Below are 144,179 nucleotides of genomic sequence, written 5' to 3'. Positions count from 1 at the left end.
TAAACAACCAGTTTTTTTCTGCTTCTTCCTTTTATATTTAATAATGTTAATATTATATATTAATATTATTAAATATTTAATTTAAACACTTACATTAATATTATTAAATATTTAATTTAAACACTTACATTTTTATAAAGTAACATGACAATTATTATATTTGCTCAAGATATGGAAATACAAATTAAGACATTTTTTGGCACATATTTCAGACAATGTTGTTTTTAAATCAAAAATATAAATATATTATGTTGTTAACTTTGTAACTGTAAAGGGGAATAATATGTTTAATAATAATATCTGGTATTGGCAAAAGATTATTTATGCAATCATATACTTTTATAATACTTTATAAAACATTTTTTAATAATTAATAAAAATAATAACAAATATATTTATTATTATTATTATTATTAATTATTAAACTTAAACATGTATCTCTTCTTTTCAGAAAAACATACATTCAGAGAAATAAAAATACATTATTTCAGGGTATTATTTATATACTAAATGGTTATAATTTTTTTATTAATAACAATAAATAAGTTATATTATTTATTATTATTAATTATTAACATAAACAATTATAATGTTTAGTTATAAACAAACACAAACGTATTCCTATAAATGTACACAATAAGAAATTATTTACATATATCATTTCAAGTGTTACATTATTTTTTAATATTATTAATATATAATAATTACTATATATTATTTAATATTAAATAAATTTATAGTTTTTAAACTGTTTAAATTTTAATGAGTCTAGTGTATTAATTTGTTAAAATAACAATGTGTATGTATGATATTTTTATACTATAACATTGTATTTTCTATAATACCTTTTCAAAAATGGTTTAAGGGGACTACTTTTTTACCGCGTAAGGTTATTGCGCTTCATTCAGGACTGGAGAAGCTCGCGGTTGGGAAGTTGCTTCGTGTGGAGAGAGGTAAGGTTAATTTTACATACAATTTATAACTGAGTGGTAATGTTTGAGGGTATATTCGAACTGTGTAGTGTTTTTGTGTGTATGTATGAATTGTTTATGTAGCTTTTAGGTGAAATGTCGTCGTTATAGATGCGTCGTGTATGTTTTAGTTCTAGTGTTATTTTAAGTGTTAGGAAATGTCTTTTTACATGGTTAATGTTAATTGTGAGTGTATTTACAAATGTTATGGGCTATTTGTGGGTGGGTTTCGTTATGTATGTTTTTTACAGGTTCCGGTTCCTCGCATGAAAACTACATGGAAGGAAGCGTGTTTTTTTCCTGAGATACTAATGTATGACTTATTATGGTTATCTTTTGTAGACATTTTTATAGTAGGCTTTTAGCTATTATTGACAGGTATTCTAATCCTCTAGTTGTAGGATATAGTGTGACTTGACTTTGCAGTAGTCGGAACATTTGTTTAGTTTGTTTAGTTAGTTTTGGACCAATTTGGGTCACAGATTGTTCCATTCTTAGTTCTTGATAGCTTTGTTCTTTTTTCAAAGCTTCTAGTAGATTATGGAATGTGGGTCTGGCTCTGCTTGTGGTAGCTTGGAAAGCATTATGCCACCCTTCTACACTGTTGTTTGTTTTAGCCTCTTGGTTTAAAGTACTAAGATAGACATTCCACCAAAGGATTTGGAATTTGGGTTGGCGTCGATGTCCAGATCTGTGCAACCTTCCCACCCAAGTATCTTCGAAATAGTCCAGTAATGGGGTTAGTTTATCTTCATTCCTCTTGTAATATGTGCTGTCAATTAATAAATTGTAGTGTTCCGCTACATCGGTAACAGGAACGTAGGCCAGTGCTATCAATTTTTTAATTTGATAGGCAAAGGTGCTATCTGTTGAGTATAGAATACTTAAAGTTGATTTCTGGAGATGTCTCCATATGCTCTGATTGAAATGATAGTAGCAACCCTGGATTGCTGTGTGGGGAAATGTTCTCAAAATGCTATTAATCATAGCTAATTCGAAATCAATAATTATTTTTTCTGGAAAATAATTATTGATTTCATTTTTGAGAACATTTAATATTTCTGTGTAAGTGTTTTGCTGTTTGTTTGGTAGCAAACAGTAAATGAAATGGATGTTATAGTTATGGTATAAACCGTGGATGGAATATAGTTGATAAAAAGGTTTTGGGCATGGTTTAAATGTTCCATCCATCATCCATTGGGGACACTGTTGGATTTTTCTTAAATTACTTGCAGTTGCAAACATTATGATTCTGTTTGTACTGCTTTCATTGTCGAAAAGGATAAATTTGTCTTTATTGTGTGTGATGGACATTTCTGGTGAAATAATAATTTCCTCAAAAGTAGTAGGGTTGGGTGGGGTTGTGGAAGTGTGTCTTTTAGTGTATGCAATTGTGCGTTTTAGGGAGTCAATAGAGGGTAGTTGACCGGAAGCATGGGCTGGGACTTTTAACAGTTCTTCCTTAAGGATTTGTGTTGTTGGTTTATCACTTTGTGTGCTAGCAGTTTTTATACTTTCTAAAGCATCTCTTATTTCAATTTCTGTGACATTGGGGGGATGATTGTGTTCCCTGGTAAATAACACATTAGTTTCCTCAGTAGTAGCCCTTCCATAACATTTGTTTGAGTAATATTTTGTACATTTCCAGAAAACTTTTCTACCACTTTGTCTTTCCTGATTATAAACATAACCCATATAACATAACAGTAATTTATTTTTCTGTGACATAACAAATTCTGCACCTTCTGTCATTTTGTTTTACTTGTTCTAGGAAAGAGTAGAAAGAAACAAAATAAAAAAACATATATTTCACTTTGTGGTGCTAACATAATTAATGATGTATTTATACTTACAGTTACTAAAAGTAGTAATCACAAATGCAGAACTGTATTTTGAAGGATTTTCTTGTATGTATTTCTTTATTTACTGTTGGTATGAAAATATAGAAATGCTAAGTTAATGTTTACACATAACAAACGTTTTTCCTAGGAAAAAGCAGTTTTTAATTTTGCTTAGTACTACATTTGATGTGAACATTACATATACTTACTTGTTTAAATAGTTGACTTGTAGTATTTGGTGGAGTAGATCAAGGTAGTAAAGTTCAGATCTGTAGAGAAGATAGAATAAATAAATGTAAAATATTATTAAAAATGTTTGGAACTGTTGGGAAATTGGAAATATTTAAAAGTATACTAACTTCTAAATAAGTAGTTTTGTTTGCTGTAGGTAGAATAGATGTATGATGTATTCAGAATATCTGTAGAGAAAATATAAAATACATAACATGGTGTTAAGAACATAGTTTTCGTTTTTTTCGGAAGTTTTAGACCAATTACAAGTATACTTACATTTTTTACAAGGGTAGTCTTGTCTTTTGGTATCGTTGATGTTGGATGTTATTATTGGATCTGTAGGGAAGATGTAATATGCAAGATATGTTGTTTAGAAAATAGCATTTTTAATATTGGGGGTTTACTAACAAAAACATATATACTTACATGTTTAATTAGTCTAGTTTTATACATTTGTAGTGTTGAAATAGGAAATTCTCTGAATATCTGTGAATAAAATGTTTAAAATAAAGAATGAATCTTGTGAAATAGTGTTTAAAAACAGCAGTTGGTGTATAACAGAGCATTAATATATACTTACTATCTGATTTTCCAGGTGAAGAAATAGGAGCATGTATTATGAATTAATTTGTAGTAGTTTCTATCAGAAATGTAGGAGGAGATAAAAATTAAATAAGTGCAAGAGTTAGGAGATATAAGTAAATTAGTACACTACTAATTTAGATTTCTACATAATGCACTGTAACTTACTTGATTAATTAGCTAGTGAGCTGGATCTTTAAAGATGTTTGTTCAGGAACAAAATCTTCAGAGTGTTGGCATCTTCTTTCTATAGAGTTAGCAGCAGCAAATGGTAGAATACATGTATCCCTTTTATAGTATGTGTATTTTGTGTGCTTTGATTTGATTGGTTGTAGGATGAAAGGAAGGATTGTATAGGCTAGTTTGAATTTTTTTGTTGTTAATTGGTATGTTTGTTGATGTGAGAATGGTGGTATGTGGTGATTTCCGCATTAAAGCAAGTTAGTTGTTAAATAAAATAGATGTGTAAGTTGTAAAAAATAATGAAAATGTTAGTTAAATGTAAAGAATATTTTCCGCAAGATAGAACGCATTTAATAGAATGTATAGCAAATGTAGATAAATAGGAATGTTATAAAAGTAACAGGTATTATATGTAAAATGTTTTTTGTATAGAGCAATGACTTTTATAGACGATTAATATGGTATTTTAGACATGAAAGGGTACAAAAAAGAACTCAATATTTTTTTTTGTAACGATATTTTAGTACTCTATATTTTAGTAGTCGATATTTTTGTAGTGTTAGGGGTAATTTCATGAACAACGATATATTTGTAGTCGATATTTATTAAGGCGATATTTATGTACTCGATATTGTAAATACTCGATATTTTTGAGTCGATATTTTAGTAGTTGGTGTAATAAGTATACAAAGTCGATATTTTTGTAGTCGATAATTTTTCAACGATATTTTTGCTAGTCGATAATGTGACCGTCGATAATATTTCAGTGATCCGAGTCGAACATAGTGACAACAGTCCTAACGTGCTGCGTTGTCCCTTTACCGGGAATAAACCCGTGCTGTATGGGGCTTACCAACTGCTCAAAAATCCCTGCCAATCTTTTTGCCAACATTTTAGAATATATCTTAACATCTGAGTTCATCAGTGTAATTGGTCTGTAAGAACCTGGTACCTCTGGTGGCTTCCCCTTTTTTTAAATTACAATAATGTCAGCCCCTCCCCAGGAATCCGGACTGGATACCCCTGATTGCGCCTGCAACATTATGTAGAACATATCCGCCAAAAGTACATCTTTAAATACTTGATAGAATTCGACCGGGATTTGGTCTGGCCCTGCCGCTTTTCCTGCTGGAAAACCAAGTTGCCCTGTACATTCCTAAGTTCTTTAATCTCGACTGCAGCTGTTCTCTGCCTAGTTCTAATTGCCAAAACCTGCCCTACTCTCTCGCTGAATTCATACGTTCTTTCCTTCTTCGTTAAATAGTTGTCTGCTGCTTTCCTGGCAAGCCCTTCCATGGCTTCGGCTTTCACTGCTATAATTCTAAAGAGATGTTCTTCTAGGGGTAGATTTCGAGATATCACAAAGCCCAGTTTTTCTTCCTCTCTTAATAATCTTTGACGTACCTCCTCTCTCTTATCCCTTTCCTTTTTTTGTCTTGCTAAGACAAAACTCATTGTCCCTCCCCTTACACCGGCCTTGAAGGTGTCCCATACCACCCCCGGAGCTGCTGTCCCTCTATTAATATCCCATAAATACTGGATCCATGTTGTCATATGTTCCCTATATGCAGAATCTTTTAACAAAGCTCTCTAAAAAGTCCACTGTGTGGATGTTCTTTGAGTCTGACCAATTCCAAATGTGAAGATCAGCGGGCTATGGTCGGATATAATCCGAGGGTGCTTCTCTATCTGAGACCCAGAAAGCAGGGGATTAGAGATTAAGAAATAATCCAGCCTAACCATGACCCTATGTGGGGCAGAGAAAAAGGTGCTCCCATCCAAATATGGATGTAATTTTACCCATGGGTCCACCAACCCATTATGAGACGTCATGGCAGCTAGTGCCCTATACACTTTCTTCTTCCTTCCCCTATATATCCCGCCTGACTGTGCAAATGAGCTCTCTGGATCGTGTATGGTAAAATCCCCACAACAAACTATAGGCTCGGGCCACAGAGCTAATTCTGTATCGAGGAATTGGAAGGCATCTGGATCGTCATCTGTAGAGCCATAGATTGTAGCGAGTGTTAGTTTCTGACCCCTAAAATGTATTTCCAATATCACCAACCTATCCCATTGATCTTCCTTCTTCTTCCCTATAACCACATCCCTACGATTACCCAAAACTGCTACCCCTCTAGTTCTGGTCCCCTGTTTAGTGCTTGCTAGTACAGTAAACCCTAGTTGCTCCAGGAGGTACGCCTTGCTTCTTTCTATGTGGGTCTCTTGAAGACAAATCAGATCTAGGTGCAAAGTTTTTAGATATGCCGCCACTTTCATCCTCTTATTTAGCTCATTGAGGCCACAAACATTAATTGAAGCTATCCTACACGTCATAAAGATAACATTGGAGACCTTGTAGGATAGAGCCAGATAGATAAATAAACTTTAAAGACATCAAACCATCTTGTAAATATACCGTATGTTCTAAGTGATGTAACAATGTGCTGAAATAAACAAACAAACTTAAACAAATGTGCTGCTTTACCCCCCTCCCTCCCGAGCATCCCGCTAACTCCCCCCCACCCCCAGGTCCCTCCCTTCCCCCCCTACCCGCACCCCCCCACCCTTACAGGCAAATAGGTCAGAAGACCTATGTGTGCCCGCATTGGATTGCGCCAGTCGCATCCCTCTCCCGCTTCTCCTTTTGCGGTGCTGTGCTACCCACTAAACCAAAACCTAGATTCATTAGACTATGTTGCTCTGCAACGCCTAGGCCATTTCCCATTAGCCACCTTTCTGCTTCCTCATTTCTTCCAAGAATAACTGGGCTTTGATCTCTGATGAAAACATCCAGGCTTTCCCCCTTACAACTACCTTGAGTCTAGCAGGGAAGAGGAGGTATGCTTCGCTGAAAAGGAGCAATCATCTGACTGAGCTTCCATCTCCGCTCTATGCGACTGGCGCAATCCAAGGCGGAGAAATCAGGCCTGGCGAAAAAGGTGATGCCTTCAAATGACCTCCTGTTGTCTGGCCTTGCTTTGCTTATTATCTCTTCTCTAAGCAGGAAGTTCACCACATTCACTTATATCGCCCTCGGATGGTTCCCCTGGCCATCACTCACTGCATCCCCTGCACCCCCTGTACCCCGGGCTTTCTTCATCGTGAAGGGGAACCTGTGTGCCCTCTGTTTCTCCCTTTCCCACTGCCACTGGGACTCCGGGAAGGCCCCGTTTAACAAATTGATCACGAATTGCCTGACGTCCTGCCCTTCTGTCCCTTCCGCCACACCCAACAGTCTAACATTGTTCCGTCTCTGCCTGTTTTCAAAATCCTCCATCTTCCAACGCATATCCTCTGCCAACTTCTCCTGCTCTGATTTGAATGATTGCCAGTTCCCGACATCGTCCTCGAGCCTGCCAGTGCGCTCCTCCACCTCGGTTACACGATCCACGAGTTCATCATATAGCTTATTAACTTTCCTCAAGGTGTTCTGGATTCTCTTTGAGGCCTGTCTTGCTCTGCGGCTTTCCACCCTTGCTTCTGCTTGCATCTGCTTGAGAGTAGTGAATAAAATGTCAAAGGAATCACTATGAGGGGGAGGCCCGGCTGAGGCACCCCCAGGACTAGCATCCTCCTGGTAAACCTGCGAGGTCGCAGAATAATCCCATAATAATCGCTTCTCAGGGAGCAAAGGGGATCCGGGCATCTGTCTCCTTAGTTTCAAGTGTCTTTTCTTCATCGTTGACTCTTTACCTGATGTACTAGAGCCTGACCCGGTTACCTCCTCACCCTCCTCCTCCGAACTCTGATCAGATAATAGAACTGATTCCGAGTCCTCATTAAGTGAGTAGAACTCTCCTTCTACAGAAGCACAATCTCCTTTTCCCAGCGCCTGTTTGGTCAAAGATGCTTCCGGATTGAGTTTGTTAGCTAGGCTGTCCCTGCTGCCCCAAGTGCCGTCCAAACGCCTTGAGGCATTAATTTCTTCCTCCACTAGCATTAGAGCCCCCATCATGTCAGCGTTTGTATCCCCCGTGTCTATGTTTGAGAGCCTCCCGAGTCCCCCAGTGTCTCCACCTCTGATCCCGTTCAGTGGCTCACCTCTGCTGCAAGTTTCGCCCGCTGCTTGAGCCTCTGTGGTGAGCTTCTGGACCTGCTGCAGTGATCGCGCTGGCCGTTGCTTGGCAACCAGGCTCTCCGGGTTGTCAGCGTCTGTAGCGTCCTCAAGGACCTTTCCCAGTGCCACTGACACGTCTGTTTCGAAGGGGGGGCGGCTTGTTCGGAGATCTTCACGGACAGAACCGCTACGAGGGTAGGTTGTCTCATTCCCATCTCCCGGCTCTTGTGGTTGCCATCTATTTTCCCGAGGTTAACCACAGCCGAGTTACGAGCCTCCGCTGGGGGTCCATCGCTATTTTTGACAGCCGCGGTAGATTTCCCCCGTGTCTCACCTTTCTTTCCTTTCTCCGACGGGGGGGGGGGGAGGGAAGTTTTTCTAATTGCTCCGGGCGTCTTCCCGGCGGGGGTATCCAGTTTTGCAGCAGCAGCCGCCCCTGTTTCGGTTGCTGGAGGGTCAGAGAGCTTTTTTTACCTTCTCGCTCCCCTTCTCCAAATTCGCAGACCGGGAGGGTATCTTAGGCGCCATTCTCTGCCTGCCGAACAAGCTTGCAGCCTTTCCCTTGACCCAAACCCAGGCCAGACCAATCCAAAGGGCTTGCTTCTTGTAATTCTTATAATCATGCAGTCCTCTGAGCCACCAGCGTCCTGACTCCATCAGGGGTATTCATCGGAGTTGCACAGCATCCTACTTGACCGTCAGATCATCATGTGCGGGAGAGGAGATGGATGCGACCTCTCAGCACAATACTGCAGCGGCCATCTTGCCCTGTTGACTGCAAGAGGTAGCGTTGCTTCGAGTATGTAAATATTTTAATTGATAATGTATCCACTGGCAAATCAATTAAAGGTTTGCACGTTGAACCGTCTGAGCACCGTCGCTTTAAATTCAGACATTGTCCATTGCAAAATATAGTACGGTGTGCTGCAATTGAGCCCCAGTGGGCAAAAATCAAATGTGTTATCATGAACAGTATGTTATGTTATGTTATAAAAACTTTTATATCGCGCTCTACTACTAACAAGTATCCTGGCGCGGTGAGTGAAGGTTATGTGGAAGACAGAGAGACAGACGGGTTATAAAGTAAGGTTGAACAGATGAGTTTTCAGCCCCTTCTTGAAGGCAGAGATTGTCGGGGTAACTCTCAGGTGCAATGGAAGCGCATTCCAGGCCCTAGCGGTCCTGACAGAGATAGACTGGCCTCCCAGTCTAGAATACTTAAATCTAGGCAGAGTCATTTGGCACAAGTTAGCTGAGCGTAGGGCGTGTCTAGGAACATACATAACAAACCTTTTACGCAAATACAGAGGTCCTAATTGGTGGGTTGCTCGAAAAGTGGTGGTCGCTATGGAACGGGGATGGATAACAAAAAATAAAAAATATCACTTAGCTGATTACAGCCCCAGCTTCTCCTCCATCCTCTTCTCTTCCTCGCTCCTGGCAGCGCACAGGCTCCCCTAAGCCAACCATGACACTACTGTCACAAGCATAACAGCAACATCCTGATTGGTCTGAGTGGCCTGTTTGGCTGCTGAGACAGTGCCTGGGAGCCTTGGGACTATTCTCCACCCAGCTGTGCAACACAGCCAGGTGGTGAAATGCTAAGTGCACAAACTGCCATGCACACTTATGGTGCACCAACAACTTCGCCTCCCTGTGACCCAGGCCCACACTAGTCTGGCCTCATAGCCCATTGCCGTGATACCTCAAAGTACGTGGCGCATACTAAAAATAAAATGATAACATTTGTATTATCATTTTATCTTTCCATTTAACACTGCTCTGAAAGCAGTGGGGTTCACTCCTTCGTCTTAGCGGAGGAGCCACCATTGCTTATCAATGAAAGTTCACAGTCATACTATGTCTACATAATATAATCCATAAATATTAATTTGTTTAGCTGTGAAAAATCCACTCCAAAGTCTGATTAAGTGAAGTCACCCTGGTGCTCCTGAATAAAAGCAAATAAACATTAATATAAAAGGTATAAGAACTTTGTCACTTCAAAGGCTAAAAGAGAAATACATCCAAAAAATAATGTTCCACATATTTCAGAAAATGCCTTTGAATCCCCCCGAAATGAACAGCTATTTCTTCGCCTATTTTTGGTGAGAGAAAGAAATTCTGCTATTTGAAGCTCAGTGGCTGTGGGTAACATAAAAGCTCAGAGAATGTGGGTAACATAGAAACTCAAAAAGATTCCACTGTAATATAACGAAAGTTGCACAGTCCCCAGTGTAATGGCACATGACTGTCTGGGACTTATTTACAAGTCCCTTGAGCCGCCAGTGCGTCACTTTTTGTGACGCACCGGCAGCGCATTTTGCTGCCCCATACTTACAAAGACACGAAAAGCCACTCTGTGTGGCTTTTCCTGTCCTTGTAAATACGGCCCCTTTACACGCAGCACTTTGAGTGAAAGGGGCATTCCATGGGTGTTGCTGTGGGTGTTTCCATGCAATACCATTGGAACCGGACACATTCCCAGATTTACAAGAAATCGTAAACCTGGGAATGCATCAGAATGCTACGCCTCCCCTGGGGTGGTGTAGGGAGGCGCACCAAGGAGAAATGTTTCATTTCTCCAAAGTTTTTTCCACTTTCTATGCGTGCTGCAGTCTGCAACACACATAGTAAGAGGAAATCACCTCTCGTGATTGTTTTTGTGCAGGAAGGTTTCACTTGATGCACAAAAACAATCTCCCCGCAACGCAGGCACCCTTGCAAGGGTGTCTGTGTCGGCGCATGTCAGACAATTATGCGCCAGCACAAGGGGGAGCACAGGGATCCGTCATATCGTTGTAGATTTGAGGCACCCTGTGCTTTGTAAGTGACACCATCAACTAACCCTAATGAGATGCAGGGTAGGCATTTTCGTGCAACAACACAGGACCACTTTCACAACGAACTGCCAGATCTGCAAAGCGCCACAAAAACATACGATAAGCCGCGATATCACCAGGGATTTAACACCTGCCTTTGCTGGTGCTAAGTAGGACAACTACCCACAGCATGAAAGAGAGCCCATTCAAGAGCCACACCTGAAAACCCACAGATGCCAAGGAGACAATGATCATGCAGCTCCGATGGTAACTAGACATAATATCGACTCCACAATATCGAATGGAGAAAATATCGAGTTAAAAATATCGACAATACAAAAATATCGATAACAAAAATATCGTTGGTAAAAATATCGTTTAAAATAATGATAAAAAATATCGAGTACAAAAATATCGACTCAAAAAAATCGACAACACAAAATATCGATATATAGTGGAAATAAAAAATATCGATAATATGTAGAAAAAATGTAAAAAAAAAAAATGGTTTATTAATAGTAATATAAATTGTAGTTTATGTTTAGGAGTGGGATGTTGGGTTAATAGGGGATAAGGGTGGGGAGTAATTTAAAATAATTAATTAATTAATATATGTTTGTAAATTTATTTTATTATTAATTCATTGGTAAATAATTATCATTAATTAGTTAATTAATAAACTTATTAATTAGTTAATTAATAAATATAATTTTGTACATATTTTTAATTAGTAATTAATTGTTAATTAATTAATATTAATTAGTTAATTAATTAACTAATTAATATTAATTAGTTAATTAATTAATATAATTTTGTACATATTTTTTATTAGTAAGTAATTGGTAATTAATTAATATTAATTAGTTAATTAATTAACTAATTAATATTAATTAGTTAATTAATTTAGATAATGTTGTACATATTTTTTATTAGTAAGTAATTGGTAATTAATTAATATTAATAAGTTAATTTAATTAATTAGTTTTTTTATATATGTTATATTTTGTTATTGTTAATTAATTATTTTGGAAAAATACTAATAATTATTAAATTAAATTAATTACAGGTATTGTGCTAATAGATTAATATAATTTTTAATGTTATAAATTGTAGTTAATGTTTAGGAGCGGGATGTGGGTTAATAGGGGATAAGGGTGGGGAGTAATTTAAAATAAATATTTAAATAATATATGTTTGTAATTTTAATTTTTTATTAATTGGAAAATAATTAATATAAATTAGTTAATTAATTAATATAATTTTGTACATATGTTTTATTAGTAATTAATTGGTAACTAATTAATAATAATTTGTTATATATATTAATGAGAGTCTTTTTTCTATTTTTTATTTTTAGTTATAGTTAATTAATTAATTAGGAAAAATTCATATTAATTATTACAATAAATTAATTACAGCTGTGCTAATATATTAACTTCTTTGTTATTGTTAATTAATAATTAATTGGTAATTAAATAATATTAATAATTTATTGGTAAAGGAGTATTTGTAGGGTTCAGGGTCAGTTTTGGCTTTTTGGGTAAAGGGTTTTTTTTTGAGTTCAGGGTCAGTTATCAGTTCTTGGGTAAAGGGGTATTTTTTTGATTCTGGGACAGTTTTCATGTTTTGGATAAAGGGATTTTTTTGGGTTTAGTGTCAGTTTTGGGTTTTTGGGTAAAGGGGTATTTTTAGTGTTCTGGGTCAGTTTTTAGTCTTTAGGTAAAGGGGTCTTTTTTGGGTTCTGGGTCAGTTTTAAGTTCTTCGGTTAAGGGGTATTTTTAGGGTTCAGGGTCAGTTTTCAGTTCTTGGCTAAAGGGATATTTTTTGGGTTCAGGGTCAGTTTTCAGTTTTTGGGTAAAGGGGTATTTTTAGGGTTCAGGGTCAGTTTTGGGTTTTTGGATAAAGGGGTATTTTTAAAGGGTTCAGGGTCAGTTTTAAGTTCTTGGGTTAAGGCTTTTTTTAGGGTTCAGGGTCAGTTTTCAGTTCTTGGGTAAAGGGGTATTTTTAGGGTTCAGGGTCAGTTTTCAGTTCTTGGGTAAAGGGATATTTTTTGGGTTCAGGGTCAGTTTTCAGTTTTTGGTTAAAGGGGTATTTTTAGGGTTCAGGGTCAGTTTTGGGTTTTTGGATGAAGGGTTATTTTTAAAGGGTCAGGGTCAGTTTTAAGTTCTTGGGTTAAGGGTTTTTTTTAGGGTTCAGGGTCAGTTTTCAGTTCTTGGGTAAAGGGGTATTTTTTGGGTTCAGGGTCAGTTTTTAGTTTTTGGTTAAAGGGGTATTTTTAGGGTTCAGGGTCAGTTTTGGGTTTTTGGGTCAAGGGGTATTTTTTAGGGTTCTGGGTCAGTTTTAAGTTCTTGGGATAAGGGTTTTTTTAGGGTTCAGGGTCAGTTTTCAGTTCTTGGGTAAAGGGGTATTTTTAGGGTTCAGGGTTACTTTTGTGTATATAAAGTGTGCTAAAAAATATTAAAAATATTAAAAATATTTGAAAACAATGTAGTGACAAAATAAAATTATTAAAAATTTCTAATAAAAATAAAAAATTGTTAAACAGTAACATTATACTAAAGTAGCTATTCTAATTTATACATGGTCAGTGTCCAGCACCTTCCCTGATATTAGCTACACTGGAGTTGGAATAGTAATATAATTTTTTTCTGAATCCAGCACCTTCCCTGATATTAGCTTGACTGGAGTAGGAATAGTAAATAATTATTGGTCAATGTCCAGCACCATACATTATATGAGCTTGACTGGAGTATTAATAGTAAATATTAATTGATCAGTGTCCAGCACATTTGCATATAATTGTACATTACCATGTTATTATATTACAAAACAATGCAAAATGGATGTTTTCACAAAACTTTATTACAAATTTTAAATTTTTTAATGTGTACTACAATACAATCACAATCAAAAAGAACATAACATTTTTTGGAAATGTAGTATTTGCAGATTAACACATTAACATTTATGTACATGTTGTAATTTTTCACAAACATTTATTTAACAACATTTTTTCTGTAAATAAAAATATTTATCATCATTAACTTTGAGTAACAAGTATTTATATTGAAATAAATAAACAACCAGTTTTTTTCTGCTTCTTCCTTTTATATTTAATAATGTTAATATTATATATTAATATTATTAAATATTTAATTTAAACACTTACATTTTTATAAAGTAACATGACAATTATTATATTTGCTCAAGATATGGAAATACAAATTAAGACATTTTTTGGCACATATTTCAGACAATGTTGTTTTTAAATCAAAAATATAAATATATTATGTTGTTAACTTTGTAACTGTAAAGGGGAATAATATGTTTAATAATAATATCTGGTATTGGCAAAAGATTATTTATGCAATTATATACTTTTATAATACTTAGAAATTATTATAAAACATTTTTTAATAATTAATAAAAATAATAACAAATATATTTATTATTATTATTATTAATTATTAAACTTAAACATTTATCTCTTCTTTTCAGAAAAACATACATTCAGAGAAATAAAAATACATTATTTCAGGGTATTATTTATATACTAAATGGTTATAATTTTTTTATTAATAACAATAAATAAGTTACATTATTTATTATTATTAATTATTAACATAAACAATTATAATGTTTAGTTATAAACAAACACAAACTTATTCCTATAAATGTACACAATAAGAAATTATTTACATATATCATTTCAAGTGTTACATTATTTTTTAATATTATTAATATATAATAATTACTATATATTATTTAATATTAAATACATTTATAGTTTTTAAACTGTTTAAATTTTAATGAGTCTAGTGTATTAATTTGTTAAAATAACAATGTGTATGTATGATATTTTTATACTATAACATTGTATTTTCTATAATACCTTTTCAAAAATGGTTTAAGGGGACTACTTTTTTACCGCGTAAGGTTATTGCGCTTCATTCAGGACTGGAGAAGCTCGCGGTTGGGAGTTGCTTCGTGTGGAGAGAGGTAAGGTTAATTTTACATACAATTTATAACTGAGTGGTAATGTTTGAGGGTATATTCGAACTGTGTAGTGTTTTTGTGTGTAGGTATGAATTGTTTATGTAGCTTTTAGGTGAAATGTCGTCGTTATAGATGCGTCGTGTATGTTTTAGTTCTAGTGTTATTTTAAGTGTTAGGAAATGTCTTTTTACATGGTTAATGTTAATTGTGAGTGTATTTACAAATGTTATGGGCTATTTGTGGGTGGGTTTCGTTATGTATGTTTTTTACAGGTTCCGGTTCCTCGCATGAAAACTACATGGAAGGAAGCGTGTTTTTTTCCTGAGATACTAATGTATGACTTATTATGGTTATATTTTGACGTGTATCTCCTATATTTCGTGTTTGCCATGAGCGGATTTTAATTTTTTTAACCTTTTTTCGGGTTTTTGAGGGTTTCGTATTGGATTGATACATTGATATGCGTGACCGTTTTTTAAAAGTTGTGTGTATATCACTTTAAATACTAAAGTGTCCACACTACTGTTTTCGGGATTTCCTGGAGCGTTTATTTCATTTTTACATAATTTTCGGGTTTTTGATGGTTTCCCATATTGGAATTATCCTACATTGCAATGGATTGTATGGATTGTATTTTGCTTCATTACGTCTTTTTCATCTACAAAAATTGTAAGTATTTAAAGTACTTTTTTTATTGGGTGGGAAATGTTGAACTTAATGTAATGTGTATGTGTGATGTAATTATAAATATTGCATATTTGTTCAGAAATAATGTCCACATTTTTGATAAGTTTGTTAAACAAATATGTATTATTTATAATTATTAAAAATAAATTATTATTTTTTATGTACCATTATTGTAAGAAGACATTAGTATCTTTTGTAGACATTTTTATAGTAGGCTTTTAGCTATTATTGACAGGTATTCTAATCCTCTAGTTGTAGGATATAGTGTGACTTGACTTTGCAGTAGTCGGAACATTTGTTTAGTTTGTTTAGTTAGTTTTGGACCAATTTGGGTCACAGATTGTTCCATTCTTAGTTCTTGATAGCTTTGTTCTTTTTTCAAAGCTTCTAGTAGGTTATGGAATGTGGGTCTGGCTTTGCTTGTGGTAGCTTGGAAAGCATTATGCCACCCTTCTACACTGTTGTTTGTTTTAGCCTCTTGGTTTAAAGTACTAAGATAGACATTCCACCAAGGGATTTGGAATTTGGGTTGGCGTCGATGTCCAGATCTGTGCAACCTTCCCACCCAAGTATCTTCGAAATAGTCCAGTAATGGGGTTAGTTTTTCTTCATTCCTCTTGTAATATGTGCTGTCAATTAATAAATTGTAGTGTTCCGCTACATCGGTAACAGGAACGTAGGCCAGTGCTATCAATTTTTTAATTTGATAGGCAAAGGTGCTATCTGTTGAGTATAGAATACTTAAAGTTGATTTCTGGAGATGTCTCCATATGCTCTGATTGAAATGATAGTAGCAACCCTGGATTGCTGTGTGGGGAAATGTTCTCAAAATGCTATTAATCATAGCTAATTCGAAATCAATAATTATTTTTTCTGGAAAATAATTAATGATTTCATTTTTGAGAACATTTAATATTTCTGTGTAAGTGTTTTGCTGTTTGTTTGGTAGCAAACAGTAAATGAAAGGGATGTTATAGTTATGGTATAAACCGTGGATGGAATATAGTTGATAAAAAGGTTTTGGACATGGTTTAAATGTTCCATCCATCATCCATTGGGGACACTGTTGGATTTTTCTTAAATTACTTGCAGTTGCAAACATTATGATTCTGTTTGTACTGCTTTCATTGTCAAAAAGGATAAATTTGTCTTTATTGTGTGTGATGGACATTTCTGGTGAAATAATAATTTCCTCAAAAGTAGTAGGGTTGGTTGGGGTTGTGGAAGTGTGTCTTTTAGTGTATGCAATTGTGCGTTTTAGGGAGTCAATAGAGGGTAGTTGACCGGAAGCATGGGCTGGGACTTTTAACAGTTCTTCCTTAAGGATTTGTGTTGTTGGTTTATCACTTTGTGTGCTAGCAGTTTTTATACTTTCTAAAGCATCTCTTATTTCAATTTCTGTGACATTGGGGGGATGATTGTGTTCCCTGGTAAATAACACATTAGTTTCCTCAGTAGTAGCCCTTCCATAACATTTGTTTGAGTAATATTTTGTACATTTCCAGAAAACTTTTCTACCACTTTGTCTTTCCTGATTATAAACATAACCCATATAACATAACAGTAATTTATTTTTCTGTGACATAACAAATTCTGCACCTTCTGTCATTTTGTTTTACTTGTTCTAGGAAAGAGTAGAAAGAAACAAAATCAAAAAACATATATTTCACTTTGTGGTGCTAACATAATTAATGATGTATTTATACTTACAGTTACTAAAAGTAGTAATCACAAATGCAGAACTGTATTTTGAAGGATTTTCTTGTATGTATTTCTTTATTTACTGTTGGTATGAAAATATAGAAATGCTAAGTTAATGTTTACACATAACAAACGTTTTTCCTAGGAAAAAGCAGTTTTTAATTTTGCTTAGTACTACATTTGATGTGAACATTACATATACTTACTTGTTTAAATAGTTGACTTGTAGTATTTGGTGGAGTAGATCAAGGTAGTAAAGTTCAGATCTGTAGAGAAGATAGAATAAATAAATGTAAAATATTATTAAAATTTTTTGGAACTGTTGGGAAATTGGAAATATTTAAAAGTATACTAACTTCTAAATAAGTAGTTTTGTTTGCTGTAGGTAGAATAGATGTATGATGTATTCAGAATATCTGTAGAGAAAATATAAAATACATAACATGGTGTTAAGAACATAGTTTTCGTTTTTTTCGGAAGTTTTAGACCAATTACAAGTATACTTACATTTTTTACAAGGGTAGTCTTGTCTTTTGGTATAGTTGATGTTGGATGTTATTATTGGATCTGTAGGGAAGATGTAATATGCAAGATATGTTGTTTAGAAAATAGCATTTGTAATATTGGGGGTTTACTAACAAAAACATATATACTTACATGTTTAATTAGTCTAGTTTTATACATTTGTAGTGTTGAAATAGGAAATTCTCTGAATATCTGTGAATAAAATGTTTAAAATAAAGAATGAATCTTGTGAAATAGTGTTTAAAAACAGCAGTTGGTGTATAACAGAGCATTAATATATACTTACTATCTGATTTTCCAGGTGAAGAAATAGGAGCATGTATTATGAATTTATTTGTAGTAGTTTCTATCAGAAATGTAGGAGGAGATAAACATTAAATAAGTGCAAGAGTTAGGAGATATAAGTAAATTAGTACACTACTAATTTAGATTTCTACATAATGCACTGTAACTTACTTGATTAATTAGCTAGTGAGCTGGATCTTTAAAGATGTTTGTTCAGGAACAAAATCTTCAGAGTGTTGGCATCTTCTTTCTATAGAGTTAGGAGCAGCAAATGGTATAATGCATGTATCCCTTTTATAGTATGTGTATTTTGTGTGCTTTGATTTGATTGGTTGTAGGATGAAAGGAAGGATTGTATAGGCTAGTTTGAATTTTTTTGTTGTTAATTGGTATGTTTGTTGATGTGAGAATGGTGGTATGTGGTGATTTCCGCATTAAAGCAAGTTAGTTGTTAAATAAAATAGATGTGTAAGTGGTAAAAAATAATGAAAATGTTAGTTAAATGTAAAGAATATTTTCCACAAGATAGAACGCATTTAATAGAATGTATAGCAAATGTAGATAAATAGGAATGTTATAAAAGTAACAGGTATTATATGTAAAATGTTTTTTGTATAGAGCAATGACTTTTATAGACGATTAATATGGTATTTTAGACATGAAAGGGTACAAAAAAGAACTCGATATTTTTTTTTGTAACGATATTTTAGTACTCTATATTTTAGTAGTCGATATTTTTGTAGTGTTAGGGGTAATTTCATGAACAACGATATATTTGTAGTCGATATTTATTAAGGCGATATTTATGTACTCGATAATGTAAATACTCGATATTTTTGAGTCGATATTTTAGTAGTTGGTGTAATAAGTATACAAAGTCGATATTTTTGTAGTCGATAATTTTTCAACGATATTTTTGCTAGTCGATAATGTGACCGTCGATAATATTTCAGTGATCCAGCTCCGATACCTGTGAGGGCCACAACATCTCCCGCCACCACCCCCAGCTCCCCACCTCCTTCCCCCCAGACATACACCTACTGTACATGACACAAGAGCCACAACAAACGCATGATGATGAACATTGCCAAAATAAATACACACATGTGTGGCCAGAAGAACGAGAAACAGTCACACAGCGCTGAAGTAATAACCAAAAACTTTTATTGAAACACAACACAAAACACCAATGCGGGAGACTCCTGTCGGGTCCATCAGGGACAATCTCGACGTCAAAGCCTGGAAAATAAAGCACAAAATCAGGACGTGTGTCATGCGCACATCAAAGGAGCGAGACACAGAGAAACAGAGAAGGAAAGTGAGCCAAAGAGAGAAAGAGAGGGAAGGAAAGGAAGGGAGAGAGAGAGAGAGTGAGAGAGAGAGGGAAGGGAGAGAGAGTGAGAGAGAGAGAAGGAAAGGAAGGGAGAGAGAGAGAGAGACAGAGAAGAGAGAGTGAGAGAGAGAAGGAAAAGAAGGGAGAGCGAGAGAGAGAGAGAGAGAGAGAGAGAGAGAGAGAGGGAAGAGAGAGAGAGTGAGAGAGAGAGAAGGAAAGGAAAGGAAGGGAGAGAGAGAGCAAGAGAGAGAGAGAGGAAGGGAGAGAGAGTGAGTGAGAGAGAGGGAAGGGAGAGAGAGTGAGAGAGAGAGAGAGAGAGAAGGAAAGGAAAGGAGAGAGAGAGAGACACCGCCACACAGGCCCCACTGTTCACCAGCTGCCAACGGTGTGTCCATCAGTAGGCATACCACGTGCCCGTGCAAGCTCCAGGCCCCGGTCAAGCCACCATGGCATGGTCCACATCATGCGGGCCTGCCCCGTGGCCCAGTAGGTCCCACACATGACGCTGAGTCCTGAGTCCTCAATGACAGAGACCACATCAGTGCACACGTCATCATCGCAGGCTGCACACCCGCTCAGCAATTACGGGTGCCACTAACCCTGCGCAAAGCCAGTCAGCGGCACGTGGTGGTAGGCCAGTGACGGACGCAAGGCCTCGGGTGCCACTAACCCTGTGCAACGCCAGTCAGCTCCACGTGGTGGTAGGCCCGTGATGGCCGCAAGGCCTCGGGTGCCACTAACCCTGTGCAACGCCAGTCAGCGCCACATGGTGCTAGGCCTGTGACGGCCACAAGGCTTCGGGTGCCCCTAACCCTGTACACTCATGGGCCCTTTATGATTGAGCACCATGGAGCGTCCGTCATCCAGTCACCACCGGCAGAGGGGAATGTGACATTGTCAGCCCCTTATATTTGCCGGGTCAGATGGCCTGTAACGCCTGTGCCTGTGTGTTGTGTGTGCAAACCTGCCCTCAGGGAGTGGCCGTGACATGCTGACAAATAGACCAGTGACCTGCACACCACCAGCGAGTACCCCTGCTTTAGGTAGCTATGTGCCCCCCCCCTCAGAGCGTAACCGGAGTGGTCTGACCTGGCGTACGCCGGACCAGCACAGGGCTTGCAACAATGACTCGGGGGATCTGGATGTGGTTTAGTCCATGTCGGGTCAAAGAAGTGACTAGTGCATGTGACCCTGTTGTAGTGTCCATGGCACCGGGAACACAATAGGAAATGCAGCACACGGTGACTGGCATCCCACTAGATGAGCATCATTGACGTAAGGGAAATCACTGTCCCTACATTCATCCACACATTCATACATGAATGATGAAAGACTTGACACAGCAGTGCGTTACTGAATGTTTATTACACATTCAGTGGAGTTCTGCAGCTGGAGCGTTACAGGACCATACCAAGCACACCAAACAATATGGGCCTGTGGAGGGCCAGCCAGAGTCAATCCGGGTACTGCGGTTGAGGAAGGGTATAGTCCGCAGTTTGGTTGCCTTGTCATTGGTCATCAAACAGGATATGGCAGTCCATGTCGCGGTCCAAGGTGAGTGCAGTGAAGTGTTTCGGGGGTCAGTGGGAGGTCATGGGGCCATGTGCAGCACCAAGCAGAAATAGGCCAGGTAGTGGAAATTAATGCTGGTGCCTCCTTCTGACAACAATCCCATCCTCGTTCTCGTCCTCGTATGTGTGCTCTGCCTCACCTGTGGGTGTTGCAGTACCGGCTGCTGCACTGTGTGCCACTGACACATCAGGGGCCAGAGGAGGTTGGTCGGCCGCACTGTGTGGCAGTGACACATCAGATGCCGGAATGGATACGCCTGGCCCACTGTGAGGCACTTCCACACCAGGGTGCGGAGATGTAGACAGTTTGAGGCCAGCAGCATTCATCAGTGCCACACCTTGTAGCAGCAATGCCATGATGAGGATCTTTAGGGCATCGTAGATCAAAGCTAAATTTTGCTGATGTGCAGCAGTGGCTGCCATCCTTTCCGCCTCCATCCACACCAAGCCCTCCATGATCCTCTGTATGTGTACCAGCTCACGGCTGGAATCGCTGGTGCCAGTCTGAGCGGACAGGTGTTCTTCTCTCTGCGTCATGACTCCAGCAATGTCAATCAGGGCTTGTTGGAAACCATGGAGCTGCCTGTGGGTGTCCGTTAGGGACTGGAGCTAGTCCCTGATGGGACCTACACACCCGTGGATGCATCCAGTTTGGCAGCCATTAGGCCGAACTCCACCCACTCCTGTTCAGCCGTCTCCCTCTGGCCCTCCAGCACACGGTGTTGGAAGGCCATGGTTTGTTCCTGGGAGTCTTGGGAGACTGCCGGGGCTGTTGGTGCCTCCTGCTGGGTGGTTTGGGTAGTGTGTGGGGTCTCCTCGATGCAGCTGGGCTGCTCTGATCCTGGAGGTGAGTTACGGATGATGTCCATGATGTGTTGGAGGGCTTGGGTGTCGATGCTGGTGGTGTCCTCATCATCAGTGAAGAGTGGCTGGGACTGCTGTGCAGGAGGTGTTGATGGTGCCTCTGCAATGTAAAGGGGCGGTGGTGTATTACAATGTGTCCACATGTATGTAGCCGCATGGTACATGTTGACATACAGACAGCATGGTGTTGATCATTGTGACGGTGTGTAGATCAGGGCCATGACCCAGAGTCATTGTGGGTGTGCACTGTGCTTTGCTTGATTGTGCTTGATTGTGCATGTGTGCCATTGTGGCCATCTCCACTTGTCCTCCCAGTACCTGGTGGTCACTCACTCTGTTGCGGTTGTGTTGTGTCCTGTCGAGCAGTGTCTGGTCCCCCGACTTTGGGCACAGTCTCCATACTGATGACTGTCGACACCAGCTCCTCCATGTCATCCAGCATGAGCTGTGGTGCTGGGCTCCTATCTCCAGTTGCATTGCCTCCTTCTGGTTGACTGCGAGTTTCTCCTTGCTCTTTCGCTTGATGTCAATCCATCGCCTCTTGGCTTCGTCCATTGACCTCTTGTGCTCTCAGACGGCATTTCAACTTGTCCATGATGTCCTACCATATTTTTGGTTCCCAATGACACGTTGGAGATGACGAACAGTTGTTGATGGTGTTCCATCACCTCCGTAATCAGGATCCTGTTTTCCTGCAGACTGAACTTTGTCTTCCTCTTCTTCTTGTCCTTACCCTTCCCTGTCCCCGAGGTGCAAGGCTGGGCGTCCGGGGTGCCTGTGGGGTTGCGCTCGTCCTCTGCGCCTGCTCCGGCTGCCTCCATGGTGCTTGGGTGTTGGTCAGTTTGTGTTTGGGTGTTTTTTCTACTTTTATAGAGATTTTTCCCGCCTGCCATGAGTGTATTGCAGGCCTGGTGCTGCTTATCGCTGATTTCCTCATTGCGCTTTGGCCCATCGCATGTTCTTCGCTTTGAAGTTTGTGTTTTTATCTCCGTCGAGGTGGTTGTATTGCGGACATTGGCTGCGGTTTCGGCCGACTATCGATGGTACTGCCTTGTTGTGAATTTCACGTTAAAACATGGGGTCATTTTCCCGCGATAGGCTGCGATGTGTAAAGGTGCATTCGCATTTTTTGGTGATGTTTAACACACTTTCTTGTGAATATACCCCCTCAGTGCGGCACAGCAAAATGGCTTGCGGCACTGTACTGAGTCACTTTGTTATAAATAAGCGCCTAATTTCTTACCCTACACGCAAAACAGAACAGTTGATTTTCACGCAGCACTGTACAGATTTTTCCAACTCTGCACTACGGTGTATATTCCAATGTTTTACAGAGGCTCACAGCACAACCACTAATCAGATGCTTATACTCAGTATAAAAGTGAACAAACTTCCAGCATTCTGTCTTCAAGCAGCACCCATAATGCAAATAGCTCCATGCTGTCTAAGTTTTTTGAGATCTTTCAAGGTTCCTAAGTATTGCTGCATTTAATTCATGACTTCTCTCCTGCTGGTCTGAGCGTTTGATTCAACACTACTCTTCAGTTAACCCCTTGGGCGTGGCCGCGATTCTGCGCCTGTGCGGCACTTCTAAAGAGTGGGCGGGATCATGACGGCCCCCAGCCGTCATCGGCACACGCCCACCGTGTTGCATAACGGACGGGGGCCATCATCAGCATGGAAGGGGTTAACACAACCATGCTCTACGTACACAAAGAATGGCATCGTTTTCCCCAAGCAGCAGCACATGCGATTCATCTTTTACAGGCTCCAAACTGTGCAGTCAGGTCACAAACACTTCACTGACATCAAACATTCAATTGGACCATAAAGAAACAGCATGTGCTGTAATGTCGACTTGTCCTGCCTTGTGCTGTAATGTCATTTCGTGTAACAAAACGCAAGTGTGTAAAATCTTTTTGTGGTTTGCTGGTGAATGTCATTGCGGGTTTTGATTATAAAGAGAATTTGAAATCAAATTGAAAACAGAGTCCTTGATTGCTTCTTCGATGCTCAAGGGCAGCATGCTGGACTTTAAAAGGAAAAGTTGAACATGAAGCCAGGCTCTCTTCCAGATCGAGGAATGTGAACTCACAGGTATTGTCTCATTTTAATTGGCAGGAAAGTGGAAATGTGCCATCATCCATAATTGGATACCGGAGGCCTGGAGCAAGGTTTAAAAACACACACACACACACACACCACACACACACCTACACACACACACACACACACACACACCACACACACACCTACACACACCACACACACACCTACACACCCACACACACCAGCTTGATTCAAACATATGCATTGGTTTTAAGTGCTTGTTGTATAAGTAAATCTGAAGAAATGTATATTTTGTGTGCACCAAATGGGGTTTCCATTTCTGTGGGAAGGAGACAAATAAAAGCGAACTACCACTGACAAGCTTAAGTCCGACCTCACCAATTAGAAGCTGGTAGTGGGAGACTTTGGTGCTGATATGGCTAGTGAAAAGCATATCAAAAGTTGACCCACAAGTTTGCTTCACAAAGAAGTGGATCAAATTTGCCATTTGTAATTCTGGCATATCCACATTCAGGACCTGAGCTGTCACGTTCCCCTAATACTGCAAACTTGTGACCCTTATTTATGTTCCATTTAATTGCATAAAATAAAGTCACTCCCCTGCCACAAATGGCTCTTAAACTCGATCTATGCATCAGACATAATAAAACAGGGGTCTTAAAGGAGAGCAGACTGTCTAACTCCTATCTTGCATTAAAAATCCAATACTGCTCCTCCCTCCTTCGTTGTGCCTGTGATGCCTAAATTAGTGTACATTTCATCATCCACACTGGCTGGTTCCATGGCGCACTCCAACCATGGAATTGTTTTCAGCCATCCCTATCTAATCATTATATATGCTTCCTAAATGGGTTTCAGGTATTCTTACTCATGAAACTGACAATATTGGATCCAAATAAGCATACGTATTATATAGCTGTAAACCATGCTAATTGGAGCATTATTGTTAAAATAAAGGTTACATGAAAATTAAAAAGCGCACGTGAATCATTAATCTATATTTTATTTGGCAGCGTTTTGACTTGTCATTTAAAGGGGTAACAATTTATTAGAAATAACTAATATTGTATACATTGTAAGATGGTCACAAATCAATGTAAACTTCCAGGAAAATAAAAGTATGGCAAAAAACAATGAAAATCATTTAAAAAATCATTATGAACAACTTTTTCCTTTTTATTATGCACGAACGCCTAGTGTTGATAAGTTAAATATTGCAGATTCTACTACTATTCTTTTCTCTTAGGGCAAACAAGCACCATCTTAAAGAGAGCTAGTCATTTCACAAGAGAATCTCTACATTTACATAATTTCCATACTTTCCTCTTTTTTCTTTGCTCATCAATGCAGTCGTTTTTTGTGTGCCTTTGTGTTGCTTGATAGCCACATGAATTATGCTGAAAAATGGGCCCTAAACATATGTTGTAACATTTTTACCTGACAGAGACAGATTGCTAAATACAGACATATGTAACACTGCCAGCGCAGAGGCCAAGCTGTTTATCCTCCATGTCAAACTTTGAAGCTTTCCCTCCTTTAAAGGAGCGACGTAGAAATTCTGTTGAGCTGGTGTGCAGAAACTTTAAAAAGAAGGACATGGAATTCATTTGGAACCCACCTGCCACTTTCATGTCAAAGGCACGGTTCATTGCGTACAGCTGCACCTCTGAGGAGCTCAGATACGTAAGATGACGTTTGACTGACAAATGATGAGTTTACTCTTAGACCGAGCTCGTAAAATACCAACCATACCCTCTCCTTTTTATGGCTCTGGACACAGACATTCTTAGCCATTAATAACATAGCCGTGGAACTCTTTTGAAACCTTAAAGTTCGTGCTTACTGCAGTTACAGCTGGAGTAAATATTGCAATATTATACAGTACCCCTAAGTACTTCGGTTTACCATAATTCACTGTGACTTCAACCAGGACAAACATGGCCGGCTTGCGCTAACCACAAGTTATGTTCTGGAAAGACGTTTTTCATCTGCCTTTTTAGCTTTGCTTGTGCAGTGCTGAGTGCCCCCGCTGGGCGTCAGTAAACTGAAATCATCATCTCGGTGGCAGAAGAGGCTTGTTTTCCTCCTGTCGTTCTTACGATGACTCCGAATGTATGGATTGTTATTGTTATTGTTATTATAATTTTATATCGCGCCTAATCACCTGCAGGTCTCTAAGCGCTAGATTCCTAATACATTGTGTAGAACAATTCACATTTCATCACTGATAGCTCTTAATATTGTGCTAACATCCTACACAAGGGGTTCTTGGGGTGCTAGAATAAAAAAATTGGAAGCAGATCAGATATATATAAAAGATCACAGGAAATGCAGGATTTTAAGACCTTCTGCCGCTAGACAACTTGTGAAATGTATTGGTGTGGTCAATTTAGTGATATGCCCCAGAACTCCCACCCACCACTGTGAAGAGGCAGGCAGCCCTCGTTTTCACTTGTTAAAGCATGAAAGAAGTGCCAGCAACTTCTAAAAATACCAGGAATTTGCACAAAGCATATTAGTAAGTGCTAGAGCCTTATTAAAATAGCGGGTTCTGACTGTTTTTAAAACTTGGACTAATGCAAGCGTGTAGGATATTTAAGTTAGGGATTTGCAGTTTCCACCATTTTCATGCTTAGATTCTTGATGGATTCACGCAAAATGCAATAGAATGGTACATTAGAAATAATAGTATGTTATGTTGAATGCTACCTTTTTTGCTTCCAATGCATTTCTGTGTTCGAGAAGGGACGGCAACTGACTAGCTATAATATGGAAAGCTCTCATTCCAAGCATGTGTGGTCCTTTGCAGAAAAGGGAGTTCTCTCATTTGCACCAGGGCATTCCATATATCTAAGGATATGGTACCAACATATCTACTAAAAAATGTTGACCTGCAAAAACAGCAAAAGAAATTGACTTGAACAATATCTGCATGGTGACTAGATGTGGAGTTAAAATAGTAAATCTATACTCTTCCAGCTATGGTTACCTTGACAGTATTGTGCAAGTCGATATTTTGAACTCTATTCATGTAATACATATAAGAGAAAATACATATTGGGTGAGACATACTTCCATTGTGGACAATGTGCTGCACCAACGTATTTCCTAAGGGAGGCACAGAATATGCTGGACCAATGCATATCCTGAGGCAGGCACAGAATGTAGGTCACTCAATGTGTGGCCTGAACGTGAATGGTCGTGGATACAGGCCAAGAGTTCCCTCTTGAAAAGGGACTACATTCTAAGAACTAGAAAGTGGTCTTTTAACCATCAGATTTTTTTATGCCACCCACATGAAAACCCCAATACAGAGTTTACAACATTGTCATCCCTTTTTACTATGCTTCACAAGTGCCACTGCAAATATTAATCCTTGCTGCCCCATTATTCAGTAACACATTTCAGTCGATGTTTAAAACAATGCCACCTTTCCTAGTCTACACAACTTTTAAAGACAGAACCATCCACTCCTCTTTTTCAGTATCCAAATAGAGATTTAGATCCGAAATCACATTGAGTAAGGGGAACCTTTGTGTTAAGTATGATAAGGCTGGGTTCCACTACAGAAATTTTACATGAAACCTCAGGTGGCTGTCTATTTTTACCTGCTGAGAAGTGTAAAGGAGAGAAACAATGCGTCACAATTTAACTTTCCAAACTAATCAGGACATAAGGATCACAGACTCCAATTTCCGGTTAGGGGTTTATTACAAAGTCAAAAACAAATGAATTTACAAGCACCTCAAGACGAGGTTGTAGAAATACATAGGAACTAATAGAAAACCAAATCTACGGATTAATCTACTCCGGTGGATAATGAAGAGAATAAACAATTCCAAAAATAAAACACAAGCAAGGAATGCTCCAACATTTAAGTCAGACTTCATCTGTCTCCAAAAAGGAAAAAAAAACATTAGACTATCCCTACTAGTGTAGTGTAGTGTAAGGTGACATCCCTACTTAGCATCTCCCAGGCACAATCAGTAAACGGTGTCAGCTTGTGAAGACTTTCTAAGAAGCGCGTTCACAATGGAATCCAGATGACTAAAGCTAAAGAGTTCGTTCTAAGATACTCTTCCCAAATCAATCCCCAGACTCCTAACTCATTCAGTCTCCCTCTACCCCTCTACCCCTCTGAACCTCTCGCTTTCTCCTTCCGTCTCTCCTCCCTCGAGGTGCTTTCCCTAATACAAAATGCGAAAAGGTAGAACACGCCCACAAATCGCCTCACTAACAGACACCTCTCCTTTGTAGTGTTCCACTATCTTCTCAATTTGGATTCCATTGACCTTGATTCCCAGGCCTCCTCGGTGAGAAATAACACTGGCTCCCAATTATCGACCTTCAGTTTACAATGTTTCTCTTCTCCTTCATGCCTAACTCCTAAAACAAAAGGCGTTAGTTCTAACTAACAAAGGCCGCTTTTTCCACCTGCAACTGAAACGTGAGAACAGAACATCCTTGCATACATATGAAATACGCTGATTACTTCTAAATGCGAGAGCACCCCATGGAAAATACATTTTCCGGCCTACACAATTTGGCCAACGTAAGAACAAACAAATAAGCCTTTCATATTCCAATGTGAACATTTCATTTAGGCCTTAACACTTCAAATTATACACTTGAGTTATTAATGCATTGCACTACTGCATCTACAATTAATACACGTTAAGCACTTCACATTATTTTCTTCGTGCAATCTTCATCTGGGTGCACATTTAAACTAAAATACATTTCATTACACAGGAACATTTTGTTTAACAATTACAGCATACTAAAGATTACAATTTCAGTCAAGAATGTCATTTCATTTCTCTTTGCATGGCACAAATATATTTCTATCATTTAACATCACCTCATTATTACACCACATTCTAATAATCACAAATTAATACAACACAAGAATATATGTGTGTGAGGACTATCCATGATTATGATGCAACCCTAAAATTTTAGAGCACCATCACGCTCTATCAGTTCCCCCCTCTGATGACCAGTGTCATCACAATAAATGACACTCCTTGGAGAAACAACCGACCTAAACATAGCTTTTAGCAGTCCTTCCCTGTCGGAAATTCTCTAGGCTCTTAATAGTCTCGTAATGACTGTCCTGGAGTTTTACCATTCTCCTCTCTTGCTCTCTATGAGATCTTTCAATTCTATTTGCCCTATGACACTTATAAATCTTCAACAATTCCCACAACAAAATCACACAAACCACCACTATAAGGATAGGTTTCAAAATGTAACCAAGAATTCCCTTTCCTATGGACGCAAACCAACTCCCTACCTTACCAAATCCTTTTCCCCACCTTATCCCAAATTCCTTCTGTGGCTAGTTCATGTACCTTGTGATGTATGTATCTCAGTAATGTTGCTTATTTACCTCCTCAGATATTTACTGTTGTCAGAGATATAAGTACTGCACTGTTGGACCATCAGCAGTTTACAGACTCCACCCTCTTATGCTAGTAAAACATCTGAAACAAGACGGTTCTGTATCACCATAGCTCTCATCGATACCATCTCTCCATGTACAAGCAACAACTGAGCTGTGTTTGCTGACAACTTGTCCACAATGGTTGACAACTTCCTAATCTTTATTTCATTCAGGACTACTCCCACATTTGTAATCAATGCCCCAAAAATATCTCCTACAATCTCTCCCGCAATTGCACTTCGCTTCCCTCTAGAGTGTAATCCACCCTCCAAATAGTCCAAATGCTCCACGTGATAAATCTTTGGATACACTACTGCCACATAACACATACCATACCAATTCAATGGCAGTCACACATAAGCATTTTTCCCACACACAAAATACACATTTGGAACCACTTGAATTGCATCCTGCAAGAATTTCTTTGCTGAGGCCTCAATGGTGAAAGTATGATCATATATACTCTCTCCCACAAAGACCTTATCATAATAAGTCTGAACTTGTCACACTCATAACTTCCCTCTCTGCTCAAAATCTAACACAATTGAACCACTACTCCCTTTTGCCTTATGAGCGAACTCCTCCTTGTTCCACTCAACTTTACCTCTCTTGTTGTACCTGTTCCCTATTAGTTGTCTATGCCTATCTTCTACTTGATCTATAAATTAATTCCTTTTCTACATCTGTTAGTGAACATGTTATGTGTGTCGGTGTGCATAAGCTGTATCTAGGGTTACAGTAGGTATGACATACTTCCCTATTCTATCTTCTTGTTCATAATAATCATACTTATTCAACTGCGTATCAGCTGGAACTTCTGCAAGCACTACATCATAGTTAGAAAAATAATACTCAGTGACCCTTGTCATTAAACATACTAAGCAATACACTACAAGTAATACAATACATCAAGGGAAGATGGTGATATCGAATACCCTCTTACACAGACGCAGGCAACTGCATACACACATAACAAACTCTCACATCCATCGTACTTAAATACTCAAATAGCAGCTTTGCATATGCATTAAGTGTATAACCTCCTCTAGACAAATCTACATGAAACATACGATTAGTTTGATCTAGCATAGCCTTTTCAGCTCCTACGATACCCTCTTTTGTACTGCAAGTAGTAGGTGTGTGTGTCCCTTGTACCCCCACTTCCCCAACTTCAGCATCGTGTGAAAGAATTATAGATACAACAACAACTACTACTCTTGATACTATCACTCCTACAGTACATGTACCTATTACCCACTTAGACCTACGGGTCAAACTCCCAGACTCAATCTGCTCAAAAGTCTGAACAAAGTTCATTTAGATCCTGGGAATTCGTTCAAAGCTCAGTTCCTCTGGATTTATGTACACAGTCCAGAAAGACTTCCCTATCCCTCTTTCTTCTTCTTCTGAGAAAGCCCTAATTTTATTCTTCTTCCACTCGGACCTAGATTATCTTCTTTGAGACATTTATTTACAGTTCACAGTTCATTCACAGTCTCTTATAAGCTCAGATCCAATTTCTATTTCTATTACCACTTGCTGCAGTATTTCATGACGAGCAGCTGCTATCTCCTGAGCTGGTGGCTGATAAGCAAAAGTCAGAAAAGAAATTTCCCGAAGGATCAAAATCCGCACCTTGCTCAAGACTGGAGGTCTTGGAACTGTTATTGTCAACACTCCCTCTATTTCCAGTCCAGGAACTATCAATTCCACCTCGATTTTCAGCTTGGGCGTTCTGCTGATCACTCGCGAAGACCTCAGTCTTCTGGTCTCCACTACTCCTGGCATCTGTTACCGGATAAGTCCACTCTGGGGCAACATATTTTTGACAAGGTATTCTTACTCTCCTCGACCTCCTTAGACCCTCCTGAGCTTGCTCTACTTCACTGAGTTCGGATTCTGAAGTCTCTGACACAGGAGCAAGATCTCTTTCAGGAGCAAGTCTCAGATTCAGCCTTCCGTGTCACCCAGGCCACGATTTTTCAATGGCACCAGCTTTCCTCCTCTGCCTCTGACCAATTTGCATACCAGTTGCTTCAGCTGAGTCTGACTCTGTACCATTTGCATCTTTAACTTCTCCCTCAGATTCAATATATGGGTCTTGTGTAGCATAACCCTTCTCAGCTTGTTCTGGCAGACCAGCTTCATCAGCCTACCCCCACAGCTTGGCTTGACCTCTCAAGTGGCCTCTGCCACAGCTGGATTTCCTTCTACAAGATGGGCTGTTTCTTACAGGGGTTCTGGAACTTTGCGAGTGTGGGAGGTGTGTATCCAGTTCGGTAAGCCTCCACATTTCACCGTCGTATTCGTCATCAAAGTCACCTGGTAAGGACCTCTATAACGGGCATCAAGGCAGCTTTTCCTCACGCGCTTAAGAACAAGCACCTAATCAACTGGACACAGGTCATGGCAGAGGTCCCTCGAGGTTGGGGCAGTGCAGCTTCCAGTTGGTGAGACACAGAACGGACCACATCAGCCACTCCCTTGCAATAGTCAAGGATCTGATCATCTGTGATGTTTATAAAGACTGTCGATGGCACTGCTGGTAAACTCATAGCCCTCCCCATCAGGATTTTGTGGGGTGAGAGACCAGTTCTGGTGTACTGCGAACACTCATCAACACCACTGGCAATGCATCCGGCCATTTCAAAGACGTAGACAAACACACTTTTGCCATCCTCATTTTCAAAGCCGCATTAATCTGTTCCTTTCTTTGGTCTTTATTTCAATATAGATCATAAAAGTGTACAGCAATTTAACACAAATATAAACAGTGAACAGTATAAGAATATAAAAACAGTACAATTAATCTATATTGATGAATTAAAATACAGAGGATTTTAGAATCAACAAATGCAGTTCATTATCCTATAATTAGCTAAGTGTAGCGTTTACGAATATGCCACAAAGCTGTTAAAAATGTTGCCACAGGAAAACACGATTGGAGGGGATAAATCTGTCTTTAGTATTCTATACGCTGGAGAATAGTCCCTGAAGCCAAGGTTTTTGAGAAGTGGGACAAGCCAGTATTTCCTGGGTCTGTAGTAAACTGTGCAAAAAAATATAATGTGCAGATCAGTTTCACTGGGATAAGAGCATGCTGGGCACTGTGTTGTGGAATGGGGTTTTGCCCAGCGGTCCGTAAAAGCCCTAAGAGGTAGAGATCCATATCGCCACTGCATAAATAATTTCCTGGTGAGGACAGGACTAATGCTATCAAGAGCAGGCTCTAGATGGTATGAGTCTTTGATTTTGATAAACAAATTAGTTAAAGATCCCTCACGTGTGCTCACGTGTGCTCTCAATTGAGACAATTAGTTTGTGCTCATAGAACGCCCTAGAAAGACATTTGCGTGGGAACCTGCCGCATGCGTTTCCAGGGTCTGTCCACAGTTCCGGACTTCCCAGTGTCTCACAGATCTGTCTGATATATCTCAGCCATGGGATTTGTCCAACATTAGGTAGGCGTAAGATCTCTTCGAGCTCAGACCTATAATTGGATAGTTCTGGCTGGGTCCAGATTCTACGCCAAAAAAATTAAAGGTTTGAGTCTCAGTTCTTCTGTAATAGGTCTGAGACCCAGATCTAATCTCAGCGGAAGCAGTGGAGTACTAGATGGTAAGGCTGCCAACTGCCTAATAAAGTTGTTCTCGCTAATCTGCAAATTCTGGGCAGGTGTGTGACCCCATAATTCGCCACCATAGGTGACTGCCCCTCTTGCCTGCATTTTATAGATTTGGATGAGGGGGCCAAAAGGCTTGTAAGTCGACCCACTTGCCATCCTGCAGATACCACCCGTTAGCTGGGCCAATTTCATGTTTGCCTTGACTCGGTGTGAATCCCACGTCATGTTCTGGTTAATTGTTACCCCCAAGTATTAATCTGTTCCACAAAACCCAAAAGCCTCTGGTCGATAGCTACAATGCAGCCTCTGGTCAACGTTCAAAACAGCACAAAGTAACTTCATGATTTCACTGTAGAAATGTGTTCCCCTATCTGACTCCAATGAGGTTGGAAATCCGAACCTCAAGATCAACTCCCTAAGCAACAACTTTGCTACTGTAAGGCTATCACACCTTCTCGTTGGGTACGCTTCCACCCATCATGAGAAAACACAGACCACAACCAGAACATACCTCAAGCCATTGAGCCTAGGCATTTCAATAAAATCGAGCTGTATTCCTTTGAAAGGCCCTCCAGACCTCCCAATATGACTCAATGAAACCACAGTCTTCTTTCCAGCATTCATCTGCTGACATGTGACACACCTCTGACACACTGCTTCAGCAAACGCTCAGAACTGTGGATTAAACCACGTCTGCCTAAACACTCGCACCATAGCATCCCTTCGAGATGCACTGCTCCATGGATCTGTCTTGCCATAGGGCTCAAAAAATCAGCTGACAACACTGCTCGACCATCATTTCTCACATATTCCCTGTTTCGTATTGGAGATCCTGATGATGTGAGAAACCCTCTCCGTGACCATAGCTGTCCAAAGTAATGAACCACACCGAACCTGTACTAACTATCGGTGTAAATGGTGATTTGAATTTGATCAGCAGCCAAACAGGCACGAGTCAGAGCAATAATTTCTACTACCTGTGCGGAGTATACTCCCTGTAAACAAGCAGCTTCCACGCAAATGCTGCTCTCAAGTGACCTACATTGTCTCTTAAGCATGAACCGTCTACAAAAAAGATTTCATCAGACTCAGTTAGAGGTTAATCTACAATGTCAAGCCTGGGTTTGGTGCAAAATTCAGTCAATTCGAGACAGTCATGGTCCTCACAATCTTCATCATCAACATTTGGCAAAGGCATTAAAGTAGCTGGATTCAGGACAGAACAACGTTTCAAAGTCACATTTTCTGAGGCAAGTATAACCTGCTCTTAACGTGTGAGTCTGTTATGTATCATATGCTGTGTCTTGGTTCTCGTCATCAGGAGTTCAACTAAATGTGGAATATAAACTGTAAGTGGATGACCCATAACAATACTTTCACATCTTTCAATGCTGACACCTGTTGCAGCAACGGATTTGAGACATCCGGGTAACGCTGAAGCTACTGGATCTAAAGTAGCTGAGAAATAGGCAACTGGTCTACGGACTCCTCCATGACTCTGAGTTAAGACTGACAAGGCACAACCTTCCCGCTCATAGCAGAACGGTGAAAAAGACTTGTTATAGTCTGGCATCCCCGGAGCTGGAGCACGACATAGATCCTCTCTCAATTCCAAGAATGCTACCAGGCAATCATGATCCCAAGGTACTGGATCACTCACATCCTTGTGCGTCAGTCTCTGTAAAGGATTTGCCTTCAAGGAAAAATTCAGGCTCCATTGACGGCAGTACCTGACCATTCCCAGAAACATCCTGACTTCCTTTTGAGTGGTAGGCACAGTCATTTTCATAATCACCTCAATCCAATCTGGTGACACCTTCCTTTTGCCTTTTTCCATTCTATGACCCAAATACTAAACTTCAGGTAAACAGTACTGTAAATTGTTTGGGGGCACCATGTGCTAGATGGTTAAATAAGGCAACAGTATCAATCCTGCAAGCATCCTCAGACGCGATTAAAAGATCATCAATGCACTGTATGAGGACTGAATTCTGCAGCAGTATGAGACTTTCAAGATTCTTTTTCAAGAGCGGATTAAAGATCAATGGACTCTCTGTATACCCTTGAGGGATTCTACACCATGTTAACATACGATCTTCTAGCCATAAAGCAAACAAAAACTGGCTTTCTTCATGCAGAGGTATCGAAAAGAATGCCTGATACAGATCAACCACAGTGAACCATTCAGCTTCACATGGGATCTGGAACAAGATCACTGATGGATTCGGTACCACAGGACAACATTGAACCACGATTATGTTAACCTTTCACAGGTCCTGCACGATCCTATACTTCCCACTCGGTTTCTGCAATCCGATGATTGGTGAGTTACATGGACTCCCCATTATCTCCCTCAAAATTCCCTGTTCGATCATAGACTCAATCACAGGTTTGATTCCTGCAATCGTCTCCGGTGCCAGAGTATACTGAGGTGTTCTCGGAAACTCAGTATTTAGTCTGACTTGAATCTTAACTGGCTCAACTCCTTTGATCATTCCTATCTCTTCCCTTGTGAAATCCCATACGTCCAAAGAGACAGAGTCTCAGGTCGAGTGGGAGTTCCTGAACTGTTAACATAGGAAATTCTTCTACACACAGATTCTGGTTTACCACCTTAAAGGTAGCATCATCATCACTAGTCTGCAGCTCTACTCCTTTGGGCGTGCAATAGATGGTGCAGTTCAATTTACACAAAAGAGATCACGACCCAACAGACAGACCGGACTTGAGTCGCATACCACAAATTGGTATTGATCATGTAAGGTCCCTATTCTTTCAGGTAATGGTTCAGTCAATGGATTAGTCATCTTCTTGTTCCCCACTCCTACAACATGAATCAATTGTCCAGAGAGGGGTAAGTTAGGAACTACTGCAGACCTCACAGTAAAGCGAGTAGCACCCGTGTCAAACAAGAAGGTAGTTGGGTGATCATTAACATCTGCCTCTACATACGGTCCTCTCTGATCTACTTCCAAGACTGCTCCAAGGGTACAGTCTTCCTCCCCCTCAGACACCGTCGTTGCAATGGGTCTGAACCAAATTCATCAAAGGTCTCAATTAAAGGCCTCTGCTGATAGGTTTCAGTTCCCTGTGTGATTATCGGTGGCTGGGGAACTTGTACCTGCGGACCTATTGTCCCTCCTTCTACAGATCTGGGTTTCGTCACTGTATTGACAACCTCAGATGTTTGCACCCCTACATCCTGCTGAATCTGATTTGCTGGATTCGATCTACACTCGCACTTCCAATTCCCAATCTTATGACAGTTATAACATGCAGTAGTCTTCTTTAAGGTAGCAACATCTACTCTCGTATTAGGATCTATGTGTCTCCCTGTTCCCTGACCTGATGCATTCTAAGGCCCTCCTTGATTATTTCCCTGCCTTCTTCCTAGCGTTCCTCCATTGGTCTGGGCCTGATCTTCCTTCTCTGCATTTGGACCAGCATCAGCTTATCCTTAAGCTTTTTGTGCTTCCAGTCCACTTTGTCACAACAGTATCTGGCATACCGGAATATTTCATCCACGGATTTATTCTGCCAGCATATCAAGTGCTGATGAATCATAAAGCTAACTTATGGTCTTAATCCTAACACAAATTTGGAGACAAACTGTCCCATATCCTTTGGATCAAGCGTATCCAACCCACTATACTGCTTGAAGGTGAACACCCTAAATATCGAATCCAAAATATAGACTGCCCAGAATATCGAATAAAAAATATAGACAGCCCAGAATATCGAATTACCAAAATATAGTTAGTCAGAATATTGAATTTGGGGTAGGAAATATCAATTTCCATAATATCGAATTTAAAATATCGATTTCCAGAATACCAATTTTTTTTTTGTTATGTATGGTAGTACATGTGTTAAAATTATGTATTATTTTTGTAATGTATGTTTAATTTTTTTAAAGTGATGAATGTTATGTAATTTAATTTTTGTGTAACTTAATTCCGTAGCAGGTTGTGGGTTTATAGGGGAAGATGGTGGGATGTAATATAATTATAGTAAATTAAATATTCGTTTTTATTTATATGTATTGATAATTCATTGATTGATAATTAATTATTAACTGGTAATTACTTTTTATTAATTGGTACTTAATTTTTAGCAATTGATTAATTGATAATTATGTTAATTGTATTATTTCTTTGTAGCGGGTTTTGGATTTATAGGGGAATAGGGTGGGAAGTAATATATTTGTAATAAAGTTAATATTTATTTGTATTTATATGTATTGATAATTAATTTGTATTAATTGGTAATTAGGTTTTTTTAATTGGTAATTAGTTTTTATGAATTGATTAATTGATAATTATGTTAATTGTATAATTTATTATTTGGAGTGGGTTGTGGGTTTATAGGGGAATAGGGCGGGAAGTAATTTAATTGTGATAAAGTAAATATTTGTTTTTATTTATATGTATTGATAATTAATTGATAACTATTAATTGGTAATTAATTTGTATTAATTGGTAATTATTTTTAATTAATTTTTTATTGGTATTGATAATTGATTTAATCTTCTTTTAATTTTAAATTCTTACTTTCCCTACTGTTGCACTCTCAGGAGTGGGAATAGTAATTGTTACCCCTACGCTAAGCAATATTTTCCCTACTGTTGCACTCACTGGAGTGGGAATAGTAATTTGTACCCTCCGCTATCCAACGCTTTTCATACTGTTGCACTGTCTGAAGTGGGAATAGTAATTTTTACCCTACCGCTATCCAACATTTTCCCTACTGTTGCACTCTTTGGAGTGGGAATAGTAATTTTTACCCTCCCGCTATTCAATGCTTTCCCTACTGTTGCACTCTTTGGAGTGGGAATAGTAATTTTTACCCCTACGCTATACAACGTTTTCCCTCCTGTTGCATTAAATGGAGTGGGAATAGTAATGTTTACCCCTACGCTATCCAACGCCTTCCCTACTGTTGCACTCACTGGAGTGGGAATAGTAATTTTAACCCTCCCGCTATCCAACGCTTTCCCTACTGATCCACTCTTTGGAGTGGGAATAGTAATTTTTACCCCTACGCTATCCAACGTTTTCCCTACTGTTGTGCTCAGTGGAGTGGGAATAGTTTTTGTTACCCCTAAGCTATCCAACGCTTTCCCTACTGTTGCACTCACTGGAGTGGGAATAGTAATTTTTACACTCTCACTATCCCACAAAATCTCGAATTTTTTTATATTACATTTATTATTTTTACATTTTAAGCTTTTTTACATTATTTTAAGTATGTTTTATATAATTGATTTTAATGTTTAATTACTTTTATATTATTTTTAATACATTTAAAAACTTCGATATTTTAGTTAACTATATTTTAGCATTCTATATTTTAGATTCGATATTTTAGTACTTACCTGTTTGTAGATAGGGATTCTATATTCTGTACTTCAATATTTTGGAGTCGATATTTTGGGCATTCTACATTATGTCCCTAGATATTTAGTCACTCAACCCTACTTGAAGGCTTGTAAGCGCCTCTCATAGTAGGCATGCACAGTCTCCCTTAGCTCCTGAACAGTTCTGTCTATCTGAACCCAATCAATATCTTGTGGCAAAATCTTAGATTGCAACCATGTGATTAATTGTTCGCCCTTTTCATAACAGGTGAAGGACCATATGTAACAGAATCTTGCTCAGGCTCCAAAGACGGCCAATCAACAGCAATTTTACAAGCAGACCACAAATCACTTGGTACCACAATATCAAAAAATGTATTCAAATCAATCCACAGTACTTTTGAATTTTTGACAAACCGATCAACTTGCGTGTACCATTCAACAAGTTTTTCCCTCAGCCGAGGAAAACTATTGGTAAACGCTGCTAAGTCACCCCTACTCCAAGGCACATGCACATACCCTCCACTCTGTATCACTCACAACGGAAAGGTCTCTACTCTCATCGTTCCTCCACCTGGAGGTGGTGTATCCCCAATACTCGTCCTGGCATTCTTCTTCTTTGACCATCTTTCCCCCCATTTGTCAAGCGTGCTCCACGCGCTCATCCCTATGATAAATTCTCGAATATGCGTTTTCCAATCTATGACTCTTTTCTCTTCCAGTTCCTGATCACTGTAATTTAGCCTATGATTCCACTGTAACATTTTAGTTTTAGATTAATCCACATCATACCTCTGTGCCAACTCTGTCATTTTCTCATGTGCTTTTCTTGTCTTGTGAGTTATATCCTTTGCCACAAACAGCAATTCATCTGGCTCAATAGAGTTCAATCCTTTCCAAAGGCAAATTTCCACTAATTATCTCCTCCACTTCTGCCTTTAAGCTCACCACATCCAGCACCTTGGCCCTTCAGATCAGCTTTAATTGTTCCTCGAATCGACACACTACTTGACTCTCCACTCTCACTGCCCAGATCTTCCAGCTAGTTTCCTTCCATTAAGTTCTGTGAGACAGACTGGCTCCCCGAAACTCCCTGACTATTGCTTCCCATCATCCTTCCTCTGGGGCCTCTCACTGGAGGTTCCCACAACCTCAAGTCAGAAAACGAGTCAGAGAAGGACCCTGTCCTCTGTGCTCTATGTTCCACCTGTCCCCTAGAGGAATCTGCTGTGGCTGGTAATGGCGTACTTGATTTTATGGGCCTCGAAGGGTGACCATTTCCATTCGCTGTCCCATTCCCTCCAGAACCAGTATCCTCTCCCATTACTGACCCCACCAAACTTCCATTACCTGTCTGAACTGGATTGTATACTGATACTACAGGGCCAATGGTGACCGGTACTGTAAGAGCTTCCGGTAGACTGGTAACTGGATTAACCTCATCGGCCTCCATTTCCCTTGGTGGTTGTGTCTTCATCCCCTCTATTCCTGCTGAAATCCTTCCTCCTGTTTCCACAGTAGGGTTCATCTGCGCTCCCCTGTTTTACCTGTAGAAGTTCCCGTCCCTCCTTCTGAATCTGGATTATATGGAGGTGGACGTTCTGCCAACAACCTCTCCAGCAGACTGTCATATGTATCGCTATCATCTTCCTTTTCTCTTCTCTTCTCTTTTGGGCATCTCCTACTACTAGTAAGGGAAATAGTCTATCTCCCTCAATGGTGTCCTGTTTTGCCTGCTTATTTATTCTTGGCTCCTGTTTTGCCTGCTTCCCCATAGCCCATAACGCTGCCACTGCGTTATTATTTCTCCCGCCGCAACCCGCCCCGCTCCCACCGCCCAGCCGTCTCCTCTCCCTCCTCCCCCTCCCCTACTTAAATGGTGACCGCTGTGTGGTTGCACCCAAGGCAAGCCCGCCTGTGCCCGTCCGTGCCTGGACCGCGCCCAGCACCAGACCCCCTGGCCCTCGCGAGAGCCACGGCACCCGATGACGCTACGACGCCATGGACTCAACACCGGCGGACCATCAAACTGGTTCCAGACCAGCCCGATACTCACGGACCCTTCACCTGCCGTAGCTGCAGCTTCACCAGCCGCCGCACGCCCTACCCCACCCGTCAGAGCAGAATGCAACCACCTCAAATGCATACTACTCAACACCCGCTCCGTCCATAAGCATGCTGTCGAACTCTGGGACCCTCAATTCAGCCTTCCCGGATGTTGACTTCCTAACAGAGACCTGGATGAACCTCTCCTCGGCACCCGACATTGCCATAGCCATCCCAGCATCCCAGATGGATACAAGATCACCAGAAGGGACCGCACCAGCAGACCAGGAGGAGGAATCGCCATCGTCTACAGGAATACCCTCAGAGTCTCGACCTGCACGACAGACACCTCCGGCACCGCCAAACACTTGCACTTTCAGACCCACACCGACCCCAACACCACCCTCAGAGGAACACTCATTTACAGGCCCCCAGGGCTCCGGGCCACAGTTCATCAACGCCAACTCCGACATCATCAGCACGCACACTCTTGCATCCACAGACTACATCCTGCTCGGAGACCTGAATTTTCACCTGGAGAACACCGACGACAGCAACTCTGTTGCTCTGCTCAATAACCTCGCCAACCTCGGACGCAAACAGCTCGTCACGACCCCTACCCACACCGCTGGACACATGCTCGACCCCATCCTCTCAGCCAGCAACCACGTCACCTTCAGCCACAACACCGAACTCCACTGGACCGACCACAGCTGCGTCCACGTCACCTTCAAGAAATATACCGCACACCATCACCCGCTACGGATCCCCCACCGCAGCTGGAACAAGGTCACGGAAGACCAGCTCATCACCGCCCTCGCCCGAGACCCACTGTCAAAACCCACCAACCCCAACACAGCTGCCAGCAACCGAAGGCAATGGATCAACGACTGCGCCAACACTCTCGCCCGATCAAAAAGAACAAACAGACGCAACCAAAGAAAGGCCAGCTGGTTCACCACTGACCTCCAGGAATCCAAGCGGACTTGACGAATACTCGAGGAAAAGTGGCGGCATGAAAAGACACCAGACAACCACGCAGCCCTAAAGAATGCCAGCCGCAAGCACCACCAACTCATCTGAGCCACTAAAAGGACCTCCTTCAAGGAACGCATCGACAACAAGCACACAACAGCAAAGAGCTCCTTAACACCGTGAAAGAGCTCTCCAACTCCAGCTCCAACGACATCCCACCGTTGCAAGACCTATGTGACTCCCTAGCCACCTTTTTTCACTGCAAGATCACAGACATCTACACCCACAGCAGACCCAAAGGACCTCAAGAACTTCCGGCCCATCTCCCTTCATCCATTCCCGGCGAAAGTCATTGAAAAGATTGTCAACAGGCAACTGACCCACTTCCTCGAGGAGAGCAACATCCTAGACCCGTCCCAATCTGGATTCTGCAGCAATCACAGCACCTAAACTGCCCTCATCGCTGCCATAGACGACATCAGGACCCTACTGGATAACGGCGAAACCACGGCCCACATCCTCCTGGACCTCTCGGCCGCCTTCAACGGGTGTATGACATTACAACGCATGCTTTTACCACGCATGCTTTTACGACGCAACTTTTACAACACATACCATTACAACGCATAGCTTTGGGGTGCTGGATAGTGAATAGATTAATTTACTATTCCAACTCCAGTCCCCGTGGATAGTACGGAAGGTGTTGGATAGTAAATTAATTCTATTCCCTATCCTAGAGCGCCCCCCAGCGCAATGCGTTGTAATAGTTTGCGTTGTAAAAGTTGCGATGTAAAAGCACTGCGTGGTAAAAGTTGCGTTGTAAAGGATGTTTCCCACCTTCAACACCATCTGTCACAACATCCTATGCACACGCCTACACGACGCAGGACTATGCGACAAAGCCCTGGACTGGATCACCTCCTTCCTCACCAACAGAACCCAGAGGGTCCGCCTCCCACTTTCCATTCCGAAGTCACCATGAACATCAGCGGCGTGCCCCAAGGATCATCCCTCAGCCCTACCCTTTTCAAATTCTACATGGCCCGCTCGCCAACATCGACTGCTCAAACAACCTCAAAATCGTCTCCTTCGCCGACGACCCTAAACTGATCCTCTCACACACCAAAAACCCCGCCACAGCCAAAACCAACCTCCATGAAGGAATGAAGGCTGTCTCCAGCTGGATGCAGACCAGCCCCGTGAAACTCAACTCAGACAAGACAGAGGTCCTCATCCTCCGATACACTCCCTCAGCCAGGGACGACTCTTGGTGGGCAGCCGCCCTGGGAGCCGCACCCACACCCACCGACCACGCACGCAATCTGGGGTTCATCCTGGACTCATCCTTCTCAATGACCCAGCAACTCAACGCCGTCTCATTCTCCTGCTTCAACACCCTCCACATGCTCCGCAAGATCTACAGATGGATCCCCACCGGAATCAGAAGGACGATCACTCAGGCCCTCGTCAGCAGCATACTGGACTACATCAACCCCCTCTATGCAGGGACCAGGATCAAACTCAAGAAGAGGTTGCAACGCATACAAAACGCCTCCGCACACCTCGTCCTCAACATACCCCGCCACACCCACATCACTGCCCACCTGAAAGACCTGCACTGGCACCCAGTCAAGAAGAGGATCACCTTCAAGCTCCTCAGCCACGCCCAAAAAGAACTACACAATGCCGGACTAGCATGCCTCCACACGCTTCTCACCTTCTACACCCTGAACCGCCAGCTTCGCTCCACCGACCTCGCCACTGTCCCATGCATCCATAGGACCTCTACTGGTGGCTGATCCTTCTCCTACCTTGCTGCCAGGACATGGAACACCCTACCCACAAAGCTGCGACAGACCCAAGACCTGCTGACCTTCAGGAGACCTTACAAGACCTGGCTGTTCGAGCAGTAGCTGCACCCCCAACCCCGCTCAGCGCCTTGAGACCCTCATGCATAATTAGTGCGTTCTACAAATGATTGATTGATTGATTGATTGAATGGTGTTTACCCTCCATCTTTTTGTTACTGCATCTTACCATTCATCCTGAAATACCCTGATCAACTTCTTCATCCTTTCCTGACTTCGATCTATTTTTCTTACATGCGCTGCTCATATCCATGCATCAAGCACCGCAAATTGAGATGATCTGGGTAAAGGTCGTAATGCAGCCATCACCGATTTCAAATGGTACAACACATCAAATCTAAGAGAGCCATAGCATGGGCAGGCCAAATCTCCCTCCTTTTCAGTCATCTTTTGCCAAGTCTGAAGCCAAAGTATAGTATGGAGCCCTACATTCATAGCCATGTAATGAGCCGGGGTATCCTCAGATGGTGCTTCTACCTCCACTTCAGTTACTACTCCTCTTTCTCCCCTACAAATATCTTGCAATACTCAAAAACATTTCAAAATATCCTCTTCTGTTCACTTTATATAACTTACACTAGCACCACTGTTGGGCAATTTACTTAATCCATATTGGTATTTATTTTCCTCTTAAGTGTTCTCTTGCTTATATGTAGTGAGTCCGAGGAGGAGAACATCTCCTTGAACCAACCTCCCTCCAAATTTCAGATCCAGTTGAACTGAATCTGTTGCGAACTTCCCTCTGTCGCATGGGGGGGTGGCCAGGTCGGGCACCAAGATGGGTGCTCGTCCCTGAAACTCCGGAACCGCCGCATAATAAACGCAGCCATGCTCTGCTTCAACAGTGTTTTTGCAGCCACTGGCTTTACCCACGTTTACCGGCGAACTCAGTGAGCAGCCCGGGTTCCGCGGTGGTGGAATTTTCCATTCCTATTGTGGCGCGCTGACTCTCGTCGGCAGTGGCTTGACGCGGCCCTCGGAGGCCCTGCGATGACAGGGGTCGCTGGTGAGTCTGAGGGCGGAGCCGCTGCTGGGTTGAGCAGCTGTGCAGAAATTTGAGGCCGGGAAGGAAGAGAGGTGTGGATGTGCAGCAGTCGGGTAGACACTACCATCACCACGCACATCCTCGCATGAGCAAATTGTGGTTGGTGAGTCTTCTTCCTCCCCCTAACACTTCACCTATGCATCTTGATGCCATCACATTGGCGCTGGAGGTCTGCACAGGTATTGGCCCAAACTGGGGTTACAGCTTACAATTAAGGCCAGGCCCCTGAGTTAGGGGGCCACTGGTGTACCACACGAGGCGTGGTCTTCCTTCGGCACCTTATTAGCGACCATATCCCTAGGATCGAACGGGACCCATACAAGGCGCTGGGTGGCCCAGGAAGACATCACTGTCTGCGACTTACCAGTAATCGTGCTATAGGCAGATTCATGTCTTGAATGAGACTCAACGAAAATGGCCTATATTTAATGGTCTATACCTGTTTTTTCCCTGCCTCTAGCGGTGTGGTGAGACGCTATCTTATTGGTGTGTTTTGAGCAGCACTGCTGGCCCCCATTAGCAGCCTCCACCACTGGTGCATACTGGCAGAGCAATCCTCACTCTTCACGGACAAAACTTATTTTTCTTCAGCCCACCATGGGTCATGGGGACCCCCAACAGCGGCAGCTATCCTTTGACGTGACAAAAACTCCCAGATGTGAAGAAAATGAAGGCACCCGGTGCAGAGACCCTGCAGGCCCTCCAGACCCTCCTGAGTCTGGTTTCTCTTACGCTGATAGTGCCGTAGCAATTATGTCAGAGCTGCGAGATGGCTTCAAGGCTTTATATGTGAGATTTGATGCATTGGACACCTCCAAGTTGATATGCACGGGCGAATTGACCTGCATTGACGCCACCGAACAGCGCATTTCTGAAATAGAGGACACACAGCCGGCTGTGTTTAAGTGACTGGAGTGCACTGAAAGGCTTTTGAAGACGATGGCAACTAAGGCAGAGCATTTGGAGGCCAGGTCTCACCATAATTATATTCATATTGCTGTGGTGCCTGAGCCCACCAACACGGGCCCCATGGAAGCCTATGTGGAGCAGCTCCTGTCGTGACTTAATCGTAAGGAGGCCTTCTCCTCAACATTTGCAATTGAGCGGCCTCATCGGGCGCTTGCTCCAAGATCGGCCTCGGGTGCTCCACTGAGACTGATCATAGCTCGACTCTTGTACCACCATGATCAGGACACTGCTTTCCGCATGGCCCGAGAGAAAGGAGAAATTCAATATCAGGGCATGTCGTTTTCCTTTTTTCCAGAGTTCACCCCTCTTGTTCAAGAGGCCCATCACAAATTCCAAGTTATAAAACGAGTCCTGCGGGTGGCAAATGTTCGATACCCCATGCTCTATCTGGCTCACCAGCACTTTCAACTCAACGGGAAGACCAATATCTTTGACTCACCCTCCGAAGCTGCAGACTTTTGGAAACACCAAAATGGAACTCTTCATCTAGGAAGTGGCCCACCGCCTTTCAATGTTCATCCCCTGCAGATTGATGAAGTCAAATGCCCGGCGAACTGGTGCTCTGGTTTTAGCCCCTCTAACGAATGTTCAATATGCCAAGAATATCTTATTCTTTCTTTATTTTGGCCTCTCTAAATATTTGTTGCACATGTTTTGTTGTAACAGTTAACATTGTTTCCATGGCGGCCTCCATTGATGTAGCCTCCACCTAGGAGATCTCCTACTGTTCTTGTTTGGAAAGATGGGGTTCTCCGGATATTGGTTTGGTGGGTATCCGATGTGGGAGGTTAGGGGTTGTTGTTTTGCATGTTGGTATGTATGGTTGCTATATACAGGGTGTTAAACGCATCGATGTTCGGCATTATGCATGTTTATATGATGGAGCTTCTCTTTCTGTTTCAGTATGGCTGAATGAAATTCGTAGCTCGCCCTGCATCGCAAAATGCAATGCAGCGCACGCTACGAAATTCATTTTATTAATGAAATTGTTTACTTCCCTCCAATTATCCCTATTCTGGTATTTGGCATCCCCACCCTGCCCCTCCCCAGCCCTGCCTTTCTGCCCCACCGGAACTCCCTCCACGGGCCCTGGCTGCCTCTTAGTTGTGGGTGCAAGGGATTGTATTTCCTCCACCACCCCTGACATTTCAGTCTTTCTGCCTCCCTGAGGGGTGGATGCTGGTGTTACCCCCAATCTGCACCCCCGACAAGAGTGGGCAGAGAGCCCATTAAACACCAGGCTCCACCTTACACCAGAGGTTTTTCCTTTCTGACAAAAAAACTTGGTGCAGCTGTTGCACTGTAGCATTAGAGCATTAGCCACATCCTCAACCCAAATGACACAAACACGTCTTTCTGCCCCCCCCCCCATGCATGGGCATATGGGGGTTTTCTTTTCAATTTGTCCCAGGGGCTGAAAGCCCACTACACATCAGGGAATTCAAAATGGCACCAAAACAAAGAAGGGTATGGCCTACCCTAGCATCAAGTCATATCGCATCAAGTCATATCCCTGTCCCTGAAGTGGCAATAGTCTCTTTCTGCCCCCTGAGGGCAGATAGTAGGGGATACTGTCCCAAATCTGCTCCCCTAGGGCAGTTGAAAGTCCACATGACAACAGGGATTTTGCCTTTGAGACAAAAGAAAGTGGTGCGGGTGCTGCACACAGGCATTGGCCAAAACCCCCATCCCTAAAGGGACAAACTAATCCTTTTGCCTCCAATTTGCTCGGGGGCAGAAGGTCCACTGTATAGCAGTAATATGTTTTTTTACAAAATGATGGAGTTGATCAGGCCCATCCTATAATCAGGTCCCAGTCTTACCACTAAAGCCTCAAAGGTCTCTCAGCAGACTAAAAAATGCCATCCATTGGCTGACTCAAAATATCATCCCACTTGCAATAGTGAATGACTGCACTTTTTGGGATTGGGCAGGCTGCCACCTGGGAAACCCTACCAGATCCAGACAGTTTTGAAAACTAGACACCCAGGGGACCCTAGGGTGGTGTGCTTTCTGTGGATCCCAGAACATTTTCTGTCCCACAATATCTTCTAACCTCAAACTTTGCCTAAAATTACAACTTCTGGAACCTGCAGGAATCTACAAAATTCCTACCACTCACATTATCCCATTTGTACTGATAAAAACGCTGCACCACTTGTGTGGCCAGGCCTAGTGCCCGCAACAGGAACAGATCAAACCAAGGTCAAAGAAAGTCCCCTTGCAAGGGTAGCCCTTTAGGAGTTTTTGTGTTGTACTCTCTCAACCCTCCCACACAAGTTTGGTACCACAGGGTGGTTGAAAATGTGTAGCTTCTTACAGATTCCCGAACTTTCAGTCACAGAAATTTGAGGAAAATGTGTTTTTTTTTTTTTTTGGTAGAAGTTTGACGTTTGCAAGGGCTTGTGGGTAAAATTACCTAGTGAGGGGCGTGTTCATCATACACTCATGGAGTCTCCTAGTTGCCTGGTTTTCAAACATGTGAAGGTTTGATAGGCTTACCAAGGTGCTAGCTGAGCAAGGGCCCAAAACCCACAGCTTTCCACATTGCAAAATAAGGGTATGTTTTCAGGGCAAAAATGTGATGTAGTCATGCTGTGTTTTGGGCCCTTTCCTGCCGCGGCCACTATGCCTACGCACACAAGTGAGGCATCATTTTTATTGGGAGACTTGGGGGAATGCTGGGTGCAAGGAAGTATGTTAATGTTAAGTGTCATTTGTATAGCGCATAATCACCAACAGTCTCTTAGCGCTTGTGAGAAAATGACAAACAACACCAACTACAATCTGCCACAATACCCACTTGTTCAGAACTTCTCTTGCCCGAAAAGCCTGCATAAACAGAAGAGCCTTCAGTTTTTTTCCTGAATGGAAGAAGAGTGGCTCCCCCACACACATTCTCTGGCAGTTTATTCCACAACTGGGGAATCAATACTGAAAAGGCTTGTTCTCCCATGATGTCTTTGTCAAACCATGGACACGACAACAGGCTTGCCTTGGATGACCAGAGGCATCATCCGGGAACATATCTCCTTAGACTTTCTTTGTCATATCCTGGCACCATCCCATACGGGCTTTATGGGCAATGCGTAGGCCCTTAAACCTAGTCCTGTGCTTAATTGGAAGCCAATGCAGTTGTGGAAGCAATGGTGTAGCATGAGATCGCGCTGGAAACTTAAGAATTCTTCTTCCCACATTGTTCATTACTACTTGAAGCTTCCCTAACAGCTTGTCCGGGAACCCAATATATAGTGCATTTCCGTAGTGCAGATGTGACACAATCAGTGTAGTCACCACAGTTTGCATAGTTGAAAAGTATAAGAGGAGTACCAATTTCCAAAGATGCCTGACAAGGCCCACACAATTTCCTACCACTGTCATCACCTGTCCGGTCAATGGTAGCTTACTGTCCAACTTAACGCATAGGCACCGGTGTTGGTGTGACGCCTAACTCTTTTGGCCCGAAAAGGTTTGACCAGGGGTTGCCACCCATGGTGATTGCTAGAACCTCTCTCTTATCTGGATTTACTTTAAGCGAGTTAGCAGTCATCCAATTCATTGTAAACCTATGGATGTTCTGTGCTCTAGACTGTGCTTGAAAGAATTATCAATCTGTAGGATCAATTGAGTGTTGTCCGCATAAGTAAACACTTGACAGTGTATTTGTGCTAGTGCTGCCACCAGTGGCTGGAGGTAGATATTAAAAACAGCGGTGACTAAGCGGAACCCTGGGGGATTTCACAGGACAGTACTCCTTTACTAGACACACAGCCACCCAGCTGGACATTTTGTGTCTGATCCATCAGGAAGGAGGAGATCCACTGAAATGCCACACCTGTGATGCCCTGCTTCTGAACACGGTTCTGCAACTGTGCATGGTCTACTGTGTCAAATGCGGCTGTGAGATCAAGTAAGATCACTGCTGAAGGCTTTTTCTTATCAACCTAAGCTCATCCAGTACCGAGAGCATCACCAGTTCTGTACTATGGTGAGCCTGCCGCGCATGAAGCTGCTGATGTTCCTCTATAAATAGGGAGAGGATTCTGAGCACATGTTGTTCCAATACTTTTGCTAAAAAGGGGAGCCTACATAGTAGGCCATAGTTCTTCAGGTTTTTTAGGGTCTGCCCCTGCCTTCTTCAGTAGTGGAGTTACCATGGCTTCCCTAAAATTAAGTGGAACCCTTCCAATTAACAGTGTGAGTACAAAAAGGGGTAGGCCCTTAAGAACTCAGGACCTGGGTCCGTGAAGCAGTACAAAAATAGGGTTGGTCCAAGTTGAAGAGTTTCAAAAGGCTTATAGAAAGCCAGTTATTTGGTTGGTCACACAATCAACGACTTCATTATCGTTTACTTTAAAGTATATTCTCCATACACTTAGACAATTTATTTCAAGATTCATTGGCATTTATTCAAGCAAAGTTTCAATCAAATTGCAGCCAATAGTTCATTTTAAGGACATAGCAAACATGTAATTGTAAACTCATTACATTCATAAATTCAAAAAAGTGCTCTCGGTGAGAAGGGGAGGGGTGAGTGAAGTGAGGGGGACACGGTAAAGGTGTAGTGACATTTTTATGGCATCATTTTGCAGTTGAAAAGCCTTTACACTCAAATCAGTAAGCAAAGGTTCCCAATGTTCATCACACATAGAAGGCGAGACACAATCTCTTATTTGAGTCCTATGGTGTGAGGTAAGAAAAGCGTAGTTCTACGTTTCGACCCCCGGTTACGCTAAAGGGTTGTTTTCAGCCTCATGTTGGGGTCTTCATCAGGAAAGGGGGAGAGCCTAGGGGGCAAGGTAAAAACTTAATTTAGTAACTATCAGTGATTGTACGTTTTAAAAAATTAGTGACTCTGGGGATGTGGTAGTACCTACATCAGAAGACGGTCGGCATCTGTACCGTCTTAGGCGGGGCCATGGCACAGCTCCCGATTTGTTCTGAAATAAATTAACACTAGGCATCAAGGTGCTAGTTTATGAAAAACTGCCAAGGGGTGACAACCAAGGCCGTTTCTCCAACAGAGGCAGGGGAGGATATAGGGGCACAAGAAGGTACACCAATTTCTCGGATTCTTCTTATAGTGGTGACAGCGAGAACGACCAGAGCGCATCCAGTGCCAACTACCACCAACAGGATCAATGGTACCAACCACAGGAATTTCCACACGAACACCAATCGGCTTTTTTAGAGGGCAGCCAGTGGAGACCACCGAGAGGAAGAGGCCGAGGAGGGTCATGGAACAACCGCCCCAATCGAGGCAACCAACAGCAGAATTGGGACAGCGGGAGACAGCAGGGCAACACTCCCAAACAAGTACGTTTTCAACAAGAAGATCACGGGGAGAGGAGCACGAGGAGGAAGACATACAGGTGGTAACCAGGCCACCTGATAGAAGTGACCCTATCATAAATTTATCTAAATACACACTCACTGAAGATGAGAGAAACATACTGTGCAAAGGCCTCTCTTTTGTACCAACCTCCTACCCGAACAAGTTCAACATACAAACTGAACTTACAAGGTTTTTCAGGAAACTGAGGCTTAAATTCTTTTTTAAAAACAAACCTACTCCAGCCATGACTGCCTTCACCAATCTGCGACCACCGTCCACTTTCATGCCCTCAATGGCATCAGTAGCCCATGAGATACTAACCTATGAAAGTGTAGTCATGAGGGATGTCTTCAAAACCATCAACAAAAAACAATATGTTAAACAGAACATTAGCGGTGGTGAGAGGGGTGCTCTCCAATCTCTGAAAAACAACAAGTCTGTGGTAATCAAGCCGGCGGACAAGGGAGGCTCAATAGTTATACTGGATGTGGACGATTATAAAGCTGAGATCCAATCCCAACTCACTGACGGGGTCAGTTACAGACCGACGGCAAGGGATCCCACCAGAGAAGTACGAAAAGACATTGTGACTATCACAACACAAGCCTTGGAAATGGGATTCCTGTCCAAGAAAGAGTTCGAGTACCTCAATGTGGATCACCCAAGGACTCCTACTATATATGTACTACCTAAGGTACACAAGAACCTCAGCAAGCCACCTGGACGACCCATCATATCAGGATGTGGCTCTTTGATTGAACCATTGTGCAAGTATATTGATGTTTTTTTGAAGCCGCTAGCGGAAGCCACCCCGACGTACTTAAGAGACACCATGCAAGTCATCAATCTCTTTGACCAGAAAACATTTAGCAAACAGAACCAGATTCTAGTGACCATGGACATCGTCTCGCTGTATACCAGCATTCCGCAGAGACCAGCATTGGAGTGCATGAGGAGAATACTCAATAGACGGGAACAACCCATGCCAGTCCCCACGGAGTTTCTGATCGAATTGCTTGAAATTGCAATGACTAAGAACTTTTTCATTTTCCAGAACAACTATTACATACAGAGTAAAGGAGTAGCCATGGGCGCTGCCTTCGCCCCGGACCTAGCTATCCTTTATATGTCTGAATTTGAGCAAGACTGTATCCTCTCACAACACAACCCACACAAGGAGATGATAACAACTTGGCACCGTTACATCGACGATGTTATAATGATATGGACGGGTGATGAAGACAACCTCCATGCTTTTCTACTCTGGTTGAATAACCAATCCCAAGACATCAAATTCACGATGCATATGGATAAAGAGTCGATCGATTTCCTCGACATCAGCATCAAGGAGAAAGATGGATACTTGTATACCACCCTCTTCCGTAAACCATCGGAGAGAAATTCCCTCCTACGCTATTCCAGCCACCACACGAGGGGGTTGAGGGACAACCTACCCTTCGGGCAGTTTTTGCGCCTCCGAAGAAATTGCTCACAAAAAGAAGACTTTTTTAAGGAATCAGATGAACTCATCAACCGTCTGATAGACAGAGGTTATCCCAAACGCCTAGTGAAGCGATCCCGTAAGAGAGCCTGGTTCCAGGACCGATCAACCTTACTTGAACCCAAGAAACGAACATCGTCATTTGAACGCATGATATGCGTCACCACGTTCTGTACCCAGAGTAACATCATAAGAAAATGTGTTAACAAACATTGGGGCCTGGTGGCAGATATTCTTGAGGTGCATGAACCTCCAATGCACGCCTTCAAAAAGCGAGAAACGTCAGAGATATGGTGGTGCGATCATTGCTTGAAACTCCACAGGCACCTACGATCCAGAGCCTATGGAAGTTACCTGAAATTGTTGGCCACTTTAAATGCACCTCCTGCAAAGCATGTCCGATGTGCTGGGAGACCAAACAAATACAATATAACAATTTCACTATCAATCTCAAGTCTCTGACCAATTGCAACTCCAGTGGGGTGATCTATGCAATTTTATGCCCCTGCGACCTGATGTATATAGGTCAAACTATACAAAAAGTCAAAAATCGTATATTTCAGCACTGCAGCAGAATCCGGTGCTCCACAACCGGGGCTCCTCTGGTGGAACATTTTCAAGAAAGAAACCATACACCAGAATCACTACGCTGGTTAGTGATAGAGAAAGTCTGTCTGGGGCCACGGGGAGGCAACTTGACCTCTATCCTTAACACCAGGGAATGCAAGTGGATGCAGAAATTTCAAACTATAAGGAGGGGACTAAATGAACTTGACGCAAATTTCTCCCAAATGGCCGGACTATGTCCAGAATGAACATTGGGTGTCACCATAGAGCCCTCTCCCTCATAGTAATCGCCCTTCTGTGCATTATCTGAGTATGGGATACACATGGTATATTGTTATTGACATGCAGTTTGTCACAATGTAATGTCTGGTTTTCCAAATTGCTCCAGGTCTGCTGCTAGGACCATCCATACACAAGCGTGCCTTTTAGTATTGGTGTGTTTATGAATGATCCCTTATCACTGCCATTACTATTTCTGATGTCAAGGTGGTTCTAAATTTATCACTGTCCCTTTAGCATCCGTACGTAAGTGCCTCTAAGCTATTTGTGACATTATGAATGATTTCTGATCATCGACATTTGTATTGCTATAAGGTGCTGATAAATTCATCTTTATTTTCTAACGTCCTATTGAGCTACATTGATGTGCTACATGTTATTGTTTAGGACGTGCAATTTGTCACAATGAAATGTTTGCATTTCCGTTTTGTTCAATGCCTACGGCCATGACCGGCTGCATATAAGCGTTTTAAATTATTTGACAATATATTTGTGAAATTATGAATGGTTTTCTACCGTTACTGCTATTATGATGCTTCCACATCCTTTTTCGTTACTGAAAGCAACACGGAGTTATCTTGAAGCCTTCCATGCATACACACGATTTAAGGTGTTTTTAGATTCCCCCTTGCCGTCGTCACTTCTAACTGAATTCAGATTAGACGCTCCCTTAAGCTTTGGAACGGATCCGCCCTCCCTACGCTCTGATTGGTCGGGTGAGACGAGCCCCTTCTCCCTTTACCGGCATCCAGCGGCTGCACCGCGAGTAACCACTCGGATGCAGCTCGCCGCTGGAACGGGAATCTACCCACTGCGGTCCCGTTTTAAGGTAAAGCCTCAACCCTTCCTGCTTGGTTGTAGACCTAAAAACTAATCCCTCTCGCGGCAAATGCCTAACATCTATGCCCGCGCCCCTCTAACCTCAATGCGCTACTTTTCTGTTCCCACAGCCAAGGAGCACTTGATGTCCCCGGGCGTGTGGAACGATCCCACAGCGTAATCCGGTACTATGCCAACAAGTACAGTTGAAAAGTAAGTCCCGTCCTGCTTGACCGCTCACCCCTTGGCAGTTTTTCATAAACTAGCACCTTGATGCCTAGTGTTAATTTATTTCAGAACAAATCGGGAGCTGTGCCATGGCCCCGCCTAAGACGGTACAGATGCCGACCGTCTTCTGATGTAGGTACTACCACATCCCCAGAGTCACAAATTTTTTAAAACGCACAATCACTGATAGTTACTAAATTAAGTTTTTACCTTGCCCCCTAGGCTCTCCCCCTTTCCTGATGAAGACCCCAACATGAGGCTGAAAACAACCCTTTAGCGTAACCGGGGGTCGAAACGTAGAACTACGCTTTTCTTACCTCACACCATAGGACTCAAATAAGAGATTGTGTCTCGCCTTCTATGTGTGATGAACATTGGGAATCTTTGCTTACTGATTTGAGTGTAAAGGCTTTTCAACTGCAAAATGATGCCATAAAAATGTCACTACACCTTTACCGTGTCCCCCTCACTTCACTCACCCCTCCCCTTCTCACCGAGAGCACTTTTTTGAATTTATGAATGTAATGAGTTTACAATTACATGTTTGCTATGTCCTTAAAATGAACTATTGGCTGCAATTTGATTGAAACTTTGCTTGAATAAATGCCAATGAATCTTGAAATAAATTGTCTAAGTGTATGGAGAATATACTTTAAAGTAAACGATAATGAAGTCGTTGATTGTGTGACCAACCAGTTAACAGGGTGTGATTTAAAAAGGAAAGCAGTTCCACCTCTACCACAGGGAGGGCGATTTTGAACACCTTGGGTGGCAAGGATCTTTTGGTGAACCTGATTTGACTCTAGTCATAATGTGTGATAGGGAGTCTAGATCCAGTGTTGGGAATACTGGGAGCTTCTCACCTTGAAGTTCAGGTATCTCTTCCACTAGCAGGAGGCATGGACTGATACCGGTGTTACTTATTTATGTTAATATCTCCCTAACCTTCTTTAAGAAGAAGTTCTGTATCTTACTACAGTTCTCCAAGTTAGCAGTAGCCTTCTGCTCCTGCCATTGGCTAAGTTCCCTCAGCACTTTAAAGGTCTCCCTTTGTGTGTCACTTGCCTCCCTAATCCTCAGCTAATCCTCAACTCATAGAAAGCGGACCTCCTTGCAGTGATAGCTTTTTTTTATAAGGCTAACATTACTTTATACGCCTCAAAGGACTCCGGTTCATACAGCTTTCGCCATTTCCTTTCATACTGGCATAGTGTTTGTTTCATTCCTCTTAGTTCCTCCGTATACCAGGGGGCACTCTTGCCTCTAGTCCTCACTATATCTCCGCGCAGGGGCCACCTTGTCAATGGCTTCTGTCATCCTTCTTGTGAACCTCTCACTCTCCTGATTTCAATCTTCTGCATATCTCCCTGGACGCATTGTCTTTTTTAGTGCCTCCCCTTTCCTGGTTTCCTCTATTTTATTCCAGTTCCATACCATCTGGTTTCCTCTATTTTATTCCAGTTCCGTGCTATCCACCACTCTTGGGGTTGGTACCTTGACCCACTGGGCAATAGGATTGTGACTCTGAACAGATAATGATCTGATCAGCTACAGGGTTCAATCTCCATTAAGTTTGCAGAAAGTAAGGTTGTACAGATAAGGTCTAAAGTATGGCCCTTATCATGGGTATGGGTCTTCACAAGTTGATGTAGCCCAACATGGTTATCGCCTCTCCTAACCTACTCGCCTGGTGGTCTCTTGGTTCCCGGTCCCAATGATAGTTGAAGTCCCCCACCATCAAAATCTGTTGGTAAATGGTATCTAGAGCACAAATCACTGTCCACACACACATAAATAAATAGAGGGGTAGGCTGGGGGCGGTATACTACCACCATTATCAGGCAGGAAGACTCCGCCCCATCCATGCTTTCTGCTACAACCCCTTCGCCAGTCACATGCCTTCAGCTGAACACTGCCACCCCCCCCATATGTGGATACCCGCAGACCACCCCCCCAGATGTGGATAACCGCAGATTCCAGAACTTTGCATTAAAAAAAAGTTAGGAATATATGTTATTTTAGTTAACATTTGTGGTTTGGGATTCTCGGTAAAGAGCCTGGTGAAAGCCACACAAGTAACCCCACCCTTGATTCCCCCAGAAGTCTAGTTTTCAGAAATGTGCAGGTTTGCGACGTTTCCCTCGGTATCGGCTTAGCTAGCACCCAAAATGCACAGCAACCCACTTTGCAAAAAAACTTCAGTTTTGAGTGAAAAAATTAGATGTATCCATGTTGTGTTGTTAGCCCTTTCCTGTCACGTGCATTAGGCTTAACCATACCACTGAAGTATAATTTTTATTGGGAGACCTCGGGGAATCTTGAGTGGAATAAAGTTTGTGGCTACCCACAAATTCCAGAACTTTCTGTCACAGAAAATGTTAGGAAAATGTGTTTTTTAGTAAAAGTTTGAGGTTTTCAGGGATTCACCAAGTTGTCTAGTTTTCAAACATATGCAGGTTTGCTAGCTTTCCTTCTGTGGCTTCAGTACTAGAACCCAAAAACCACAGAGACCTGCTTTGCAAAAAAAGGGTAGGGTAGCGTTTTAATAATATCAAGAACATAACGTAGTTTATAATAGTGTGCAGAAGTTAACATGTAGTCTTTAATGAACATAAAATGTGTTTAAATGCAAAAATTGTAATAGGCAACCATATTGACTTGTACTAGGCCTCAGCTGAAGCAACAATTGCCTGACAAGCTGACATGACTAGAAAATGCTTAGAATACATAACAAGTTTATTTTCTGACCTTTCTATGAACATGTGTTTTTCATAATAAATGATAGTTGCATAAATGATTTCATATGATGCTGCAAATGGTTCTGCTTATACAAAGATCGCTGCTAACACATAAATATGTTTGTTATTTAGAATCGTAGGAGATTGAGTTTCCTTTATAGGAAAGTAGTTCTGAGCGAGAACATTTAAAACAAATAGACTCGATGTAACCGCTAGATGAGTAGTAGTAAGTGACATTAATGTAGAGTCATTGTGTTTTCTGTGAGGAGAAAAGGAGTGATCCTGTACCCATGAGAGCATCGCAAGAAGATTTGTTGGATGAAGAAGATCACAAGCTGTAACAGTGATAAAACGTGTTGTCTATATTAGTGTGTATTCCTAGAGTAGGTTAATGTCATTTACCCAGATCCTTATGTCACTTTGCTCTGAGACTCTCCGGAGTTTCTTGAACTTCTCTTTATGAGAAGTTCTGCCTTTATTTAATATTTTGATTTATATAGCTGATTTTTTAGGTTAAAGCTTTATGCCTTTCTCTCTCGAACTGAAACTCTTTATGGGTCCTGACTGACACCATTTTCTTCCCATTCCACAAATTCAGAGATGTACACAAAACACTGCTCCTAAACTCCATAAATGGTGCCCATTTCATAAATTCATTGGTTTTCTTGATACCCATTTTTTGCTCTACATACTTCAAGATACTCGGTACACAATGAAAAACCATTGTGCAGTGCAATCTAGTTATTGGCTCTGGGTTCATTGGGTTCTTGGAAAAACTACAAACCATATAGAATGGTCTAGCGACATAATGGTATATTGTTTTTGCAAATCGGCCATCGTGTCAAAAAGTACACATGAAAATGTTGTCACAAATAGCTCTTTTTGCCTACTTATTTTAAATATTTCTTTATTTTAACAGCTAGCTTCTTTAGGAAAACCTGAGAAATCTACTCATACAACCCCTTGCTGAATTCAGAATTGTATCTACGTTTCATAAATCTATAGTTTTCCAAGAAAACTCATGGGTTCCACACTGGTATCCACCACAAACTGGAAGTAGGTAGAAAGCACACAAACAGGGACAAATGGGCTTCCTCTCTGAAAAATGCCAAATCTGTGGTAACAAATTTTGATTCAGTTATGCAAGTTTGAGAAAACTGGGAAGATGGTGACTTTAGCACAGCAAACCCTTTGTTGATGCCATATTTAGGGGGAAAGACTAGATACTTTTTTGCAGAGAACTTTTTTCCTATTTTGCCCAAAAAGTTCAAACCTTATCAATATTTTGGCCTTTTTTTGGCCGCCTCTAGGAGAATCCACAAATCCTGGGTACCTTTAGAATAACCCAGGATGTTGGTAAAAAAGAACCCACATTTGCCATGGATAGCTTAAGTGTAAAAATAGTTATGGAGCCCAAACTACCCCAAATAGCCCAAAAAAAAGGATCAGCACCTTTATTAATAAATAAATAAATGGCAATATTGCAGCCTGGGACAACAATGCACAAATAAAAACGAGGCCTGCATAAAATACAGTAGCAACCCGACCCTGGGCACCATCTGATGGGGCTGTGGAGTCACCTAGAAATCTACATGACTAGAGATTTTGGGAGGGTTTCCTTCCTGCTCAAGCACCCCATACACTTACTCCAGCCTATTTGCAGTATAATGTTGGCAAACCAGAGACCTGGTCTGCGACTTCATCCAGTGCTCCAAGGGCACTCTTTGTAGGTCCTACAAGGCAGTGACTTTAGATTGCATCATCTTTACCTGATTAGCCCTGCCACCTATCCCATTTTTTAGATGCTGAAAAGGGCCCGCAACACAAAGCACAGCAATGAGAAAGGGGAGCAAACTGTGATCCCGTCGTAATGTGGCGAGTGATTTTCTTTTTTCCCTTCCTCATGGAATTGTGCGCACGACAGGAAAAGACACTCAGTCACTAGGGCAGTGTCCTGAGAGAGCACAACTGTTGAACGATATAAGAGGGCACTTTAGCGAGGACCATTGACTCTATAAAGCAGTTCTGTTCTATCCCATGCCCTGCGGCTTAAAGCATTGGCAAGTGCAGTCACCTTTAAAATAAAAGAATAGCAACTGGGGACACACTGAACTTAACTTAATGCTACCTAAAAGCAGAAAGCATAGCATACAAACTGGCCTTTAGAAAGGGGGAATCCCCCTCCACTGACCAAGGAAGACCTCCAGTACTGACCTAGTGATCCCCATGATAGCAATTCAAATTTTCACCACCACACAAGTGCAGGCACTAAAGCCTGACATGGCAGCGGACCTTCCATACATGTAACCTGTGACCTGATGTAATTTCGTAACTTTGTGGAACCTCATGTACAGCGCTCTGATACCTTCGGGTCTAGCCAGCGCTACATAAAACTCTATAAATAAATATAATAGATAAGTTAAAAAAATACCCAATTCCTCTGATTTCTATGTGGACAATAACATCAAATAACTCCAGGCTCAGCTTCTTACTGACCAAGTACCTCTAGTATTGCTATTTCCAGGAACTCAGCAGGGTTACAGCCCCACGGGCTACTGTTGCTCCTTCTCCAGATCCCAATGCCTGTTCAATCTTTTGTTCTGGCCCTATATGTGAATTATGGGTGTACTGAGGTATTTACTTCCTATTCTATAGGATCTTATTCTCTGCCACAGCCACCACGTTTCTCACGAAGCAATGCTTTCCTACGGGGCACTACCTCCCTACATTCACAACACTGTTTCATCAATTCTAAACCAATGTCCGCTCATTCGTACACTGTGTGCTGTTCCAGCATACATTCATTATAATGATAGGGAGTTGTGTCCTCCTTCCGAGCTCCAATGGACCAATGCACCAGGAAGCTTCAACACTCTATGGTTCACCTTATTTTCTATGCCTCCAGCAAAATATAGAGGCCCTAAACCCAAATCTAACCAGATGAAACACGAAGACAGAAACCAAGAAATGTGTTAATGGGGAAAGCCATGGCGAAAGGATTCATACTTTAATCTATACCACCAATGAACTCTGAAATGCATTTTGATAGGCCAAAAAGAAATGCTTTATGGACACTTTACACAGCTTAAATTGAAAAACAGCAAGAATGGTTGATAGTCTCTTTTACATGACTTGCAGAAACTAGTCACCCAATGCATATGGTCCATTACTTTCCTCAAATTAGGCCAATGATACCTCTCTTGCCACGGGCATGTACACGACCAGGTCCAGTGGTGATATCAGTGGAGAGGCGACGACCACGCCGCTATTCCAGCTAAACATACAAAGTGTTTTATTCAGAAGCCCCTTTGCTGGTGGATCGCATTGAAAGGTCTTTCTAGGCAATCATATGGTAATGGGGCTTAGAGAGGGGCAACCAAGCTCCTCCCTTCCCCCCATACGCACAAACATGAACCAGAGAGGCAGCAGGCCTGGTTGCCCTCTCTGCATTCCAGGTTATTTGCGCTATACCTTTGATAAGATGATAAGAGCGGTTTAAAATAGCTAATTTAAAATCATTTCTTCAATAAAGATGCCTTTAGAATGCAATCTTAACATTACTTTGTAAGTCTCATTGGACTGTTGACTCAAACCGCTCTTTTCTAGCGCTGTGGAGATGAAGGCAGGTACATTTAAAAGTGGAACTTTTAAATTGGCATTTCCGCAGAGCAGTACGTTTCTTAGTTTAGTGACATTCACGAAGACATCCTGTTTCACCTATTACAAGATAACACTTTCAAGGCGCTGAGCTGTCCCATTTCATCTTGTGTTCTGCTTCGAGCTCTTTGAAGGCGCCTCATCTCTACAACTTTGAAGGAGGGCATGGAAATTCCCCTGACAGTTCTCCTGGACTTGTTAACAAAGCCTCCACACACATCGATTTTCTTTGTAAAGTGAGTTAGATGGTTCTAATGACCCGTACTTTTGACAGACCGAAGAATAAACACATTTCTGTTCAGATGTGTTTCCTATCTATGCTGTAAAACTAAATTGGATAGTGTATGCTTTTGGCCATTCGTCCATAGTACACGCCAACCACATATAGTAGATACCTTTCGTATCATCGACTGCATGCAGAACTCTCTATGGCAACATGAGCAATATAAGAGTATTTAAGTTTTCTCAAAGTTATTTGTTTTATAAATGTATCAACTATCAAGACTATGGCACCAGGGTAATCATTATTAAATGCATAGCTACAAAGACCAGTCTGACTGCCTTTTTTAATTATTAATTTCGCAGAACCTTACAAAGTCAGCATGTCTACACACATTTACTATCTGTTCCTGTGCTCATCCTTTGTAATAAGAGATCAATAATTACAGATTTATCATTGTGAAAGCTAAACATTTACTGACACATCCAGCATGACATTTTCACACCTTCACAGCAGCCAGCTATAACTCCTTCTTTTACAGTGAGCACCTTCACTTCAGGCAGTGTAAGGGACTCTGGTACCCTTCGAGCACAGATGGATTCCAACAAAAATCATTAACTCGTTATTAATTGGCAAAACACCTATTAATATACAATGTAATATGAACTGTTATTGAGCACTGAGATTGCAGATGTCGGCACGCAAAGCTCCCGCAGACTCATCCTTAGAAAGAAACCATCTGTGTGCTTGAACGCTACAGCACCCCAAACACCCCAATCAAAGCAGACTGCCGCAACGCGCCCAGAAGGCACCGCCATTGTAGTGAGGTCATAGAATTAACTGTAGACATTGCTAAGTTAGCATTAGTTAGCATATACTTGGCAGCCATCTTGCCGCTTTTGCGCACGTTACTACATGGCTTTATTCTTGAAGATATGTTGCTGGTGCATTCTCACATGAGAACTGTCTGCTTTTCACACATTTATCCGTACACTGTGCTCCACGTCTGCACAGCGTGTTCAAGGTCGAAAAACAATGTATGCTGTTGATTCACTTTAGTCAGTCCCACGCCCATAGACACATCGAACACAGCTGCACTACTGAAAGTCAAGTGCTTTTAATATGGCATTGCATGCATGAAAAGGCACTTGGAGAGATTATGCCAACGAAGAAAAGCTGTGCTTGTCCTTAGATGTAATTCGTTGCATCTAAACTTGGAGGTATGGGGTCCCCATGACAAAGTATAGAGGTCTTCTATACTTATAATAAACTAGCTTATAGCACGGGGAGGGTGGTAAGGCGCAGTAGTCCTGTTTCCACTGTTATTATAATATGATTTCCCCTTTTGTGATTTATGGGATTGTAACCATGCTAATTATATTGTTCTTATGCATTTTGCTGCTTGTGTTGGCTGGTATACTGCATTGTAGAGCATGTTAGTTAAAATTAACATTTTAAACTATATTGTGTCTCTGTTTACTCACGTTGTGGACAAGTATGAGTGTTTGAACGAAAGAATGTTCTTCTTCCCGCGTTACCTGAGAGGGATGGAGTGACGTGTTCTAGGATGTCTAATCATTGGTAGCTTCGCTGTAGTACGAAGAATGAATGAGACACTATAGCTAGTCAGATTGGGGTTCTGGGTTTTCTGGTACACCATTACACACCGAGGTCCTGGTTTCCTGCGCATAGTTCTGTCGCAGCCATTTTAGGTTTTACCTCTCACTGGAGTAATGCAATCATCATAGTGCCTATATGCTGCCCTGCTCTTTGGATTTTATCTGGTACCTCGCTCAACTAGCATTATTCTCCCTGTATTTGTAACATTATTACCTGCTTAAAGGAAGGTACGCTTTATGCTGTCCTGTAATTTTGTACTCTTGTGATACCGTAATTCACTTAAGCATTATTTTTCACATGTTCTGAATACCACTACTAAGTGCTTCAAGGGAGACACAGATTTATTGGATTCCTTCTTTACCGCTTCCCTCTAACATAGTCATGTTTTCTCGTGTTTTTTCAATCTTTTGACATGTTTGATGGGCAGAACTAGGAAATTCTTCTCCGCAACTTCAAAAACGAAGCCAACTTTTGACAAAAATTCGCATATCTTCACAGAATTTTCCAAACTTGAGGATTCTTTGTTGTCTTCATCGCAATCTCTGGAACTTACAATGGATCCTCCCTCAGCAGCCTCAGGGAAATCTATCACAAAGCGCTTGAAAAAGGATCCTCCCTCTCCACCCAAATCAGTATCGCCGGTCTCTATGGAGCTCCTGTTGGAGGAAATTAGAGCTCTCTGTCCTTTTATGGAAGAGACTAATGTTAAGTTGCAAATTATTACGGATAACTGTCCCAGTTGGACACAAGAGTCTCAGCAGTTGAGCAAAATGTCTCTTCACTCAAGGAATCAAATGCCAGCTTCTCACACCTTCACTCCCAAGTCTCTGTGCCCCAATGACAAGTCGAGGACCTTGAAAATCAAAACCGATGCAACAACCTACGCATCTACGGCCTGGCGGAAGAACTTGAAGGATCAGATGCCCTCGCATTTTTCAGATCTTTCCTCCCTAAGTTACTCCACATGCCGGAAGGTACTCTACTTAATATCCAACGAGCACATAGATTGGGTCGCATTCCTTCCATCACTTCACCTTCGCAGCGTCCAAGGGGTGTGATCTTATATTTTCTAGAGTACACAGACTTGTTGAAAGTCTTATCAGAGGCCAAATCTATTCAAAAGATCACATGGTCTGGTTCTACCCTATTTTTTGCACAGGATTATGCCAAAGCTACTGCCAACAGACGCAAAGCCTTCCTTAATATGAGATCTGATCTCCGCTCACTGGGAGCTCGCTATGGACTTTTTCATCCCAGTCTTTTTAAGGTCACCTACAATAATAAAACAACTACATATGAAGACCCGGTGAAACTACAAAGCTTCATTAACTCTTGTAAACCGACCAGTATGCACTCCTCTACTTCTGCTTCGTCATTTAATATTTAATGTTAAATTGTTGCTTAATGATATGTTCTCACTTCTAAGGTTATGTATAAGTTCAGTTTCCTTCTGGTAAAGACTGTTTACACTTGTATGGAAACACATATTTTTAAAATATGTTCAGACTAATAGACGTGTTTTTAATGTTTGTCTTTTCTCTTTTTATTTGATATGTAGTCAGTTTATCCACCTGACTGACTGCTGTCTTCTGCTTTCACAGATCCCTCTTTCTTCGGCGTGGTTTCCCCCTGGTTTCCCGTGTATCCTCGCTCGGATGTTCCGTCTGTCCATGTGGCCTCAGCTCCCCTCCCTCCACATTTCTCCTTGTAGGTATGTCTCTTGTTTCTTGTGTCATAATTCTTTTGTTTGCACAGTATGTTCCACACTTCGTATTCACTTGCTTTCTTGGTTTCCTTAATATTTTTCCTTGTTACCTTTTCTTCCACTCTCTTCCTAAACTCATTACTGCATGTCTATTTTACTTCATTTCGCTACATTCCTTTTTCTTCTTTATATTATTCACCTTATACACTGTTGATACAATGTGTTCACTTCTTGGTCTCCAACTTCTTTATCGGCTTTTGTTATATGATTCTTATATCCATTTCTTTTTTGAGATTGACTCTTTTGTCATTTCACTTCTTTCGTACATCTTATGATGTCTTTTGATTGAATTGGGCTTCCATTTCACAATTTTAGGCCAACCAGTCTTCCTATATCTATGTCATTAAAATTGGTAACCTGGAACGTAAGAGGCTTGAACTCCCCCATCAAAAGACAACGGGTTCTGACCCACTTGGCCAAATTAAATGTCGATATTGCTTTTTTGCAAGAAAGTCACCTTTCAGAGGTCGAATCATTAAAGTTAAAACGGGGTTGGGTAGGAGAGGTTTTCTTCTCCCCAGGAGATGGCAAACGCAATGGAGTAATGATATTATGTTGCAAATCCCTCTCATTCTCATTTTTATCTTAAGAGTCAGATGCTTGTGGTAGATGGGTGAATGTTAAGATGTCTTTAAAGGGTGTTCCAGTTTCTCTTTTAAATGTCTATGCCCCTACAAGCGGAAAACCCTCCTTTTGGTCCACATTTGCTAAGCAAATTTCTCATTGCATAGAAGACAATTTTATCCTGGCTGGTGATTGTAATCAGGCTTTAGACCCATTTATTGATAGGAATCTAAGTTCTCCTTTATACCCAATAGACCTCACAAAGCCTTTGTTCAAGCCATTAATCAACATAAGCTCCTTGATGCTTGGAGACTCTGCAATCCAACTACTAGAGAATTCACTTTTACTCCCCTTCCCACCACTCTCAATCAAGGATTGATTATATATTTTGTTTTCACATAATATTTCGCAAACCCTCACTCATGCAGAAATTGGTTCTATTCTGTTATCGGATCACGACCAGTTTCAATTTGCCTTGACATCTTGCCTAAACAAATTGGCCCTAGGAGATGGTGTTTTAATAAACACCCTTCTTCTAGACCCGAAATTTACGACCTCCTTTGCCGCCTTCTTTGATGAATTTTTTATGATTAATCAAACTGAATCCATGCCCTTTTCTACTTTATGGGATGCCTTTAAGGCATCAGCCAGGGATTTTATACTAACCTTCATTGCACAGAAATGAAAAAATGCTCGTAAACAAACTATGGATCTCCTTCAAGACATTAAGAAACTGGAGCACTCTTACTTTACCTCACATTCAAAAGATTGTTTGACAACCCTCGTCATCGCCAAAATGCAATTTAATAAAAAATCCACGGAGGATGCTCATTACATCTGTTAAAATCTAGTGCTAAGTTTTACGGTGGTAAAAATAAAGCTGGGAAGATTCTAGCTAACTATTTGAAGGTTGAACATAATAAATTGAAAATTGAATCTATATATGATGCTAATTTAGATCAAAAGTTTAAGGATGAGGACATTTTGAATGAATTCTTATCTCTTTTATAAGAACCTATATGCTTCCGAAACACAATCTACTGATCATTCCTTATTAAGTTATTTTTCTACCATCAACAGACCTCAATCTACCTTCCTAGACTTATCTCCATTAGAGTTAGACTTATCGCAGCAAGAGTTGTCAAAAGCCCTCCAGTCACTCAAGCATGACAAAGCACCTGGACCTGATGGTTTCACGGTTGAATTTTACTCACACTTCTCCAAACTCTTATTACCTAAACTATTTTTCCTAATAAACTCTTTTAGCACATTAGGGCACTACTCTGGTTCCTGCCTCTGGAATGGTAAGAAACCCCGTATGTCTATACTTAGACTGATTTGTCCCAAAACTGAAGGCAGTATCAACTTTCCTGATTTTCCGGCATATCAAAAAGCATTCCTTTTACGCCAAGCTTCTCTCTGGCCACGAGATCCCAAAGAGGACTGTCCCTTATGGACCACAATTGAACGTCTCTCTTTATCTCCCTTTTTATTTGATGAATACCTTTCTTTTTCACGCAAACCACAAGCCCTATCTACTCCCGTTATTAAACTGACCTCTAAGCTCTTAGCACCTTTATTCCCTTTTCCTCACCACACTATGGATTCCTTTCTTCATTCAACAATTTGGCACAATAAAAACCTGCTTATTCGGAACAAACCTTTTTATTGGAAAACTTGGCATCAGGGAGGGCTGATCTGGATTCATCAGCTTTTTTCACACATATATTTTTTTATCCTTCTCCTCACTTACCCAATCATTCAATTTACCCGCTTCATTCATCAACATATATCTTCTACTCAAGAAAGCTGTCATGGATACACATACACAACTCACAATAGCTCTTAATGTTTCCACTACTCCAGACTCACCTCCACAACTATAAACCTTATTAACCACAACTCCTAGAGCTTCCATTCTATATAAATTCCTGCATAATGCTGATACATTTCGACAAAAATCTAAAGTTGAAGAAGCTTGAGAACGAGACTTTGTAATATCATGGCCGGTGTCTTTATGGAATAAATTGTGGGCCAAGGTTCGTAAATCGTCCAGAGCGGCGAATACAACGCAAACATTGTTTTTTGTATATAACAGACTTTTGCTTTCACCGACTGCCTTAAGCAAAAACGATACTTCTGTTCCTGATATATTTCATATGTTATTTTCTTGTTCTACTGTACATACTTTTTGCCAACAAGTTTGGTATCAAATTAACCTGATTTTTGGCACTACATTTTCTTTTTCCTACACTCATCTTTTTCTAGGAAGTCTATCATACTGCTGGGGGAATGTTGGGGCATATTATCAAGGGGGTTTATCTCTGCTTTTTTGGCTTTAAAAGCCAAGAAAGCGGAGATAAAATTATCTCCCTATTACCTAGCTGTCGCTAACACCAGTTAGCGACAGCTAGTAGGAGATAGCGACCATCTTGGGCCCCGCTTTGCATGTCAGTAAAATTTATCACTAATGACATGCAAAGTGGGCGTGCCAAGATGTTAGCGACTGGAAAGAGTCGCTAACATCGCTATCTCCTATAACAAACGTTTGGAGAGATATGCTAAGCGCGAATATCTCCAAAAGCTAACACCTGCCCCTGAGCAGTTCTTAGCCATGTTATCCAATGGTAGGTGGACAACATGGCTAAGAGCATTAGCTCGGTAATGCATGAATATCGCTGACTTTTCAGCGATATTCATGAATTTTGGCCGATTTTTATTGCTTAGGAGATAAACCTTGATAATAGCAAGGTTCCTAAGCGATAAAAATCGCCGCAGCACGGCGATAAAAATATTGCCGCTAAGCCAACATAGCGATAATTATCGCTAGTTGTTGGTAATATGCCCCGTTGTGCTTAATGTTAAATTTATTGATTTATTACTAGCAGTTGCATTTCTAATGCTATCTTTCAGCCTGATTCATTAATTACATTGTAGCTCTTCTTATTGCATGACATGCATTTTACATGATGTACTGTGTTGTGACACCTTGTATTGTTCAATAATAAAACTCTTTTGAACTTGAAGTAGTTTTAACCACTCCATCATCCATCTTCCATACTTACCACCTCTGTACGGTGCTCTGATGAAGCCAACACATACCTTGTGAAAAATTAATATATGCATACGTTAACGAATTTAACGTAACGTAAGCACAATTGCAGAGTACCCACAGAGTGCAAAACGGCTGTCACCTTAGAGTAAGGTTCCGTGATGCCTCTTGGTTTTATTTGGTGGTAATGAGTGTGTTTTATCATACTTGCACAACCTCATTATTTTGTTGAAGCCGCACCACTGCAATTAAGAAGAAAAGTATTGTTCAGAGATTAAGCCTGGAAATAATATAACAAATAAAACGAATTGAACACAATGAAAAATACACAAATAGGAAAACAGAAAAGAGACAGCCCAAAGGATTTGGCGCAAATTAAAAAAAAAACATGACTTTTTTCGCAGGGGAACGCACACATCACAGAAATGAATAAACGGTAGGCACATAAAACAACACAATGTACATAAGACACAATGCAACATTACAATCAACAGCTGCTCTGTCACCAAAAGAAGACAAGAAAGCAATTTCACAGGAAAAAGAAGAAATAGCACAAAACAATGCTATGACCATCATCTCCAAGGAGGACACACAAAGTTATAGCCGAGAGGAAAGAAAACAAAGCTCCACGTGACAGCAGACATTACTTAGCTATAGCTACTGATAGAGCAATACCTAAAAAGGTCAAGGACAGGTAACAATGGCTTATGGAAGGAAGCACTTGTTCATGAATTCACAACAAAAAGGGAAAAAAGATTAAGGCAACTGCCATCACCAAACATCAGCGACACAACCAACATTGTGAGCACTGATGCTACTTATGCACACTGTACATGTAAACATACTTAAAAAGGATATGATAATAACCACACATGCCTCAGAAGAAGCATTACTGATGCTGAAAAACCAAATATCACTCATGCACTGCCCTTGTTAGCTGCCATATTAGAAAACCAGGCTCTTTGTCTGTGTCAAACCAGACCATCATGTTGTACACCAGGCACAGAGTAACTGAACGTTTGATTATTAAAATATTAGCTCTCTCCCCCACTGGCACCGACTCCGAGGCTTTGTAATTGTGCTATATAGAGTGCAGTGGTGAAAGGACTGCGGATTCAAATTGCAATGTACTGTTGCTGTGCCTTTAAACTGTTGGAATAAATGCCCGTATTTCGGTTGGGCACAACCCACTCACAAACCGTGCAGTGTGACTGCGTGCTCCTGGCGGGGAAAAGGTCAATCTTAGTCCCCTCATAGATGGTGTCTTCATGGGGCACATTAACTGTGCACTACTTCATTGGTGGCACCCAAGGGCCTGTTTGCTCCCGTACATTAAGGCATGCATTCACAGGAACTGAAGTTCCATCATTTCCATGGGGCCATGCCTCCAGAGTGGAAAATGTGAGCTTATTGTTTTTTAAAGCAGAGGCCAGAGAGGTTCCCCCAAAGTCGAGGTAGTTGGAGTTGCTGGCAACAGCAGAACTCCTATCTACACACACATTACATACAAAAAAAGTGTTTCTGTGAAAGAAGATGGAAATTAACGGCATAGAACCATGCTAACATCCCTTTATTATACATAGTAAGGAGGCATAGAAATATAAATGGGGGGATGTTATTCACCAAGGCTTCTTTGTGAGATCAAATAGATAGTGAGAGTGAAGTTGAAGTGAAGCTCGAGTGGTGTTTGATGTTACTCTGAACCCTGAGGTGAATAACATACCTGTTACTCACAGTTTACCCAGCAGTAATTTTATGTTGCATACCGCCCCATAAATCATCTCACCCTGCTTCCAACATGTAGTCAGAGGCAAAGACCTAATGGGGCACCAAATGCAACATGTATTCAAAAACGTGGAAAAAAACAGCTACCTGCAACTCACACTCTCCACCCTTGAGATTCTTCTTCCTCCTCTAGATTAAAAAAAATGAATGCCTGGCCTCATGCTACATACCACACCCACCTCTTCACTACCCTCCCCTCAACTCTAAACAATTGAAAGCTGAAAAACAAAATTAACTGGTCTCCTGCCCTAAATGAACAAATGAATACTGGTCTCCTGCCACTCACCTCCACGACTCTCTGCACAACCCTCCCTCCACCATGCCTAAACTGAAATCGAAATTCCCTGGTCTCCTGCCATCCGCCTCACCACTCACGCCCTCTCCCAGCTCAAAGCTGCCCTTACTGCTCTAACACGGAGAAGGTAAAGCCCTTTGTCAGCACTTCTTAATTTCCCCTCTTAGCGCAGGCCTACAGAGGCCCTCAATGACAGGTGAAAAGGCAGTTGATGCAGGGATAGCGCCACCCTCATTCTTGGTGGAAATGAAGAAGTCAGAGATGATGGGTGAGACCACCAACCACCATTCCACCTCCGGGGACCCGGACAAAATGGCGGAATAAAGGGAAAGTGAGTGCTTCTCCTGGGCTTTCACTTGTGTGAACTATCCAATGTACAGAGAGGAGAGGGAAATTAAAACTAACTTGAAGTAGACTATTAGCTTTTTGTCTCCAGTGTGTAGGATTGAAAGCAAAAAGGAAATGGAATCATCATGTCCTCCCTTAATGGTCGACATGTTTCAGCCCATGATTAGCACAAAATTGTACTGATGGCTTTCTTCGGGACCGAGCCTCTTTGGTGTTAGTGGGCATTAAAAAGGAATGTACAATAATCATGGGTGGATCAAGGCATATGTTATATTGTTGTCTCTTCAAATACGATTTACAGGGGCGGAAAACAGTCTGTTTTTTCCTGGTGATTGCTCCCCTTCCAGCGATCACTGGAACAATGTGAGCAGGGGCCCTATGATAAATCATGCCACCACTGGTTGGGTGAGGGTATTTGTCCTTAAAAAAAAAAAAATAATAATACTATTTTTGGTTAGGCTTGAGAATTCTTTACATAGTTTCTAAAGAATTGTTAGCTGCCTTGGCGCTCATGTGTTCTGTGAATTATTGCTGGGGATGGTGTGCCAGGCCTTGACTCCCTCTGCTGATATATAATGTATACTCTAAATGGATAGCCATGTTAACCACCTATAGTACTTCTATGATAGTTCATTCAAATATAGACAACCTCCAACTTGTGTATCAAGTAGACAATAAACTAAAGAGATACTGCATATCAAGTAGTTGCACCTTTACAAACGCACACAATAAAGTTAGCCTGGACTCATGCAGATTAAACACAATGTTCTAACCACGAATGATGAGAAGGTGCTTGAACACTACCATAATATCTTGGAGGCAGAAAAATATAACTGTATCAGCAAAATCTGAATGCAAGATACAGAGGACTGGTAGACAAACTTCAGAAGTTATGTGGTGTTAGTCAAGATGAATTCAAAAAGCCATTTCAAGAAAGCGCCTGTCTGGGATTCAATTGACAAGTTGCTGAACCTTATATGCATGATCTCCTGAAGGCAGATTCAAATTGCATTAGTGCGGAAGGCTTAAGATAGAAGAAATAAAAGATGAAAATACCAACAAATTATGAATCCATAAAGGAGGTTACCTGGTTTCAAACTTAAGAAAACGAAACATATTTGTACTCTATAAAGTACATGAAGTACTGGCCAAATTAATAAAACAAGTTAATTTTTTCAAATTACTAGGTCACTAATGAAACTAAAAGTATTACATCTTTATAACATCGCGCTTACCAAAAGTCAGTCGGAACGCCGCTCTCAAAAGGCTGCTACACTCCGGTGCTCAATACACGGAGTGGCGGGGACGGTTAAGAAAATTAGGGGGAGGAGTTAGCTACCTAGCTTTGCGCTATGGATACTGGTACTTGTAGGCATGGATAATTACTGAGGCCACATTATCCTCCGTGCGGGTGCAAAACAAACATTGAAGACATCCGCTGCGCGATGCATAGCGTTCCGACTGACTTTTGGTAAGCGCGATCGCATCAATAGCTTTGGAAGCGTAAGAAAGGCGCGTAAAGCTTCGGGTGAAGCATTTAAATATAACAGCGGTTTCCCGCTAGATCTGTCATAATGGAGCTTTATAAATGCGAGGCGCTCGCACTGAACACGAGTAACTTCCCCAGTTAATGTGGCGTAGCTTTTCTTATTGAGGCTTTTCATTTACTAGTAACGGTTAAGCGAGTTTAAGATACACGCAGCGCGTCTGAAGACAGTGTTTCATCAACAGCGAGTTAACCTATTATTTGCATCTTTTAACCAGTTAGGTTACTTTTCAAAAAATGTATTGACATTATCATAATGTGAACAGTTTTGTTTGTTTGCTTACTATCCAGTGGTAATTATCATTATTTAAACTTGCAAATCCCTTGACAAAGGCGCTGGCTTGCGCCGAAATGCATTGGGAGGCCAACAGTGGCCATGTTTTTGGTGATTAAAATGAACAGAAGTTAAGGAAATTTGATGGTGACATTAAAATGTGGAGTAACATTAAGATGTCGAATTAATTTATGGATCACTAAATAAAGAAGAGATTCTCAACAACTTCAAGCAATTAAGCACTTTATTGAAAACGTTGTTTGCTGATATTTCAGCATATACTTGTGACCAGGCATACGAGTTGATTATGAACTTGTGATTGTTACTGAGTAAACGTCACACCCTGGAGTAGAGGGTGTTCCTGGAGCACAGTGAACATTTTAAGTTGCCCATACAACTTCAGCAGTGCTCGAACCACCTGTTTCTTTTTTCTGTCATACATAGGGTGACACTGATCGTTCGCAATTATCTCACCCAGGTGTCACCTGCCAGACTTTCTCCCAGTTTCGTTACATCCCCAGAGGGTCATGGTTGTGATCAAGTACATAACCCACCAACTCAGCGCACCACGCACTCCCCATCCATCCATCTCGTGTAAGAATGCAATAAAAGGCCACTCTCCCAATCCCTGGTCTTCCTCTTCTCATAGAACTCTCACTCTACTAGCCCTCCTCCTCTTCTTCATCCGACTCTTCCAGGTCATCTTCCCGCAAGGGGTCGCAAATCTCCCCTCTATATAGATTCCATTTGGTCCATATTTTATTCCACTTCCCCGGGCAAGCGCGGCTAGAGTACACCGCCCTTTCCGTCACCATTACCCTATCCATATTTAAACACCATTGCGACTTGGTCGGCATGTCCGCCACTCCCCAGCGCTGTGCGACATCTCGTTTTGCTACCATCAAGCCTACTGTAACCCAGAGTTGCCCGTGTCTAGAGAAATCCGTAGGTTCCCACACGTTTAGAAGGCATCTCTTCGGTTCAGGCAATAGCGTTATTTCTAGTGTTTGTGAGATTGTTCGCATTACCTGTCTCCAATATTCCTGAATTCGGGGGCAGTCCCATATGGTGTGAAAAAACGTACCCTCCTCCCCGCACCCACGAAGGCAGTAAGGGTGTTCAATCCTGTGGATACGGTGTAACATTGTCCTTGTGTAATATACCCTGTGTAATATTTTCAGCTGCACTAGTCGTAGTCTTGCCGAGATGCCCACTTCCTTAGGTGATGCCAACGCCCCATTCCATTCATGTTCGTCCATTTCACTAGTTTCTCCCTCCCATTTCACCTTCAAGGACAGTGTTGGGTGTGGGAAGTTGTTAAGTAATTTGCGGTAGGTCAGAGATGTTGCGCGTTCAACCATAAATTCAGTGAGGAGGCGATCTTCCAGCGGGGAAGACTCGGGCAGGTCTGTGTCTATGGGCAGAGCCGCTAACAAAGCATGCCGTATCTGGATGTACCTGTAGAGTTCCCTCTCGCTGAGTTCATACAGTTCTCTCAGTCTATTGAAGGGCACCACCCCCCCCTGTCCCAAAGATCGCCCACCGTGGATATCCCTATAGTGTCCCAGTGCGTAAACCCCTTGGTGTTCCTCATATGGCCAAGGACTCGGGAGTCCCACAGTGGAGTCAGCTTGGTGATCTTCCCCTTCCAACCCAGCGCCGCCGTCGCCGTATGCCAGAGCGAAACCGTTAGTTTGGTGGGTCCGACTAAGTCGCGAATTTTACGGTGGTCATATAATGGAGCCAATAAGCTGTCAGTGCCCATTTGCCCCCTGTCAGCCTGGAATGCCGGCTCGTTTTGGGAAGTATGGAGCCAATGGTTGATGGGTTTAAGGTGTGCCGCCCAGTAATACAATTTTAAGTTGGGTAAGGCGATACCACCGTCAAACCAGCCTCTGTGCAGTTTGGACTGGGCGATGCGTGCGGGGAGGTTCCCCCATAGAAGGTTAGAGACCAATGCAGCCACCGTCTGAAAGAACCTAGGGGCTACCGGGTAAGGTGTATTTTCGAGGACATATAAAAATCTTGGCAGGGCCATCATTTTATAAAGTGCAGCTCGTCCCAAGAGCGTTAGCGGGAGGCCCGACCAAAATGTAACGTCTCGTTTAAGCCTGTCTAAGTGGGGTTTCAAATTTTTGTCCATGAATTCTGCGGGGTCTCTGGTGACGTGAATGCCTAAATATTTAAACGACGAGCCCGCTATCTTCAGAGGACACCCCTCGTCGAGGGCCGGAGTCTCCCCCCTCAGAACGTACAATTCCGATTTGTTCCAATTAAGTGTATAGCCGGATAATCTGCCATGAGTATCACAGAGATGTAATAGGGCTGGCACTCCACTGACCGGATTAGTCAGGTATATCAGCATGTCATCTGCATACAGGGACAGCCGGTCCTCCCAACCATCCGTCCAGCAGATGCCCTTAAGTAGGGGCGAGGTTCTAATAAGAGTGGCCAGGGGTTCCAGCGAGATCGCGAACAGCAATGGCGAGAGGGGACAACCTTGTCTTGTGCCCCTCCCCAGTGGGAACATCCGCGAGATATGTCCATTGGCTACCACCCGAGCTACTGGGTCAGTGTACAACAGTCTGACCCACGCAATAAAGCGGGGCCCAAATCCCAAGCGCGACAGCGCCTCAAACAAGTATGCCCACTCCACAAGGTCGAAAGCTATCTTAGCATCGAGGGCTAATATCACTGCTTGTGATGTGATCGACTCCGCCTTGGCTAGTACTCCGTGCAGTCTACGTAGATTTAATGCCGTATTTCTGTGTGGCATAAAGCCGGACTGATCCGGGTGTATAAGAGATGGTAAATGGGGCAAAAGTCTCGTCGCTAGGAGCTTGGCAAGTATTTTAGCCTCTGCATTAAGCAGCGAGATAGGGCGGTATGAGGAGCATTCCTCAGGTGGTTTGCCTGGTTTGGAGATGGCTACTATAGTCGCCACTCTCTGGTCCGGTGGGAGTGAACCCTTCTCCAGACATTCCGTAAACATCCCCAGCAGATGTGCACTGAGGGTCTCAGGCACTGCTTGATACCATTCTACAGGTATTCCGTTGGGTCCCATGGCCTTACCCGGATTCAAGGCACGAATAGCTAGTTGTATTTCATCAGCGGTGATGTCTGCCTCCAATTCACCTGCTTCCTCCGGGGACAGCGTTCGGACCTCGATCGGTGCTAGTACTTCTCTGGCCATTTCAGGAGTAATCGCGTGTTCAGGGGTATATACCCGTTCAAAGTGGGCCGCAAGCAGTTCAACAATTTGTCCCGGGTTAGTATGCATTCCCCCACAGTCATCCTTCAAGCGTTGGATTCCCCTAGTGCCCCCTTCCCGTTTGTCAAGCCATGCCAATAGTCTCCCCGCCTTGTCGCCCACCTCGTAGAGCCTATTTTGAGTGTCAGTTAAATGCCCTTTTACGTGGACGCGTAGGTGATCAGTATATAGCTGCTGTTGCAGTGTCAGTGCGTGTAGGGTGGATGGAGTGGGGTGTTGTTCGTGTGTCGCTGTCAATTCCTGCAAAGCTATGTCCAGATCATCTAGTTCCCGAGAGCGTTCCCGTTTGTAGCCCGTGATGGTGTTTATGGCTTGTCCCCGCAAAACCGTTTTATATGCCTCCCAAAGGACCTCGGAGGAGCGCACGGAGTGGACATTCTCAGTAAAATACTGTGTCGTCGCCTTTTTAAGAGCTTTGCGAACCTGGGGAATCTTGAGATAAGCCGCCTGTATTGGATATATGCGTTCGTGCGTTCGCTCCTGGGAGGAGAGTGTGAGAGTAAGTGGGGAGTGGTCCGAAATCCCACGAGGGTGGATCGCCATTTTATCTACATGCTGGATACCATCTCCCAGGGTTAGAAAGTGGTCAATTCTCGACAGACTCCCATGTACCGCGGAGTGAAAGGTATACCGTTTCGCACCGGGGTGGAGGTGCCTCCAGATATCAATCAGGCCCATGGCCGTTATGAAGCGTTGGAGGCGGGAGATCCCTCCCGCGGGGACTGGTGTTGGAAACCGGTCGAGTTGTGTATCCAGAATGGCGTTGAAGTCCCCCCCAAGGATAACCTCCCCCTCGGGGAGAGACAAAATAAAGTCTCCCAATTTAGGGAGGTGTACCGAGTGTAATGCCGGTGGAATGTATACCGAAACTAGGTTGAGAAGCTTCCCTTTCCACTGCCCCTGCAGGGCTGCGAAGCAGCCTTGATCATCAATCTTAGTAAGTAGGGGGATAAACCTTGAGTTTTTCTGTATCAGGATACCGGTTCCCCTGGAGCCGGACGTGAAATCCGAGTGGACTATCATCTTGTAGCCTCGTCTATCCATGGCCTTGGTAGCACTCCCTATTAAATGAGTTTCCTGTAGTAGAGCTATTGTGGGTTTCTGTCTCTTAAGTGCGGCTAGTACCAGTCCCCGTTTCATTTTATCCCCCAGTCCTCTCACGTTCCAGGTCATGAGGTTCAAGGAGGGGCACTGCGTTTCAACTGCTACACCACTCCTGTCAGGAATAGGAACGTCAGCCATGTGGTACTATGGAGGCTACGGTATAGCGATGGGTAAGTGCGTCACTGGTACTGGGTGTAGGGTTGCGCATGAAAGTGTCGAAAGTCCTCAGGTGAGCTTTAATCCCCTGCCCTCTCCTCCCACCTTGTAGTGACTCCTGTGGCAGCCTAGTCCTTGTCTTTGACCGTACATGTGTGTTCCCAACTTCAAAAAAATAATCCCTTCCCCAACCCCCCTCCCTGCATCCCTGCCTAACGGACTTTCAACTGCCCGCCCCCCCAACTGAGCAGAGTGCTTCACCCATCCTACAACCAGAGTACTTGCGTGTAGGGGGGAGAGCGTCTCCCCGAGCAGGCGGCAACCCTGCATGCTTCCGGAGTAGTCTCGCCAGAGTCCACGTGCAGCATTGAAATGGAGTGTCAATGGTCAGCGACCGCCACCAATGCCAATCTCAAAGTAGGGGTCATTCCTCTCCGCCGGTCCCTGCAAATCCATGTGCGGGAGAGCCCTCTGCTCCTTCTGGACCGGATGTTCGTGAGCCTGTCCTGCTGTTCCCTCCGCGGTCATGATTCGGTCTGTGTGTTTTTCGCTGCCGTTCCACGGTGCGCCACCCCTCAAGCCAGTCCCGGGCCGCGTCCGGGGTGTCGAAGAACCACACCTTCTTGTCCGCCACTACTCGCAGCCGGGCCGGAAACAGCATCGAGTATGGCAGCTCCTTCTCCCTCAATGTTTTTTTCACCTCCAGAAACGTCCTCCTCCTCCTGGAGACCTCCGCTGTGTAGTCCGGGAAGAATGCTATTCTTGAGTTCTGGATCTGGATGGCTGGCGCCACTCTCGCGGCCTGTAGGATGGCGTCGCGGTCTCTAAAATTGAATAGCCTTGCCAGTATTGGCCGAGGTGGGCCTCCCGTCTTAGGTTTTCCCCCCGGCACCCTGTGGGACCGTTCCACCGAAAAGAAATTCGATAGTCCCTTAGGCTGGAGCCTGGTTTTGATTATGTCCTCCACATAGAGGTCCATAGCCCCCGTATCTTCCGATTCTGGCACACCTAGAATTCGGACGTTGTTGCGTCGGGAGCGACCTTCCTGGTCGTCCAGTTTGTCTCGAAGCAGTTTGTTGTCCGTTTGTAGGCGCTCCACTACCGTTTGCAGTTCGGACACATCTTCGACCAGGGATTTGGTGACAACTTCCACCTGTTTGACCCTTTCGGACATTTTTTGGAGGTCTGCCCGTATCAAGGTAACCTCAGTGGCTGTAGCTCCCACTGTCGCTTGTACCTGGGCCAGTGCCGCCAAGACGTCTTCAATCGTGGCCTTTTTTGCCCCCTCGGTCTCCGTCGTTTTCCCCGCCGTCTTGCGTTGCTCCTGGGGAGGGGACTGCCTGTCATAGGCGAACTTGTCCAGTTTGGCCTGGGTAGCGTTGTGCCGGGGGCCTCTGTTCGCCATGATGCACTGCGTACCAGCGTGTCAAGCCGCCCCCGAGGATCGACGTTCGGGCCAATGAGGACTGGCCACTCGCCGACCTGCAATGGGGCCCTCAGTGCGTGAGAGCAGTGGCCCCCTGGCTGTCTTTGACTGCTGGGTTTGTTCCCAATCACCACACGAGTTCAGGCAGGGCGTTATCCATGCGTGTGGGAATTGAAGTGACACCCCACTGTACAGTGTTGTAACACAAGCTGCCCGATGATCCTATATCCAGCGGGTTACAGCAGATCTCGACAAGGATGGGGCCGTGTCCCTGTGTTCCGCTGAAACTTGGTGCCCCCTCCGCCTGTATCTCTCCAGCTCCTGTCAATGCCTTACCAGGAGGAGGAGGGGGAGGGGGGTTGTCCGTCTCACCGCCTCTGCCGTTCGTGATCGCCTCACTCCCGTCCTCTGGCAAAGGTGAGTCTTCCAAGGCAGCGGACCTCCGTGTGAACGTTCGGGAGGCCGGCCCGATCTCTGCCCAGCAAGGGCAGTTGCCGCAGGGACTCGGGTGTGACGCGCGTCCAGCGCGGAAAATGGCGGCTCCGAGTCTCTGAGTTGCGGCGTTATGCACACCCCCGAGCCTGATCTCACGGCTGCGCCGGCCGGTGTTGGATGTTGCGGGGCCCCGCCCCTGCCCCCGGGCTCTCGGAGGAAACTCCACGGGCGTGTGTGCAGCGCTTTCAGTGAGCCGGTACTTCCGGCCAGTCGCCGCCGTCTAGGAGCAACTTCCGGTCGGCCTCCGTCTGTTCGCCACTCCGCTGCTCGTCTGCTGATGGTAGGCCCCACCTCTCTCCGGGCTCCGTCAAGTGTTCCGGACCTGTGGTCGGGCAGCCGCCGACCCAAAAATGCTGCGCTGGGTGCCGCAAGGACTCCGGACCCGACCCACCCCTTCAGGCACCGTCAAACTAAGGATTAATGTATCGGATAAGAGTGGGAAGCTGCCTCTTCTCGGGAGCCTCTCTAAGCTGCGGCCGCCATCGTAGGCTGCCAGCCACACCCCCCATTCAATTATTTTTGACCTTATAATAGAAATCCAAAAATGAAATTTTGAGTTTGTGGTCTTTACAGCATGACTGCATTGTAAATAAATTTGATGTGTTTCTTCCCCTCAACAACTTTTAGAAGGCAAATAAAAGACCATCGTAGCTGAATTTGGATTGTACGGAAAGGCCCAAGTTTGGCTTAACCAAGAACATTACATTTTGTACTAGATACAGACATCTTGGTAGGAATATCCTCTTTGCTAAAGCTGCCCTACCCATCACAGAGAGAGGGAGCCGATTCCAAAAAGTGATTGAGTTTTCCAGGCCATTCAAGCGCCCTATTGACATTCTGACGCTGGTGTTGGGCTTCTGTATGGTTAACTAAAATCACCAAATAGCTAAACCTGAAATTCCCATTGGAGCCCCACTGCTAGTAACTGGTGCAGCTGCTTCCCAATCAACCCACCTTGGGGAAACACCAGTGACGTGCAAATGGTACATTTTAGCCCAGAGACAAAATCATCCAGCTTCCTCATCAACTATGGGATGGATGCTCCCAGCTCGCGTACATACACAAGTGCATTGTACACATAGTGGGAGACCCTATGATTGCAGCGCCCCACCTGAATGCCCCAAGGGATAATCTCCAGGCACAGCAACAGCACAAGTGACTCGATCACCAACGCTAACAATAGCGGCAAAAGAGGACACCCCTGTCGAGTTCCTCTCTCCACTGGCCAGGGTTCCAAGAGCTGCCCCCCAACCTTAAGACAAATCGAGGGTGCAGTATACAACAGCCAAATCCAGGCACGCAGTTAAGAAATGTTAGAATTGAAGGGTTGTGCTAATGAGGGGCACCTGACTGCTACCGGTAGGGCTGGAAGTTTCCATGTTTTCACTTGGGATTTTGTGTGTTTACAGCTACTGTACTTAGGCTCCCTCTTTCCTACTACAGTGAAAATGCACGGAATCAGCCTCTACAAAGATAGCTCTTGTTTTGAGGCTCCCTCTGTGATTTTTCACATTGACTACAAGGGGGATTGCCAGAAAGTTGGCACTAGGCTACCGGATCTGTTGAAGTGCTATTTCTGTAGATGCTTTGGAGTTCGCCATCAAGGTGCTCACCTCCTAAAACTCTTCTACAGTCATGTGGGGTTATCTGTGAGTGGTCATGCCATCCTCACTCCCTGGGTAACGCAGATGTAAGGGTGACATCTTTGTGAAACTACAGATCTGTTGATATTTAGTCTGCACTCAAAATTACTCTTTGTTAACTATATTCTTCTAAGTTAATCACATTATGTGTGCTGCCTCGTGAATGAGCCTGCTTGTCTCCGTTGCTAAATTATTTAATATGAGAGTGCACAAAATCTGTATACTCAACACAATACACACTACTATTGGGTTCCTACATTGCAATATAAACTTTATCAATAATTCAAATCAATTGAACACCTTTTGATCTTTCTGATTTAAGTTTAATAATTAGACCTAATTCCAAGTGTTTGCATAACTCCGCTTTGATATTGGCATTATCTTTGCACTCATATATATAGAGTCAATGTTATATCACATTGTACATATAAACATCATTAGACGCTGGGTGAAACACAGCTTCTTGACGATTCCCAATGCATTTATGGTTGTTAACCCTTCTTCAGGGGAGCTGTGAATATTAACATAACACTCATGATACCAGCACTTAATATAGAAACAACAACCACTGCTGCCATAGTTCTGTGTCTTGACAATAACATCATCAATATTTCAATTCCTGTAAAATATATGCCAAACCCAAACATGCTTGTGGTTATAGAAAATATTCTCGTGTATATGGAGAAAAAGAAAGCAGAACAGTGTGAACCTCCTCATACACAACATTTAAAAGGTTAAAAAGTTAAAGCACCTAATCCTGCTAAACCATGACAAGATGCTGAAAGTAAAACAAACTGAGGGTTTCCTCACTATTCCTTCATCCTGGGTGCGACTACTAACCCCAGCATGCACCAAAGTTCTTACTTGGTGTTTAATCCGGTTCAACCCAAAGTACAACTAGTAGCTGAAGCACTGAAACAATAGATGCGTACTCAATATGTTATTTATGCATGTATATGCCAAAAAGGGATTAAGCTCTTTGCCATCTCAATTGGTACTTACAATTAGTTGAACGCAACAGGGTCAAGATTCTTTGTAACCGCTCATGGTAGTTAAGACAATCTGCACTGCCGCCTGTCGAAGTGCATACAACCCTCATGAGTCCCTGTGTTGAGAACGCCGTTTTCAGTGCTTCAGCCTTCAGCTACTACGTTGTACATTGTTTCATCCAATGTCTAATTATGATTAGATGTACAATGTGATGTAAAATTGAATACATGTATATGAATGTATAGATATTGCCAATGTCAAAGTGAAGTTTTGCAAACACTTGAAATTAGGTCTAAATATTCAACATAAATCAGAAAGATCAAAAGGTGTTCGATTGATTTGAATGATTGATAATGTTTATATTGCAATGTAGGAACCCAAAGGGTCCAATAGTAGTGTGTATTGTGTTGAGTACAGAGATTCTGTGCACTCTCACATTAAATATCTTTGTCAAACTACCGTCACAGAACTACATTTTTACATGCACAGTGACCCCTATCATGCCCAGAGCACGAAGTGGCTTTACTGTAGGGCAGTTTAGAAAGAAGGTAGTGAGATAACCCCTAGATTAAATACCAGAAGCTTCCACTCATCCCTAGTGCACTGTACGTGTTGCTCTGCCTTTCATTGAAGTGGAGTGTGTCGGTAATGGGGATAGATTTTCATCAAAAGCAAGGTCATACTTGCACCACGCTACGCGGAGCAAGAGCGAAGCAACTCTTAAATTAGATTTATCAAGCCACGCAAGGCCACCTTGCGTGGCTTGATAATTCTAGAGAACACAACACAGTGCAGATGACCTCATTGCGTTACTCTGTCCCAGGGAGGCATTCCATGGGTGGAGCATGGATGCATTCCCAGATTTACCATTACTGGTAGACCTGGGAGTGTGGCAAAATTCTACGCCTCCCGAGGTGAGGCATAACGAGGAAAAATACCTTTATTTCTCCTCGTTACTTCCTCTTTCTATGTATGCTGCATTCTGGGGATTGTTTTTGAGCAGGAAGGTGTCTCTTCCTGCACAAGAACAATCCTGCTTACAATGCAGGCCCCCTTGCACCATGGTGCATTGGTGACTGAGTCGGCACTAGGCAGCATATTGTGCGCCAGCACAGGGAAACGACAGGACTGCGCCGTATGATGTTAGATACTGCGTATTCTTTCCCTTTCCCTATCTCTCAGCGCGGTGCGGCATGATTTTTTATAAATATTCTCCAGCGTTTGAAATGGAGCACGTTTAATTTGCTGTGGATACAAAAGCCAAACTAAAACCGTTTCGACTTAACGTAGCACTTAAAAATCTACAGAGCCATCTAAATCAATTGAAAAATGTGCTGAAAGAAAGTCCACTTTCTTATTACAAGCGCACGTGTTACATTGTAATCTAATCAACATATGAGTATTTTGCGCTGAACATTAGAATCCAGTCTCTTTGCGCGTAGGTGGCAATTTAAAGGAGTCCCCTAAAAACTAACTTACAGTGTGAGGGTGTTCTAGAGTTCACAGAAAACAGAGACACCTTTGTGTTCATTGAGTATTGACTGGACTGCCTTGTTGTTTTAAGTTACAGGATTACAGAATTACAGGAATTTTCCTTCAAACTCCTTAACTTAATAAAGCACAGGCATCTCGATGGACCGTGGGCACACTGGCAATGCAGAAGGAATTCTGAACCGCCCTGCACTTTCGTTAGGCTTAAGCTGTATTTTTCACTTTCGAGTTTGAATACCACAACTATCCATGCTTTATTCACCTGTTAATGGGACTCTGATACTGAGCTTTCTGTGGAGTGCAATGCAGGTCTCTTTGAAACAATTCCATGCAGACTCCTTCCATGTTCAGTCTGCATACAATGTTCTGCGATAACAATAAAGGAGCAAATGGTTTTAGCACTTCCTGAAGATACGCAGTGGAATTCCTTAGAAAGCAACGACAATGTTAATAGGATTTTCAACTCCAGTTACATCCTCACGGCCAGTAGCCAACACCATGGAGAATCATAGCTGGGTCAATGACCCAGCTAGCCCATCAGTGGTGTGATGTCGGACTTTCAGTAAGTCATTGAAGCTCAGTTAAACTCCTGTTGTACAAGCAATGGTCATAGGATTCAATGTGTGGTGGAAACCCTAATCTGTATCCCATAATCAAAAAGTGAACAGACCTAAAACTAAATAAAATTCTAGTGAAAGCAATGGGGTCAGGACTGTGAAAAGTAACAGTTTCATACAATCATCAGGGACTGGGCCCCAGCTGTGTGTTTCCCATGCTCAATATGAGAACTTCTGGGCAGTTCACTCAGTATCTATCACTTAAATTCTATAGTTCACTGAGCTCCAGGCTATTTGAATCCACCTTTTCCCCAAAATCTGTTCAGCAATAGCACTATAGAAGAAATTATGTTTGTAGGTAATACAGTAAGCACTTCACCTACACTAACACTACTGCTTACTTTCACGGCCAGAAGTCAAGTTATCTTGCTGTTTAGTAACTTGCCTCAAGACAGTATTTATAAAGCAACTGTTCAACAGGGCGACCCAATGCCTTTACATTACTGCCATGAAACACATATCACACCAATGGCACTTAATGTACGATAGCTTCCTTTCCGAAACACACTCAGTTCAGTGAGCAATCCTTTCAAACCCACTATAAAAACAAACTCAAGTCTATCATAAACTCATACGTGGTTGGGTTCCGCCCACTCAATGTTCTGCTATGCATGTCTTCTTTTCGAATGTAGTAATAACTTGAGGACATTATTGTTTTTCACTTAAGTTTCGTTTTTGCTCTTCCCACTGCATTTAACATTTCTCAGGACATTTTCAAGGCAAATCTTCATCACAAAACTTTCCCAGCTCAATCAGCACTTTAAATTCCCTCATATCTTCAAGTCTTCTAACTCACATTGAGTTTAGCATAGTGGTGGTATCTCCACCATTGAAGAAAATCTATGGTAACAGGAGGGATCTGATCAGTTTTCAATTAGTTTATTTTTTAATTCCAGTAACTCCGAGGATATTAGCAACAATAGTAACACAGTGGTTAAACAACTCATCAAACAGAATGCCTTACCACCATTAAAAGGGTATTTGCCCTTGGAGGAGGACTTAGTTCTAAGTGATGGATGATTTTTTGAATGGAATAGTGTGTTTTTGAGAACTTGCCATTGATATTGGTAGATCTATTAGCTGTATTTCAGCACTGGCACCTATACCACACTTCAGCATCATCTGGAAGCTGTAGTCATTACTAATGTTGATGTTGATTGAATGAAACACTATTGGATACTGTGGCACTAGGAGTATATGAGATCCTTAATCACTTCCATGTTTTCTACAAAGGGCATCTCTGTGCTCAGGGCCAAATTTATGAAAACTGTCACATCACTGTGATAAAGCAGCGATTCAACAGTTTTCACTGCTCCCTCCTTCCGACATGATGGATGTGCCGTGTACAAAGCGCCTTGAGACCTCTTTTGGTGATAAGTGCGCTATATAAAAGCATTTGACATTTGACATTTGACAAAGTCGCAAGGAATGACAGATACGTCAGTAATCCTGACATATCTTTCCGCGCAAAAGTCATGCAATGCTGGAGTTTGTGTCTCAAGCATGACGCAACTCCAGCAATGCATGGGGTAGGCCTGTCCCAATGGCACTTATTCACCCTTACAACTGCCATGTGGCAGGCGTAAGGTTTTGACACAGTGGTCTCCTAGAAGTGTCACAGTGAAATCTCATAGATTTCACTGCAACTCGTCTACGACCCTTTTTTACGTCATAACGCCTACCCTGCAAAAATTGTACCTGATGCAGCTATAATGTGCTGCAGGGCTTTACAAGGGGACGCATCTGCCTGGATGCGTCACCTTGTAAATATGGCACAACCTGGCGCATTGTTTACGCTGACGCTACATCATGAAAGCGGAAGCAACGGCGGTGCAAAAGTGTTGCGAGGCCTTCATAAATAAGGCCCTCAGGGGCAATGCAACAGTTTTCACTGCGCCTGCCTTGCGACATAATGGATGCAACATTTTTAATGTATGGTGCTCCATGTCACAAGGAATGACAGATACATGAGGAATCCTGACAAATCTGTTGGCACAAAAGTCACGCATTGCTGGAATTGTGTAGCAAGCATGACACAACTCCAGCAATGCATGGGGTAGGTGTGTCCCTTTGGCACTGCGTCACCCCTACTTTGAGGTTTTGATGTAGTGGTGTCCTAGATGTGTTGCAGTGAAATCTCAGACTGCAACACTTCTACGACCCGTTTTAACGTTGGAATGCCCACCCTGCATACTCTATACCTGATGCAGGTATACTGTGGTGCAGGGCTTTACAAGGTGATGCATCTGCCTAGATGCGTCACCTTGTAAATATGCCGCCAAGTTGTGCATTGTTTATGCTGCCACTAAGTCACGTAGAGTGACTCAAAGGCAGTGCAAAAGTGTCACAAGGCCTTTATAAATAAGGCCCTCAGTTTTTTGAACAAATGATGCATTACTCTCACCCACACTCGTTGGCACGCTTCATTACAGAGGGGCTCGTTTACCTGTAAATAATATTGTTATGTTCACCACAACCTCTTTCTTGCATATGTGTGAGCGATGGTAGCGTTATAGAATCTGGAAGGTGAATTTAAAATTGTGGATTGGGTCAAACTGATTCAGGAGCTAAAAGACACATTTCTTTATGATTTTAATAGGTGTCATATAGTGCCAATACATGGTTTTAAATAGTTGGTCAGTAACCCAAGGGGTTGCTGCTGGTGTATAGTTACTCCACATCCTGAAAGATCAAAATCTGTCTCACAAGATCAAACATTGGAGTTTTAATTAAGATGAGCGTGTCTTTTGTGTGTTTAAAAAAAACAACATACTCGGGAACATTGTTAATTATGTGTTGTTTGTTACATGAAATTCCCAAAACTAAGCTATCATTCCACTTCATGTAATTACACATCAATTGCTGTAAAAACGTTCCGTGAATGATGCCATTCATTGTAAAAATGTACTCGAGAGGTATGTAAACAACAGAACAAAAAACAATATTGTTTGCTGTCCTTTGTTTAAAATGCATCTGTGCATCAAAAATTGATGCAAGGATTCATTTCATGCTAAAATACAGTTTGAAATGGATTTGTGTTTCACGCAATTATGCAATATGTAACCTAATTTTGCAAACATTTCAGACAAATATGCAAAAGCAAATTACATGAAATTTTGCGCAACTCTAGTTATGAGTCTAGCTCTGAATCCAGGTGGAGGTTTTTCTCGAAGGTGGGCAATACACAGAGGCCGGATATGAGGGTGTTCTTTGCAATAAGGAAGTCTCTTTCTTGTCTGGATATGTTTTGTGTGGTTGGACAGTGCACAACTCACCCGGAGGGGTATCCTGATGCTTAATCAGCAGCTGTATGGGCTGAGCCAGGGTCAGGGCTAGGTGAAGAGCCATGCCTCCAGTTTCTTGCGGAGCTGAGGAAAATGCTCTGATGTGCAGGGGCAGGTAGTTCCAGGCTTTTGAAGCGAGGTAAGAGAAGACACAAGTGCCAAATCTGATTCTGCATATATGGCAGGGGCGGCTGGTGACATTTGAAAGTGGTGAGGCGTAAACTAATTTGCATATTGCACAGCAGCGATCGAGCGCAGCGAGCGAGCCCGAGCCACCTTGCATCCATCCATACATCATTCATGCATCCACCCATCTATCCACCCACCCACCCTGCATCCATACATCATTCATTCATGCATCCACCCATCCATCCATCATGCATCCACCCATCATGCATGCATCCATACATACATCATTCATACATCCACCCATCCATCCACCCACCCATCCTGCATCCATACATCATTCATTCATGCACCCACCAATCCATCCATCCACTCATCCATCCATCATGCATCCACCCATCATGCATGCATCCATCCATACATCATTCATGCATCCATCCACCCATCCATCCATCATGCATCCACCCATCATGCATGCATCCATGCATCCATCCATCCATACATCCATACATCATTCATGCATCCACCCATCCATCCACCAATCCTGCATCCATACATCATTCATTACTCCACCCATCCACCCACCCATCCATCCTGCATCCATCATTCATGCATCCATCCACCCATCATGCATGTATCCATCCATGCACCCATCCACCCACCCACCCACCCACCGAACAATCATTAATGCACCCACCCTGCATCCATCCATCATTCATGTATTTTTATGACCATATAAAAATAAATTATGGACTCTAACAAGCCTTTAGGATCGATGTTGAAGGATGTGCCAGTTTACATATTACATCACCCCTACCTTTTTATGCTGGAAACCTTCTACCGCCCATGTATTTGCCATCCTGTAAGCCCTAGGTATGTACTATACAAATTCACATACAAACACACACCAACATGCATGCAATAATAAATGCATATATCATGCTATTCCGCCTCTACCGTTTGTTAACATTTTGAAATTTTATAACCTTAGTTCAAAGAGTACATTATATTTGTGGTGACAAAGTTGTTAACTCATTTTCTGGAAAATGTTTATAAAATGAAATCTGTTGAAGGCTGTTGTTGCAACTATCAAAATAGAAATTCTGCCGTGAAATAAACGGGTGACCTGGAATAGACGCACACATTTCTGCAGCAGATGCTTTAACACACTGAACTATCTCAAGTCATTTGTGCAAGCTAGTTTACTGGAACACCGAAAAACACACACTCTTACCTTGCTGCCGCTCCCGGTCCGCGCCACCTCTGGGCTCTGCTACCCACACGTCACAGGCTCACAGCGCCCCTGGCCAATCCTGGCGCCAGGGGCACAGGTACCCTCTCGCCCGCAGCACGCCCATTAGGCCTCCTGATGGGCATGCGCAACGCCGCAAAAACACAAGTGCGCATGCGTGGGCAAGGGTAAAAATTCACCCTCCGTCCCCACGCATGCGTACTTTTGTTGCCGCCTGTACAATCTTGTCAATGAATCAACATGACGCCCGCCCGGCGGTCTGACGTCATGTTGATTCATTGACATGATTGTCATGAGGGAGCTGCGGGCGGCGTCGGGCAGGGGGGGCTACGCCCCCACGCCCCAATGGACGAACCGCGCCTGATATATGGGTTGTGTACGAGTAGGAGTCCCGCTAAGCGGACAAGTCTGGTAGGTATGTGGAGATTTATGTAGATGTTGAGGTACATGGGGCCAATGTTATGTACGTCTTTGCATGAGTTCCTTGTCTATGGTTATGAGAACATGGTCTATGATTTGAGATCTAGCTGTCTCTGTGGTGCAGCATGATCTGAAGCTGAATAAATAATAATGCAGGAGATTGTTGACAATGATGTGATCTGAAAGTTATGCACACACTGCTTTTTAAATGGCCTTGCTGATGAAGGGCAGGTTAATGATGGTGTGGAAGATAGCAAGGTAATAAGGGTCTAGTCTGGGTTTCTTCAGGAATGGGAGTATTTGGTCTTGCTTCAGAACTTCTAGAGATATGGCATGCATGAGAGACGCATTATTAATGGAGAGTAAAGTTGACAGAGGTTTTCTGGAGAGTGTTTCTTTTGATGAAGAATGAGGTTAAAACATTATATTCATATGTGGTGGATTTGAGGGAGTTGAAGATGTCATCAATGTCTGTTAGAGACAGGGGTTTGAATGATGGCCTTTTTAGGGTGTAGCAAGGAGAAGTGGGTGCCAGAGAAGAAGCAGGTTGATATAGATGTGCTGTGGATTCTTCTGTATGTTTTCACTGAAAAAGAAGTTGATGGGGAATTGCACTTGTCTGTGGACTATGAAGTGTGGCATTGGAGGGTCATGCATGAGGCTGATGCATTGCCTGACTATTTTGAAGAGTGCTGTGCTCCTGTTGGCCGTTTCATATGGTGTGAACATAGCATTTGGTTGTGGCTGATGTGAGTTGTCTGTGGGTGTGCAGAGGGTCTTCAGCAGTGTGAGGTTGTTGATGGTTCTGTTTTTCTTACATTTTCTTTCCTGTTGACAGAAGTATTTGTTGTCTGCGAGGTCTTTTGAGTATTATATTGCTTAAGGGTTTGGGTTGCACTTGTATAAGTTAGTTAAAATGTGGGTGCTCACATGGTTTTCCAGAAATGCATTGAAGTCATCTAGAAGGGTTTTACCTTTGCATGTGAAGAAGGCAGTATGAGAGATGAGTTTTTGCTTTAGGCTATTGATGGAGCAGTCTTTCAAAGAGGTGAAGGTTGGTTGTTTTCTTTTGGGTTGACCTCAATGTGTTGCTTGGATGCTGAGCAGGGTGATGGTGATAGCAAGGTGGTCGATCCAGTCCTATTGTAAGGGAGATTAAACATTTCGCTAGTTTTTAGGGCTCGGACTCCTTCCCAGTGAAACTGGGAGGAGTTTCGAGAACTAATGTTAAAGGAGAAAAAAAAGTATCTCCTAGGGCCTTGGAGAGAGAAATTCCACACATTCCTTACCGTTTTCTGTCATCTGGTCAGTGATTCGTCTTCCTTGTGTTTTCGTTTTAATAGGCTTGAAGTGATAGGGTAAATGTAGTTTTGTTCCGCCATTTTGGGCATATTTCGTGCGTGCTCGCGCAAAGAAGTACATAAATTATAATTAGGAGCTGTCAGGGTGCCTCCGTTAGTGAATACAGATGGCCGGGCGCGTTCACAATTCTGCAGCGCTCAGCGCGCAGCTTCCTTGTTTTGTTAGGCACGGTGAGATTAAGTGATTTGCTCAGTGAGGAGGCGGCTTCGATGCACCGAGCCTTTGTTCCAGGGCCGGAATCCCCTCTGCTTGGTGCTCGGGAAAGGATGGTGTCCCTTGTACAGCGTCGCCCACCAGCCTCTTAAAATGCACGGATCCTGCAAGCCGCTGAACTCGCACTGTATCAAAGGGTGGCGCTGCGGGTGGTAAATATCCTGTTTTCAACCCGGTGGTTAGAATCCCATGATGTCACAGCCACACCCCCGGGTTATCTTCGTAGTTCTATGTCTATGCATGAGGTTATTAGCTGGCCCGCTGTGTCGAACAGCAATGACGTACAGAGGTTACAGGAAAAAAGTGCATTTGAAGGAACTGATGACAACGAAGTACACAAAGACACAAGCACAGCCAGGCATACACACTAACACGCTCAGCAAGACAAGGGATACACAGGTGCACTATTGCACGCTGTCACTAGAGGTCCAGCTCTGGTGGGACAGGGCTGCACTATCGCACTCTGTCACTAGAGGTCTGGGGAGAGCGAGACTCCAGGAGAGCTGAATCACCGCACGCTGTCACTAGAGGCCCAGCTCTGGTGGGACAGGACTGCACTACTGCACGCTGTCACTAGAGGTCCAGCTTTGAAGGAAGCATGTGGATGTACTGAATTGCAAAGTGATTTTTATGTCTTTAGGAATTACTTCAGTGGAAAGATATGTATTGTAATGTTAAAGTCATAATATGATAATGTGGATGTAAATAAATAAATAGAAATCATTTGCTTTTTAGGTAGACACATATACCTACATACACATTTCTTTGACCTCTGTCTACAAGAAAACAGGCACAGAAAGTGTAGAGAAAATAATTTTCTTTTACCAGTGTGACGTCATGAGCAATCACCATCAATAGACGTTCTAGAACGTTGCGCTGTTTGATGATGTCAGCTGGGGGTTCAGCTCTATTGTGACATCATTCTCCGAATGGCCCGTCTTTTCGAGGAGGAAATCGTCTGTCTCTGAAAGGTCGGTCGGGGTCGTGCATTGTCAGTTTAATTTTTAGGTGCAAAAGACACCGCTCTGATAGATGGCATCAGTCTGTTCTGCAATCAAACATTATGTCAATATTGGCCAATCCACTTGCATTTGACAAAAGTGGAATTTATAGGGAATACGTTGTGCCAGATTTTCAGGATATTAAGATGAGAACTGCGAAAGTAAAAATGTGTTTTGTATAGCACTTAATACCAGCCCTGGAATTTCCAAGCACTATAATTAATACATGCTACCCAATTTCATGTCGCCAACCTTGGCAGGATGAAATTCGGAGTCGACCATATCGTTATTTTAAATTGTGACAGGTCTATCACTCCATATCTCAGTGGCATGTTTACCTCACTTAGTCATCCAGTGAATTACATAAAATGGGCTCTAAATTTTACACAATTGTGGAAGTGACTGAGTTTATGAGTACAAATTAACTTTTGCAATTCTTAACAGGTAAATTAGCACTTGTAAATTCATGTACTCATATATATCAGTTGTGACTGTGTAGTTCATTGTTTGTGGACGATAGTGAAGTTGAAATATCTAGAAAAGAGAATTTTGTACATATATAAATATAATAGTGGTGGACTGTATGGAGTATGATCGGACGCCTGAAACTGCAGCTGGTGTGTGAGTGCCGGCTCTTGTGACACTGTGTCTGTCTCCTGTCTGCTCCTCCTCACACGGTGCTGTGGCTCTCGTGACTCTGTGTCTGGGTCCTGCCTGCTCCTCACACAGTGCTCTGGCTCTCCTGACACTGTGTCTGTTTCCTGCCGGCTCCTCACACGGTGCTGTGGCTATCGTGACACGGTGTCTGTCTCCTGCCTGCTCCTCACACGGTGCTGTAGCTCTCGTGACACTGTCTGTCTCCTACTGGCTCCTCACACGGTGCTGTGACTCTGTGTCTGCCTCCTACTGGCTCCTCACACGGTGCTGTAGCTCTCGTGACACTGTGTCTGTCTCCTGCCTGCTCCTCACACGGTGCTGTGGCGCAGCAGTAGTGCAAAATTCGCACATCCACTAGGAGACTACAGGCAGTTGACATCTTAGGCAGCAGCTGTGCAAGCTTCTTACACTCACAAGAACGACATTACAGTGTGCAGTAGTGCAGCCCCATTGCATTAGTTCAGTGTTGCTGTTTTCTCCTCCTTTCAATATGTTACAGTTTAACAGATATTTTCGCAATAAAAAAATTATTTTTCTTTTATCCACATAAAAAGGATAAAATGCTGAGACAGTCCCCTCTTTTATTCAAATTGGGTGAAGTGAAGATATCAGGCTGCACCTACAACTTGCCACACGCGAGTGCAGCAGGCGCACGCTGCCACTGAGCTATACGAGGAGCGCGGGACATTAAAGGAGGCACTTCAGTGTGTTCTAGCAAAACAGCCAATATTCGTGCAGTCTGCACACCCGGCGAAGTGAAGCTATCAGGCTGCACTGACAATTTGCCAGGCAGCTGCTTCTTGCAGACGCAAGAAGGATGAAGACACAGAGCAGCCCTGCAGATTACATTAGCACAGATTAGGCTTCAGTGCCAGGCAGCTGTTCTTTGCATAGTCAAGAAGGATGATGAGACAGAGGAGCCCTGCAGAATACATCAGGCAGCAGCAGTGCAAACTTCTCACATCCACTAGGAGACCACAGGCAGTTCAGTTGCCATCTTCTCCAACTCACAAGAACAATATCACAAGTAGCAGTTGTGCAAGCTTCTCACACTCACAAGAAGGACATCACAAGCAGCAGCGGTGCAAAATTCCCTCACACACTCACAGCAGGTACTGTGCCAAGGCAGTAGCAGCAACAGAGCAAGAGTCCCTTATAAAGAACAGGCACAGCACAGAGATGCACAATGCAATCTTCTCATACTCACAGGCAGCAGCTGTGCAAGCTTCTCACACTCACAAGAACGACATCACAGGCAGCAGCAGTGCAAGCTTGTTACACTCACAAGGAGACCACAGGCAGCAGCAGTGCAAGCTTCTTACACTCACAAGGAGACAACAGGCAGTAGAGGTGCAAGCTTCTCCCACTCACAACAACGACATCACAGGCAGCAGCAGTGCAAGCTTCTTACACTCACAAGAAGGACATCACAAGCAGCAGCAGTTCAAGCTTCTTACAGTCACAAGGAGACCACAGGCAGCAGAGGTGCAAGCTTCTCACACTCACAAGAAGGACAACACAGGCAGTAACGGTGCAATATTCCCACACTCACAATGAAATCACTGGCAGTACACACCACATGAACACACTCCATAACACATAGCAACAATACATTGGCATTTACAATGCCATTAGCTCAAACTCAAATAAATCCGAGCCCGATTGCATTTCTAATGCTTGTTATGTATGTACACAACATTTGCGTAGAACAGTTTTGTCGATCTATATTTTTGTGCATCATTAACAATGTACAATATGCATTTTCACACATTAATGTATATCTACAGACTGAATGAACACAATTACTTTCAAAACAAGCTTCCTATGTATTATAGAAGTGTATTTATTAATGTGTTTTAATTATGCCACATTTCTGTGAATACGCCATCTTAAACAGATGGAAGTCATCTCTGATACCCGCTGTTCTTTACCCCTGTGTATATTCTCTCCCCACAGGCTCTGCAGCACATGGTTAAGCGTAAGTTATTATAGTTTATTTCCAAAGATATTATTATTCTGTTCACTGTGAATCTTTCAGGGTGTGCATTTTAAATGTATACATGTAAATATAGTTTTGGTCTCTTCACCGGATCTATTCATTTGACGAAAGCCCCAGTTGTCAATTGTTAGAGATGGGTTCTCTGGTTGGCAGTGGTTTGCATCCTGTCCTGGTAGGGACCCTCACTCTATTCAATGTAAGTTACACACCTAAGATAACTCCTGCTCACCCCCTTGGTAGCTTGGCTCAGAGCATTCAGGCTTATCCCAGAGGCAATGTATAAAGTATTTGTATACATACACACACACACACACACACACACACACACACACACAGTAACACAGTGAAACCACTACAAAAGAACTTAAGACCAGTGTAGTCAAATAGGCAATATTTATCTGAATGAAACAAGACCAAAATGACAAAAATCCAGCATACACAAATCAAGATATGAATTTTCAAAAATTAAAATTCAGGGGCATATTAACAAGATGTGCGTTAAAAAACGCACATCGCACATTTCACTATCGCCGGATTTTTTCGCCGTGTTAGCGCGATATTATCAACGCGCAACACGTAGGCGATAGTAAATCCTGCGATAGCCGGTGATAGTGAACATTAGCGCGTGTGCCTTGATAATATGGGGGGGTGGATTCAGCTTTATGATCCACACCCCCATGTTAACAATGCCTAACGCCTGGTCAGAGCAGGCGTTGGGAGACCTGCGATAAACAAGTTTATCGCAGGTCTTTTCCTCTCAACGCCTGCCTTGGTGATAGGGTGTTCCCACCTCCAACCACATTTTACATGTGGTTGGACGTGGGAACGCCCACTTTGCATGCCATTAGCGATGTTTCTCGCTGACATGCAAAGTGGGCTTGTGGCAGGAGTTGCAATGCCCTTGTTAATAGGGCACTGGAAGTATCGCCGCTTTCTGGGCGAATTGTGCCAAGAAAGCGGCCATACTTCAGCTTGTTAATATGCCCCTCAGTTCTTAAAAATCAATGGTTGCAAGGAGCAGGGGAGGTGAGGTGCAGAAAAAGCAGGCGATGCGTCAGTTCCTTACTGCTACAGGGGAGGTTTAGTGTCCATTCCTTACTGCTAGGAAGGGGAGGTAATGTGGTCGTTCCGTAGTGTCGCAGGGGAGTTGACGTGCCATTTTCAGGCATGTTGCCTCGGTTCCTCACTGTGGCAATGTGTCAATAAAGAAAATGGCGCCCAGGGACGATGCGTTGCTGAGGCATCGAATGTCAAGTCGTGCTGCGTTAATTCCACAGCATTGAAGCTGTTACTGCATCGGGGCGATGTGTAATGGACTTCAGTGATGTGATGCTCAAGACTCATGAAGCAGCAGTTCTTTAAAGGTGCTGCAACAAAATTGTTGGGGCCTGCATTGTAAACTTTAGTCATTGCGGTCAGCAGAACCACAGCCCGGCGCTGGCAGTTTTGGTGGTGTTGGGCCGATTCTGAACAATGCTTGGAGTCAATGCATGGATTTTCTTCTTGGAATCACCAGAGCTCACTTCTAAGGGTCTAGGAACTGGATTTGGCACCACCTGGCGAGACAGGACTCTCAGTAGGAGAGCCCAGGTGCTTGTAGGGGAAATCTTTAATGGCCCTGAGCCTTCTTAACAGGAGGCAAGCTCAATTCAAACCCTTGAAGAACCTTGGAAGCAGGTCCAGGCTTTTCACTCCCAGGACAGAAGCCGCAAGCAGCAGGCCAACAGCAAAGCAAACAGAAAAGTGGCAGTCCCTCTGGACAGCTTATCCAACTCTTCTTCCTGGCAGAATTTATTTATTTTATTTATTTATTTCATTTATATAGCGCAGACAGCTACCCAACAAAGGGTTTCCCGGCGCTAGTGATCCAGTGCTTTGATTGGTTCAGGTTCTAGATGTTAAACAACCAGGTTTTTAAGGCCTTCCTGAATTTCATATAGTTGGTTTCCTGCCTAAGTGTCACCGGAAGAGTGTTCCAGAGTGAGGGTCCGAGATATGAGAAGGATTTTCCACCCATTCGCGACAGCCTGATTTTAGGAATCACAAAGTGGTTGGCTGTGGCTGAACGAAGGGTTCGAGATGGGCGGTAGGGACGTATTAGATTTTGTAGATACTTGGGTGCATTGTTGGTTGAGATCCTATGCATAAAGCATAAAGATTTAAATTTCACCCGATTTTCGATTTTTGGTGGTAGGTGTGGAGATGGGAATTTTCCACAGTAATCTCGCGGCGGCATTTTGCACTGTCTGTAATCGTCGGGTAGTGGCCTTATTGGCCCCCAAGTATAGCACGTTGGCATAATCAAGTCTGGAGGTTATAAGAGCGTTGATGACAGTTTTCTGGATATTTTTGGGCAGCATCCAACAGATTTTTTTCAACCACTTTAAAATCGCAAAGCATGTAGCTGACGTCTTCGCAGCTTGTTGATTGAGATTAAGCGATTCATCTATGATGACCCCGAGGTTGCGGGCTGATTTGACTGGGATCGGGGGGGGGGTACCCATCACGTCTGGCCAGTGTTGGGGTCCCCAGCACTCTTTGTTCTTACCCAGAACAAGTAGCTCGGTCTTTTCGTCATTGAGTTTGAGAAAAAATTTTCTCATCCACTCCGCGATATTGGTTAGACCGAGTTTTAATGGCGAGATGTTATTAGATTCGGTGGATGATAGAGAGAAGATAAGCTGAGAATCGTCAGCATAGGAGCACATAAGTAATCCAGTCTCTTCTATCATTTTGGCCAGCGGGCTCATGTAAATATTGAAAAGCAATGGGCTCAGTATGGAGCCCTGAGGTACTCCATGTTTAAGGGTCATAATGTCTGAGCAGGCGGATTTGGAGAAAACTTGGAAAGTGCGCTGTTCCAGTAAGGATTTAATCCAATTACAAGCTGCGCCCCTGATACCAATGGAATGGAGTGTTTGTTCAAGTACAGCATGTGACACAGTATCAAATGCTGCACTGAGGTCGAGTAACAGCAAGGCTACCGTTTCTCCACGGTCCAGCATTAGACGGATGTTCTCGGTGACGCCTAACAAGGTCGTCTCTGTGGAGAAGCCTGTGCGGAATCCTGATTGGTGAAGGGGTAATAAATCATGAATATTAATAAAATCAGTAAGGACCCTATAACCATGTTTTTCTAGTATTTTCGCAAAGGTTGGTAACAGGGAAATAGGTCTAAAGTTGGATGGCAAATTGGGATCTGCTCCTGCTTTTTTCAGCAATGGATGAATCATCGCATGTTTCCACTCCTTCGGTACGGTTTCTTCTTGTAAGGATTTATTAAGAAGATTAGTGATTATTTCCAGGGCCTCGTTATTGAGTTTTTTCAGGACCGAACATGGTAATGGATCATTAGGTGAGCCTGATTTGATAGAATTTAATAGTTTGCGAACCAGGTCTAGGTCAAGCTTCGGCCAGTTGTTTAGAATAGCTGGAGGTGTTACGTCATAGGGGGGTGTGCAGGAGGACAGAGCTGTTTCAGCAGGGATGATGGAGGCTGAAGTATTTGTTTCAAAATTGGTATCAGTGGAAGGCAATTAAGTCTGCATCTCTTCTTTTTAAAATGTTGTAATAAATCCCTTTAACTTTTATTTGATCTAGAACTCAGTTCTTGATTAGGCTTATTCAATTCAATATTTTAATGTCATTTCCACAGAAAAAGAAGGTTTAACACCGTCTTCTGTGGGAAGAGCGAGGTCACTTTTGGGAGGGTGGGGGCTAAATGGGGGGCTAAATTTTAGGGTATCTATTTTCTCCCAATTTTGTATAGAGCAAACCCAGCAAAAGGCAATGGAGTGTTGTATAGGGTCAATTGCAAACATACAGTCAACGAGTAATAGGAGGTGGTAGCTTGGTCCTGGAAGTAGAAGTGTATAGTAACTGTATTATGATGTAGTGTTCTTGAAAATGGCGTGTCTTCAACCTAAATTGGAGCAGTGTTGAGGTGATCCTGATGGATGCGCGGATGGTGCTCCAGACTCTGGTGGTGTGGAAAAGCTGAGGAGAGTGTGTTTGTTGAAAAGCCTACTGTAACATGCTGAGTGTGTTGATGAGGTTTTGGAGGGTGTCTATTTTGTGTTTGCTTGAGTTTTCTGGAAAAGTGAAATCTCAGACAAGAGAAGAATGAGAATGTTGGCTCAATATGGCTCAGACTCATCTGTCAAGTTCTTTTTCTTTTCAGGAAGTCTGTTGATGAGGTGGAAGGTGATGGGCTGAATTTTTGGAAGCAGGAAGTGGCATGTTCAAATCTCTATGGAGTAGTGTGTTGCTTGCATGGTTAGGTTGCAAAATCAGGAGCACATATGGATGATAGCAACGCTCCTCCCTTCCAAGAAGAAGTGTCTGTATAGTGAACACTGTAGCCTGTGCTAACAAAGACATCCAGGATGTGCAAGGGTGTGGGGTTGAGCCATCTTTCTGTGATGAAGAGAGATAAGCTTGTGATAAGTGATGACATCTGCAATATCACGAGCATGAATTATTGAAGAATGCAAATTATTGAGAATGAGTTCGAGTGTGTGTTCAGCAGTTTGAGGGTGTGTGGGGGTTAATGGGATGTCTAGAAGGTTGTGTCCATTTGTTGTGAGGATGCAGTCTGCGTTTTTGTGATCTAAATCTGGGTGTGATTGTGGGGATGGGTTTTGAGGGGTGAAAGGCTAGGCATTTTATGACATTTTACCTGGTAGGAGCTTAAAGAGTTGACTACGGAACAGGGATTCTGGCCTAGGGCCTTTCCTGGCTGTTACAGGTTCAAAAAGGTAATACTTTTGTCTGCGTCTCCCATTTGGTTGGTCACCCTGAGAAGTTGGCTGAATTAGTGGGGAGGACTAGAGGTTTAGTTGGGAACCAGGGATGTCACTTCCTGTGGAGATGGAGCTGGGAAATGCATTGATGCCACTTCCTTTAGGGAATGAATGCTGCTGAATGAGGTCATCTTTTTTACTTCTTTTATAAATGCACACTCTTACAATGACAGCAGGGGTACAGTTTTTTTATACAATCCAATTAATAATGTGCTCTAGTGTAAAATGTCTTAATGCTGCTATTCATGCAGTCTCTAAAGAGTCCTTGGACTGTGTCTCACCTTGGTGTGAACTATAATGATTGAGAACGAATCGTTAAAAAACAAGTTACTTATCTTATCTGGTAGAGAGCCACAGATTCCGTACTTTAGGATTATCCCCAGGTGTCAGACAGGATCTGGAATTTGTTTGGGAGCAGTACCCCTGCGCACCAGAAGGTGGCATCCATCGGCTCCATGCGCATTGTCTGCACCAGAAGTGACTATATAGGCACTACCCCAGCACATTGATGTCAGTTTCTTTTTGCAACTTTCTATACCAGGAGGGTGGAGCCAAGGAAAACACTGGCCACTGGTGTGGAAAACTAGGGCCCTGAAAAGGAAAGGCCCTTTCCCTAGAAATACATTTGCAGAGCGGGGAGGATTAGTGGGTTGGTAAGGAATCTGCAGCTAGATACCCGAGAAGGCGTTACTGAAGATAAGTAATTTTTAATCTGATAGAAACTTCTAGCCGCAAATTCCTTATCTTAGAATAGATACCTGGATTGTTGGCCAAGAGGCAAGAAGGCATCCGCCGGGTCGGGCGTGTGAGCTGGCACTCCCAGGCTCTCCACCTGCACAAAGGACCAAGCAATAATCAATCAGGGGTTTATATAGCGCGCTACTCACCCTTGAGGGTCTCAAGGTGCTGGGTAGAGACGGCTCCGGATCAGTCGAAGAGCTAGGTCTTGAGGTCCTTCATGAACGTGTGCAGGGTCGAGGAGCATCTGATTTTCACCGGGAGCTCATTCCAGGTCTTGGCTGTGATGTAGGAGAAGGCTCTTCCTCTGATTCTGTTTCTGTGGATGCGGGGGTGGATGCGGGGGACCTCTGCCATGGTGAGGTCGGCAGAGCGGTGGTTTCTCTTGGGTGCGTGGAAGGAGACTCTCTCGTTGAGGTATTTGGGTCCGATATTGTTGAAGGCTTTGTAGGCATGGGTGAGGAGTTTGAAAGTGACTCTCTCCTCGGCGCGGGAGCCAGTGGAGGTTGCGTAGGTGTTGGGTCATGTGCTTGCACCGTGGAGTTCCGAGGAGGAGTCTTCATGCTTTGGAGTCTGTGTAGAAGAGTTCTGTTGATTCCAGCATAGAGGGTGTTGCCGTAGTCAAGTCTACTGGTTATGAGTGAGTGGGTGACGGTCCTTCTGAATAAGGATCAATTTGAAGGTCTTACGGAGGATGCGAAGGCAGGTGAAACTGGTTTAGGCGACGGCGTTGATCTGGCGGTTCATGGAGATGGTGGATTTGAGGATGATGCCAAGATTCCGGGCGTGGTGGGTTTCCCAAGGGCAGATGGCCATCAGGTGTTGTACCAGGCAGTGGAGCAGGGTCCAAGGATGAGGACCTCGGTCTTCTCTGATTTGAACTTCAGACAGCTGTCCTTCATCCAAGCTGCTACATTCTTCATTTCTTCCTAGAAAGCAGAGTCTGGTGTCTTCGGGATTCTTTGTGAGTGAGAGGATGAGCTGTGTATCATCGGCGTGGGACACGATGTTGAACCCATGCTGTCTGATGATGGCGGTGAGGGGGGCCATGTTGATGTTGAATAGCGTAGGGCTGAGAGATGGTCCTTGGGGCAGTCCGCAGTTGATATCGGTGGGTTCGGAGTGGAAGGAAGGGAGTCTGAACCTCTGGGTTCGGCCGGAGAGGAAGGATTGTATCCAGTCGAGGGCGGCTCCTTGTATCCCTGCATCGTGAAGTCTTGCTGTTAGTGTGCGATGTGAAGCTGTGTAGAAGGCTGTGGAGAGGTCTAGCAGGATGAGGGCAGTGCTTGTGTCCCTGGTCGAGTAGCCTGCGGATGTTGTCAGTGGCGGCTAGGAGGGCGGTCTCGGTGCTGTGGTTGCTGCAGAATTCAGACTGGGAGGCGTCTAGGATGGAGTTATCTTTGACGAAGGCGGTCAGCTGGGCATTTACGAGTCTCTCAGTGACTTTGGCCACAAAGGGGAGGAGAGCGATGGGCCGTTAGTTTTTCAGGTCCTTGGGGTCAGCCGTTGGTTTCTTGAGGAGGGGTTTCACCTCTGCCTGTTTCCAATCATCTGGGCAGATGTAGGATGTGAGGGAGTCGTTGATGGCGCGACCAAGTTCGGGTGCAATGGCTGCGGCGGCCCTGTGGAATATGTTATTATTATTAATGGAGTTTTGTTAAGCGCATTCTACCCGGAGGCCTCGTAGCGCTATATTGTTTGAGTCAGAGAGATCACAGAGCCAGATTAGGTGAAGAGGAGCGTTTTCAGTTCCTTGCGGAACTTCAATAGATTAGGCTCGCCCCGGAGGGTGTCAGGCAGGGAGTTCCAGGCCTTGGCGGCATTCCAAGAGAAGGAGCGTCCTCCCCATCTTGCCCGTTTAGTTCTATTAACGGTAGCCAGGAAAGCTGAGCTGGATCTCAAGCTTCGTTTAGGAAGATAAGGGTTTGCAAAGGAGCAAACCATGGCTGGGCCAGTTTTCCACATGGCTTTGTGCATAATGCACATAGATTTAAACACGACTCTGGCCTTGATGGGCAGCCAGTGCAGTTTCCTGAGTGCGGCTGTGCCTGAGTCTCGCCGGCCCAGGTTTAGAAGAAGGCGAGCCGCTGCATTCTGGGTAGTCTGCAGTCTTCTGGTAGTGGAAATAGGGGCTCCTAAGTACAATGAGTTTCCGTAGTCCAGACGGGACAGGATAATGGCCTGCACCATAATCCTTCGTGCCTGGAAGGGAAGAAGAGGCAGCACCTTCCTGAGCATACGCATTAGGCCAAAACAGGTGGCAGATAGAGTAGTGGCTTGTTGCTTAAAATCCAACTTTGAGTCCAACCACATGCCCAAGCTCTTTATTTGGGTTTTGGGTTGGGGTGGGGTCCCCATATTAGGGGGCCACTCTAGCGCGAAGCTCGGGGTTGGTGAGTTACCCAGAAACATAAGCTCCGTCTTCTCACCATTGAGCTTTAGGTGTGAGAGGGTCATCCAGTGACTTATTGCTGCCAGACAATTCATAAGATTAGGGGGAGAGGTGTTCAGCTGGTTCATGGATACCACTAGTTGTGTGTCGTCGGCATAGGTTACTATATCTAGGCCGAACGAACGCACGATGTCCGCCAGAGGTTGAAGGTATACATTGAATAGGGTAGGGCTCAGAGACGAGCCCTGTGGTACACCTTGCTCAAGGGGCCAAATTTTTGAGCGGGCGTCGTTCTCGACTACCTCGAAGGAACGTTCCTCCAAAAAAGATTGGAGCCATATTATGGCCTTCCCTGAGATTCCTATATGACGCAGGCGGTCAAGGAGGATGCTAGTATTGACGGTATCGAAGGCGGCACTGAGATCTAGCAACATGATTGCTACAGTGCCGCCTTGATCCATCTGTTTCCTAGCCAGCTCCGTCACAGTCAGCAGGGCCGTTTCTGTGCCTAATTTTGGGCGGAAGCCTGCTTGGGAGTCGTGGAGCAGGAGGTTATGTTCCAGGTATTGGGTGACAGAGGCATTGATATGTTTTTCCAGCAGTTTGCTAATCCAGGGGAGGAGCGAGATTGGGCGATAATTGGCCATGTTATTGGGGTCCAAGGTAGGTTTTTTTAAAAGTGCTTTGACTTGGGCACGTTTCCATGCTGTTGGGACTGTGCTTGTGGCAATGGAGGAGTTTAAGATTTTAAGGATTATAGGACTGATGGTCTCCTTGATTTTAAGTAAGTGAAAAGGGGGTGCCGGGTCAATAGGTGAGCCAGATTTAACTTTTTGCATGAGAGTGTCTAATAGCTCCTCGTTAAGTAGAGGGAACTCATTCAACGTGCAAGACACCAGCTGTGTTGAAGGGGGGTTTTTGGCTGGTTCAAATGTGGCAATGATATTCTGGATTTTGTTATAAAAATATTCTGCCTGACTATCACAGCGTAGTTGGATTTTGCTGGGATCAGGAGGAGTAATGGGGGTGTCTATGAGGGATTTAGCAATTTTAAAGATTTCCCTGGATGAATTTGAGGCGCTAGCAATTAAACTTTCAAAGTACACGGCTTTTGAATTGCTTATTTCTGTTTTATATTTTTTAATTGCTTCTTGGTAGCTAAGTTTGTCCAAATTGTTATGGGAAACTCGCCATATGCGTTCCAGTTTCCTACAGCCTCTTTTCAGCTCTTTAAGTTGAGGGGTGTACCATGGGGAGTTCTTTGATTTGGTTTTTCCTTTGAGGGTTTTCAAAGGTGCCACAGAGTCAAGAGCTGTGCACAGCCAGTTAGTGTAGGTATCATAAAGTAGTGTGGGATCGGTTCCCAGTTGGGAGGGAACTGGAGATAGAGATTCGACCCACTGGTCTACCGATATTTTTGACCATTCTCTCCCTTTCTGAATAGTGCGAGTAAGGGCTGGTGCTGGGGCAGCTGCTGTCCATTGTATTGGGACCAGGTGGTGGTCAGTCCAGGCCAGGGGCAGTGGTGTCCCTACCTCTAGCCTATGGTCATTGCTGAATACCCAGTCTAAGAGATGGCCTTTCTCATGGGTAGGCTGGAAGCCCTTCTGAGTAATTTGAAGGGCTGCCAGATCGTCTACTATAGACCTAGCCGTCGTATTACTGGGGTCATCCAAGTGAATATTAACATCTCCCAAAATCGAAAAATTGGGACAGGTGATCACTGATTCAGCGATGTTTGAGTGGAGCGAATCTAGGAAATCTCCTATTTGATGTGGAGGGCGGTAGATCAAGATTCCTGAGAAGGTTGAGGTCGGATTAAAGTCTAAAGCGAAATGCATGCTCTCACAGTTAGAAATTAAAGACGGGCTGATCCTGCATTGGTAGAGGTTTTTTACGAGAATAGCTAGTCCCCCTCCTCTCCCCTGTGGCCTATCCACTCTGTGGAGGGCATATCCCAGTTGCATAAGGGCAGTAATATCGGGGTCTGGCGTGTCCTTAAGCCACGTTTCTGTTAGAAATATAGCATCAGGGCTGGTTTCTTCTAGGAGTAGCGCCATTTGTACTGCGTGTTTAACTAAGGAGCGACAGTTCACGAGGTACATTTTGTAGTGTTTGATGCTATGAGCGCTAGCACAAAGGCTAGTAAATGTATAGTTACAGTGGGAACATCTACCTGTGGCCGTGGTCGGGTGGATTGAATGCAAACAGGGAGTAAGGGGGGGTGACATTAGATTTTTTAGGGTATAAGAGTCATACCGTATAGGCCGGGTAGTCGCCTCACTGGTTTGTGCAGGGGGGGTGGCCCCTGGTCCCGTCCGGTCGCGGACGGGCGCAGACGGGCTTGCCTTTGGCGCGCCTTCGGCGCGCCGCCGGCGCGCCCGCTGCGCCCGCCCGCTGCGCGGACGGGCAGTGCGGATGCTTTTATCCATGGATAGAGAGAGGAGGGTGGGAGGGACGATCGACTAGACCGTCTCCCTTCCCTTCCCAAGATGGCCGATCCGGTGGGTGGGGGTATTATATAATAATAATAATAATAATAATAATAATAATAATAAATAATAATAATATGTTCAGTGGGCAGGGGTCCGTAGGTGCTCCTGAGTGAGTTTTTTTCATGGTTGTGGTGATGAGTTCAATGGTAGTGGGATCCCAAGACATAATGGTGGGTTTGTCTTTGGTGATGGGTAGGGGGTGGTTTCTGGGGCTGGTTTGCTGAAGTTGACATAGAGGTCCTTGATCTTACGATGGAAGTAGGAGCTGAGCATGTCGCAGACTTCCTGGGAAGGTGTGATGTCCGTGGCTTCTCAGGCGGACCTTGCGAACTGCTGTATGATGTTGAACAGTTCTCTGGCACAGGTCGAGTTGGTCTGGACTTTGTCTTTCAGGACGGTCCATTTGGTGTCTCTTAAGCGCCTGTGATATTCCTTCAGGGCATTGTTGTGGGTGTTCCGAGCTTCCATGGTTTTCTGGTTTCCCAACAGGGGGAAGAAAAAAAACCGATAATGTGTGCAGCATGTGAAAACGTACCGGAATCCATAGGACGGCCAATCCGGTATGCACAGAACTGGGGTTGTGGCACTGATAAGCAGGCTTCAGCAACTCGCTGGGCTGTGCTGGAGAGCACCTTGGAAACGGTGCTGGTGGTGTATTGCGGCCACGACAGTAGACAGAAGTGTGAGGGGAAAGGGTGGAGCTGAGTCGACAATGCCTCCCAAGGCTGGAAGAGGGAGGTCTCGCCCCTGACTGACAATGCGGGGGCTGGAAATGGAGTCGGACCTGTCAAGACATCTGTCAGCACAGCTACATCGACCAAAGCAGTAAAGAATGGTATTACTTGAGAAGCTTTGGGAGAAAAGTGGGACTGCACATCAAAAGAAAGCATTGGTAAGTGCATTATTCCCACTTTGTTTTCTGTGGGAAAAGAAAAGAAAAAAGCACAGAACGTTTTATCATTAAAGGTATTCACCAGATGGCAGAGAGAGGCATAACCCTAGAACTTGCGTTGGTACACTGCTCTCTGAAGGGGGACCCTGCTGTTGAAAAATCAAATGTGGCTGATGCTGACATTTCGATGAAACCTCTAGAGAGTGCAATTCTGACGAAGGAAGGAGCAGAAGGGGATAAACTCCAAGATACCATGTCATTAGGTATACCTAGCCCCCACTAAAGTTAAGGTTGGAACTGATATAAAAGAACAATTCCCTTGAATAAGGTCATTCACATAAACATTATAGTAAAGGAATAACAGTAACTATAACAACTGAATAAAGGTTAAAAAATGTGTCAAATTTTATTGTATACAATAAGGTTAAAAAAAGCAGAAAACAAGATTGACTGCTAGACACAAATTAAAACATGATAAAAGTAACAATCCGTTTCAATATTGACCAGCAATATTGCTGAAAGACAGAAACAACAGTAAGACATACAAATTATGCAATACACGGTATGTGTTCTAATGTTCTATTTTTGAAACAACGGTGTTGTGCAGATAGAATATTATTCTGTCAACAGCGATGTATGAACCATGAATCATGAATCACACTGTACTGGGGCGTCCCGTTCATAAAATTTGACAAATTTTTTAACCTTTATTCAGTTGTTATAGTTAATGTTATTCCTTTACTATGATGTTTATGTGAATGACCTTATTCAAGGGAATTGTTCTTTTATATTGGTTTGTTAACCCTACTTCCCTTGATTTTAGTTAAGGGGTACCTCTCTTACTTTTACTTAAGGTTGGAACTGAGACAGTGGCCTCTACAAAAGCAGAGATTTCAGGTGCTAGGAGTAAGGGTGGTTCCCAGACCACAACGAAGGAGATAGACTCTGGGGATAATTTGTATTCCCTGTCAGATCACTTGGACTCCTCCAGTGATGAGTCGGAGTCAATCCTGAAGTTTGGGGCAAGGGGAGGTTCACATGCCAGTGGCGACAGTGGTATTAGTAGCAGGCACCACCCCGATGACATGGGTGGGGATATCCCGGAAGCCAGCCCACAGACAGTCCGTAAGATGCAGGGCTTGAGAGAAGGGGCTACGCAGGTGGATGGCAGCGATGCTTTGCAATGGGACTATTCCTTCTCTGCAGACATAGGTGCTGGCAGCAGGTGCATTCTAGAGCCCAATAAAGAGAATACAGCAGACAGATCTGAGGTCATCTTACTATACCAAACTATTATGACTCACAGGGAAGAAACATGCACAGAGAGCCAGCGGACACAGAGTGCTTGTCGTAAATTGCAGAATTCTGTCTGACGCATCACAAAATCGTGTACCGAATTTACCGAAAGGTTCAATGAAGCGGAAGCTCGGATTTTGTGCCTGGAGGACAAACTGGCAGCTCAGAAGGCCGCAACGGAAGCATTGCTGTCAGTTAAGGATGATACGCAATTGAAACTGAACAATCTGGAAAACCGACTCAGAAGGAACAACCTCAGAGTCCTGCAAATTCTGTAGGGTGCAGAAGGCCAGGATCCCTGCAAATATGTCATCAAACTATTCTAAGAAGCTTTTCCGAAACTGACACAGTGGGACTGCCAGAGAGAGATTCAAAGAGCGCACCGATTCCCGTTTTCTACTCGAGCAAGACCAGGACAAGCAGCATCCAGACCAAGAGCGATATTAATATAATTTAATTACTTTTTGGCCCATGAAGCGGTATCTGAGCTGGCACGTCCTGATAGAAAGAGGACAGGGAAAGGGGCAGAGTTTTTTGTTAGGCCAGATTTTTGCCATTAAACTCTCGAGAGGAGCTGGCAGCTACTTCAGCTTATTGCACCATTTAAGGCCAAAAGGGCGCACGCTATATAGAGAGCATACTCGCTTCTTTACTTCTGAGGTACAAGCAAAGTCATATTTGCAATCTAACTGAGACAAGGGCAGGTGGCTGATATTGTTGAATATTGTGTTATGGGAATAATTATGCATATCTGTTCTAGCTACCAGGTGTTTTTGACTTTTGGGGTTCTAGCCTCCTTCTGCCTACTCTCTCTCTTCGGCTTTTTTCTTTGTCCTTGTGGTGTGTTGTGCTATGTTTGTCTTTTTTTGTATATACAAACATTATCTGCATGGAGTTAGCTTGTGTGTATTATGTAGGCGGGGGTGTTCGATGTTTGATGTTTTAACACAGTGCAAGTTGGGGGGAGTAACCGGGTGGCAGGAACTTATAATCACAGGGACCATTGGTCCTAAATCCTTACTACGGGGGAGTCTTGGGGTTGGGGGGAGACTGGGTGGGGGGCTTGAGGGCGTTCTGGGGCAGGTCAGAGGAGGTAAAAATGAAGGGAAAAGAAATCCACAGCATGTTAAACGCGACAAGGGTGAAAGAGCAAGAACTACATAACAGAAGTATTGATCAAGGAAACGCAGCTACACTTCATTGGAAGATGAGATGGTTAAATTAGGATTACGTATTTGCTCTTTGAATGTTTGTGGGCTAAATATTAATAATAAAAGCCAAAGAGTAGCTGCAGAGCTGGGGGTGATTCGTCTTGACCTAGTGTGTTTATAAGAAATGCACATACCCTGGGGTAAGCAGAAACCTTAACAGAATTAGGTTATGCGGTTTTTGCAGGTTCACAACAATCCACAATGACTCGGGGGCGGGGGGTTGCAGTATTAGCTGAACGAGAATTCCAGCAATCAGGACGAATGTTAGTGGATAAACAAGGTTGTTGGGCTATTTTGGAATGTAGTGCGGAGGAGTTAAGTTTACGGTATGCACTGTATATGGCTCTAACTTTGATGAGGTCTCAGTCCTCGAGGGGTTAAATGTGGAATTGGCTTAATGGCCTACCCCATTCATACTGTGTGGGGATTTTAATATGCATTTGAGTGGTAGGGAATTACAACTGGGCATACAACGCTACAAAGGTAGGAATCCTAACAACCGTAATTCTACCTCATGTGGGTTTGTCTGGGACGCCCTAAAGTCTTGAGCTACAGATTGTAAAAACAGAGGCAAGCAAAGCTAGCAGTACAGGAATTATATTTTAATCTCAAAGCAGCGGAGGAAAATTTAGCCCAGGGGATCTTGGCAGATGGAGATATCAGGGAATTGCAAACCAATGTTGCTAGATTTGAAGCCAATGTTAACTTGCAGTGGAGCAAGGTTAATGCTATTAAATATCAGCTACCAGCTATATAAGGAGGACTGCTAGGAATACGGTGAGGCCACAGGGGGCGCTGTCTAGCGCAAAGACTCCACTCAAAAGAAGCTTTGCAAGGAATCGATAGTATGAGAAACTCACAGGGTAATTTGGTACATAATCCCCAGAAGATCTTAAAAATCTTTCACAATTTCTATGAAAAGTTATATTCAGAAGAAAAGGTAGGGGGACAGACTATGGAGATAGGGCTACAGAATCTAGTATATGAGCGGCTGGGGCTGAAGGAGGTAGGGCTCTTAGATAGACCAATCACTGTAGAGGAATTAGAAGAGGCTATAAATAGAATGACTAGTGGTAAGGTGGCTGGGCCTGATTGGCTACCCTATGAGGTTCTTTCAGGACTTAAAACTGGATATGTTGGCTGTATTTCAAGCAGCACAAAGTGGGTTAGCACCAGGATCTTAGGATCAGGGAAATATTTGTATTAAAAAAAAAGAAGAATCACCAGATCTCCCGAGGTCGTATCGACCAATATCCCTAGTCAATTGCGATGGGAAAATATATGCTAAGATTTTAGCAAATCGGCTGGCCAAAGTTATTGCCTCGTGACCCTACTTGATATGGCAAAGAATCATGGTAGTTATTTTGGGCTGATTCTTTTAGACGCCGGAAAGGCCTTTGATCCTGTTGTGTAAGATTTTCTATGGGGGGTTTGACAGCAGATGGGCTTTGGCTTGGTAGTGGCCAAGGTATGTACAATGGGGCTTGAATCAGATCTAGTGCATATCTCCAGAGGGACGAGGCAGGGATGTCCATGTTCTCCACTTTTATTTGCCCTATACATTAATCATTTTTTAAATATGTTGGAGAGAAGCTCTGGGATTAAACCTGTCCTTGTAGGGCAAGATTGCTTTCATGCTCTTACATATGCTGATGACATAGCGGTCGTAACACCTGATCCTGCTGCTATGCCAGAAATTGAACACCTAGCATATATGTTTGGTTCTGTCTCAGGTTATAAACTGAACACTGCCAAAACCCAGATTATCTGTACGAATCAAACTGAGGACAACACTCCCAGGATAGTTAAAGAGGCAACATATTTGGGAATCAAGATCAGGGTGTGTCTAAAGGAATTGATTGAGGTCAATTGGAAGGCCATTATGGATAATGTGAGGCAACTTTTGGAGAGGTGGGAATGCCTACATCTCTCACTTGTTGGAAGATGTAATGTTCTCAAAATGAATATACTGTCTAAGGCTCTGTACCATGTTAGATCAGTTCCTTTGGAACTATTTCAGGAGCAGATACAACAATTACAGTCAATGTGTGCTAGATTCTTATGGGCCCCGGGGAAACTGTGTTGAGAAATGTGTTTTATGACTCTCCTTCGGGAGAAAGGAGGGTGGTCAATCCCAGATTTCACATTTTATTATTATGTCTGCATATTACAGAACATGCAAATACTTTTGACAGGAGAAGGAGTGGGCAATACTGCAGTGTCCGCATCTATATACCAGTTGGTATTGGGGACTGAAGTTAAGAACTGTTTGGTTAAAATTCTTTAAGGCAGTAACTACAAAAAAACTCATTGTAAGATCATAGTTACGGCGTTTAAGGTATGAAATGTAGTATGGAAAAGCCTCCAGATTAAACGGTTGTTGTATTATACACCCACCTCTGCAACACCAATATTGCCTGCGATTTTTGGGGATCAGATGGTCGACAACTGGAGACTAAAAGGCATTACGCAGACTGGGGATTTTTATTATGAAGGGGGTCTGTGCTCCTCCTTCTCAATATTGGCGGATAATTTTAATCTGCCTAAGAATCAATTTTTTAAGTTCTTACAAATTTGTGATTTCTTGGGCAAATGGCAAGTCATGCGCAACCACATAAATTAGTGGAAGCTATCAGGCACCATGGTAGGATGGGACACTGTATAATCTGCTGTTAAAGACTAGAAGGGACGATCTTGATAGGCAAAACCTCAAATGGGAAAATCGCCTGGGAGAGCAGGGTGTGTCTGTGGAGCAAGTGATTGACACAGCAGGGAAAATTTTTATTTCGGCCACTTTAAAAGCATAGCACTTTAAAACAGTGTTCAATCTGTATCATACCCCTGCAAAGATGTTGAAGTAGGGTGGAGATATTGACGGGAAATGCTTTCGCTGTGGAGCAGATACCGTTTATATTGTACATATTTTGTATTCATGTGAAAAATGTATACATCTTGTTGGACAAATTGAAAGGTTTTTGTCAGAAATAACAGGGGCTGGGATAAAGATTTCAACATCTATGATGCTTTTAGGAATTGGGGAAGACTGGTCTTAAGGACAACCTGTCTTTAAATTCTGTTATTTAATTTTTATAGCCACGGAGGTGGCTCGGCTGTGCATATCATCTATGTGGTTACAGCAGGAAGCACCATCCTTTGAAATGTGGAGGGCCAGGTTTTATAGTATGTTCAATCTGGAGTATAGCCTCTACTCAGTCAAAGGAGTAAGAAGGCGCAAACTTGTTAAATATATTTGGGACCCCATCATTGACCATATGAAAAATTTAAACAATTTTAAATGAATTATAAATTGCTTTTTCCCTCTATTTATTCCTTAATGTGATGTGACACAAGATGTTTATGTATTTTTGTCATGTTGCTGTGGATTGACATAAAAAAATATTTTAAAAAAAGGATAGATACCCAAGCAATACCTCCTCGTAGGTGGATCTGAGACATAATTTAATACCAAACAGTCCTACAGGACCGAACGAGCAAAGTGCCTGTCCCGACGGACTTGACTCTCCAGGCATAAGTGTTTTGTGAATGCGTACCGAAAAAGCCTACATTCCTACCTGGCAGATGTCCAGGACTGGGACTCCATGTGCAAATGCAGGGGTCGCAGCCTAGGCTCTGTTGGAATGTGCAGGCAAGCCCTCAAGGGGTTATTTCTTGGCCAATGCCTAGCAGATTTTAATGCAGAGTACATTGCATCGGGAGATGGTCAGCTTCTGCACAGCCTTATCCTTCTTCCCCATGAAGCATTGGGAGTCCACCTGGAACTCTCTTGAGTGTTCAAGGTAGAATGACAATTTTGGGTCAAGTTGGTGAAGTTGATCTTCCTCTTTAGAGGGATGTTGCGGAGCATAAAAACTGGGCAGGGTCATGTATTGGCCTACATGAGAGGGAGTGACGGTGTTCAGCAGAAAGGAAGTTATAGTTCATAGAACCAGCTTGTCTGGGTAGATGTTCGAATATGGAGGCTTGGATGACAAAGCCAGAAGCTCACTGACCCTCCATGCTGATATTATTACCAGGAGTAAGGCCGTCTTGATGGTAAAGAGTCTGACAGGATAATTGTGCTAGGGCTCGAAGGAAGTGCACATCAGGAATATATAAGGACTAGATTAAGGTCCCACTGAGGTATGATGAAGGGAGAAGGAGAAAACTTAAGTTGTAAAGCTTTCAAGAACCTATGTACAATAGGGGATTTGAAGAGGGATGGTTTGTCGGGCAACCACAAAAAGGCTGATATAGCAGAAAGATAGCTCTTTAAGGTGCCCAGAGCAGAGCGCTGCTGGGCAACATAAAGAATAATGAGAAGAACATGAGAAAGGGGAGAAAAAGGGGGTCAACCTGTTTTTCTGCACCCCATGCCACAAACTTGCCCCAATGACAGGTGTATACCATTTTGATGGAGGGACGCCTAGCTGTCAAAATAACAGTGCAAACTTTGTGTGGAAGGTCAGAAGCTGTCAACTGTTGCCACCCAATCTCCACACAAGAAGTTGCAGCGCTGACAGGTTTTGGTGGAGAACCCTCCTCTGCTGCTGCAACAGAAGGTCCTGATGGCCATGCTCAGGATACCAAACTCTCTCAGCCACAAGGATGACTTGGGCTAGCTACTGTATGCTAGCCCAACCGCCCAAGTTGTGGTGAATCAACATACCTCCAGACAGTTCCAACTGGGAAGGGGAACCCGGCAGGGTGGTCCCCTATTGTCCTTAATATCGCCTTAGTGCTGGAGCCATTGGCTGTCTGGGATAGGAGAGACCCTCTAATTCGTGGACTTAAATGGACAGAGAACCATGAAGACCGAATGTAATTGTACGTGGGTGATATATTGTTATATATGGCCTCTCTGACATCTACCCTTCATCGTATCCTCCACATTTCCCACATATTTGGCAACCACTCATGGTACACAATAGGTTGATCTAAATCGCAACTATACCCACTGTGGGGGTCCATCACCGCGTATACCAAGGGAATACAAAATCCCTATAGCACAAATGGGCTTCCAATATTTAGGTATTTATATCACAACTAACCCAGCACGATTTTACGAAGCAAACCTACAGGGGCCCTTGATATGCTTTAGCGCTGATGTCAAACATTGGCTTTCCCTCCCCCTGACTCTTTTGGGACTTGTGGCACTTTTTAACATGCTGGCGCTTCTGCGCTTTCTTTATCAGTTGTAAAAAACCTGATAAAATCCCCAACTACTACTTATCCAGCATTGACATTGCTGTGCGCGCCTTTTTGTTGGACGGCAGAGCACCACGAATTGCGAAGCAAAGGATATCGGCGGGATGGTATGATGGGGGTATCGCGCTACCTGACCTTAGGTCATACTACCAAGCATCTTAATTAGTTGCGATTAACTGCTGGGCACACGGGGACCGGGGGGACCCGAGTTTTTGCACAGACTGGTGGCTCATGGGACAGGGCGGATATAATAGATCATTTTACACAAACCCCCAAAAACTAAGCCTTACCAGACTGACAGCGCACACAATTGAAACCTGGCATAAGGTTAACAAACAAATGGGTTTGCACAACAGAATCACACTTGTGACCCCACTCTGGGAGCCGGAACAAGTGGGTCATTTGAGTGCTTGCCCCGGGTTAGAAAAGTGGGACCTAATTGGCATCTCAACGGTGGGGGACATGTGAAACTCCAGGAAATTGGCCACCTTTGCGGACCTCCAGAATGAATACGATCTCACTTAGGCAGGAACATTTAGATATCTACAGATTAGCCACACGCTTAAAACGGAGATACCTTGGTGCGGTCCACTTCCTGAGGCTTCACCACTAGAAGACAGGTTGATACTAGCTACCATGAACAAAAAGGCCATATCCATCACATATAAAAAATTGATCAGTAACCGCTCGACCTCTTAGCGTGTTTGCGGCCACACTTGAAGGCAGACCTGGGTGGGCTTGAGGAGGACGATTGGCGTGATGCCTTGGCCTCCCCCAGAGAGGTGGCCATTCCCATGAGAGTGTGCCTGGTCCAACTTAAAATCCTGTATTGAGCTTATCTTGCTGCGGACGTTTTGATCAAGATGGGCAGACGGGTTGATCCTTCTTGTCTCAGACAATGCCACCTTGAGGGGACCTTTTTCCCCACTCTCTGAGAATGCCCAGTCGCTCAGTCATATTGGGACGGTATCACTAAACAACTGGAGAGGGCTGGGGGGAAGAAATTGACGGCCAACCCAAAACTATGTCTGCTAAATGTATGGGATGCCACAGACCTTACCCAGACCGGGAAAATATGGGTTTCATTAGGATGGGCCATTGCAAAACAGAACATTGCACAAAAATGTAGCATAGGGGTGATATCAAGTATTAGAGATTGGACAGTTGACATAGCCCGAGCCTTGATAGCTGAAAAAGATGTCTTTAAACACAGTGGTTGTCGCAAAAAATGGGTTCCTAAGTGGGCAGCATGGAATAAATATAGAGGGGATATATGTTTGTCTCCAACACTTGAGCTGCGACGTTGTGAAGTCGGATTGCATGACGCATTTGCTACCGTAGGGGAACCACCGGACTAAGGGTCAAGATGTTATCAATGTAATGGAAATCAACTCATACTGATTGTATTCCAAATGTATGTTGTGGCTGAAATGCATTGCTGTGCTGTTTGTTATATTCATCAATAAACAGTAAAAAAATCAATAAAAAGATGACTTGGGCTCAGTTGTTCCTGATCTTCTTGAGAACTATGGGCAGGAGTGGTCTGGGCGGAAAGGCGTGCAGGAGGCCTGAGCTTCACTCGAGATGAAAAGTGTCTCTGAGCGAGATCCTCCTTGAAACTTCCTGCTTTCAGAACTACTGTCACTGTGCGTTCTCGGCTGTGGTGAACAGATCTAACCAAGGCTCTCCCCACTGCAGAAAGAGACCTTGCACCACCTCCGGATTGAGATGCCATTCATGATCCACTAGGCTTGCCTGGTGAACCTGGTGTTCAGAGAGCCCTCCAGGTGTTGAACCATCAGGGAATTGCCCTGACATTCCAGCCATGTCCAGAGAAGCAGGACCTCTTTACAAAGTGTCCACAACTCCACCCACCCTTTTTGTTGCAGTACCACATGGCGGGGCTGTTGTCTGTGAATACCTGCACTAGCCTTCCCTTGATGGAGGGTTGAAAGACTTTCAAAGCCAGACGGGTTGACTGGTGCTCCAGAAGGTTGATGTGGAGCCCAGATTCTGCTGGAGACCAAAGGCCTCTGACCTCCACCTCTCCCAGATGGCCACCCCATCCCAAGAGTGATGCATCGGTCAACACTGTCAGATATGGTTGGGAAAGGGAAAGGGGTCTGCTGTTGACCCAATCGTGATTTGTTAACCACCACTGCAGATCTTGTGAAGTTCCCTCTGTGATCTGAACCATGTCAGAGAGATTTCACTGATGTTGCATCTACTGGAACGTCCGGTACCACTGCTGAGCCGGCATGTGCCAGCGGGCATGTGTCACAAGCAGGATGCAGGTACGGATGAGGCTCAGCAGCTTCAGAGTCAGTCTCACCAAAATCCAGAGTATAGGCTGAAACATCGGTATCATAGCCTGAATATCCTGGACCTGCCGTTTGGGAGGATAAGCCTGAAAATGCGCTGTGTCCTGAACAGTTCCGATGAAAGAGAGCATCTGAGAGGGAATCAGGTGTTATTGCGACACGTTGATTGTGAACCTCAGTGAATGCAGGAGGTCAACAGGAGTCTGGAGGTGGGAGAAGACAGCCTGGGGCTAGCCCAGCTTCAACAGCCAGTCATTGAAATAGGTAAAGACTAGCACCCCATATCTCCAGAGACAAGCTGCAAACACCACCATCACCTTGATAAACATCGGAGGGGTGCTGGTAAGGCTAAAGGGCCCACGGCAAACTGAAAGTACTTATGGCCCACCATGAACCGCAGGTAATGCCTGTGGTCAGGTAGGGCAGGAATGTGGACGTATGCGCCCTGCAAGTCTAATGCTACCATCCAGTCTTCTTGGTCCAGGGTAGAAAGGACTTGAGCAAGCATGAGCATTTTGAACTTTTACAGGACTTGAGCAAGCATGAGCATTTTTAACTTCTCCTTGTGGAAGAAATTGAAAGCGTGCAAGTCTAGAATAGGATGATGACCTTCGTCCTTCTTGGGCACTAGAAAGTAGCGGGAATAACAATCACGACCTACCTCTGGCATCTGCACCCTCTCTATGGCTCCCTTGACCAAGAGAGCCGTCACTTCCTGGCGGAGTTAGGCAAGATGGTTTTCCTGCATCCTGTTACAAGCAGGTGGCATGGGTCAAGGGAGAGTTTTACAAAGGGGAGGGAGTTGACTCTTTGGAAAATTTGAAGAACCCATTAGTCTGAAGTTATAGATCTCCAGTGGGACAGGGCATGGCAAATCCTGCCTCCCATTGGCTGCCCATGATTGTAAGTGGGCAAACTATAAGGGTTTGTAGGCTGCAGCTGTTTAGGGGTGGTGGACTGGCCTGACATCTGGCTGCCCAACTCAAAAGGTCTGTGCGTACTGCATCCTCGGCCACACAGAGGCTGGGAAGCTTGGTCACTGCGGTGTCTGGGCAGGTATAGATGCTGCTAGAAGCCCCTTCCTTGGCCACAAAAGGCCATGGAAAGGCCCAACAATCTTGCTGGAGCCCTACTGGCCTCAAAGCTCTCCAGTGTTGAATCTGCCTTGTCTCTGGAGAGACAGCAGCCATCAAAGCGGTTGTGTGATGAAAAAATGCATGCTTCAACAATGCATCCCTTAACCACGCAGTCAAAACCCTGACTGCGTCTTTACCATGCATGCCTTTACCATGTAATTTTGTGGAAAAGACATGTTTGGTAAATGGGCATGTGTGGTAAAGATCACATTCCCGCCCCTCTGCCCTATACCCTAAAAACACCCTAAAACTAAAATCTCTACCTTCCCCCTACCCCAGCACAACTGTCCCCTCGACCTGAAAACTGTCCCTTTCCTGTCCCCTGCCCTGAGCCCTAAAACTCCCGACCCCCTCTGCCCTGAAAACTATCCTGATCCCACCATCCCCAATACTACCCCAACACAAATAATCTACCTCCACCCCTGTCCTGAGCCCAAAACACCCAACCCCCCATCGTCCCTGTAATCTACCATGATCCCCTCCCAGCCCTGAAACTACCCCACAACCCCTATAAACTACCCCACCCCCTCAAAACCTGATTTACCTCCCCCCTCGTCCTGATCCTTCCTCTTACAGCTTCCTGCTCTTCCGCCCGGTAGCAGCAGCAACTAGACTGCGCATATCCCTCACCACACAAATGCGTGGTTAACGCATATTAATGGTGTAGATGTGCATGGTACTGCCTGTGTGGTTCAGCCCCACATAGTTCACGCTGCTTGGTTAAGGCTGTTTCCAATCAAAGGGCATGTCCATGAGTGATGCTTGGACTTCCCCTGAACAGCCAGTTGTCCTTAGCCAGGCATAATAACGTTAGGCCAATGTCGATGACACCGCTCTGCAAAGAGAGTTGGTACTACCCAGTCCACATCTAATCGTGAACTTTGCTGTGTCTCTCCCGTCTGCAACAGACTAGGAGAGGAGAGTCTGGCCCAGGCCTCCTCTGGGACCATGAGCAGCACCAGTGCAACCAAATCTGATGAAACATGGGAGCAACAGCCCAAAACCCATGCAGTGTTCATGATCCGCAGTGCCAAGCTGGTGGTAAAAAACATCTTCTTCCCCAGGGTGCCCAGCCTCTTGGATTCCCTATCCGGAGGGGTGGTAGGGAAAGCACCAGAGGCCCGATTCACAGAATGAACTTAAGACTAAATCCTAAACTTACTACTATTTGGTATTCCCAGAATGCACTTACTACTTTCGGTATTCACAGAATGAACTTACTACTTTTGGTATTCACAGAATAGACTTACGGCTACTAACTTTACGTCCGCACCCGGGCCGTGATTTCCGCCACCGGGCCGGAATTTACGGCTCTGCGCCGGAATTTACGATTCCGGCCCGCAATTTCCGGCATTGTGCCGTAATTTACGATTGCGAGCCGGAATATACGATTCTGGGCCTGAAGATACGAATTTTGGCAGTTGGTCATGTTAGCCAAGGGAAACACCTGTCCGAGTGCCTACCATCCCCCACCATGGATCAGCTGACACACTGCAGCCAATCCCAGCCCTGCAGCATGTATAAATGCAGAGTAGACACAAACAAACCCTTTCAGGATGTCACTGAATGTGTTTGTAGCACTGCCCCTTGCCATGCGGCAAAACTACTTGAGGAGGATGAGGAGAGCAGAGAGGATCTTCAGACAGAGGATCAACTTATTTGAAATGTCCAGCCAGGATGTAAGGGCCAGGTACCATTTCCCTCCAAAAGTCATCTTGGATATGGTATGTGAGTAGGAGCAGGAACTTGACTCTGCGACCTGCTGCTCACATGCAATACCAGCATATCTCAAGATCCTTTCTGCTCTCCACTTCTCTGCCACTGGGTCTTTCCAAAGGGTCTCCAGTGACCATGTGGGCATTTCCCAGGCTAGCCAGTCACGGTGCCTGTATCAGGTACTGAGGTGCATTAATGCTAGAGCCCCCAACCACATACAAATACCACATACACTGGCCATGAGACAAAGGGCAGCAAGAGATTTTTATCTCCTTGCACAATTCCCACGTGTGCTGGGTGCAATTGATTGCACCCATGTGGCCCTTCAGCCACCCCGCCACATTGCACACATCTTCTGCAACAGACACAGATGGTATTCCATCAATGTGCAAGCTGTCTGTGATTCCAGTGGGAGGTTCATCAATGTGCATTCAGTGTTCCCAGGCAGTACCCATGACAGCTTCATATTCCGCATGTCACCTCTTGCCCGGCGTATGGATGCTGGAGAATTTGGCAACATGTGGCTACTGGGTAAGTACCAAGCACTAAAAAAGAGTGATAGGTCTCATTGAAATGTCTGAATGCCCCCCAGTATTAACCATTGTACAATAAGAATCATGGCCCAAAAGACACTGCATGTACGAACGTATAGATCATGTTCTGTGCAAGTCAAAGAGGGAAATGTTAACAATTGCCCTTTCTTCCCTCCTCAGGCGACGCTGGGTATGCACTCTCCCCACATCTCCTCACCCCTTACAGGCGTCCAAACACTGTACCTCAGCATAGGTACAATAGGGCACATATACATATTCGAGCCATCATAGAGCGCACTTTTAGTCTGTTGAAGTCGCGATTCAGATGTCTCGACAGTACAGGGGGTGTGCTTCTGTACTCCCCAGAAGTCGTGTGCAAGATCATATTAGCCTGTTGTGTTTTGCACTACATTGCATTAACGCATGGCTTACACATGCCTCTGGAGGCTCGGCTAGCTCTGAATCTGGGAAACCGGGCCATTGCACATGACCGACGTCAGGGCATTCAAGTCCGTGATCAGCTCGTTGCCACGTTTTTCACATGAGCAACCTGTAGTGTCATGGACAACATGTGGTTTGCTGTCTGTTGTCAATGATGAAACTTGGATAGACACAACTGTGTCAATAAATCCCACCCTGAGACGACTTTGCAAGCCACACTAACTGCATGTAAATCACAGCCGCGGACAGTAGTTAAAAGGTGGAGTGTGCCTCAGGTAATGTGCCCATGTCAGTGATGACAAACAATACATGTCCTGAGAGACATACCTGGACCTCATGAGGATGGGTCACCTAATAACAAAAGGCCATAACCCTTGCATACTCAGGCCTGTGACCTCAACAGATTTGACTCCCCCACAAATGATGGCCCCAGAATGTGAGTGATGATGTTATGGGAGAATCAGGCACCACGGGGCAGATTTACAATGACTGGTGCATCCCTGCATATCAGCAGGGATGCCCCAGTTATTGTGCGTCATGGCAGACACCCCTTGCTCCATCATGGATGTCCGCATTTACAATGCGGCGTGCCAAGGGTCAAGTATAGACAGAAGCGTGACGCATTCGCTGCCATGAAGGTGACAACTACCAATAAACAATTGCCAATACTGCTGCTACTTATTAGACTTAGTCCAAGAGGATGTAAGAACTACGCATCACTATAACCTCAAGCTTATGAATTGCTTTTTTATTTTACTTATTTCATTTTTTAGAAAAAATGCTTTGTCATTTTCTTATATATACAAAATACATTTCACAACAACCCACAAATTGACTGTACACAATACCAAAGAATACAACACAATCACATCCAACATTCTTCTCCAAGCATACTACATTCATACCCAAGCCATATAATCCTTCATGTACAATAAACCAAACATAAAATTACAAATACAAAGGAACATTTTCCTACAAGGTGCAGATATATACATTTATGTACATTTCTAACATTCAAAAGATATTTATCAAGTTTGCACTAATCCTCCTGTTGGGTTTGGTTTATCCTAAGGTCTACGCGTTTCAAACCCCTCTATTCCTGGGGGTTCTCATCAGGACCAAACATTCACTCTACGTGAAGTCAATAAACAATGTTGTTCCTCCTGTGACTGTGCCAGGGCACTTGAGTTGGATGGTCGAGGGTCAACCAGACATGTCCGCTCGCATCTTGCTACAAGTGTGTCTAGAGATACGCACGATGCGAGCGGCCCTTGTCCAATCTATGGACAACCTCGCCACCAACGTCCAGTCCCTGACCACAGCCATGTCATCTGTTGTCTCCCAAATCCCTTCCCATACCACCGTCAATGTGTCCCCCTGTCCATTGCCCCACACTGTTTCCCCCCGTACTCCTCGTGTGTCACGTACCCATGTGGTGCCTGTTCCTGCACCAGCCAGCATTGTGCCTGTGTCGGACCCTGAGGATCTAGACTTTGTGGTCCTGAAGGATGACCAGAAGGACACTTGACTTTTGGACTGAGACATTGTTCTGAACAAATATTTATTTTCCCCTTGTTAATAGACTGGTTTCCCTGATGCTCTCTGACATATTATATTTCTTTTGCCCCACCCCAATCCAAATTTCCTTCTCCTTCTGCATTAAGATCATCATTTGTTTTCCTTTCTCCCTTCCAAACAGACGGTTTGTTTTTGTTCCTACATAAATATCTTTTTTTTTAACTGTTTATTGACAAAAAGGCAGAATATACAGACATTATGTTACTAATAAGTTGGTACACGTATACATATACAATACATTTCCGAACTCTTAATCTGTAGTTTGTATGCTGCATTCCAACCTCGTATCTTCTCACTAAGTCTAGTGTACTTTTCTCCGTACATCCTTATATAAGTAGCTAGCATGCAACAATTTCCTCCCGTTCTAAAATACCCAACATGGGAAACTCTCATATAACTCTAAAAGAAAGTCTCCCCCCCCCACCCCCCCAAACTTGGGTCATCTCTTGGCGTATGTTGTATAGTCCTCCACCCTTCAGCAGTCTATCTCGTCCAGATTCTTAGTCCAGATAGGTTATACCAACATGTCGCTACTGCTAGTACTAGTAAACATACCCCTCCAGCCCCGGCTATCACTCCTCCTCCTCCTCGGAGTCTAGATCGTCTCCCTCTGGTAGGGGTTCGCATATCTCACCCCTATAAACATTCCATGCTGTCCACACCTTGTTCCATTTACGGGGGGCTGTTCGAAGGGCATACACAGTTCTTTCCGTGACCATCAGGACATCCATGTTTTTAGCCCACCCGTGCGCTGTGGGTAAGTCCGGAGCCCCCCATTTTTGTGCAATATCACGTTTAGCCACTGTCATGGCTAGTGTGGCCCAGATTAGTCCATATCTGTCTAGGTCATTGGGGTCCCAGACGTTCAAAAGGCACTTGCGTGGTTCTGGTGTAGTGGAAATCTTAAGTGTTTGGGAAACTGTGCGCATTATTTGTCTCCAGAATTCCTGTATTTGCGGGCAGTCCCACAGTGTATGGAGCAATGTACCCTCCTCCCCGCAACCCCTCAGGCAAAAGGGACTGGGCGCTCTATGTATTTTGTGGAGTAGTGTCCTGGTGTAATAAATGCGGTGTAGTATCTTTAGTTGCACCAGCCTGAATTTTGCCGAGATGCCCACCTCCCTCGGGGAGGCCAAGGCTTCATTCCACTCTAACTCATCCAGCATACCAATGTCCCCCTCCCATCGTTCCTTAAGTTTCAGTGTGGGGTCTGGTAAGTTGTTGACTAGTTTTTTGTAAGTAAGGGAAGTGGCGCTCTGCTGCATGAAGTCTGTCAGTAGCCTGTCTTCAAGTGGCGATGATTCCGGCAAGTCAGTGCCCGGCGGGATTGCCTGGAGTAGTGCGTGCCTGATCTGTATATATCGAAATGTTTCAGTGGGACTGAGGTCATACTGCTGCTGGAGTTGCAGGAAGGGTATTACTGTGTCTCTTTCCCAGAGGTCCCCCACTGTGGAGATTCCTATCAGGTCCCACTGTGCAAACCCCTTGCACGCCCTAAGGTTGCCCAGTGCCTTCGTGTCCCATAAGGGTGTCATTTTGGTGAGTCTACCTTTCCAGCCCATTCGTGCTTGCGCTACATGCCAGAGGGTCGCTGTGTGACGTGTCGGACCGTGCAGAGTAGCGAGTTGTGATTTATTATACAATACCGATAGCATGCATTCTGTCCCTAATTGTGCCCAATCTGCCCTGTATGCTGGGTCATCCCTCGGAGTGTGGAGCCACTGGTTAATTACCTTAAGTTGAGCTGCCCAGTAATATAGCTGAATGTTGGGAAGTGCAATCCCCCCTTCATACCAACTTTTCACCAATTTGTCGTAAGCTATTCGCGCTGGACCATTGTTCCAGAGCAGGGTGGAGACCAGCGCCGCAATCTGTTTGAAGTATCGTGAAGGAACAGAATGTGGGGTGTTTTCTAGTATGTACAAAAATCTGGGGAGTGACATCATCTTAAATAAAGCTGCCCTCCCCAGGAGGGTGAGGGGCAGGGTCGCCCAATGTTTTACGTCTGCGCGTAAGCGATCTAGTGGAGGCTTCAAGTTGTTAGCAAAAAATTCTGCTTCAGAATGTGCAATAACAATGCCCAAATATTTGAAGGAGGCCGTCGGTGCCGCCAGTGGGCAGCTTTCCTGCAATCTCGGTGCCGGACCCTTCAACGTGTATATCACCGATTTTGACCAGTTCAGGGTATATCCCGAGGATTTCCCATGGGTATTACAAATGTCTAGTAGGGCTGGGATTCCGTTGTCGGGGTCTACCATGTAGATGAGCATGTCGTCAGCATATAGGGATACCTTGTCTTCCCATCCCGCCTCCCACTCTATGCCCCTAAATAGGGGTGTGTTTCTCATCAGGATTGCTAAAGGTTCAAGCACCAACGCGAAGAGCAAGGGCGACAAGGGACACCCCTGTGTGGTCCCCCTACCCAACGGGAACACCGGTGAGATGTGACCATTCGCCACTACCTGCGCCACCGGCTTGGTGTAGAGCAGTCGTATCCATGCAATGTATTTCGACCCAAAGCCCATACGCGCAAGCACCTCAAAGAGGTATTCCCATTCCACTAAATCAAAAGCCATTTTTGCATCAAGGGAGAGGATCACCGCCTGCTCTGTAAGGAGGTGTGATCGAGCCAGTACCCCATGTACCCTCCGGAGGTTCAGTGCCGTGCTTCTATGGGGCATGAAGCCCGATTGGTCGGGGTGGATCAGGGTGCTTAGGTGCGGCATCAGACGGGTGGCCGGAAGTTTTGCCAGCACCTTGGCCTCCACATTTAGCAATGATATCGGACGATACGAGGTGCATTCGTCTGGGGGTTTACCCGGCTTAGGTATAGCCACTATTGTGGCCGTGCGTTGATCCAGCGGTAATTCTGTCCGCTCCCTACTCTCCATATACATGTTCAGTAGTGGCCCACTGAGTTCCGAGGCCACTGATTTATACCATTCTACAGGCAGCCCATTAGGTCCCAGCGCTTTGCCGGACTGTAGCGATTGTATTGCTAACTGGATCTCTTCCTCCGAAAGGTCCTCCTCTAAATCCCGTGCCGCCTCTGGTGCTATGCTGGGGATGACAATATCTGCCAGCGAGACTGTCGCCATGTGTGCTGTTACTATATGTTCTGGGGTGTATATTGTTTGAAAATGACGTGCTAAAGTGTGTACAATGTCTTCCGGGTGAGTTAGTGTGTGGCCGTCAGCGGCAGTCAGTCTCTGAATACCTCTCGTACCACCTTCCCTCTTTCCAGCCATGCCAGCAGTTTCCCTGCCTTGTCGCCCACGTCGTAAATTCTATGCGCAGTGTTCGTGATGTGTCCCTGCACCGTCGCCCTGAGGTGGGCCTGGTATTGATGTTGCCGTAACTGCAGCGTGTGTGTCGTAGTCGGGGAGGGGTCTGCCATATGTGCTGTGTTTGCTTCGTGGAGCGCCAATTCCAGTACAATGAGTTCTCTCTGGGAATCTCGTTTGTGTCCCGTGATGGCTGCTATTGCAGTCCCTCGTAGGACGGTCTTGTAGGCCTCCCACAGAATCGACGGCGAGGCCACCGTACCCTCATTCTCGGCAAAATAGTGTTTCGTGGCTAGTTTTAGTTCCTTTCTTATTTTTGGGACTTTCAGGTAATGAGGATAGAGTGGGTAGACTCTAGCGTTTTTCCGTTCTCTGGTAGTAAGGGTGAGTATGATCGGTGAATGGTCAGATATGCCCCTTGGTAGGATGTCGATCTTATTTACCGAGCCTAGTCCCTCCCCCAGGAACAAGAAGTAGTCTATGCGAGACAGGCTGTTGTGTACGGCCGAGTAGTAGGTGTACTGGGTCGCCGTGGGGTGCAGGTGCCGCCATACATCCACAATGCCCAATGCATCTAAAAAGTCAGGGAGCGGTGAAATCCCTCTTGGGCGGTCTCGGGCGGGAAAGGCGTCCAGTGTAGAGTCTATTAATGCATTTAGGTCACCCCCAATGATCGTGTCTCCTGCAGGAAGGTCTAGGAGGAATTTACCCAGTGCAGGTAGTGCTACAGAGTGCAATGCCGGGGGGATGTACACTGATACTACATTAAGCGGCTTGCCCTCCCACTGGCCATGTATCGCCGCGAAGCGCCCCTGGTCGTCCGCCACATGCTGTGTAATAAGAAAGGGTGATGATTTTTTCACGAGTATCCCCGTTCCCCTAGATCCAGAGGTGAAGGCTGCATGCGTCGCCATTTTGTATCCGCGCCTATCAAGCGCTCTGCACGTTGTCCCCGTAAGGTGTGTTTCTTGGAGTAGAACCACATCCGGGCTCTGACCTTTAATAGCCTGCAGTACCAGGCCTCTTTTTATCTTGTCCCCCAGGCCCCTGACGTTCCAAGTTAATATGCGCAGAGGGGGCACTCCTACCGCCACCGTGTCAGCCCTAGTGGGTGCAGTCTGAAGTGGGACGGCCATAGTGTTGTTGTAACAGTGTCGTGAGCAGCGTGTCGGTGTCATTCGTGACGTGGTCTAGGAGTATGCCCCTATCTAGGGTGGTGGTATGACATGTGAAGTGAGTGATGACCAGAACCAAAATCGTGAACAATGAGAACAATAACAAGAGTACCTTAAGTTCCCACCCCCCCCTCCCTGCTCCCCTGCACCACGGACAGTTCCCCGCCCGCATCCCCAACTTGGCAGAGTGCTCAATCCCTTCCCCAACTATCTTACTTGCTCGTGGGGTTGGTGAGTCCCCTACAGGCACCGGCCAATGCCTACCCTACTCAGCTCCGCCAACTCCAGGTTTCTACATGTTTCAAGTACATGGACGAGTCGGTAATGCTCTACTCATATTTTGGCCCGCTGTCCCGAATCAAATGGGGCTCTTTCCAAATCCGATTCCAGTCCTGCATCGTCATTTCCGCGTGAAGGATTAACGGACATCTGCTCCGCCGGTTCTCCGCTGTGGTGTTCCTGTCGATCTCTGCGTGGGCGCCGGGGTTGCCCCACCTGTCTCCATCCGTCAAGCCAGTCCCGCGCCACCTCCGGGTTGTCAAAGAACCATGTTTTTCCATCGGCCACGATCCGCAATTTGGCAGGGAACAGCATCGAGTATTGCAGGCCTTTATCTCGCAGCGCCTTTTTGATCTCTGTGAAGGACTTCCTGCGCCTGGCCACCTCCGCCGTATAATCCGGAAAGAAAGCCAGAGTCGAGTTTTGGATTTTTACAGGTGGTGAGCTCCTCGCCGCCTGCAGGATTGCGTCTCTGTCCCTAAAATTAAAAAGTCTGGCCAGTACAGGTCTCGGCGCGGCTCCAGGTTTGTGTGTCCCGCCAGGTACTCGGTGTGCCCTCTCGACTGAGAAAAAGTTTGATAGGCCTTTCGGCCGCAGTTTATTCTGGATGAGGTCCTCGATGTACAAATCCATTGCACCCTTCCCCTCTGTTACTGGCAGGCCAAGGATGCGTACGTTATTCCTCCTGGAGCGCCCCTCTTGGTCGTCGAGCTTCTCCTGTAGTTGTTTAGTGACCTTTTCCATGCGTTCCATTGCTACTTGCAGGTCCGAAGTGTCCTCCACCAGCGCTTTTGTTACCACCTCAACCTGGGACACCCTTTCCGACATTTTCTGGAAGTCAGCCCGTAACAGGGTAACTTCTGAAGAGATGGAGCCCACCGTTGTTTGTACCTCTGTGAGGGTTTTCATTATATCCTCCAAAGTCACTTTTTTGGTCCCCTCCGTGTCCGGGGCAGAGCCCGCGGAGTGTCGCCCACCAGCCTGGGGGTGTCCGTGCTGCGAGTAGGCAAATTTGTCCAGCTTAGCCTGTGTCGATGCGCTCCTAGTCCCCTTGCCCGCCATGGCGTGGTGCGCCTGGATAGCGGGGGGTCCGTGTGCAGTGGCACCCCTGGCACCACAATTCAACGAGCTGCGGGGCCTGGGGTATCCAGTCAGGCCGGTCCGAGCCGGTTTCAGAATCTCAGACCGCTCCACTCAGGGTCCTCAGCTAGTGGCCGGACTGCAGTTATCGTGCCCAGTACAATGTCCCGCACTGTATTCCCGGTTTAGCCACTCCACACTGCTCCGGTTGGAGAGCACACCTCAAGTTTGTGTCAAGGCCGGCCCCTTTACGTGGTCAGAATAGCGCGCCAGTGCTGAGTGTCCATATGTTGCAGGGTCAGGCAGATTCCAATTGCAACAGTGACGATGGCGTCGATCCCCAGGGAAGGCGCCCCCCGCCGACTGGTGTCCAGCCCCCCACCTCAGAGCAGGCTGACGACCCACAGCAGTAGCTCCATGGTGTCTCCAACGTGTATAGCGTCTTCAATACGCTCCCAGGTGCCAGCCCCCTCTGGTAGCTTCCACTGCGGGCACTTGTGTCAGGGTCCGGGGGGTCAGTCTTTTGTTCCTCCCCCACTAATCACCTGTGGGGTCCCGATGTTGGTCGCCCCTACACGAGGATGTCAGGGCCCCCAGTGCGAGCAGCCCGGGCTCAGGATGTGTGTGCCGGCCCCACTCCCAAGATGGCGTCCGATGGCGTTGCAGGGGGGGGAGGGGGGGCACCCTCCGGGTCGCGGACCTCTGTACTCCGCAGTTCTCACCTTCAGGCCGCTCGCTCCGGCAGTCCAGGGTGGCTCGTCCTCCCGGGGGCTAGCAGGTGCAATGCGCAGGGCCGGAGTGACCCTCGCCGAAGTTCCGTGGGGAGGGGGGGGAAAGGTGGGGGATTTCCACCTCGCCGAGGCCGGAGAGGGCGCACCTCCGCCGGGACCCCTCCGGCACGCAAGGCCGATGTCTCCTGGTAGGCGCAGGCCGCAAGTCGGTAGTGCCGGATGGAGCAGTTCCCGGTCTCCAATTTTCACCGGGATTGGATCGGGCAGTGCCTCACAGGTTCTCGAGCTGGCGCCGCTACTTCGGGCAGGCGATTATACGGATGAGTGATCGGATTTTACCAAAGGGCCGCTATGCCGTGGGGAGCTCCCGAATCAAGCTGCCGCCATGCTCGGCAGTTGGCCACGCCCCTACATAAATATCTTTGAGGAATTCAACTTTGTTTAACTTGTTTGACTTCATTTTGAATGTCTGTTTCCATATATGGACACATATTTTGTGAGTCATATGCTATGCACATAATAGCGTGTTGCTATGATGGGTTACACTTGTAACTGTGTCACACACACACACACACATGCCTACATCGTTAGACTGGACATGATACACAACAGGATATTACTTTTGTAGATCTTTATTTTCACTACATACCTAAGGACCCCAAGACAAATTGACCACGTGAATGTCACTGGCGATCGTGTTTTCGTCTCTGCAATAGTGGGGGTGATAAACGCTGTGAGGGGTCAGGATGAGCTTGTCCCCTACGTTTATGTGGCTGTTGTACAGGGGGATTTACAGGTGCAGGTGCAGATGGTGTCTGCACATTTGGTGTCTGTGCCTGGACAAGGGCTGGTTATGCAGGTGGTGGGAGTGACTGTACAGAGGTTGGTGCTGGTTGTGCATGTGGTGGGAGTGACTGTACAGAGGTTGGTGCTGGGTGTGCAGGTGGTGGGAGTGACTGTACAGAGGTTGGTGCTGGTTGTGCAGGTGGTGGGGGTGGTGGGAGTGACTGTACAAGGGTTGGTGGTGGTTGTTCAGGTGGTGGGGGTGCCTGTTCAGGGTGCCGGTGTGTTTGTTTACCTTTGCTGTGGTGCTGTGCAGTTGGTGTTACAGGTGTGTGGATGTGCTGTCCTGCAGACCGATATGATTGTTCCCCTTCCTGCATTAGCCGTGAAGGGAGACTTTGGATCACTCTCATCATGCCCTCCATCATTTTCATGGCCAAGGCATGGTGTCTTGCACTCTCTTCCCTTTGGATGGATATCAGGTCTGTCATAATCCTGGACATTTCCTGCCAAGTGCTATCCATCCTATCCAAAGCTTGGCACACCCTGTCCACCACCTGAGGGAATTGGACCATGTCCTGCAGGGACATGCAGACATGTCTGACAGGGTACCCCTATTGCACGAATGTCCTGCCTCACATCTGCCTGCTGTTGGTGAAGTCCTGCTCCCACTGGCCACCATCGCCAGGTGCAGACCACCTCTTCATGTGTCTGCCAGGGATGAGATGAGCAGGTCCAACAACAGGGGGGGTGGCAGGTGGAAGACTGTGGGCAGGAGAAGGGTGCCCAGGGGATACCTGCACCACAACAGGGCTGGTACTTCCCACAGATGTGGAGAGAATGGCAGGGATACACTGCGTAGGGAAGAGCGGGTAGGGGAACCACCATGTCGGTGCAGGACGTGAGGGCTGTGAGGGAGTGATGTCTGTGTTTGGATGTGTGGGTGCCATGACTGGTTTGATCTATGCTGAGGACATGGTATTGTTTTTTTGGGAGGAGGCAGGGAATCGTCATCCATGGAGTCGATGGATATGTGGTCATCATCCTCCTCAAAGTCAACGTCCTCATAAGCTTCCTCTTCCTCTTGAGCATGACTTGCTGCCGACATTACTGCCTGGAGGATCAGGGGATTCTCCCCTCTGATTCTCCGTCAGCCAGCACTGGTCGTCGGTCTGTTATCCTCTCCCTCAGCATCGTCTGAAACACAGAGGTTGCAACCGTATTAGTGATTGACCTGGTATTACATTTGGTGCAACACCAGGGTTGTATTAACTGTACTTTGCATCAGCAGATGGGGATCATGTGATCTGGTTAGGATACCACCACAAATGACCACTCACACCATAGCACTGAGGTGTTGCACGGAGTTTTACATAATACTAGCAAACTCACCAGCTCCAGCCACAACTCTCTGTCCCTTCGTGTTTCCCCCTGGTGTATCCTGCTGCACCTGTCTCCTCATAGATGTTGTAGACATTGCTGTAGAGGGTAGAAACAACATTCTCAGTCATCTGCACCACCAATCGACAGACAGGCATATGTGACACTCCTGGTTTGTATTTAATTTTTTAAACAACAACTGTTGATTCCATGCAGAAGGGGATATCGATCTTTGTCATGGCTTAGTAATCTAAGCTGGTGACACACCTCATGCCCGATTTACCTGAAGGACAGGTGCACGAGGGTTTCACTGCTGCAGCCAGGATGTCATGCATCCCCCGGGATGGTGTTCACTGCAGTGGTCCCATCCTGTCAGCACATGTGATGAGAAATACATGTCCATATTTTAGTACAACAGATTGTAGCTATGAGCCAACATGTCATTCTCATTAACCATTTGCAGATAATCAAGCACGATGTGCAGCATGTTTACCTCATTGACTTTACATGCGGGCACCTGCTCACAAGCAGCAGTTGCCAGCTGTTACATCCATGCAGCACTGACATCAATACGATGACACATCAACTGACACACTTGTATGAGAAAGTAACTGATATTTCAAGGAAGGGGATAAATGACGCGGACTCATCTGCATCACACTGATTTCGCCTTTACCATGAAGACTAACATTTTTCATGGGTGTAATGTTGTCTGTTAACAAGTCAGAAAGGAGTTCATGTGTGAGATGTGCAGTAGTCAGGGACATGATGTTGCCCATTTGTGCTTCCCTACCCATGAGGTCACACAGCTCATTTTTGAATGAGAGAACACAGAATACTAATGTCCATCCTTTGAGTGTCCTCTGTTCCCATACTCCATTTCCAACATCATGGTACTACTTACCTGACAACGGATGGCGTCTTGTGCAGCAGACATCCAAACCTCATATGTCAAATACTCACCTATACATGTGAATACGATAGAAGGGAGGCAAGCAGAAAACAACATTTGGTTATGATCACTCAATGCAGATGATGTGAGAAGCTTTGAGGCTTCCCGCCTGCACTGGATTATCGTGTTGCTCTTCAGCCAATTCATTTTGCAGGAGTAACTGCATGAAGAGTCACCTTAGCAGCCCCTACACCCATCTCAAAGGTACACAACTGGCACCAGTGTGTGTCTCAGCCATACCAATGTCATTTTGATTTAACCATGTATATTTTGCTAGGAATGTATCCTATCATTGAATTGCAAGCCTATTGTGTTTTGGTTGGTTCATATGACACATTGTTCTATTGTATGGCCATTCTGCACACACTTGGCATACATTTTGTGTCAGCCTCTCATTTGCCACCAGGGTCTGATCTGCCATGTGTTCAAATGCCATATGTGAGCATATTGTGATGCAGGATAACAGTGTTGTACAACAAATACAGTGGAGGTGAAAGGCACAATTAATGAGCATTCAGCCAGGTTGACTTACCTTGGGCCAGCACCGGAGCAGTGTGTGGTCCCTGAACAGAGGTCACGTCCAACCTTGTAGCAGAAGTCAGTGTGCGTCTTTGATTCTGGGAGGACCGCATTGTACCTACAATGATAAGTGTGTTTTGCAACTTTACATTTCTGCTGCCACATGTGATGCACTCAATTTCTGGCACAGAGGATGAGAACAAGCAGTTGTGGGTACCACCATTGCAGAAGTGTGTCATACATTTAATTTAATTTTTAATTTAATTTAAAAAGTGTTATATAGCGCTGGCTAGACCCGGAGGTATCAGAGCGCTTTACATGAGCATCAGATCATAGTTACAAGTTACATCGTTACAAAGGTTACACAGCTCTTAGAGCATGGCAACATAGTTACTTGTAAGGTCGAGATAAACAATAAGCACAAATAAGAAAGGGGAAAAGAAGGCAGGGTGCGAGATTCAGGGGAGGGGGTTGGAGATGGGGAAGTATACAGATAATGAAGGTGGGAAAGAGGAGGGGAGGGTGAGAGACACAGCATGGGGAGAGGAGGGGAAAGGTGACGGGGACACAAACCGGTAGACGAGTCAAGGCAACGTCCAAAGTCCAGTAAGCTGTGATCCCAGGGGAAGTGATATACCTTCCCTATCTCTATTGCGAGAGGTTCCCTTTATGCAGTGGACTCTCTCAGAGGGGTCTCTGAGACTCCAAGGCCTACATACTGGATCCTTCCCCAAAAAGGGGAGAGGGAGTGCTTTGGCAAGGGGTGCCATACCATACCTCAAGTGTGAGTGGCTCCCTTGGCGCAGTGGACTCACTCAGCGGGTTCGTTGAGACTCCAGAGTATAAATATTGGATCTTTCCCCAACAAGGGGAGAAGGAGTGCTTAGTCAAAGAGCACAAAGGACAGGGGGTAGGCAGAGTAGCAGGCAAGGGGAGAGATTCACGGGAGAGAGGATAGGAGCTAGGGAAGGGACAATAAGGAGAGACGAAAAGAAGTCTGCCTAAAGAACGACTGGGTAGGTGATGACCAAGGAGGGAATCCACGGCTCATCTCCCATATAGCTAAACTAAGTAGCTCCATCGGGCATCAGACAAAATAGTTCAGTCTCAAAACATTGAGAGAGGAGGGAGGGAGAGACATAAATAGAGGGAGGATGCGGTAGGAGACGACAGGAGAGACGAGAGGAAGTGCAACAATGTGGTTCAACAATATACTAGAAGAAGATCAACAAGTAAACATTAAATCAAACAATCAGCAATACAATTAGGGGAGGAGAGAAAAGAGAGAGAAAGCAGTGGGGCGTAGGGGAGGAGGGAAAGTGAGGATAAGGGAAGAGAAAACCGTAGAGACGAAAGGAAGTCTGTCTAAAGACCGACTGGGTAGGTGACGACCAAGGAGGGAATCCACGGCCCATCTCCCCTATAGCTAAAACAGGTAGCTCCATCAGGCAATGTAATGAGTGATCCCACACATAACTTAGAATGGGCCCACTACCTTGATGTTACCTATATCACAATTACATGCCTACGGATCAAGAGGTAAGGACCACTATCCGGTTTTGTTGATGCCCAGAAAATAATCCATCCAATGTACGCAGTACATGACCAGCTGTGCGGACTGTACAATTTAATGTGTATTGGAAAGATTTGAAGTTGGACAGTGTATGCATTGTCAATACAACTGAGACTGGTATCTCACTGCTTGTTCATCATTTCCATATCTGTGCAAATACGATTTCTTGATTAGGTCTATAGACACTATTACAATATAGTGGGCACACCCTTTTGACTAGTTGGGGCACTCGATTACAGGATTGGTTTCCCCGGTCTGGGACTGTTGGTGAAATGCATGTTGTGTACCACAATTACAAAGGTATGATGAGCCAAGACATTTTTTATTTTGTCTTTCGCTGTTCACAAATGTCATATTGTAAAGGTGAATGTCCATTGACAACTTCAATTGTAATGAAGCAAATTTTGCATCTCTGGTTGACTTACATAGGTGGGCACTATTTGTCCCTCTGTCGTCTCCTGACAATGTATGCACTTTGACCATCTCCTGGCCAGTTTGACTTACCAGTTAGTGTGGTTGTCATGCCTTTCTCTGTACGTTGCCGATTCCTCCAGTAGATGCGGTGACCTCTGCTACTGCAGTTGTCTGTGCTCTGGCTGGTTGTGTCAATGGGTGACAAGAGAGAAAAGTAACCGAAACGGAAATGTGCCTGTGGAACTTTTCAGGGATTTGCCCATATCTTCTGCGTGCTAACAGTGTTGTGAAGTACTGCCGCAGACGGGGCAGGTATGAGCATAAAGTGTGTTTTGCAACTTTACATTTCTGCTGCCACATGTGATGCACTCAATTTCTGGCACAGAGGATGAGCACAAGCTGTTGTGGGTACCACCATTGCAGAAGTGTGTCATACATTTAATTAAATTTTTAATTTAATTTAAAAAGTTTTATATAGCGCTGGCTAGACCCGGAGGTATCAGAGCGCTTTACATGAGCATCAGATCATAGTTACAGGTTACATCGTTACAAAGGTTACACAGCTCTTAGAGCATGGCAACATAGTTACTTGTAAGGTCGAGATAAACAATAAGCACAAATACGAAAAGGGAAAAGAAGGCAGGGTGAGAGATTCAGGGGAGGGGGTTGGAGTAGGGGAAGTATACAGATAATGAAGGTGGGAAAGAGGAGGGGAGGGTGAGAGACACAGCATGGGGAGAGGAGGGGAAAGATGACGGGGACACAAACCGGTAGACGAGTCAAGGCAACGTCCAAAGTCCAGTAAGCTGTGATCCCAGGGGAAGTGGTATACCTTCCCTATCTCTATTGCGAGAGGTTCCCTTTATGCAGTGGACTCTCTCAGAGGGGTCTGTGAGACTCCAAGGCCTACATACTGGATCCTTCCCCAAAAAGGGGAGAGGGAGTGCTTTGGCAAGGGGTGCCATACCATACCTCAAGTGTGAGTGGCTCCCTTGGCGCAGTGGACTCACTCAGCGGGTTCGATGAGACTCCAGAGTATAAATATTGGATCTTTCCCCAACAAGGGGAGAAGGAGTGCTTAGTCAAAGAGCACAAAGGACAGGGGGTAGGCAGAGTAGCAGGCAAGGGGAGAGATTCACGGGAGAGAGGATAGGAGCTAGGGAAGGGACAATAAGGAGAGACGAAAAGAAGTCTGCCTAAAGACCGACTGGGTAGGTGATGACCAAGGAGGGACTCCACGGCCCATCTCCCCTATAGCTAAACTAAGTATCTCCATCGGGCATCAGACAAAATAGTTCCGTCTCAAAACATTGAGAGAGGAGGGAGGGAGAGACATAAATAGAGGGAGGATGCGGTAGGAGACGACAGGAGAGACGAGAGGAAGTGCAACAATGTGGTTCAACAATATACTAGAAGAAGATCAACAAGTAAACATTAAATCAAACAATCAGCAATACAATTAGGGGAGGAGAGAAAAGAGAGAGAAAGCAGTGGGGCGTAGGGGAGGAGGGAAAGTGAGGATAAGGAAAGAGAAAACCGTAGAGACAAAAGGAAGTCTGTCTAAAGACCGACTGGGTAGGTGACGACCAAGGAGGGAATCCACGGCCCATCTCCCCTATAGCTAAACCAGGTAGCTCCATCAGGCAATGTAATGAGTGATCCCACATATAACGTAGAATGGGCCCACTACCTTGACGTTACCTATATCACAATTACATGCCTACGGATCAAGAGGTAAGGACCACTATCGGGTTTTGTTGATGCCCAGAAAATAATCCATCCAATGTACGCAGTACATGACCAGCTGTGTGGACTGTACAATTTAATGTTTATTGGAAAGATTTGAAGTTGGACAGTGTATGCATTGTCAATACAACTGAGACTGGTATCTCACTGCTTGTTCATCATTTCCATATCTGTGCAAATACGATTTCTTGATTAGGTCTATAGACACTATTACAATATAGTGGGCACACCCTTTTGACTAGTTGGGGCACTCGATTACAGGATTGGTTTCCCCGGTCTGGGACTGTTGGTGAAATGCATGTTGTGTACCACAATTACAAAGGTATGATGAGCCAAGACATTTTTTATTTTGTCTTTCGCTGTTCACAAATGTCATATGGTAAAGGTGAATGTCCATTGACAACTTCAATTGTAATGAAGCAAATTTAGCATCTCTGGTTGACTTACATAGGTGGGCACTATTTGTCCCTCTGTCGTCTCCTGACAATGTATGCACTTTGACCATCTCCTGGCAGTTTGACTTACCAGTTAGTGTGGTTGTCATGCCTTTCTCTGTACGTTGCCGATTCCTCCCAGTAGATGCGGTGACCTCTGCTACTGCAGTTGTCTGTGCTCTGGCTGGTTGTGTCAATGGGTGACAAGAGAGAAAAGTAACCGAAACGGAAATGTGCCTGTGGAACTTTTCAGGGATTTGCCCATATCTTCTGCGTGCTAACAGTGTTGTGAAGTACTGCCGCAGACGGGGCAGGTATGAGCAGTGGTGTGTTGGGGATGTAATGGCGTGGCAAAGTGGAAAATGGACAACAGAATGTGTGTATGACATATTTTGATCTGATGATACTCTCACCTTCTGCTTTGTGATTTAGGCTGGCACAGGGTGATGTACTTCTTGGAGAAATTGTGGCAGGTCTACAAGCCCCTTGAATAAGATTTACACTGCTGTTGCATCACTTCTGTGGTACAGCGGTGGTGTACAACAGATGACACATTTAGAATTATTCGCAACGTGACGCTTCTATGGTGAAGCATCACGTTGTGAGGCCCTGTGCAACATTGAAACTGCGTCAACTTTGATGTAGGCAGGGTGGGCATTCCTTTGGGATATGCCGCGTGCAAGTGATTCAGTGAAATCTACAAGATTTCACAGAGCCACTTGTCAGATGCCGCTGCGACGCAACCTTGCGCCTGCTTGAAGCAGACGTAAGGAATGGCGCAGCACGTTAGGTATGGGCAGACCATGGACATTATTGGAGTTGCATCGCTCTTGCGACACGACTCCAGCAAAGCCCCCCTACACACCATCAGAATTAACACACATCTGTCTACCCCCGTGCCACAGTGCACCGCCATCTAAATGCGACGCATCCGTGTTTGCGCAAGGGTTGAATTGCATGTCACATTGGTACTGGCGTTTCCCTGATAATTGTCAATTGCTACTTATTTTTTTTTAAACTTTATTTAGCATTTCCATATATCGTTGCACATTTTCAGTCAATATGAACAGTTTTTGAATTAGCAGGGTTGTGTGTGTACAGCAGCAGTCATGTGCCCATGTTTTCAAAAGGAGGGGAGGGATTAGCCTTTTGTGATGCAGAGGATTCTGGGACTTGTGGTGCTACTTAGAGGGTGACACATGAGTCTCTGACTGACTATATTTTTATTTACACTTTGGACAAGTTCCATAATCACAATGACAGTGTAACACAGACAATCTTTTCATGCGCTTTTTCTTTTCATTCCATTTACCTGGTACCACGTAGCAGACGTCACTGACAGGCAGCCCATGGACCAAGTGGGGGTGTATAGTTGTGAGGATATCCTCCTCCAGTGGGGTGAGACGGATGCGGGGTCCAGGGTATGCAGCAGGGAGGATCCTGCTTAATTCGATCCTGGAGAATTTCTCCTTCACCCTCTGCCTTTTGTCCTACCACTTTTTAGGGCTCGGGCCTAGCGTACACTGCGCAGCAGTGTCGCGCAGCAAGAGTCCTTTACCCGGGAAATTGAAAATGGACCTCGAAATTCCACCCAGTTTGTGCATGTTATTTCCAAGGTCCATTTTCATTGGCCTTCGCGTGCGTGCTGTTTTTTAACAGAACACACAATAGGACATAGGCGGTCACGTAGCTCCGCCTATGGCCTATTGGTGTCTGTTACGCGCACCAGAGGCCATATGTTTTGAATTATCGCGGCTTGACAGCCATGATAATTCAAAACATATGCTCGTAGTGGCGCGCACCACTCGGGGGCTTTTTTTTTTGGGGTGAGGATGGCTGCAGTACATTAAAAATAGATTTTTCCCATTAGCTTTTTTTCAACACCAAATCAATGCTTGATGCAATTTGATTCCAGAAATAGTGCACAGTGTATTCGTATGCAAGTTTATCAAGAGTTATCTACCGTTTAACGTGAACCAAATGACGGCTAACGAGAGCCAGCGAATAAGTGCAATTACTGTATACTTTTTTTGTTTTTCTCCAGCCATATTTATAATTAATGCATGTTTTGCGAGTGCCAGTATTGTTTTTTTTGTAACTAAAGGCAGTGATTGAGACTTGGTAATTCATATCCCTTTCTCCCCACCCCTAACCATCCTGCCTCCTTTCTCCCCATTACACACACACACACTCAGGCCATTAAATCAGGCAGCCCCAGAGAGCCTCGGTAGGGAATTGCTTAAAGCATCCTACCTGCTCCTCGACCTCACTTCCTGCTTTCAGGCTGTCTAGTTATCAGCTCACAAAAGAAAAACAGCTTTTCATCTCCGCAGCCCTGGCTCATCGGATCCTCATGAAAGTGAAAACCAAGCTAGATTGCCTCCTTGGACTGCAGTAATGAGCTCTGCCTTTCAAACCAGGACCAGGTACAGGGGAGGAGGGTAAACCGATCCTGCACCGCCGGCCCCGGCAACACGGAGGAGGAAAATGGCCCGCATTTATAGAGCTTCCCCGTGCCTGTGATTTGCGAGCGATGCTGCTGTAATTCTAGCCGCAGCGCTCCCGCTCATTCACCACGCTGCAGCTGGTGGGGAGAAGTAGGGCTTGCCTGCCTGGCAACCACCTGCAGAGCCTCAGAGATAAATTACATTTTTGGGAACAACACGCTGCTCTACTCTTGCGGCAACCAAGGAGGAGGCGGCGGCGGTGGGAATGCCAGCTCGAGCCACAGCTCGGTAGGCCCCAAGTTCCCGAAGCCCTGGGCGCGCAGGGGCTCGGCTGAGGAGCTGCACGCGGACATGGTCCCTCGCGCTGGCAGCAGATCGTGACCTTCTTCTCCCTCAGGCGCAGCTTCATTGTTGATTGCATATCCGTGGCCGCCATCTCCGCCCAGGTAACGCGCCACTTGTTGAATCTGTCCTGGCAGCGGGTAGGGCCACGGCACCTGCGCCCTAAGGTGTGAGAGCGTGTGCCCGGCGGTGGCGTCGATTTATAAGCAGCGGTTGTGCACCAAGTTCACACTCTGTAGTGTTTGTGTGAAGGGTTTGATGTGTATCACCTGCTGTTGTTTTGAGTGACACGCTGATTGATTGGCGGCATCTGTTGAAATAAGAGGAGCGTCGAAGTGTGCGCAGGCAGATTTTATTCTTTTCTAAAGTGGAATAAGGTTTTTAAAGTTCAATTACAGCCAGTTGCTGCCAGACTTGGTTTCTAAATATTGAATATTGTTCTGTTGATAGAGTAGATTTGATGGTGGTGGTCACTGAGGGCTCGTTCTGCATTATCAAATATTTACCTGTACAGTCTATTTTTGTCAGCCTCAATACAGGTTTTAATTCTTGACCTCTATAACAGGGCTACTGACTACTATAGAGGAAGTAAAAGAGGGACCACCTCCTTCAGCCCCTTTTGGGTCCTCTTGGGCCATGCTTCTCTGTAGTGTGTCTACTCTTAAGGAAAGCGCTTGTGTTTCCTTCTGCCTGCAAATTCCCTAACATATGTGCTAGGTCTAAAGTTATATTATTTTCCTCCATCCCGCCCGGGCAGAGATTCCACTTCGGCTTCGCGTTCTGTCAGGCTCTCCTGAGGTCTCCGCAGGGACGAGACTCAGGAAATAGATGACAAGATCCCAACTTCCCTCTACCACTGGTCCACCCAACAAAGTCAAAGCAGCACCAGTGAATAAGGTGGAGTGGGGAGACAAGGGAAGGAGGGGGTAGAGGCAGGACAGGTTCCACACCACCGAAGCATCACTGGAATCCGGAGGAATACCTGCGAACAGAAGCCCGAATCAATAATCGGCTAGATTAGGAGCAAAGCGTACATTACTGTTGTTCAGTCTTCTACCTGGAAATCTCCCCTGTTCCAATTGTGTCCGCAGATAAGGAAAGAAGGCACAACCTGTTGTACTACTTCCCAAACACAGGTAAGAAATAATGGTTAATACCGATAACACAGAGTATAAGCTGGGCAGTATGTGGTATGATAGTTGAGCCACTTACCCCCCCCCCCAAAGTAGTAAGGAACTGGAATGCAAGGTGGCAACAATAAAAAAAAGTATACAATAGAGGTTGTTAGCAGCACAACCTTCTAGGAGAACGAACTGTGAACATAAATAAACAGCCACCTAATCTGAAAAGCCTACAGGTACATATGATGCCAAGCAATGGAGGGTAAAAACAAGTGATTCTCTTGCAAGCTCTGTGCTCTGTAGGATGCCGCCAAGAGCTCCTTGCCTCAGGAGATGAATGAGCTGTCTACAGGCACTTTTATGTAACTCAACATCCAATAATGCCCACAATATGTGGGCGCAACGTGTATAGAGACCAAGACGTAAGGAAAATGCAGATGCTATGCCACGCCTTTCAGCAGCACGCACGCCCCTACATAGTAATCGGAGAGGGAGTCCCCGTGGAAACACCTGATACCACGCAAGCACGTTACCGCCAATTTAGGATTTGGTCGTAGGGCACAGAGAAGCAGGGCGAGCCAAGGAAGACCCCTGTGCCCCAGTCATGAACTGGAGTCCGTGGGCTTGCAAAGTTCTCGGCTGCTACCAAGGACTTGATGGAGAAGCGTGGCTCAGTGGTTAGAGGCGGCAGACCCGGAAGCTGAGATCAGCCGTGGACCAGGGTTCGATTCCCCACCTCGGCGGGTCTCGGGCTCAAAAATTCCACGGACTCGACAATTCTCGCTCCGGTGCCTACTCGACTCACGGGGTCACACTCTGCGACTCTGGGCAATAGCTTGCTTAATCTCCACTACGGCCCCTCGTGGCGGGATGCCTGGCTTTCACCTTGTGGATACCCTGCCGGGGTATCTCACAGGGGAATACCAGGACGGGTTCCCTAAGCAAGCGCCTTGATACCTTCGGGTGATACGTGCGCTATATAAGTCGCAATACATTTACATTTACATTTACTTGATGGCTTCAGAGGACGCGGTGCAACAACGCCGGTAAGAGAGACCCAGAAGTGGAAGGAGAGACCCGGACAAACAAGGAACTGGGGAACCAACTAGAACGTGCAGCTCCTGTGCCACCGACGTGTCACTTTTTATGTGGGCGGTGACTCCGCCCTCACCTCCCCGTCCGCTACTGCGCTAACACTGGCACAACCATGACAGTATATCCCCCCTATAGAACCCCCCGCTGGGTTGGGCTTCCAAGGGTATTACGGTGGAATAACCGTACCAAACAGGGAGCATGCACGTGCCACACCGGTTCTCAGGTTCGATCTGCGGCCCCATACCCTTTCCAATGGATGAGGTATTGGAGTTTACCTCGTACTCCGCGAGAGTCTACAAGTGCCCCTACTTCATACTCTTCTTCTTGGTCAACCTCAAGAGAAACAGGTTGGACTGGTAACTCAGTACCTGGTGAAACCGATTTCAACAGAGACACATGGAATACCGGGTGTATTTTCAAGGTATCAGGGAGTTCTAATCTCATGGCCACTGGATTGATTATTTCCGCACTGTTGTAGGGACCTATATATCGGGGTTTGAATTTGCGAACACCTTTAATCTGAGCATGGTGTGTAGGTAGCCAAACCTTATCCCCCACAGAGTATTCAGGGCCTGAGCGGCAGTGAGCATCTGCACTCTCCTTATATGCTAACTTGGCCTTCTCAAGGTTTGCTGTTCCTGCTCTTTGTACCTCCTGTATTTGAATGATAAATTCTTTAGCTGCTGGGACTGGTGCAGAGGCTGCAGAATGGGAAAGCAAGAATCTGGGATGAAATCCATAAGAAACAAAGAAAGGGGAATACGCTATGGAGGAATGTACACTATTGTTAATGGAGAACTCTGCTGCCCACAAATACCTATCCCAACCAGCTGGTGTTTGCAACAACTGACATTGTAGATATTGTTCTAAACATTGGTTGATTCTTTCTGTCTTTCCATCTGTTTGGGGATGGTGCCCTGAGGAAAATCGCATATCTATGTGTAGGAGCTTACCCACCCCTTTCCAGAAATTAGACACGAACTGGGGTCCCCGATCAGAAACCAGTACTGTGGGCAAACCATGTAATCGTACCACATGCTGCACAAACAACCATGTTAACTTTTCCAGGAAGTTCAACTATAAAATCCATTGAAATTGAAACAGTATGCCAAGGGTTGGAAGGAGTTGGCATGGGAAGTAGAAGCCCTGCTGGAGCTTGATGTAAACTTTTGCCTTGTGCACATACGTGACAACGTTGGACGTGGGTTTTAACATCAGTCACCAGAGAAGGCCACCAGAGGTAACGCGCGCTAGGTCTAATGTTTTTCTATAGCCAGGATGACCCAGAAGGACAAGGGCATGATACCACCTCAAGGTTTGTTCCTGTAAATCAGGGGTAGGAACCACAAGTTTGCCTTGTACATGTAAGAGGCCATCAATAAAGCTCCCTTGATGTTTCTTTTACCTATTCTGAAGCTCCTCATTGTCTTGAACCCCTCTTACTTTCTGTAAAAACTCTTCTTCGACGGTTAGTGCCCCTAATATGCGTTCAGAGGCTATGATGGGTGGTGGATCAGATGCTCGCTCCTCAACCTCATAATCCAATCGGGATAACGCATCTGCTTTCCCGTGTTTTCTACCAGGCTGATATTGGATGATGAAATCGTATTTACTAAAAAACTGAGTCCATCATAGTTGTCTTGTGGACAAGGCTCTTGCGTATTTTAGAAACAAAAGATTCCTATGGTCAGTTAAAACAGTAACTTCATGCAAAGCTCCTAAGAGATACTGTCTCCACTCTTCGAAGGCTCTTTTAATGGCTAATAGCTCTTGGTACGAAAAAAACGGGGCTCTAAAAAGAAGCTAGAATAAGCTTCAGAAAAGCTATGACTCCTTGCCAAGTGAGTCAGGAATCGAGTTCCTATCTAGCTGTTATAAACAAGAGAACACCAGTGAACAAGGACGAAGACTCAAGTGATTGTTGGTGAGACTCATAAACAAACATTGGATTCCCATCAAAGTATTGTAATGATCAATTTTCTCATTTGGTCATCAAAAATGAGACTTTCTCTCTTGAGGTGAGGGACTAGACCTCACCTCTCCTGGATCGAGCTCAGGAAGTAGGAGGCCACGCTCTGTCCGTCGTTGCCTCTGGCCGTACCTGAGTCAAGGTACGGCCAGAGGCAACGACGGCCTCCTACTTCCTGAGCTCGGTCCAGGAGAGGTGAGGTCTAGTCCCCGGCCAAACTGGATTTGAGACACACCATTTGACATTGAGGAATAGTAACATGGATTGTTTACTATTATCCTTCATTGCAATTTGATTTGCTCACTTATTTTTTGATTTATAATTGTTCGCAATCACCCTATGCAGTAGCAAAAGGTTTTAAAACAGAGGCCCTGAAGAAAGCCGTGGGATCTCTTTACCTGTCGGCTGAAACATGTCGGCCCATCTGCAGTTATTTGTTGAGACTGCCCCTTTGCACTGTTCTTGGTTTTAATTAGGGGAAGAGTCAACATTCATTAAAAATCCCGTTTTTTGTCTCTTCACCCTATTTTACTCACCACTTCCTCTTTTGTTATTGCACTGCACATGTTCCCGTCTAAATTAAATTCTCATGGACTGAAAGTGATTGGGGGCTTGACCCATTTTGATTGACATTTTGGGTATGGAGATAGTCTCAATGATCAAGAGACATACCGTCCCATTTTGGATGACCAAAAGAGAAAATTGATCATTACAATACTTTGATGGAAATCCAATGTTTGTTTATGAGTCTCACCAACAATCACTTGAGTCATCGTCCTTGTTCACTGGTGTTCTCTTGTTCATAACAGCTAGATGGGAACTCGAGTCCTGACTCACTTGGCAAGGAGTCATAGCTTTTCTGAAGCTTATTCTAGCTTCTCTTTAGACCCCTGTTTTTTTCGTGTTATTAGTATAGATTGTCAAGGGGTGCAAACCTGAGCTGGTCTTTAAATATCCCTTAGACCCTTTCTTTGTGGTGTTTTTTGGTTAATAGCTCCTGGTCCCCTACTGAGTAATTCTGTTCAGTTGTGTTAAGTTTGTGAGAAAAAAAAGCCACATGATGTAAACATACGGTGGAGGGGTCTCTTTGAGAAAGGACACCTCCGATCGCCATCTGGGATGCGTCTGTTTGAACCGTAAAGGGACAGGTGGGATCTGGATGTCTTAAGATGGGAGCCTGGGTGAAGGCACGTGTCAAGGTTTCAAAAGCAGTTTCCGCAACAGGGGACCATGAAAACTCTACATTTTTCTTAAGCAATTTAGTAATAGGAGATGCCAACTCAGAAAAACGGTCGATAAATCGCCTATAAAAATTGGCGAACCCCAAGAAGCTTTGTACTTCTTTCAAGGTCCTGGGGGAAGGCCATTGAGTAATCGCCACCACCTTTTGTGGATCCATACTGAATCCCTCAGATATCAAAATGAATCCCAAAAAGGCAATTCTGGTTGTGTGGAATTCACATGTGTCGAGCTTGATGAACAAATTGTTGTCTCTTAGTTTTTGCAGTACTGGCCGCACATTCTGCTCCTCCATAGAGGATGAATATATGAGGATATCATCTATGTAAGCAATGGCATAGATATTCAACATATCTCTCAGTACCTCTTTGGTAAAGTATTGTAACGCGGTGGGAACGTTACAAAGCCCGAAGGGCATAACTAAGTACTCCTAAAGCCCAAACTAAGTGCAAAAGGCTGTCTTCCACTCATCGCCTTGTTGGACTCGCACTAAGTGATATGCTCCTCGTATATCTAACTTCGTAAAGATTTTTGCCTCTTTAACCTGGTCTAACAAGGAAGATATCAAAGGCAACGGGTATCTGTTTTTTATGGTGTTGTTATTCAAGATGCGATAGTCAATGCAGCATCTGAGACCTCCCTCCCTTTTGGGGATAAAAAAAGAGGAGAGGACGCTGGGTATCTGGAAGGACGGATAAACCTTTTGTGTAACATTTCGTCCAAATATTCGCCTAGGTAGAGATTTTCTTTTTCAGTGAGGGCGTGAATGCGGCTGCACGGGATCTGGGCCCCTGGTATCAGGTCTATCCTACAATCGTAGGGACGATGTGGCGGAAGAGTAGTAACCTTTTGTTTGTTGAACACATCTGCCCATTCTATGTAACAAGAGGGGAGTTCAGATTCGGTTGGTATACAGGATCCCAGCAAAGGGGCTAAGACTTGTGGTTGTCTTACACAATGTGCCCTACAGAATTCTGAAAAAAATGTCATTGTGTTGTGATAACCAGGAAACCCCCAATACAACAGGAAACTGTGGGGACTTAATCAGATCAAAAGTGACTGTCTCTGTATGTACCTTTTCTATGCACATGGACAGGGGAATGGTAGTGTGTGTAACCGGACCAGAGGCAATAGTACTCCTGTCTATGGTTTTAACTTCTTCTATGACTGCCATAGCTTCTGTTGGAATACCTCCCTTAGTGGCCCACTGGATATCCATGAAAGTACCGGTAGGCCCTGAATCAACCACTGCCTGAACCCTGATGTGCTGACCCTCCCATTCCAACCATGTGTCTACGTGAATATGCGAAAACAGTGTACATGTGCATTCAGTGGCTAACGGTGGGGAGACTATTAAGCCAGAACCATCTGAAATTCTTTTCCCCTTAGATCCCAGGCTATTTAGTTTCCCTGCTCCTTTTGTCTTCTTGGTTTGATGGGACACTCCTTCAAAAAGTGCCCCTGTTTTGCCGCAATAAAGGCATAACTACTGATCCCCTTGCTGCTGCCTTTCCTCGCTGCTAATAGGACCTTTTATGCTCCCTATTTCCATTGGTTCAGTTTCTGCCCTAGGCCTCTCCAACTCAGTGCGCTTTTCCCTGTATGTTAGAAGTCGTGCCACTGACCGCCCCCTCTCCTTCTTCCGCTCATGTAACCTATGGTCGAGTTTCACTGTCAAATCCATAAGGGCCTTACAGTCTTCAGG

The sequence above is a fragment of the Lissotriton helveticus genome, chromosome 1_1 (genome assembly GCF_964261635.1).
Source record: "Lissotriton helveticus chromosome 1_1, aLisHel1.1, whole genome shotgun sequence".
NCBI lineage: Eukaryota > Metazoa > Chordata > Amphibia > Caudata > Salamandridae > Lissotriton > Lissotriton helveticus.
This window is presented reverse-complemented; position numbering follows the sequence as displayed.